The sequence below is a fragment of the Prunus avium genome, chromosome 5 (genome assembly GCF_965620075.1).
Source record: "Prunus avium chromosome 5, drPruAviu1.hap1.1, whole genome shotgun sequence".
In the NCBI taxonomy this organism is placed as follows: domain Eukaryota; kingdom Viridiplantae; phylum Streptophyta; class Magnoliopsida; order Rosales; family Rosaceae; genus Prunus; species Prunus avium.
This window is the reverse complement of record NC_142288.1, coordinates 29,559,577-29,694,897: the sequence shown is the minus strand read 5'-3', so window position 1 is coordinate 29,694,897 and position 135,321 is coordinate 29,559,577. Positions and strand designations below refer to the sequence as shown.

The 135,321-nt window shown below is 38.1% G+C and overlaps 20 protein-coding genes, 2 long non-coding RNA genes, 1 other non-coding gene and 1 pseudogene across 33 annotated transcripts; 10 read left to right on the top strand and 14 right to left on the bottom strand.

The window, feature by feature from the left end:
• Positions 1-4,834: 4,834 nt before the first annotated feature.
• LOC110747353 (early nodulin-like protein 6) lies at positions 4,835-5,853 on the bottom strand. Its single transcript, XM_021947545.2, has 2 exons — positions 5,524-5,853; positions 4,835-5,373 (listed from the first exon to the last, which is right to left on the bottom strand). Exons 1-2 carry the CDS (start codon positions 5,714-5,716, stop codon positions 4,988-4,990), a joined length of 579 nt encoding a protein of 192 aa, XP_021803237.1. The 5' UTR covers positions 5,717-5,853; the 3' UTR covers positions 4,835-4,987.
• Positions 5,854-13,121: 7,268 nt separating this feature from the next.
• LOC110747187 (uncharacterized) lies at positions 13,122-14,087 on the bottom strand. The gene is made up of 3 exons (XR_002525142.2): positions 13,793-14,087; positions 13,411-13,622; positions 13,122-13,327 (listed from the first exon to the last, which is right to left on the bottom strand). It is a non-coding gene; the product is annotated as an uncharacterized LOC110747187 (long non-coding RNA).
• Positions 14,088-16,558: 2,471 nt separating this feature from the next.
• LOC110746085 (heavy metal-associated isoprenylated plant protein 32-like) lies at positions 16,559-17,543 on the bottom strand. Its single transcript, XM_021946298.2, has 3 exons — positions 17,425-17,543; positions 17,229-17,304; positions 16,559-17,103 (listed from the first exon to the last, which is right to left on the bottom strand). Exons 1-3 carry the CDS (start codon positions 17,443-17,445, stop codon positions 16,778-16,780), a joined length of 423 nt encoding a protein of 140 aa, XP_021801990.1. The 5' UTR covers positions 17,446-17,543; the 3' UTR covers positions 16,559-16,777.
• Positions 17,544-32,842: 15,299 nt separating this feature from the next.
• LOC110746872 (geranylgeranyl transferase type-2 subunit beta 1-like) lies at positions 32,843-35,823 on the bottom strand (annotated as a pseudogene). Its single transcript, XR_015835786.1, has 9 exons — positions 35,754-35,823; positions 35,518-35,666; positions 35,313-35,419; positions 35,026-35,093; positions 34,732-34,879; positions 33,936-34,102; positions 33,744-33,842; positions 33,527-33,602; positions 32,843-33,249 (listed from the first exon to the last, which is right to left on the bottom strand). The product of XR_015835786.1 is annotated as a geranylgeranyl transferase type-2 subunit beta 1-like (transcript).
• A 962-nt stretch (positions 35,824-36,785) lies between these two features.
• On the bottom strand, positions 36,786-37,491 carry LOC110747333 (uncharacterized). The gene is made up of 2 exons (XR_015835696.1): positions 37,238-37,491; positions 36,786-37,146 (listed from the first exon to the last, which is right to left on the bottom strand). It is a non-coding gene; the product is annotated as an uncharacterized LOC110747333 (long non-coding RNA).
• Positions 37,492-39,463: 1,972 nt separating this feature from the next.
• Positions 39,464-42,735, bottom strand: LOC110747003 (lipid phosphate phosphatase 2-like). The gene is made up of 9 exons (XM_021947229.2): positions 42,635-42,735; positions 41,972-42,036; positions 41,633-41,859; positions 41,365-41,452; positions 41,177-41,286; positions 40,999-41,092; positions 40,439-40,627; positions 40,271-40,330; positions 39,464-39,747 (listed from the first exon to the last, which is right to left on the bottom strand). Exons 3-9 carry the CDS (start codon positions 41,846-41,848, stop codon positions 39,581-39,583), a joined length of 924 nt encoding a protein of 307 aa, XP_021802921.1. The 5' UTR covers positions 41,849-41,859; positions 41,972-42,036; positions 42,635-42,735; the 3' UTR covers positions 39,464-39,580.
• Positions 42,736-48,262: 5,527 nt separating this feature from the next.
• Positions 48,263-51,057, top strand: LOC110754117 (uncharacterized). Its single transcript, XM_021955137.2, has 2 exons — positions 48,263-49,675; positions 49,988-51,057. The coding sequence occupies exons 1-2, from the start codon at positions 48,486-48,488 to the stop codon at positions 50,907-50,909; spliced, it is 2,112 nt and encodes a 703-aa protein (XP_021810829.2). The 5' UTR covers positions 48,263-48,485; the 3' UTR covers positions 50,910-51,057.
• Positions 51,058-52,147: 1,090 nt separating this feature from the next.
• Positions 52,148-55,822, top strand: LOC110754107 (UDP-Glycosyltransferase superfamily protein). Of its 2 annotated transcripts, none has more exons than XR_015835963.1 (5): positions 52,148-52,656; positions 52,745-53,605; positions 54,011-54,119; positions 54,434-54,511; positions 55,351-55,412. XR_015835963.1 is itself a non-coding variant. In XM_021955122.2 (5 exons), exons 1-5 carry the CDS (start codon positions 52,565-52,567, stop codon positions 55,473-55,475), a joined length of 1,323 nt encoding a protein of 440 aa, XP_021810814.2. In that variant the 5' UTR covers positions 52,149-52,564; the 3' UTR covers positions 55,476-55,822. The 2 variants fall into 2 exon arrangements, 1 of the variants encoding a protein (XP_021810814.2); XM_021955122.2 differs by having other exon boundaries at positions 52,149-52,656; positions 54,376-54,511; positions 55,351-55,822.
• A 327-nt stretch (positions 55,823-56,149) lies between these two features.
• Positions 56,150-60,340, top strand: LOC110754106 (uncharacterized). The gene is made up of 10 exons (XM_088253396.1): positions 56,150-56,789; positions 56,911-56,988; positions 57,233-57,536; positions 57,632-57,858; positions 58,365-58,467; positions 58,646-58,750; positions 58,853-59,014; positions 59,481-59,651; positions 59,754-59,854; positions 59,995-60,340. Exons 1-10 carry the CDS (start codon positions 56,514-56,516, stop codon positions 60,052-60,054), a joined length of 1,587 nt encoding a protein of 528 aa, XP_088109522.1. The 5' UTR covers positions 56,150-56,513; the 3' UTR covers positions 60,055-60,340.
• A 669-nt stretch (positions 60,341-61,009) lies between these two features.
• LOC110754158 (RING/U-box superfamily protein) lies at positions 61,010-63,756 on the bottom strand. Its single transcript, XM_021955195.2, has 5 exons — positions 63,042-63,756; positions 62,067-62,219; positions 61,728-61,817; positions 61,437-61,592; positions 61,010-61,353 (listed from the first exon to the last, which is right to left on the bottom strand). The coding sequence occupies exons 1-5, from the start codon at positions 63,642-63,644 to the stop codon at positions 61,219-61,221; spliced, it is 1,137 nt and encodes a 378-aa protein (XP_021810887.2). The 5' UTR covers positions 63,645-63,756; the 3' UTR covers positions 61,010-61,218.
• Positions 63,757-66,700: 2,944 nt separating this feature from the next.
• LOC110754074 (coiled-coil protein) lies at positions 66,701-67,963 on the top strand. Its single transcript, XM_021955075.2, has 2 exons — positions 66,701-66,942; positions 67,272-67,963. Exons 1-2 carry the CDS (start codon positions 66,759-66,761, stop codon positions 67,493-67,495), a joined length of 408 nt encoding a protein of 135 aa, XP_021810767.1. The 5' UTR covers positions 66,701-66,758; the 3' UTR covers positions 67,496-67,963.
• A 662-nt stretch (positions 67,964-68,625) lies between these two features.
• LOC110754128 (Ribosomal protein S24/S35) lies at positions 68,626-71,886 on the top strand. The gene is made up of 4 exons (XM_021955154.2): positions 68,626-68,997; positions 69,413-69,808; positions 70,181-70,595; positions 71,251-71,886. The coding sequence occupies exons 1-4, from the start codon at positions 68,751-68,753 to the stop codon at positions 71,450-71,452; spliced, it is 1,260 nt and encodes a 419-aa protein (XP_021810846.1). The 5' UTR covers positions 68,626-68,750; the 3' UTR covers positions 71,453-71,886.
• Positions 71,887-72,157: 271 nt separating this feature from the next.
• Positions 72,158-73,057, top strand: LOC110754129 (uncharacterized). Its single transcript, XM_021955155.2, has one exon. It carries the CDS (start codon positions 72,624-72,626, stop codon positions 72,984-72,986), a length of 363 nt encoding a protein of 120 aa, XP_021810847.2. The 5' UTR covers positions 72,158-72,623; the 3' UTR covers positions 72,987-73,057.
• Positions 73,058-73,442: 385 nt separating this feature from the next.
• On the bottom strand, positions 73,443-73,523 carry TRNAL-CAG (transfer RNA leucine (anticodon CAG)). The gene has a single exon. It is a non-coding gene; the product is annotated as a tRNA-Leu (tRNA).
• A 1,631-nt stretch (positions 73,524-75,154) lies between these two features.
• LOC148294653 (reticulon-like protein B9) lies at positions 75,155-82,970 on the bottom strand. 3 transcript variants are annotated; one of them, XR_015836038.1, is made up of 5 exons: positions 81,805-82,970; positions 81,123-81,430; positions 80,928-81,007; positions 80,708-80,824; positions 75,155-75,287 (listed from the first exon to the last, which is right to left on the bottom strand). XR_015836038.1 is itself a non-coding variant. In XM_088253643.1 (5 exons), the coding sequence occupies exons 1-4, from the start codon at positions 81,887-81,889 to the stop codon at positions 80,727-80,729; spliced, it is 561 nt and encodes a 186-aa protein (XP_088109769.1). In that variant the 5' UTR covers positions 81,890-82,970; the 3' UTR covers positions 75,155-75,287; positions 80,708-80,726. The 3 variants fall into 3 exon arrangements, 2 of the variants coding, with proteins under 2 accessions (XP_088109769.1, XP_088109770.1); XM_088253643.1 differs by having other exon boundaries at positions 80,938-81,007; XM_088253644.1 differs by lacking the exon at positions 75,155-75,287 and having other exon boundaries at positions 80,448-80,824.
• Positions 82,971-83,526: 556 nt separating this feature from the next.
• Positions 83,527-86,172, bottom strand: LOC110754105 (Reticulon family protein). 3 transcript variants are annotated; one of them, XM_088253414.1, is made up of 7 exons: positions 86,031-86,172; positions 85,763-85,872; positions 84,846-84,965; positions 84,418-84,598; positions 84,199-84,340; positions 84,037-84,106; positions 83,527-83,905 (listed from the first exon to the last, which is right to left on the bottom strand). In XM_088253414.1, exons 3-7 carry the CDS (start codon positions 84,955-84,957, stop codon positions 83,739-83,741), a joined length of 672 nt encoding a protein of 223 aa, XP_088109540.1. In that variant the 5' UTR covers positions 84,958-84,965; positions 85,763-85,872; positions 86,031-86,172; the 3' UTR covers positions 83,527-83,738. The 3 variants fall into 3 exon arrangements, with proteins under 3 accessions (XP_088109540.1, XP_021810812.2, XP_088109538.1); XM_021955120.2 differs by having other exon boundaries at positions 85,763-86,164; XM_088253412.1 differs by having other exon boundaries at positions 84,846-85,895; positions 86,031-86,164.
• Positions 86,173-86,365: 193 nt separating this feature from the next.
• CYP77A5P (cytochrome P450, family 77, subfamily A, polypeptide 5) lies at positions 86,366-89,428 on the top strand. 2 transcript variants are annotated; one of them, XM_021955119.2, is made up of 7 exons: positions 86,366-86,836; positions 87,457-87,567; positions 87,675-87,891; positions 88,185-88,518; positions 88,649-88,710; positions 88,854-88,926; positions 89,041-89,428. In XM_021955119.2, coding segments are annotated over exons 1-7 (1,269 nt in total). In that variant the 3' UTR covers positions 89,042-89,428. The 2 variants fall into 2 exon arrangements, with proteins under 2 accessions (XP_021810811.2, XP_021810810.2); XM_021955118.2 differs by having other exon boundaries at positions 89,029-89,428.
• Positions 89,429-92,304: 2,876 nt separating this feature from the next.
• On the top strand, positions 92,305-93,121 carry LOC110754155 (non-specific lipid-transfer protein 2). The gene has a single exon (XM_021955193.2). The coding sequence runs from the start codon at positions 92,401-92,403 to the stop codon at positions 92,689-92,691; it is 291 nt and encodes a 96-aa protein (XP_021810885.1). The 5' UTR covers positions 92,305-92,400; the 3' UTR covers positions 92,692-93,121.
• A 442-nt stretch (positions 93,122-93,563) lies between these two features.
• HIK (ATP binding microtubule motor family protein) lies at positions 93,564-98,750 on the bottom strand. Of its 2 annotated transcripts, none has more exons than XM_021955192.2 (15): positions 98,563-98,750; positions 97,967-98,265; positions 97,782-97,871; positions 97,592-97,692; positions 97,379-97,495; positions 97,210-97,291; positions 97,049-97,116; positions 96,910-96,969; positions 96,690-96,814; positions 96,084-96,282; positions 95,868-95,978; positions 95,689-95,781; positions 94,642-95,586; positions 94,164-94,486; positions 93,564-94,057 (listed from the first exon to the last, which is right to left on the bottom strand). In XM_021955192.2, the coding sequence occupies exons 2-15, from the start codon at positions 98,238-98,240 to the stop codon at positions 93,730-93,732; spliced, it is 2,916 nt and encodes a 971-aa protein (XP_021810884.2). In that variant the 5' UTR covers positions 98,241-98,265; positions 98,563-98,750; the 3' UTR covers positions 93,564-93,729. The 2 variants fall into 2 exon arrangements, with proteins under 2 accessions (XP_021810884.2, XP_021810883.2); XM_021955191.2 differs by having other exon boundaries at positions 97,967-98,270; positions 98,563-98,749.
• Positions 98,751-99,366: 616 nt separating this feature from the next.
• On the bottom strand, positions 99,367-103,925 carry LOC110754124 (uncharacterized). 2 transcript variants are annotated; one of them, XM_021955148.2, is made up of 7 exons: positions 103,454-103,925; positions 102,995-103,346; positions 102,366-102,580; positions 101,344-101,635; positions 101,176-101,261; positions 101,009-101,100; positions 99,367-100,237 (listed from the first exon to the last, which is right to left on the bottom strand). In XM_021955148.2, exons 2-7 carry the CDS (start codon positions 103,295-103,297, stop codon positions 99,990-99,992), a joined length of 1,236 nt encoding a protein of 411 aa, XP_021810840.2. In that variant the 5' UTR covers positions 103,298-103,346; positions 103,454-103,925; the 3' UTR covers positions 99,367-99,989. The 2 variants fall into 2 exon arrangements, with proteins under 2 accessions (XP_021810840.2, XP_021810841.2); XM_021955149.2 differs by having other exon boundaries at positions 103,731-103,925.
• Positions 103,926-105,533: 1,608 nt separating this feature from the next.
• On the bottom strand, positions 105,534-108,216 carry LOC110754058 (endoglucanase 25-like). The gene is made up of 6 exons (XM_021955057.2): positions 107,691-108,216; positions 107,277-107,584; positions 106,691-107,167; positions 106,478-106,604; positions 106,197-106,372; positions 105,534-106,127 (listed from the first exon to the last, which is right to left on the bottom strand). The coding sequence occupies exons 1-6, from the start codon at positions 108,082-108,084 to the stop codon at positions 105,738-105,740; spliced, it is 1,872 nt and encodes a 623-aa protein (XP_021810749.1). The 5' UTR covers positions 108,085-108,216; the 3' UTR covers positions 105,534-105,737.
• Positions 108,217-126,388: 18,172 nt separating this feature from the next.
• On the top strand, positions 126,389-127,219 carry LOC148294652 (LEAF RUST 10 DISEASE-RESISTANCE LOCUS RECEPTOR-LIKE PROTEIN KINASE-like 1.4). The gene has a single exon (XM_088253829.1). The coding sequence runs from the start codon at positions 126,389-126,391 to the stop codon at positions 127,217-127,219; it is 831 nt and encodes a 276-aa protein (XP_088109955.1).
• A 1,356-nt stretch (positions 127,220-128,575) lies between these two features.
• On the top strand, positions 128,576-131,576 carry LOC110754160 (Serine/Threonine kinase family catalytic domain protein). The gene is made up of 4 exons (XM_088253232.1): positions 128,576-129,719; positions 129,953-129,988; positions 130,114-130,374; positions 130,463-131,576. The coding sequence occupies exons 1-4, from the start codon at positions 128,903-128,905 to the stop codon at positions 131,353-131,355; spliced, it is 2,007 nt and encodes a 668-aa protein (XP_088109358.1). The 5' UTR covers positions 128,576-128,902; the 3' UTR covers positions 131,356-131,576.
• Positions 131,577-132,050: 474 nt separating this feature from the next.
• LOC148294651 (PR5-like receptor kinase) lies at positions 132,051-135,025 on the bottom strand. 2 transcript variants are annotated; one of them, XM_088253233.1, is made up of 3 exons: positions 134,134-135,025; positions 133,550-133,585; positions 132,051-133,268 (listed from the first exon to the last, which is right to left on the bottom strand). In XM_088253233.1, exons 1-3 carry the CDS (start codon positions 134,948-134,950, stop codon positions 132,157-132,159), a joined length of 1,965 nt encoding a protein of 654 aa, XP_088109359.1. In that variant the 5' UTR covers positions 134,951-135,025; the 3' UTR covers positions 132,051-132,156. The 2 variants fall into 2 exon arrangements, with proteins under 2 accessions (XP_088109359.1, XP_088109360.1); XM_088253234.1 differs by lacking the exon at positions 134,134-135,025 and adding an exon at positions 133,805-134,085.
• Between the last annotated feature and the right edge of the window lie 296 nt (positions 135,026-135,321).

Here is a 135,321-nt window from a genome sequence, read left to right as displayed (position 1 = left end):
TCAATGCATGCAATATACTATATCATATCACATCAACTATATACTAGCTAGTATAATCACTCAAACAATGTTATTAGTTTGGGTTGGGCATCATGATTGTGCAGACATTACAGTTCAACTACAACTAAGGTGGGTCTAAGATATTCAATCATAATTAAACAATTTGTTCTTTGAATTAATTAATTAATTATATATATATATATATTAAATTTATCCCAAAAATAAATTTTATATATTAAATAAATTTGTTCATCGCATCTCACACATGCATGAAGGTTTTGGATGTCTCCCTGATATCTTCTATTGTATATATATACATTCAATAAGGTAACCAGATAGATTCCATAAAATGTTAAGTAAGAATTAAACATCCAAGTAACTAGCTAGCACAATATCTATTTTTTGCTACCCACCCCTTGTGGCTGGGGGACCCTACTAACCCCAAGGGTAGGGGGTGTGTGCTTTGTGCAACTTCACCCACCAATGCTAAGGTGAATAACCCAAGACCGCTATGCCTCACCGGAGAATGTTTCAATCAAGCAATCAATCACTTTAATGCTCTGCTTAGTTACAAGCTCATGCTACTAGGCTCGGCAACACAATATTTGTTTTTCATTAGAGCCAGAAACATACAAATTCAAGAAAGTCTAGGTGCATAGACCTATCTCTGTACTATTTGGTTAAAATTAATTCTAATCATTAGGAATATGGACACCTGGGTTATCTATTCTATTTCCCTGCATGCTAGTGATCTCAATGCTTGATTAATGGTTGTTTACAACAATATTAGTGAGAGGGGTCGTAACCTATAGACTATGGATACAATACAATCACATGGAAAAAACTACTAATTAATAAACATATCTAATTAAATCCAAGAATTAACTACAGTTTCTATCATATATAAATATGGAATATTATTGGAATGATTGACTACAAGGCTGGGAAAACGCATATGAATCTGCAAACTTTTGTCTCCATATATATATCTTTTTTTTTCCAGCAAGCTCTCTGTAAAATTAGATCTACCAGGAATGCAATTGGAAGAAAATAACTAAGAAAAAAATGAATCTCTCTTGTATAAAAACAACATGTAGCCATTCACATTGAGTTCAACAATTTCAGCCCCCCTTTCAAACAGCTCAAATTATTAGTTCTCTTGCAAAGGAAGGAATTTTTCTTTTGTTCAGCTTATTACAAGTATCACATGTCCTCAGTTTGTGCACAAATATATCAATATGCAGACAGATTGCAGCTCTTCTCCTACAAAGCAAGTGATACCTTCTCCCCAGCCTTCTCTTTTAGGAGTTACAGCTAAATATTAAAAAATATATATATATATATATATTTATTTATTTATTTTTATATTTATATTTATATAGCATCAGAATGTTTTCAGACATCATCTTAATTACTGGAGAAAACAAAAATAGTTGTAAAGCTAAGAGATGAAAGATTAAATATATATCCCTTTTAGGGGTTCCAAGATATCTGACACCAATTTAATCACTGGATCTCAGGTATCTTTCAGAGACCTAGCTAGCTAGTGAAGATTTTCAACCAAGATCATATGTCTAGGGATTGAGACTACACATTAACAATTGAGAAATAAATAAATTTCACATGAACAGACGCCATCAATATTCATTTCTCCATGTCAGTTGCACATAATATGTATACTCAGCTGAGGAAGGGACTTGATTAATTACCCTAACCTCACCAGACGGATTTTGATGCCATCGCTCACAAACAAGACGAGTCTGATCTGCAAACTGCTGCATCGCCTTCTCTGATCTGCTCGCCTCACTACTTCAAACCTGTAAAACATAAGAGCAACCACAGTTGTTCAGCTATATATATGTGTGTGTGTATGTGTTTGTGTGAATATCGATCTGTGGAGTTTTATGGAGAGAACTAAAATAACAAAATTAAAACAATATATATATGCAATTCCAAGGAAGCAATGAAATAATCTTGGATTTTCATGAGTTAAAAGGAAGGAAATATGGGAGGTGCAGTGCAGCCTGAAGCCTGAAGCCTGAAGGGGGGAAGAGAGGTAGCTAGATGGATGGATGGATGGATAGCTAGGTAGGTGATGACAGAAGCATAGAGAGCACAAAGGAGTGAGATGCATATTTGATTGCAAATCATCCATCTGTGCTCTCTATCTTCTGTCAACAACATATCACCACACCACTGCTTCCTCTCTCCCTCCCTACCCTAACTTTAATAATTTAATAATATAAATGATTATTAAATGGAAAGTAGTTGTAGCTGCAGATACTTTAAAAGACTCGCAGCAATGGTCCCTATTTATAGAAAAAAAGGAACACCCCCTTCCACTACAAAAATAAAAAAAAAGAGGAAAAACTTTCACAAAGAGAAGGGTACTATAGTACATATCCTATATATTTGCAACCGCTTCTCACGAGATAAAATTTTGTCAAAAGGACAGATATATAGTACTCATCTTCTTCATCATTTTCTAACTTCCTAACAAACCCCACACAGTTTCCAAGGTAAACCATTGGTAGCTAGCCAAGGTATATTACTATTTTAGCCACTGACAGTGAAGAAAGAAATATCTTAAGCTTAACCAACTCCTCATAATTAATAATTTAATATTATTGAAATGAATGAGGAATATACTCCCTCCCCCTCCCACCCTCCCTTCCTTCTTCCTCCCATTTCGGGAAGGGTTGAATGAGTCAGAAATCTCACTCACAGTGCCTGCCTGTTAAGCTAACTATAATTATTTCATTCCAGTACTGTACTGATATATCCTAACAGCATATATCCATGCAGCTTTATTTGATATGCCCCCATGTGCATTAAGGATCTCCATAATCCTGTGCAGATTATGTGTGTGGTCATGCAATCCTTATGCCTCATGAATGCATGCATGCCCATGCATAAAGCTTCACATGCATCTTGGCCCTGGTGGTGGAGTGACTAATTAGTCAATATCCTTTATTTATTTATGTGTCATGAGATGAGACCCACAAAGAAAGCACAAATCAATTTATAATAATAAACCATGAATACAGTAACTCAAGTCAGAGCTGTGTAGATGCATGATCAGTGCATTGTAACTAGTCACCATCACCTCGCCGCAATGGCGGACCCAATTGTTTTTAAATAGGGATAGGCTAAATTTTTTTTTTTTACTAGAGGTATATTATTAGTCTTTTTTCCCCTAAAATATAAATATAAATAAAATTTTATAATCAAATATGACCATATTACGAGGAAATATAACACGAATAAGTACAAAATATAAATTAAATAACAAATCAAACATATTGTCCAACTTCAAAAAAATATGGTCGATTGCAAAAAAATTTAAAGAGCTTACCTAGTGAAGTGGAACCCTTCTCTCCTTGAGTGTATCAAAATCTTTGAGTATTGAATTTAAATCAATATTCACAGAAAGCTTTTTCTCTTCTTTTTTTTTTTTTTTATGAAATACAGAGAGCTCTTTCTCAATATAGACAATAAGGGTATCTGCGAGATAGTCATCCTCCATTTGTATTTACCTGGACGAGAGATGATGGATAAGTAGAATAAGTGAGAAGTGAAATATTAATATTTATTGGTGAATATAAAAAAAAGGTATTTGTGCGAAGACAATAATTAAGGGCATGCTAATAATTGTTTCAACTTCTATGGAATTTACTTTAGAATTGGTCATGTAGACGCAGGACCACTGTGGTCCAACCAATATTTGACTGAATCATCACTATACGTATATTTTTGGGTGTTCATAATGCAAAAATTAATATCCTTCAATTTGTGAAAAGAAGTATTATATTATCCGGTTTGCTAGCTACTACTTACACATCAACAAAAGTTTGAAAAAGTAAGCTTTTTTTCTTTCTTTCTTTCTTTGCATACAAAAGGGGGAATCAAATCTAAAATATCTGGCCTCAACGAACCCCGTGTCACTTGATCGCTAATATTCATGATCATGACCAAGCATATATATATATCTTTTTTGTATATATACCTCTAAGATCATATATATATATATATAGAGAGAGAGAGAGAGAGAGAGGAGGGTTTGGTCTTGGCTTGGGGGGTCAGTCTAGTCAGTCAGGGATAATGGCATTATTATTGCAACTTGCCAAGAAGCATGGAGAGGAAGGTATTTCAAAGCATCCCTCAACACACATTCCTTATCCCTCTATATTAAAGTTACACACCCATATGGGGCGGTGGGCTACTATTATGCTTAGCATCCCATAGACAATATCCTCCACCATAACACGTGTCGACACCCCACCATCATCTACGCACACTACTGGTCTCTTTCTAACCCTAGGATGATAGTAACCCTGCAAAACTCTCGACAATTGGCTAATGCCTTTGTGAAACTTGTCTTTTCAGTTCAGTGTAAACTGTGTAACTGTGTGTATACTGTGTAACTGTGTGAATAAAAATTAGGTATACATGAGAAAAATAATAATCAAAGTTGGGCCCACTACTGCCATTTTTGGAGGATTGAATTATTCTTGGAATTCTCTAGCTTTCCCCTTTTGGGTCGGAGGGGGGTCATTGGGGTGATGATGGGAGAGGATGATTGGCCAAATGGGGTTCTGTTCTGTTCTGTTCTGCTGCCTCTCGAACATGCTTCAATTATCTTATATTTTTTTATCTCTTTGACTAGTAGTCTAGTACTAGTATGCGATGCGAGTATATATGTGATGCATGTACGATAGGTAGCGTTTAAAGCAGGCTATAAGTTTTTTTTTTTTTTTTTTTTATGAGGAGCTTGCAAGATATGCAAATATGTATGTATGTATGTATGTATGTTGTTCTTGTTCGGGTGGGGATTTTGGGACTCCTTGAGATTTAGCTACCACACAATTTTTTGACAAGATTTCAACAAGAGGATTAATATCAGATGACCAAAAGAATTACAAGGAAGCAAAACAAAAATTTCATTCATTTGAAGATTTAACAAAAAATAATCACCAGTGGCATTAATTTAGAAGAAAAAGAGACCAAGGAGGAGACAGCTCATGATGCAGAAGATAATAGTTGTAGAAGAAATGGCAGCAAGTGCACCAGTGGCATTATTGTTATTATTCTTGTGTTGTGGTAATGAGTCAGATGAATTCTGGTTTGCAGATTGATCAGCATCAGCAGGTGGGGTTTCAACCCCAGCTGGTTCCAAGACTTTGACGACCATCTTCTGCCCTTTCTCGCAGTGTTCAGCAACCCCACTCATGAAATAGAACAGACCGGGTCGGTCCAATGTCACCACACTGTGACCATCGTTTAAGTAGTAAATGGGGCGATCCGAATGGCATTTTTCGTAATCGTCCTTGCTCACTACCAACACTGAGTCTGCAAATGTCTCGTAACTGAAATCTGGGTCGATCCATCCACGCGAAATTACAAACCAGATTTTATTTTATACAATAGTGATATATGAACAAAGTATATATATATACATATATGTATTTATGCATAATATATATATATATATATATATATATATTTATATATATTGTTACTCACAGAGAGTGTCGTCAACATTGAACCTTTTCTTTGAGGCCCATTCGTTGTACACTAATTGTTGGTAGTATTTTGTTTTGGGGACCTCCCATCCATAGGTCTTGTCTCCAACTTCAAATTGAGTACAAGTTACCAAACCGACTTGGATGCTAGAAACAAGAAAAAGTAAGACAAAAACTTTGGAGAAATATTCCATGAAGTATATATGTACATATAGCTAGTTTGAATTGTTCTTATAGGGAGGTCTTAATTTGCATGGTTGATCTCCAACTAGCTAGGAAGAATAAAATGGAAGTGTTTGAGGAAGTGGGGGGGGGGGGCAAGCAAGTTGGAGTTAAAAAGAGTGATCAAGTTGAAGTTTGTTGCTGAGGAAGAAAAGGGGAGAGAGGATTCTTAGGATTCAAAGGTGGAGATGGTGCGATTGTTTATTCTTTATTGTTGGAGGATATATCCTTTGACTCGGTCTACAACAGTTTTTCAATTGAATGGTGGTGTTCAGAAATCACCCTACTAGCTAGAGAAAGAGGGGTAGAAGGCTAAACGTTACAAACTGTAAAGCCCAACGTCATGACTCATGAAAGAGAGGCTTGAATTGAAGGTAACCCAAAACTATTACACACATATTTGCTTGGTGGCTCAAGTTAGACGACTCATTCTTGATCCAGCGATTAAGAAATAGGACCTCATTTAAAGGCCATATATAAGGTTCTCATTATAGAATTCTTGCAAGTTAGACACTCTATACGCAATTGCAGAGAGCCAATGCCCATGAAGGGCCACATGCCCACTTCTTTTCTTTTTTGGGTGTATAGTTACTTATACTTTTGTACAATAGAACCAATTGCCCACCTCTTATGTGCTTCTCCTCCTTTGATCAGGTCTTCTTTTGTTTTTTTTTGTTTTTTTGAATTGAAACGGCTAGAACATGATATGTGTTGGCAGAATTACTAATTTAATTAATGTGTTTGAGTACAAGTTACCAAAACGACTTGGATGCTAGAAACAAGAAAAAGCAAGACAAAAACTTTGGAGAAATATTCCATGAAGTATATATATATACCTAGTTTGGATTGTTCTTATAGGGAGGTCTTAATTTGCTTGGTTGATCTCCAACTAGCTAGGAAGAATCAAATGGAAGTGTTTGAGGAAGTGGGGGGCAAGCAAGTTGAAGTTTACCAAGGAAGAAAAGGGGTGAGAGGATTCTTAGGAGTCAAAGGTGGAGATGGTGGGATTGTTTATTCTTTATTGTTGGAGGATATATCCTTTGACTTGGTCGGTTTACAACAGTTCAAATGGTAGTTTCATAAAGAACTAATGACTAAGTCACGAATTTCTGTTCACTACTTTGCACAAGTAAAAAATAAAATTTTTAAAGAGTGGGAGGACTCTGCTTAGGCTCTACACTCCAATTAAATTTACATATCCCTATTTTTATCGCATGATAAGAACTGAAGAAGTTTAAAAAGAGGCGCATATGGGGTGACAACAAAGTGGAAAAGTAGGCCAAACTCTCCTCATTCCCCCTCAAGTGCATCCTAGTTTGATTCACGTAGGAGACAATCTTGAGGCAACCAATGGCGGAGCCAGCTAAAGGCCACAAGGGTCAGCTGACCCTCCTCCAAATTATGCAGTAAATGCATTTGTTATGTGTTATATTTGATTTTCTTGGGTTTCTTTTATAGCTGACCTTTCTAACTTTCTAGATCAATTACTCTTATAACTTTCTAACTCTAGTTAATTGATCTTTACCCCGTGATTATATCTTTTATTATTACTCCATTTTTCCTTTCTAACTTCAATATTTCTGTTCTTTCATTTATTGAGTTCTCTTATATTTTTTTGTTATTGAATTGGCCATCACTCAAGTAAATCTCCCAATACTAGCTATTCCATTCTCTTTTGATTCATGTCAAATTATTTCTTCATAATTCATTGTGTGATGCGATTATAATTTTCAAAGATGACATTAAACTATAACATATAAAAAAAATACTATCTTAATGTTCACCAAGTCTTTCTCAGTCTAATAATATTGACCCTCCTTGAGAGAATTTCTGACTACGCCACTGGAGGCAACCCAATATAATACTCATCCTCCCCCTCCTTAGTGAATGACAAAAAAAAAAATTATAAAAGGAGGCAAAAAATGGTTTTATTTGTTTGTTTTCATCAAATAAGTCAGACGGTAAAGTTGGCAAAGTCGGACCGAATAATTGAATGGTGGGTGGGTGTCAATAGAATTTCTTAAATAACTAGCTAGAGAAAGCCTATAATGATGATGAGGGGAAGGATTAGCTAAAGGTTATAAATTGGAAAGCCCAACGTCATGAATCAGGCTTGAATTGGAGGTAGCCCAAGACCACTCCACACGTATCTGCTTGGTGGGTCAAGTTAGACGCTGCATACGCCAAGGCCGAAGAGGCAAGAGGGGCACATGCCCACTTCTTTCTTTTTATTTTGTTGTAATTTCTTTTTGGGTGTATAGTTATTTATTCATTTATATTTTTTTATACAAATGATTTTGGGAAATCAGAAATGGAACCTAGAATTTGGGTGCATAATTAATTACTTTTGTTTGTAATAGAACTAACTACCCACTTCTCTGACTTTCTCCTCCTTTGATCACGTCTTCTTCTTTTATGAATTGAAACGGCTAGAACATTTATGTGCTTGCAGAATTTACTAATTAAATTAAAGTGTTTTTTTAATCACAATCCTTAAATTGTATAAGAATAATACTTTTAGTACAATACAAGAGATTGGGGGAGAGGGGGTTTACACAAATATTCATTAGGTATCTGAGAGTTTCGAACCTCTGCTTACATAAGTGGAAGTGAAAGGGCCCAACCAACTGAGCTATACCCCACTGACAACTAATTATTAACGCACAAATGATAAACAAAATGAATAGGATGACAATATGAAATAATGTAACACAAGTAAAAAATTGTATTCCAAGCAATTACTTTATTTAATACTTTCCTTTTAATCTGAAGAGAAACTTTACGTAATCATTAATTAAATCAGAATAGTAAGATGGATGTCCCAAATTAGCCATGTTGATGTGGTCCATCGGCTGACTTCGGAGCAGGGGGTCGGCTTGGTATGATCCTTAATTTTCTCGGGTTTGGATCTGCAGCAATCAATAAACTCAAACTCAATAACATCAATCAAATCATATGTTCCTGTATGACAAAGTAAATGATATGATGCATAAACTCTTAATTCGTAAGCTAATCTAAGAAATGAAAATGAATTATTCTAAATCATGTTAATTAGAAGGAAGAAATAATAGTAAGTTACCTGCGTGAACGTAATGAGGTGATTGCATGACTAAGAATGAAGAGACAATCAATACGAACAACGTCAAAAGACGGATGAAAAAGCATGAGATCAGTCCCATCTCTCTCTCAACTACTCCTCAACTTCAAAGATGGACCGATGCGGTAACTTTCTAGTTTCTATATTAATATTGCCCTACAGATCTTCTACCTACCTCTCTCATCCCGTGGTGGGGTGGCTACATATATATATAGTCATCCATAAACTTAAACTGCAAGTCTTGGTCCCTCGAGCTCTAGTGAGAACCCGCGCTTTGAAAAAAGAAGAATTAATTAATTAAGAAATTTCTTCAGTGAAATGTTTGTGGGGAAAGACGGGCGACGACCAAGGGAAAAATGGGCCTTGACTTTGACTTTGAATCCAACATTACTATTCTGTATATATCCTTATTTTTAGTACAAGTGGAGAAGAATATCGTGAGCCGTTTATTTTCTTTGCTTGAGTACGTATATAGTTAGCCTCATGTCTTTGACATTGAATTAATCAAAGTTAAGAAAATAATGTAATTGACCTCTTCTGTCAAAGATGAGTCTTAACACTTATCAATGAAAAATTAACCAACACCATGTAACTTGAGATGGATCGCGAAGTGCAAGGTGTTCACTTTTTCCCTGGGGTGCAATATCAGAGGGGGGGAGCGCCCGTTCCAATTAACCAAGTAACTAGGCAGCTAAGAACCAGAGCCTTTGTCCCATATACTGGGAGGAGGCCTGAATTGGGTAAACCACTATTTCAAAATCTAAGTGAAGGTTGTTGAAGAATATAAGTCCTTCGGAAATTTCACTAAATAAAATAAAATATATAATAAATGGTTTCACTATTAATATTATTGAGACCTTTTGTGATAAAATTTCGTATTTACTGGGCTTTGTAGATGGTTAAGTTGAGGACAATTTCGATGTTGCTAGTAGTGAGTCATTGACCCGTTTTTTCTGAAATTTAACATATTATCAAAGCGGGTTGATTGACTGGCCCTGAATTGGGCATTTACCCTTACCCAATAAACTAATCAGTAATATTATGCATACCATTGCCCAAAAAACTAATCAGTAATATTGTCGTTAAAGGTTTATAAAAGACATAATGCATGTCTAGCTAGCTATACAATACATGTTATTGAGGCAAAAGGTTTATATATATAATGCATGTTTATAAACAATGCTTTCCTCTTAGTTCATGCATGTTAATTAATTAGAAGAATTAAACAAACCTGCTTGGTAACTTACTTGACAAGGCTCCAAATCCAGAACACAAAGCAAGAGTTGAGGAGATGTTTGAACAGCCATGGCAGACAGGTTGGGTTAGGCGGCTGGGTTGCGAGGGTGTGGTGGACTCTTATCTTTTTCTTTTAAAGTTTTTTTATTTTCCTAATTTTAATTTAAATGATAAATATATTAAGTGTCAAGTCCAGCTGTACCCAAAAAAAAAAGACAAGTGGCAATATTTGAGTGGGAGTACCGCGTAGTATATCCACACTATTCTATAATTTCTCGTCAAATAGGATGTATTTAGCTAAGTAGGCATTGCATTAAGCTCGTTGCAATTTCCGCTTGCCTTGCTTTGTTAGAGCAAGTCCACCCATAAAGGCTAAGGCAAAGCTAAGGCAAGGCAAGGGCTGCTACTATTCACGTGAATAGTGCAGCCTTGCCTTAGTTGGTTCCACCCTTGGAAGGCTAGGACAATGGCAAATACTATTCACATGAGATATGAATAGATGAATTTGTATAGAGTTTTTGGTGTGGGAAGTAAAGAATATGCCTAGGTATTTATTAAAAAAAATTCTGGAATTTTTTTTCCTTTTTTTTTCCATTTTTTTTTCAATTTTTTTTGGTTGCTGACGTCATTATGACGTCAGCATTGCATCATCCTGCCCAGGCAAGATCTGCCCGTGGGCTTGCCCAGTTTGATGGGACCCATCATTTGCCCGGGCCATTCTTCTTCCGCTGGAGCATCTTTGGGCTGCCTTGGGGGGCCTTTTGCCCAGTCTTGTGCCAAGGCTGGAGATGCTCTTACGTACTGTATTCAAACGCTTAGAACTTAGCATGAGTTACATTCAAATGCTTGTTGTTGAACCCACATATACAGTAGCTAGGTCTTTTTTCTTGGTCAATTGAATTTGAACATCCTCCTCTTCCTTCTTCTTTTTTTTTTCTTTCTAATATTCTTAATGTTATTGAGTTAAGTGACGCGCGTATAATTTATATGTGGGAAATTAAACCAAGTACAATATTAATGATGAATGAAAATTAAGTAATGCGACAATTAACCAAGACTAATTGTAGACTCTTTTTTATACAAGCGATATTACGAGATGAGAGTTTTCTCACACACACTGTCTAGGTGTCATGAGAATTTGAACTTGAGATCGCTGATGTACAAGTCAATGTGATTTCCACGACTAGACCCCATTCTTGAGATCGCTGATGTACAAGTCAATGTGATTTCCACGACTAGACCCCATTCATGTTGTAGCTTCTTAGTATATATTATATTATATATTTGGAGGAGGGACGTCTTGTCTGGTAGTTGTGGCCCCAATCGGAGCAGGGGGTGGGGATGGCAGCCTTCCCCTCAGTTTCCTTGGCATTGGAGCTGCAAATAAATACAGTAATCAGTAATGTTACTGAGATTTATCAATGTCAAATTGATTAATTAACTGTATAAGAGTGATGATTAAAAGACATAATGCATGTCTCGGTGGCCTAGCTATACAATAAGAGTGAGTGATAAAAAAAAATACATATATATAGTGAATGTTTATAAATGAGAAACAAATTAATGTTTTCAGATTAGTTCATGCATGTTAATTAATTTATTAGAAGAATTAAACAAACCTGCTTGAACATGAGCTGATTGCATGGAAAAGAAGGAAGCAGTGATCAGCATGAGTAGCATGAGAATACGGACCAAAAAGCATGACTTCATCAGGCCCATCGATCTCAACAATTAATCTATCTTGCTTTATTCCAATGATCGATCGATCGGCGTTATAGCTAGCAGCTTTGTTGCTTTGTTGGAAAATAGCACAGCTTTCTTGCCTTAAGGATGTTGGCATGGCATGCTTCTATTTATATAGACGGAAAAGTCAGAGGAGTGCTGAAGACCGAAGACCGAAGAACGAAGAAGATTTTTCATTAATTAATCAGAAAAATATTGGCCTCAATTGCAAAAGCACCAGTTGGCAATTATTTTCCAGTAAGACAATGGACGTTGGGGCTTATGCGCGTTAGGCCTTCTTTTGTCTTCTCTCATGACTTGATCAACCCATTTCAATTTCTCTTTTTCTAATTGATATTTTTATTCAATTCCTACTTAATATAATTTTTTTTGGCAGAGATACTTTATTAAAAAATAATAAGTATTATAAAAGTGTACAAAAGATAGCATTGAAACAACCAATATTATTAAAAATCCAAACATGAGAGACATGAACAAATGCGTGATCTTAAAAAAGACTCGCGCTTGAACAACTCAAGGGGAAAACAACAAGAAAAGAGAAAGAAAAAAGAGGAAGCATGAACATCTCTTCAATCTGCACATCAACAAAACCTTGACAGCACCAGAAACTTGCAGCCTACAACAAAACACAAAAACTTTACGTCAAGTCTCACGCCACAAAGGACCTTTGTGAGTCCAAAACCTACGCGGACCTTTGGAAATCAAGCAAACGCAAAGTTGGTTCAGTCTAGAAAAGGGCAAAAAATGGAAGGGGAAGTAGGTGTTAAGTCATAGGTTTCGATTTTTATGGTTATGGTCACGAACTTTTTGTTTACCTTATGCAAATAACGCATACTTTTTGTGTATAATTCATTTCTTAGTAGTCCTTGTTGTCTTTGAAATCAATCTCTCTCTTTTTTCTCGCTGGAGTGCAAATTAGTCTTTTGAAATATATCAACCCATATGCAGGCATTTGAGATAGTCTTTTTCTATTTTTAATCAACTTATGAGATGTTTGAGGAAACTAAAAATACATATTCAAACAGTCGTGCATTGACCAATGGGTTTTTACATTCTCATTTGTTATTACTCACATTGCATCAAAGTTTCTTTACGCCTATCTAAAGTTATGATCATCACGAGAATTTTATGCTCATGTGGTGTAAACAAAAGGACTTGAGGAGCTTTCTGCTGACGTGGTGTAAACAAAATAATATTGGAAGTCCAAGATGATTTAGAATATAATATATAATGATCAATAACGTTATGAGTTGCAGTCTAAATTTAGTTCACATTGTAGTAAGCTTACATCAATTTGCAAATTAACTAGAAATTTTACTGTAACTTTGATAAATATTCCTACAAAACAAATAATAATATGGCTTCAAGGTCCAAATTACATGAGTTGATAGAACCGAACTATATATACATTGTATAGGAATTAAAGATCATAAAAAAGAAATATCATTGAACGCGGTGTAGAGTATTGCTATCAATCTTTATTTGTAAACGATGTGGGATAGTGCACCTGTAAATTAAAAAGGTTAAATGAAAAGATTGCAAAAACAAATTATATAACCAAAACTAAAAAAGTGAATTTTGAACAATTACCAAGCGTACGTTTGCAAACGGAAATCTTGTATTCCAAGCAATTACTTTATGTAATATTTTCTTTTTAATCTGAAGAGAAACTTTACGTAATCATTAATTAAATCAGACTAGTAAGATGGATGTCCCAAATTAGCCATGTTGATGTGGTCCTGCGGCTGAAATCGGAGGAGGGGGTGGGCTTGGTATGATCCTTAATTTTCTCGGGTTTGGATCTGCAGCAATCAATAAACTCAAACTCAATAACATCAATCAAATCATATGTTCCTGTATGACAAAGTAAATGATATGATGCATAAACTCTTAATTCGTAAGCTGCTCTGAGAAATGAAAATGAATTATTCTAAATCATGTTAATTAGAAGGAAGAAATAATAGTAAGTTACCTGCATGAACGTAATGAGGTGATTGCATGACTAAGAATGAAGAGACAATCAATACGAACAACGTCAAAAGACGGATGAAAAAGCATGAGATCAGTCCCATCTCTCAACTCCTCCTCAACTTCAAAGATGGACAGATGCGGTAACTTTCTAGTTTCTATATTAATATTGCCCTACATCTACCTCTCTCCCGTGGCTACAATATATATATATAGTAGTCATCCATAAACTTGAACCGCAAGTCATGGTCCCTCGAGCTCTAGTGAGAACCCGCGCTTTGAAAAAAGAAGAATGAATTAAGAAATTTCTTCATCAGTGAAGTGTTTGTGGGGAAAGACGGGCGACGACGAAGTAAAAAAAGGCCTTGACTTTGAATCCAACATTACTATTCTAGATAATTTACACAAACAGCTGAGTCACAGCACATATATATATAGTTAATAAGGATATATAATAAAGAAACGCGCTTGAGTACGTATATAGTTAGCCTCATGTCTTTGACATTGAATTAATCAAAGTTAAGAAAATAATGTAATTGACCTCTTCTATAAAAGATGAGTCTGACCACTTATCAATGAAAAATTAACCAACACCATATAACTTGAGATGGATCGGAAGTGCAAGGTGTTAACTGAGCAATATCAGAGGGGGGCGCGTGAGTTCCAATTAACTAGGCAGCTAAGAACCAGAGCCTTATATATATATATACTAGGAGGAGGCCTGAATTGGGTTAACCACTATTTCAAAATCTAAGTGAAGGTTGTTGACGAATACAAATTACACATCGGAAATTTGACTAAATAAAATAAAATATATAATGAATAGTTTCACTATTAATATCATTGATTTGAGACCTTTTGTGATAAAACTCCACATTTATTGGGCTTTGTAGGTGGTTAAGTTGGGACAATTTCAATATTACTAGTAGTGGGCCATTGACCTATCTCTCCTATCTCTTGGTCTTCAGATCGAAGTTCGAATTAGAGAATGAATCCCAATCCCCGACTCAGACCGAATGAGCAGGATTTCTTAGATTTTTCATTAATTAATCAGAACAAGAGTAAGAGTGGCACACGTGGCATGGAGCATCCAAAGTTTCATTAAGCCAAATATTGGCCTCAATTGCAAAAGCACCAGTTGGCAATTATTTTCGAATAAGACAATGGACATTGGGGCTTATGCATTAGGCCTTCTTTTTTCTTCTCTGATCAAACCCATTTCAAAACAATAAGCACCATAAAAGTGTACAAAAGATAGCACTGAAACAATCAATATTATCCAAAACCCAAACATGAGAGACATGAACAAATGCGTTATCTTAAAAATGACTCGCGCTTGAACAACTCAAAAGAAAACAACAAGAAAAGAGAAAGAAAGAAGAGAAAGCCTAACATCTCTTCAATCTGCACATAACAAAACCTTGATAGCACCAGAAACTTGCAGCCTACAACAAAACACAAAATAATACAAAATAAAAAGAAGCAAAAAATGAGATAACAAATAAAATAATATTTAAAAAGAAAAATCACAAGTAAACTATAAAAAAAAAAATTAGAAATAACTTTTAGTGTAGTCCCCCACCGAAATTTTTTTTTTAAAAAATTCAAGATAAAAACTTTAAGTCTCACGCCACAAAGGACCTTTGCGAGTCCAAAACCTACGCGGACCTTTGGAAATCAAGCAAACGCAAAGTTGGTTCAGTCTAGAAAAGGGGAAAAAGGAAGGGGAAGTAGGTGTTAAGTCATAGGTTTCGTATTTGTATGGTTATGGTCACGAACTTTTTGTTCCCTACATTACGCAAATAACGCGTACTTTTTGTGTATAAATTCATTTCTTAGTAGTTTCCTTGTTGTCTTTGAAATTAATCTCTCTCTTTTTTCTCGCTGGAGTGCAAATTAGTATTTTGAAATATATCAACCCATATATGCAGGCATTTGAGATATGTCTTTTTCCATTTTTAATGATGTTTGAGGAAACTAAAAATACATATTCAAACATTCGTGCATTGACCAATGGGATTTTACATTCTCATTAATTTGTTATTACTCTCATTGCATCAAAGTTTCTTTACGCATATCTAAAGTCATGATCATCACAAGAATTTTATGCTCATGTGGTGTAAACAAAAAAGGACTTTTTGAGGAGCTTTCTACTGACGTTGTAAACAAAATGATATTTGGAATCCAAGATAATTTAGAATATAATATATAATGATCCATAACTTTACTAGTTGCAGTATAAATTTAGTTTACATTGTAGTAAGCTTACATCAATTTGCAAATGAACTAGAAATTTTACTGTAACTTTGATAAATATTCCTACAAATAATAATATGGCTTCAAGGTCCAAATTACATGAGTTGATAGAACCGAACTATATATACATTAAGATCATAAAAATATATCAATGAATGCGGTTGATCATTTTGTAGAGTCTTGCTATCAATATTTATTTGTAAAAGATGTGGGATAGTGCACCTGTAAATTAAAAAGGTATTAAATGAAAAGATTGCGAAAACAAATTATAAACCATAACTGAAAAAGCGAATTCTGAACAATTACCAAGCGTACGTTTACAAACGGAAATATTATCAATCAAGTATATAGCAGAAGCAGGGAAAGAGTTGTTTATAGACCTGCACAAGTTGAATAGGAGCAGCATGCAAGGGTGAAATCACATGCTCACGGTACATGCAAGCATGCACTACTTTATTTACCCAATACAATACAAGCTCTGAATTAAATGGAAACAATTATACTCAACCAAAAAGAAATTATAATCCATGAAAGAAAGAAAACAAAATTTGTAATCCGTCCACAGAGACTGCTTATTCAGTTGCGTTACATAGTATCCAATAAAAAACAATGAATACCGTGCACGTATTAGCTAGTGTATATATAATTAGGTAGGTCGGTCGACTCCTAATCAACCCTGACACAAAATTGCTTCCTCAAATACAAAGGGGTGAACTAATTAATTATTGGATGATCAATAATAGGCGTACGGTGGCGCCTGGGGATAGTAATGTACGTATGGGTAATATGATGATCTTTGACCATAAGGACCATTATACCCATCCATATAAGGGTCAACTGCTCCAGCCCTATAATATGAATGATGATCATAATACCCATTGCCATTGACAATGTTGCCCTCGCCATAGCCGTCATAGTTGGTACATTGATCTCCAGTCCTGACCCAGCAGATTTCGGCCTCTTTCCCAGCCTGCACTAGCCTTCTCAGTAACTTTGTCGGGTTTACTTTACCAGAAATATATGCCATACCTGCTTCTGCATCTACATTGTATGACGCTCCTAAACCATTCAAACACAAACTCAACACTTCAATTTCTGTCCGATTAAGTATATTATGCGCCGTAACGTAACCTTAGGGTTTAGGATTTAGGGTTCAGGGAAAGAAGAAATAGATTAAAGAGTACCTCGGATCTTTTTCAGCATTTTCGTTAGGCACTTATGCCATCCGCCGGACTTGGTGTCCACTTTCAGTCCACACGTCTGTAAATTTTAAAGACAAGTCCAAAATGAATTTACAGAACCAATCAAAGAGGAGAAAATGGAAACAGGAAGAAATAATAAATATGTTGAGAGATTATATAATATTCTGATCGATCATACCATGTAAGATCGAGACTCCATTGTAGACAACTTTTCCAACTCCTCCTCCCCTCACGATCAAAGACAGAGCTTGGAAACTAGGGTTTTCTTTAGGATGAGGAGATTGGCTATAGGGTCTGTAATGGATGGATTTGAGACAAGACGAGAGTGCGGTATTTATATATAGACTTGGTTGGTTGTGTTTTTTCTTTTCTTTTCTTTTGGGTCATTTCATTAAAGATGGAAATAGTTGTGTTGGTGTTGTGTCGGCAAGGTAAGTATTTTGTAAGTAGAAAGAAATCTCGAAATTGAGGTCGAGCATTTAAATTACATTATTCTCATTTTTATTTTCCACGTAAATCTTGTAAGAATCTCATGATATTCAGGACTAAACGCATATAAGAGAATATTATTGTAATTTGTATTGGGCGGATTGGTTATCATGAATTCCTAATTTATGTGACGCTGATTGCTAAAGCCTTCATGAATTAAATTCTTCAAGTAACCAAATCAAATCGAATTCAATCAAACCAAATCAAAAGAGGGAGGATTTGTGTTTGTATTCGATTTGCCTAACATTGATGTTGTATGTATCAAATCAAAGACTCGAATAAAAACGGCATTCACAATTCTCGGAAAGGGACGTTTTGCTGTCGTAAGAATTTTAGGAAAACCTAGCTACATTTGTAGTAATTAATTAGTAATTAGGTGGTGGTAAATGGAAATGGCCTAAACCTTAGGCCCTAATAACGTACTGATATTAAGAGAGAAATTCTGGATCGTTTGGAAATTGGAGATATAAATTCTGGATCAAAAACAAAAAGTTCTGATAAAGTTTTACTATTAGGGGGGTGTATTCAATTAAGATTTTAAAAGAGTTTAAAAGAGTTTAAAAGTTTAGGTGTATTCAATTTAGATTTTAAAAGAGTTTGTAAAAGTTTGGGTGTATTCAATTCAGATTTCAATTGATATTAAAAAAATACATCGAAATATAGGTGTATTCAATTACGACTTTTTAAAAGTCAAACAAAATTTAGGTGTATTCAAAAAGTAATTTATTTTGAAGGAATTAATAAGTTGCTGTTCGGTTCATTTTTATACATGATTTTTCATGTTATTCACCCACTATTTTGAGTTAGTTCTTGACATTTTATAGCTTTTTACTTCCTTTTTGTGTTTTCTTAGATTTTACCTTGGTTGGAATGAAAATGAGCTAAAAGTGCGTTATTAGTTATAAATTCTGTTTTTGTTCATTTTCGTAGGTCAACTTCTTGGCCTGGGATCAACATGCTCTGGTGCTCGGATGAGGTCATGATCTTCATGAGACTTGTTCCAATGGATGTTAACTACAACATATCCAAATTTGAGCTCCATTGGACAAGTATTGCCTATCCAACCAATCCAGCATGTTACCACAGCTCTGGAAATCCGAACTTGGCCAGCTTTTACCTCCTTTGTGTTATTTTGATTTTCTTGTTACCATAACTCTTGGTAACAAGAAGTTACCTTAGCTTTGAGATAATTTCTGAAGCAATTGGCATCTTATTGAGGACAAAACTTCATCATGGCAAGGGGACAATGGGCTAAGGCTTTATCAAAGGTGGTAGTTTAATATTAAAAGGTAAAAGCTGGAAAGGAGGAGAGAGGGAAGAGAAGTCAAAGGTGCAATCTGATTTGGGGGAAGCTTGAAACGGGAGAGAGGAGGATTCTATCATTCCAGACAACTAGAGAGCAGATTTTGGAGATTTGGAGCTAGGAGAAAGCCAAGGTGCAGCCAAGAAAAGTGGAGAAGAAGACTTCCACCATTGATGATCTTGAAGCTTTCATCATTTTCTGAAAATCTGTAAACTCTTTCTAATTTCATTTTGAGTTTGTATTTGAAATAAGTATGAGCAACTAAACTCCATAGCTAGGGCTTAGGTTGAAGCCCTAAACATGATTACCTTAATGTTTTGATACTTGAGTGTATGAATTTCTAGATATTGTTGATGAATTCCAATTCACCAAATTAATCTATCCTTGATGTGTGTTTTTCCTTAGTTGGCCATCTTTGAAAGCATGCTTCTTGAGATTGTTGGGATTATGTGTATCTTCATGTTATCCTAAGCAATAAATGGATGAAGTAAGAATCATCCATGTGAATTGGTTTCTTGAATACCTAATGTAAACACCATGCTATTAGGATTCTTGTGATGTTCATATTCTCTTTGAACTTAATGGGTTCTCCTTGTAATTGAATCGAAGTACGAACCATACCTAGGTTCGGTTATGGGGAGGGCACAAGTATTGTAGCACGAACCATGCACTTTACATACATTAGAGAGAATCAATGCGTCTTGAGCCACGAACCATGGTCTTGATTGCGAACATCTTCATCAACACGTTTAGAGTTCATCACTTGAGTATTCATGAACTTGGGTAGAATTGTTTAGGGTGGATTCCGAAACCCTAGTGTTTGTTACATTTTGATTTCACATCTTGATAATTCATCTCTTCCATTCTCATTTAAATTCGAAGTCCATTTACTTACATGCAATAGAAATAGATCACTTGAACCAAATCAAAACCCCCCCCCAATGTGTGTGTGAGTTGCGTGTTTGACACGTTATGTGTCTTTGTTACTGAATTTTATTTCTTTCTGTAATTATTTTGGACTTTTGGTCCGCATTGTGTTCTTCCATTTTCTGTGCTGAATCCAACCGTATAAAGAACGTGAATTTTGGACGTACGGTTGGAAAGTTATAGGCAAAACACTGGACAGAGGTCGAAACTGAAAAACAGAGAAAACGAATCTGCCCAAAAACGACCGGTCGCTTTTACCTGACGACCGGTCGCTTTTCAAGTCAAATTTTGAGTTTCGAATCTGCCCAAAAACGACCGGTCGCTTTTACCTGACGACCGGTCGCTTTAGCACTGTTCATAGGTGATAAATGGGTGATAAAAGGGTGATAGAAAATGCTGTTTGTGTTTTTGTTTAGTTTTCTTGTGTTGTTTCATTTCTTTTACACTTCTTTACTCATTTTTAGTTTCCATTTTGCATTTGTGCATTTGTGGTGTGTCAATTAAGTGTTCTTTACGTACTCAAATTAGAACTTATAGGAAGCCGACAAGTTCTTCGTGGGATCGACCCCGTACTTACATAATCTATACTTCAATAGATTCGTGCACTTGCGGGTATTTTTAATTGGTTGTTTGCACATTAATTTGTGTCCTCTTAGGAATGCAACAATTTTTGGAGAACTTATAGGAAGCCGACAAGTTCTTCGTGGGATCGACCCCGTACTTACATAATCTATACTTCAATAGATTCGTGCACTTGCGGGTATTTTTAATTGGTTGTTTGCACATTAATTTGTGTCCTCTTAGGAATGCAACAATTTTTGGCGCCGTTGCCGGGGAACTGGCACGGTTGCTTATATGTTTTGTTTGAGTATGTTTAGGGCACTTAGTTTTATTTTTGTTTATTTATTGTTGTTTCATTTTATCTTGATTTGTTTTTGTTTCTTTTTCTTATAGGAACATCCGACGAGTCACCTCCACCATCACCAATGGCAGCCGCAACTGAAATTGTGGAACTTACTATGCAAGATTACTCCAATAAATTTGTGATGGAGGAAGCAAATGCTTTTGGCTCATTTCAGAATGAGTTGACTATGAATGAATATTTCCAACAAACATACAATCCGGAGTGGAGAAATCATTCAAACTCCTGGTGGACCGACAATCCAAATTTTCAACAAGTGTCATATCAACCATATCAAGGCCAACATAATACTTTTCCACCTTATGGTCAACCCCAATATTATAATCCACCACCACTTAGTCAATCTCACCAACCACCTCAAGGACCAACTTTGGAAGAAATTGTTGCTTCAATGGTTAGAAACACAGATAATTTCATCATGCAGAGGAATGACACCCACATGCAGAGGAATGATACCCACATGCAAAAAATGAATAAGGCCATTGCCAATCTAGAAAATCAAGTGGGGCAAATTGCTACAGCTTTGAGTCAAAGGGAAGTTGGGATGATGCCTAACCAAACAGTGATACCAACCGGGCATGAGCATGTTCAAGCAGTTACCTTGAGAACTGGTAAGGTAAATGGTGAGGTTGATAATTCTGAAAATCTAATTAAAATTGATGATGAGATGCAGGTTGAGCAAATGACTGAGCCTAAGGAAAAAGATGAAATCAACATGAAGGAAAATAAACAAGCTGCTTCTCCATCCGAATGGATCCCAAAGCATGAACTTGCGAGAAGGGCAAGAAAGGAAAAGGTATGTCGTGAACCTACTGATGAAGATATCTCACGTGCTCCTTTTCCTCACAGGTTGATGGGTTCTAAAAAAATTCAACATGCCAAGGACATATTGGAAACTTGTAGGAAGGTGCAAGTCAACATTCCTCTCTTGGAGGATCTTTGTACCAACAAGAGGAACTTCAAAGATGACGAAACTGTTGCATTAACGGAAGAGGTTTCTGCTGTTTTGCAAAGGAAGCTTCCTCCCAATTTACAAGATCCAGGAAGTTTCACAATTCCTTGTATAATTGATGATAAATTGTTTGAGAAACCTTTAATTGATTTAGGTGCTTCAATTAATCTAATGTCTTATTCTATTTTTGAAGTACTAGAGGAAGACAAGCTGAGCATCCATGTTCCAAGTACCAATCATATGTTCAATGTCATTCCTTCTACTCAAATGAGAAGGCCACCCGATCCTAAATATGTGCCTCCTCCATCTAATCCACGTATTGAAAAGCGCTTAAAATTGCTTTTGAAATCTACTCATGCGCATAAAAAGAAAAGAATACGAAATGGGTTGATTAGATGGCAAAGAGATTTGAAGAAACTTCATGTTCGGCACAAGGAGGCGATTGAGCCAAAACCCCCTAAGTGACCATGGTATGTTGGAAGTCCGGCAAAAGACTTTAAACTTAGCGCTTCTTGGGAGGCAACCCAAGGTGAAGAGAAGAAGTTTGTTGTCATCCTAATCGCTTCAAAGTGGAGTGTCTCTTGACTCAAACTTTCTTTTATTTTATTTTATTTTATTTTATTTTTTTTGAGTTAGGGTTACATTTTTCCAACCAAGGTAATTAAGATTTTCTTGTTGTTTCTCTTTGTTTTTCTTACTTTTGCTTTCTTTTACTTGTTTGTGTTTCTAACTTGTTTTTCTTTGTTTTTTTTCTTTATTGTAGTTTGTGGTTGTTTATTTTCTTTTTGTTCATCCCAATCTTTCTATATGGCATTGTTTAATTTTAAATCTCCATCAGTTATAAACAGTGTTTCATATAAGTTTGGGAAGTGTTTTCAATTCATTAATGCACAATCAGAACTTGGGCGTGAATACTTCTTCTTTTCATAACATGTGATTACATAAACACTAGTGAAAATGCGTACATTAAATTCCTAATCACATGTTCTTTGTTGCATTCTGCGCCACCAGAGACTTCTGCTAATTGCCTCTGTCTGTTCTTGCTTGTAGAATATGCAGCAGCTCTACATGATCATCATTCCTTTTTTGCAGCATCTCTACATGCTGGTTGGCACTGTAGAGCCGCTTCTGCAGGTCCGCCACCAGAGCTTTCAGGGCCGCCACCTCCTCACTCAGTGCCCCGCACTCTCGTGTTCTTGCCAGTAGGCGCATGCCCAAATTTGTGGCCGAGACCGCGTTGAGCACGGTTAGATTGTGGGACTCGTCCACTGCCATCTGGTCAGACCTCTGCGCCACATGCAGATGATCTGCAACTGTCAGTCTGCTGACAGTCATGCCCTCCGGCATTACTGCCCTACGCAGCACCACCTCAGAGAAGTTCGAGGCCGAACCATGATGGTATGAGGAGTTTGGGAAGATAAGGTTTGGAGGAGCCCTTATCTGGGAATTTGGTGGTGCTAGTGACAGCTCAAGGTTGAGATCATCAAGGTGAGTGCATGAGGATGCCATTGTTTTGTTTTTGGATGTTTTTTATGGTTTTCCTTGAGTTTGCAGAAAGAAATACAGGGTATTCTTCCGCTTGCAGAGGCATGGTTTAAATAGACGTCTGCTGATGAGAGATTTGTGGTCCAGCTGTTTGCCATTTTCTCTCGATACCTACGCTTCACGAGGATTTTGCGGTCGCATGCATTTAGAAGGGAGCATTTCTACTTTCACTTTAATTTTCTTTTACCTCCGTGTTTTCTGGTGTTTTATGTTTTTTTTTGGTGCTTTGTGTTTTGTTTTGTTTTATTTTAATTTTGGGAAGTGTGTTTTCCCTTTCGGCTGTCGTCTTTGTTTTGTTTGGGAAGTGTGCTTCTTTTTCTTTTGCAACTTCATTTCTTTTATTTCTGAAAAAAAAAAAAAAAAAAAACATTTACACGGAAAGGGCAAAGACAACCAGGCACACCACTAATACATTAGAAATTATTCTTTCACAGTGCTCGGTGTCTCGGCCATTGGACCTTTGAGCTTAGCTCTATGGCTATCCTCTTCCGGGGCTTCACGCACAGCCTCTTGGGGCTCATCACTCGAGCTCCCAAAGATCGCACTCTTAGCTTGAGCGTACCTACTCTCGCGATCTGTTTTCTTGCGTTTACCCGGTTGGTCCAGGTCCTCCAGCTGCTTTCTCATGTCATGGGCGTAAACACTTACCATCTTTGAGAGATTTTTGTTCTCTTCCCGCAACGCCTCCAGCTGGTGTCGATTCACCTCTACTATCCTTGCCCTTTCCCTTTTTAAGCTTTTAATAATACTCTGGCATTCTTCCACCATACTTCGCTCCGCCGCCAACTGACCTCTCAGCACCTCCACCTCATGGGACTTCGCAAGTAGGCGATGACCCACACTTGCGACTGTTGCGGTGCTTTGCACGCTTAGTGCCAGAGCATCGCTCACGACCCGGTTGTCATCCCTTGATCCCAGCACCCGTATATCCTTGGGAGTTACTAGATTTCTAGCAACTCCAAGGGCAACATCATTGTCCAGCAGTATCGAGTCGTTCACTGTCACGTGCCCCCGTGCAGAGGCAAAGTAGGGCATCCACACTGGTGCCACTGCTTGGCCCCGAGTCTGAGTCGGTGGAGCTAGGTTGAGATCCAGCGAGAATGGGTAGGAAGAAGCCATTTGAACTTTCTTTTCTTTTGTTCTTTCTTTCCTCTGTTGTGTGTTTCTACGTTTCTGTGTTTTTCCCCAACTCTTTCTCTTCTTCTTTTATAGAGTTAGTTTTTACATAACCCTAGCCACTGCGCTTCTGCGTTTTGCGCGACCCTTACGGCCTATCCCCTTAGGTCACCCCACCTGGTCCCCAACCCCTTTAATTACAATTCCGCCTTTCAGCGTTTTTGAGAAACGAAAGTCGTCACGCCTTCCTATGAAGCCAATAATTCTGGCTTGGGACCGTGAGAGAGACCTCTGCTTGTCGACACGTCTCTCCCTTTGTTTCCCGTGACTCACAGGTGTCGAGACTTCAGGGCCCACTTTTTCTATTTTACTGAGTCCTCGCTCTTTGTGCTTCTGACTTGGTTTCTTTGTTTTATTTACTTTCTTCGCTTTTGGGCTTTCGTTTGGGTTGGGCTTTCATTTGGTTTATGCGTTTCATTGGGTTGGATTTCTGCATGTGTAAGACTGTTGTTAGGGCTTACTGTTTTATTTGTTTATGTTTGGTTTCATTTTTGTTTTTGTTTTTGCAACCGTGTTGTAGTTGTTTTTTCGTGTTTGTTCTTGTATTTAACTGCTTTATTCCCTTTAATTCTTGTTATAACGTTGTTGATGCCTGAATTCTTTAACATTGAGGACAATGTTTATTTCTAAGTTTGGGAAGGGATAGCAAGTCTTTTTCGTTTCGCTTTAATTCTTGCTTTAATTTGTTCTGTTTTCTTTTCAATTTTGAGTCTTTGTGTTTTCAAGTCACTTTCCGGACATATATGATGAGATTGTGATGAATGTTTAAATGACTTGATTGAAAATGCTCTAAAAAAAAAAATTAATTAAAATAAAAAATAAAAAATTTGTTATTCACTAAATGGCATCGTTCTAGCATGATATGTTTGAAACCCTCTACGCACTTGCCATTTGTTTCATAATTCTCCAGTTGAGGGACTTGCATGATCCAAAGAATTGTATCAAGCATGAATTAGACTTGTATAACCATATAATGTGAGCTTTGAGCCTTGTGCTTCAATTCATGAGTGTTATACACATATTCCACTTTTCTTGTCATCTGAGTTGTTGTTTGATCTCATTATTCATTGATTTGGTTGAGCACTTAAAAGTTACTCATTCTTGTGCAATTTGATTACATGACATTTGAGAAATGATATTAAGGCCCTCTTTGGACCGTTTGTGCCTTTCAAGCTAACCCTATGCATGCTTAAGCATGATTTTCCATTGTTAACCACCTTGAGCCTATATGTATGCCTTTTCTTTCAAGTAACCAATTATTACTTCTAGCCTTAGCCTGAAAAACAAGAATTTACCTTTCTAAGGAACTCGTGAGCTTTAATTTAGATGTGTTTTTCATGCTAAGTTTGGGAAGGGTTCTTTATCAAAAAAAAAAAAAAAAAAAAAAAAAAAAAAAGAGTACTTCACTCAAAGGGTGAAAGAAAAGAGAAAAGTTGTGGTTAAGTGGCAATGGTCTCAAATTCAATTCCATGTTTCTTGGTTGTTCGAATGGAAGGAAGGAGTGTGAATCATAATTGGTGGAGGTATAAGGCTTTGTGGTCTTTTTTATCACCAAAAAAATGAGTGAAAATCTCAAGCGTAATGTTTCAAAGTCTTTTAGTTAACGATTATATGCTCTTACATTGTGAGTTCCTTGGACTTTGTTGTATCCATATCCTTCATTTCTTACTCACCTTGCACCCTTAGCCCCATTACAACCTATAATAAAGACCTAAATTGATCCTAAATGTCATGTGGTTGATTTGCACGCATTTTTCAGCTTTTAAGTGTTTAGCATCCTTCTTGAGATCATATTCATGCATGTTTTTCATCTTGCTAATTTTGAGTTAAGTCCCTTATGGTTTAACTCTATTCTCATGTCTATTATTGAGTGATGCATTGTAACCCTCTTCCGAGTGATTCATTTGTGAGAGGACAACTTAGGTGAGATTTGAAGTTACATTTGTGCTGGGTATGATTTTTGAAGTTGTGTGAAAACTGAAATTGGAGAATGAGTTCCATTTGGCCATCACACTACTACACTTAAGCATGTTGTGTTTTGAACTTTGCCGCCTTGTGAATAATGTCTAAACTGAGTTTTTCTTGTGAAAACTTTTGAGTCGTTTGCATGAGTCGCTCTCTCTTTGGAAAGTGTTCGGAAAGTTTGTTTCGAGTCTTGTTTTAGTTTCTGTTTTGCTCGAGGACTAGCAAAAGATAAGTTTGGGAAGTTTGTTCGGTTCATTTTTATACATGATTTTTCATGTTATTCACCCACTATTTTGAGTTAGTTCTTGACATTTTATAGCTTTTTACTTCCTTTTTGTGTTTTCTTAGATTTTACCTTGGTTGGAATGAAAATGAGCTAAAAGTGCGTTATTAGTTATAAATTCTGTTTTTGTTCATTTTCGTAGGTCAACTTCTTGGCCTGGGATCAACATGCTCTGGTGCTCGGATGAGGTCATGATCTTCATGAGACTTGTTCCAATGGATGTTAACTACAACATATCCAAATTTGAGCTCCATTGGACAAGTATTGCCTATCCAACCAATCCAGCATGTTACCACAGCTCTGGAAATCCGAACTTGGCCAGCTTTTACCTCCTTTGTGTTATTTTGATTTTCTTGTTACCATAACTCTTGGTAACAAGAAGTTACCTTAGCTTTGAGATAATTTCTGAAGCAATTGGCATCTTATTGAGGACAAAACTTCATCATGGCAAGGGGACAATGGGCTAAGGCTTTATCAAAGGTGGTAGTTTAATATTAAAAGGTAAAAGCTGGAAAGGAGGAGAGAGGGAAGAGAAGTCAAAGGTGCAATCTGATTTGGGGGAAGCTTGAAACGGGAGAGAGGAGGATTCTATCATTCCAGACAACTAGAGAGCAGATTTTGGAGATTTGGAGCTAGGAGAAAGCCAAGGTGCAGCCAAGAAAAGTGGAGAAGAAGACTTCCACCATTGATGATCTTGAAGCTTTCATCATTTTCTGAAAATCTGTAAACTCTTTCTAATTTCATTTTGAGTTTGTATTTGAAATAAGTATGAGCAACTAAACTCCATAGCTAGGGCTTAGGTTGAAGCCCTAAACATGATTACCTTAATGTTTTGATACTTGAGTGTATGAATTTCTAGATATTGTTGATGAATTCCAATTCACCAAATTAATCTATCCTTGATGTGTGTTTTTCCTTAGTTGGCCATCTTTGAAAGCATGCTTCTTGAGATTGTTGGGATTATGTGTATCTTCATGTTATCCTAAGCAATAAATGGATGAAGTAAGAATCATCCATGTGAATTGGTTTCTTGAATACCTAATGTAAACACCATGCTATTAGGATTCTTGTGATGTTCATATTCTCTTTGAACTTAATGGGTTCTCCTTGTAATTGAATCGAAGTACGAACCATACCTAGGTTCGGTTATGGGGAGGGCACAAGTATTGTAGCACGAACCATGCACTTTACATACATTAGAGAGAATCAATGCGTCTTGAGCCACGAACCATGGTCTTGATTGCGAACATCTTCATCAACACGTTTAGAGTTCATCACTTGAGTATTCATGAACTTGGGTAGAATTGTTTAGGGTGGATTCCGAAACCCTAGTGTTTGTTACATTTTGATTTCAAATCTTGATAATTCATCTCTTCCATTCTCATTTAAATTCGAAGTCCATTTACTTACATGCAATAGAAATAGATCACTTGAACCAAATCAAAACCCCCCCCCAATGTGTGTGTGAGTTGCGTGTTTGACACGTTATGTGTCTTTGTTACTGAATTTTATTTCTTTCTGTAATTATTTTGGGCTTTTGGTCCGCATTGTGTTCTTCCATTTTCTGTGCTGAATCCAACCGTATAAAGAACGTGAATTTTGGACGTACGGTTGGAAAGTTATAGGCAAAACACTGGACAGAGGTCGAAACTGAAAAACAGAGAAAACGAATCTGCCCAAAAACGACCGGTCGCTTTTACCTGACGACCGGTCTCTTTTCAAGTCAAATTTTGAGTTTCGAATCTGCCCAAAAACGACCGGTCGCTTTTACCTGACGACCGGTCGCTTTAGCACTGTTCATAGGTGATAAATGGGTGATAAAAGGGTGATAGAAAATGCTGTTTGTGTTTTTGTTTAGTTTTCTTGTGTTGTTTCATTTCTTTTACACTTCTTTACTCATTTTTAGTTTCCATTTTGCATTTGTGCATTTGTGGTGTGTCAATTAAGTGTTCTTTACGTACTCAAATTAGAACTTATAGGAAGCCGACAAGTTCTTCGTGGGATCGACCCCGTACTTACATAATCTATACTTCAATAGATTCGTGCACTTGCGGGTATTTTTAATTGGTTGTTTGCACATTAATTTGTGTCCTCTTAGGAATGCAACAGTTGCCCGATTTCGTTAGAAATTAAAGTGGTAAGTATAAATACAAAAGGCCCTGACAAATCTTATGTCAACCCTAGAAACTTTGAACGTGCTCTACGCTTTCCAGTCCTCGAACGTGTGTGCTTGTTAAGTGAAGGTAAAAAATCTCCTCTTTTCACGTTTTCATATATGGATGGATCATATAACGTAGCATATATTAACAAATCTCCTCTTTCATATATGAACAGGAGCATATATATGTATCATATAACGTGTGTGTTTGTCAATCTGTTCGACCAAAGCCCTTTTCATCAATCTATAGTCATCGAACAGTAGCATATATATATATATATATATATATATATATATATATATATATATATCATATAACGTGTGTGCTTGTCAAGGGTTGCTGTTATTATTATTATTTTTGGTTGCTGTTATTATTAATTTTTTTTTAGTTGCTGTTTTTTTTTTTGTTTTTTTTTTTTTTTGTTTCTATGCATCATATCATATATAGATGATAGAAATAATTATGACCAAGTTTTTCAAACCCAAGAACAACAACGCGAGAATGCTAACCAATGGAGGGTTGCGATATCTTCAGATATGTGGAGAGATGCTATGAATGACGGGAGTCAAAGATGAGCAATGAAACAAATACTTATTCGTTTTTATGCATTTAGAATTATAATTTACTTATCATTTTTTTTTTGTCATGAAATTACTGCACATTTGAACAAATTAGATGCCCTTTTTTTTAATTTTCTTTGGATGTATTGATTTGGAAGTTCTTTACAAAATGTTTTTGTAAAGGTACTTTTTTCTTTTGAAAATCTAGAAAAACGATAAACAGCCCAAAAAATAGAAAAAATATAGAAAAAAAAATATTTTAAAACTCTAATCAACTCTTTTAAAATCTAAGATAAAACTCTAACAAACACCATCAAAATCAATCTAGGAATTCAATCAAACTCTATGTGGAGTTGATAGAAATCAATTGAACTACATTGAACTCTATAAACTTTATAACTCCATTTAACTCTTTTAAAATCTTAATTGAATACACCCCCCTTAGATTCTAATTAATATATAAATATTTTGACACTCATGTTGCAGCCGGTGAAGGAGAAATTGGGGCCACAGCCCCACCGGAAACACCTGGTCTAAAATAACGGGTGATCCTATTTGGACGGGGAGGAGGTGGTGGGCTTGGCAATATGTGTCTTCTTTCTACTTTCCGCAGCCTCATATCTGCAAACATGGCTATATATATAAACTCAGTCAGTCCAAATGGATAAAGTAATTAAGATTAGGAATTGAAACAGAAACATGGTACATGTATATATAATTTATAAACGGGCTTGTCCAATATAGGTCCCTACAATTTCTATTTCCTAGACATATACCCATCATTCTATAAATCTATGTGTAAAACCCAATTTCAAACTTAAATGACCATTAAGATATAAGAGGTCGTAGTATTCCTATGTTTTTACATCATTGCGATCATATTTCATATTTTATTTATAATTAATTCCAAGCATTTCATTAACTGCTACAATTGTAATTAAAACTCCCTATTAATAGCATATCAATCACCCCATTTCTTTTGGTTGCCATTCCCTCTAACATATCGCCCCCTAAAATTGCAAACCAAAAATATATATATGTAAATTACATGTCTAATAATGTACATATGAAAAATATAAATATAAATATATAGGTATATTATTTACCAAATTTTTTTTAAAAAAAATAGGTCAGTTACTTTGTAATTGATATTTCCGTACATTTTTCATAAATTTAAAATAGATACACAATAATTTATAGAAAATAGGTGCGTTGTATAATTGAAATTTATACACATTTTTTTATAAATTAAAAATAGGTACATTATACTAGGTAAATTGTTTTACTAGGTAGTTGCGTTGTATAATTGAAATTTATGCACATTTTTTATAAATTAAAAATAGGTATATTATTTAGAAGAAAAAAAATAAGTTCATTATATACTAGGTAAATTGTTTTACTCGGTATACATTATTAGAGAAAAAAAAAATAGGTACATTATTTAGAGAAAAAAATAGATACAAAATTTAGCGAAAAAATAGGTTCTATATACTTGGTAAATTGTTTTACTAGGTACATTATTAGAGAAAAAAAAATAGATACATTATTTGGAGAGAAAAAATAGGTTCATTTTTAAAAAAAAATTGTTTTCATAAAACAAACAATAAAAAGATGATCAAATTATTTTTCATAAAACAAGTAATAGGTGCTTTATTTAGAGAAAAAAAGAGTACATTATTTAGAGAAAAAATAGGTTCATTTAAAAAAAATGTTTTTCAAAAAACAAACAATAAATAGATTATCAAATTATTTTTCAACATAATTAAAATGTACACTATTATTCGTAAAACTATAATAAAATGGATTACTAGTCGTATAATTCATAAAAGGAAAACAACATTAATTTCTAAATTCAACATTGAATTTAAATTACTAATACGTTAAATAGATTACTAGTCGTAATTCATAAAAGGAAAACAACATTAATTCAAAAATAGATTACTAGTCGTAAAATACATTACTAATATGTTAAATAGATTACTAGTCATAATTCATAAAAGGAAAACAACATTAATTCAAAAATAGATTACTAGTCGTAAAATACATTACTAATATGTTAAATAGATTACTAGTCATAATTCATAAAAGGAAAACAACATTAATTCAAAAATAGATTACTAGTGATAAAATACATTACTAATACGTTAATGTTGAATTTAATATTTAATTTCAAATAAGTTTCCAAATTAATTCCTACATCCATTACAACCATTTGGTGATCTTTCCAAATTCAACGTGTGTCATTAATTACACCCCCAATAACACATTAAGTCATAAATATGGGTAGTTTTGGAATCCGAAAAATACAATAAATCAGATTTTTAGTTATATTAGGTAACTTGCTTAGTTGGATCCTAGTCATCGGGTATTATTTGAAAAAATTGGGTATTTTAAATAGAAAACTAAAGGAAAGGGTTGTAGGTGATTTAAAATGAATTTTATGGGTCTAAGCTCAATTTACTATTTATAAACCAACCTGCATTAGCCTGTAGACTGAATTGCTGCACCAAGTTAGTAGCTAGCAAAAGAAAAGCAACCAAAATGAATGAAGAGACTCGCATATCTCTTATCATTTCTTGCCTCTTCTTCCCAATCCACTTCTTTTTAATATATATATATATATATATATATATATATATATATATATATATATATATATATATATATACTGGGTTTTGAACCGTGAAATGAAAGTCATCCATCTCCAGCTCCAGCCATTTCATGCAAAACTAATGTATTCAATTATTGATGACATTTTTGCCTGGCAGAGGGCAGCTGTCTTATCTTATGTTTAATGTGTAATAAATTAAAGTATGCATGTCGACTATTTAAGTATATCGAGTATATATATGTTAATGTTTAGGAAGAATAGAATATGATTAGAGAAATGTTAGTGGATGTTGAAGAATACATGATCATATAATCGGAATTCCGAATATTATAACACATGTACAAAATGTATAACGTGGTCATACTATTGTAGTATTCTATAATTTCTCCAATTTTACACATGTGCTAGCTGAATGCTAAAATTTCTTTTATTTCATAACTAATTTTTAACTGCGGAAAGCTAGCAAAAACATATATTTCTTACTTTTGCGCAGTGAATTTCAGTTTCACCAAAAAGTCGATGCCACCAGTGATATAAAACATAAATGTTTAATTAAGCGATTATTTATTTCATTTCAATTGGAAATCCAAAAACATATTTTATGAATCGATCTACCTTGCAATTCACGCGTCAATATTTAGTTCTAAAACAAAATATACTTATATATCCAAGCGCGGCTTTGAAACAATCTTCCTTACAAATTATATGTGATAGTCCAATCCCATTTGAATACCTCTTTTATTTATTTTATATGTAGATGTCGTCTGGGCCTAGGGGAGTGTGTGACCAGGTCAAGCTTTAAACTTCGAACCTAAGGTCGATATTCTCTTTGGACAATCGGGTCAAACACTGAAATAAACAGCCAGGAATTGAATTCTTTACACAGAAATGAAACTAAAGACAGCTCTAATTGGTTAAGTTAACTGGCACATATGTGTGACACGAAAGTCAACAAGGAAAAGATAGTGAATTGTAGCAAGAGATACATGCAAATCAGAATCTTGCAAACAAAGCCTTCATCTGCCCAAGAGAATCCTATTCACAACATCAACTGGCAAAGCATATGCTGGATCTATTGCTTTCACCCCAGGATATTCCAGAAGGGAAAGACCTGCATCAACAAGCATCAACCTTAATGTAATGAATACTGAGGAGAGAGCAAGCAACCAAGAACCAAAAAAGAAATTACATGAAGAACATAAATCATCTTATATATCATTTTGGCATTTTATCCCCTTCATAGGCAGATCCTTGCAAGTTGCAACCCCTCTGGATGAAGTTGGAAACTCGAAACCGCCAACCATGCATTGATCATGATCATCCAGACTGATTACAACTTACGACATGCCATAGGTAAAGAAATGTGGAAACAAACAAAACTTATTTACCAGCTACACCAAAGTATGTGTGGTAGACATCAACAGCATCATCTGGTTTGTCAGAAATTCCTCCATTTTCAGTGTCCTGCAATTTTCAGTAATTACGTGCAACATTCAGATAAACCCATAGTCACATATTTTCGTTCTGGGGTAAGTTACCAGAGAGAATGCCCATTCCTAAAGCATAATCCAAATCTACAGACAGAGCTTATTAGGTAAATGTAACCTGGCAGTCCAAAATGAACTTGACAAGCTTTTCCTTATTGATCCAATGAACTCTGTCCATCATGACCAAACTAGAAAGAACCCACCATGAGTAGCATATCTGAAATAAAGCACAAATGCAGTAAGGAAGAGTCTCCAAGAATGTTAAAACAAAAAATATATAGTTTCAATTTTCAAAGGGGAAAAAACCCGCATCAGGAAGTTTCTCTGGACGACCGTTAAGACCTCCAGGTTTAACTTTTGCTTTGATAAGAATGTCTCCAGAGTTAACTTGCCGCTCGCATAACCACCACCCAAGAAGGTCCTTGTCAATATGGTGTAGAGAGCCTGTAATAGCAAGAGCACCCACACAACAGAAAACTGCAGTCACCACCATGGGCAGAACAGAATTGTAAGTTTGAGTCCAATTTTGACATATAGACAATAACTGAATAATCACATAAGTGAGATTAGGGATATTTCTACACTTCGTAGTTGGACTGATGTAAAAAGAGTTAAGTCTCAGGACCTGGTAAGTTACACTGACAATCAGTTCCTATTCAAAGTTTTCAGTCAATTATCCTTTCTATTTTAGGTTGTCAATAGATTGTACATATGGCCAAAAAGAAAGTCATAAGACAATTTCAAAAATCCCAATATGTTACTTTGCAATGCAGTTTACACTCAGGATTAACAAATTCAGCACAGCATTCATCTTTAAAGCAATCATTCTTGTCAACATGTCATCGACTAAGTTTTTAATTGAAAAGGGCAAAATAACATATGCAAACCTTAGTTGGAGAGATGCAAGGCAAAGATGACTGCTAATTTCCATTGAACGGACAAAAAGGAAACAGCTCCAAGGATATGTGGAGTTTTCGCATACAAATAATACAATTGATTGAATTATGAACTCAGAACAGCTCATATAGGGTAGCATACAACCAATTTATGAAGTACTAATCAAAAACTAAAATTTCACACAGATAGTATAGGGGTAAATGACATACTTTGACCTGCATGAGACTCCCACCAGGCGTGCATCCAAATCCGCTATCATGATTTTTACAACTTAGAATGTAGTTCACTGCCTTCTCCACGTTGATTTTATCCAAACGATGTAGTAATGAGAGACAGCATATAGCAATATAAGAAAACCTAAAAGAAGAAAGAAAAATGTTTATATACTTTTTTCTTTTGAAGAAACGGAAAACAATTGTTACTAAATCATGTTTGGCATAAAGAGCGGGTGACTACAACAAATATAAGATGCAAAAACACAAAGGAAATTGAAAAAATACTACCTTGTTTCAACTTCACCCCACATGTCCCCCGTTAAAAGATCCATCTTCATTTTGCAGCATAGCGACATCTGAGTTGAATATTAAGTTTAACCAAATTTGCTAACTTCTCTCTGCTTTATTTTGATTGTCCACTTAATGAATGCCAAACTACCACAATTGAGCTACAAGCAGCCGCTCCACACAAGAAGTACCAATTATTTTTGTACACCATTCATCAATTGAAAATGCATACATTAGGGGAATGAGGATTTATTTCAAATTTTACAAATAGATGTGGTAAAGGATACAATTTGCAACCCTGTCAACAACCAGAACTTCAATATTGTCAAATAAGGCCAAGCACTTAAGGTATATAGTATGTGTGGATCATGCCCAATGTTACCGCCAAACCCACCTGCATATACAAAGCTGTGTCGTGTCATCAGTTTCTGTAGAACTCTAAACCAAGAAACAAACAATAAAGAACGAAATACTAGTTGGTGTTGTAAAAACCTGAGTCATGCTAGCACTGGAGGACCCAGGAAACAACCTCATCGGCATCCACAGTGTGAAGCTTTCCGAGAAGATCAAGAGTGGTCAAACCCCCAGTATGCCCCATTCATTCTTAGATGCTCCATCGCCAGAGACTCCAAACAGTCCTTCTGAGTACAGTATCACCATTATTACTAGGTAGATTATATATAAGGCAAAATAAAACTATATGCATTGATTTTGCATAAAAATCAAACCTTTCCGACTGACAGAATGAATTGAACATGTTTCTGAGTCGCCAGCTCCGCCATCTGTTACAAATATCTCAGAACTAGGAAAAACCATGGATGCGGGTATACGTTTTAAATACAATATTAGAGTGTATAGCCAGACGGCTATACTATTTAAAAATAAAATAAAAATCAAGTATCGCCGGTCGGCTATACTACTTTTACGAAAAAATAATAAAACCGAGTCTAGCCGAGCGGCTATCCTATTTTTTTTAAAAACTAAAAAACCGGGTATAGCCGCGCGGCTATACTATATATATATATATATATTATAGAACAAGGACCCGCCTAGCGCCTAGGCGCCACGTGTAAAAACAGCACAGCCGAACGGCTCTACTGTTTTTAAAAACAATTGGAAAAACGAGTACAGCCGGTCGGCTATACGTTTTATAAAACAAATTAGGGAAAATGAGTATAGCCGACCGGCTATACTATTTTAAAAAAGGAAATTTTAAAAACACCGAGTATAGCCAGTGGGCTATACTATATATAATTTTAAAAACAGGCTAGCGCCTAGGGGCCACGTGTCAAAACGGTACAGCCGGCCGGCTATACCTATTTTTTAAAAATTAGGCAAAACTAGTATAGCCGACCGGCTATACTATTTTTTAAAAAAATTTGAAAAAACCGAGTATCGCCGCACGGCTATACTAGAAAAAAAAAAATTTTAAACCGTGTATAGCCGTTCGGCGATACTATTGTTATGGAAAATTAATAACAAAAACGCAGTAAAGCCGATCGGCTATACTATTTTTTGAAAAAAATTAAAAAATGGATTATAGCCGCGCGGCTATACGATGCGCCCATGTGTCAAAATCAGTAAAGCCGGCCGGCTATACCATTTCCATGAAAAATGAATAAATCCGAGTATAGCCGAACGGCTAGACCATTTTTAAAAACAAATAAAAACCGGGTATAGCCGGTCGGCTGTACTATATATATATTACAAAAAAGGATCCGCCTAGATGATCCCGTGACAAGAAAAGAAAAGAAAAAAAATCCTCAGCAATAATCTTATCCATTTATGGGCCAAATTACAGAAGGAAGAAAACAAGGAAACACCATTTGCTAGATATAAAATAAAAGAATAGCATATAGCATAGCAGCAACATGTTTGTTGTTTTGGAGGAAGTAGCAGCAACATGTTAGATGATGAGTTATTGTCATCATCAGGCACGGTTATTGTTGAAGTTGTTTGGAAGCGAGGGCGGGGGAGGAGGAGGAGGTGGAGGATCGGGAGCAGGAAGTCTCATGCCTGGTTGTTGGTTTGCAAGTGGTGATTTTGGACGAAATGGAGGTGGCCGCCTTTCTCTCAGTTCCCTATTAATTATAATAATATTCTTATCATCTGCATCTGCAACTGCAAGCAATGCAATGCAACACTAACGAGTTAATATATAGAATCAGATATATGCACCAAATTAAATTAAATGAGAAATATTGATAGATACCTGCTGCTGTGACCAGACCTAGCTGCACGGTGAACATGGCAGCTGCAACTAGAAGAACAAGCACCAGCCCAACAGAATTAGAGACACCCATTTTTTCTCCTAGCTAGCCACCAAATGATATTCTCTACTCTCTCACCCTTCCCATGCTTTTACTTATTAGGTAGGCTAGGCTGGTATTATATATATACAAATACAGATGTAGAGTGCAGTCAATTTTATCGGGGTGCGGTGTTGATTGATAACAATAAAACAAAACCAAGTTGATCCTTATTGAATTGATTTTCACACGTAATGACAAAAGTTTTAATTCAGCAAACGTTGACTGATGAGTCTTGAGGAATCTGAAACATGTGTCTTGCTGTTGCAGCATCAATTTCTGTTCACAAGGTTCTCATATACATCATACAAGATACATGTGACAAAATATATAGCTCACCAGATTTCTTATTGTTAACTTATAAGTTGTTAACAATATACGTACACCATGTAGCTCATACCATGTAAAAACTGGGTGAAGAAACCAAAGTGACAATTGTGAATATGCAGATGTTCAAAAGGCGGATTGGTTAAAGTAGATAACAGTATTTAAATTGCAGGCAGGCAGGCAGGCAGGCAGGCGGGCAGGAACTAATAATTATAGCCACCTGACCTGCATGCCAATGCCGTGCACAACATTTGAAGTGTCTTGACTTTATATGTTGTCACCTCACCAACACCATTCAAAATATGATAGAGTCCTAACCGATACTCATAAATGCTTAGACAATATTGCTTGCTATATATCCTTCCTATTTACAGCAAAATACAATAGAAAACTGCACATCATGTAAACCCGTTTACAGGAAATGCAGACTGGACAACTCTGTTTTCAAATTTATCAGACAAGAACCTCATACATAGTACATACACACACACCCTTAAATTAACTGCTGTAGAAATTGACTATATGAGCACTTGTACTAGTCCAACTGTTCTTACTTCAACTCCCAAATCCATCCCTCAATTTTTCAAGGACGCTAAAAATTACCATGAAAGATTTTTTTCTGCAATTTACAACTAGAGAAAGAAGGCACAATGTTCCAAATTCGTATAAGAAAAGCTGCAAATCTTATCAGCTGCCACACCACATCATTCAATCATGTATCATGATGAAAGAGCTTTTGTGCTATATACGGAGTACGGACCATTCTCTTTTCTAATGTAAGCTCGAGATGAGGTACATAACATTTTACATACATTATTGCTTTCTGAAGAGATTTCATGTTTTCGCCTACAAAAAGCATGTTCCGTTCACGTCTTGCTATATTGTCCCATCACGATTTCCAGAAAAATAAAAATCACAACAAGAACTTGATAATATTTGAACTTCTTTCCAAATTACACGAGCACATGAATAAAACTCAAATTGTTGTTCAACTTAATTGTAAGAACTTTATAAGTCAACCTTAGTTGCTGTCTGTCAAGCTAAGAACTGTGAAACGTTAGTCTTCTGATATAAGTGAACATTACCATTATTCAATTGCATAACACCACCAGCAAACCAAAGCATCATCCCAACATAAGTATTTCTCAACCTTTTCAACAGCAGTACCGATGATGTAACCTTCATGCGCAGTTTTGGGGTCACTCTGAGTTTCCAAAACTTGGGACGTTTCCCTTCTGTCATTGAAACCCTTGCATTTTCCTCTTTGCTAACCACACTTCTTAGTCTTCGATATCGTCTTCTCCTCCTGTACCTCTTCATGCTTCCACAGAATCCGGTAAATGTCTGCATATTTTTCTGAGAGATGGAATCAAGGAGAGAGCTACATGCCAAGGCGATATATATAGTATGTTAATGAAGATGCAGATGAAGGTGTAGCTATATATTCAAAGGGAAATAAGGTAAGAGGCTTAAATTGAAGGAATTTATGAGAGCAGGCAGTGCAGCAACTGTAATTATGTAAATGGGATAGCTTTTCTTGTTGCCAGCAATCACCAGTTAACAGCCAACGGTTCCTGAAAGTTGGGTTGGGGGTTCAGACATTAACTAAGACGCGCCCGGCCATTTAATGTTTCATATTGTTTTCTTTGACTTGAGATTTCTCCTTTTAATGTCTCTCCTAGTAGTCAACAACCTCAGCTGTTAAAAGACCAACAGGTTTTGGAAGAGTACATCGATCTCAAAGTTATATTGCCACAGCAGCCTGAAAATGAAACTTGGAAAGCAAGACATTGAAAAATTTTCATTAAATAAATAATGAAGTTGGGAGCTACAGTCATCAAATGAAGTTCTGCGTCGCGCATACAAAGTATCTTCCTTAAGTAAGTTATGATTTCTATTTGACATATACAACTGCAAAATCAGTATCTTCTCCCAGTTTCCATTTCTTCCAGTAATTGGTGGGGTGGTGGACTGGTATCTTGTGGAGTGAAATCTGGACTGTAATTAGCCCTTGTGGCTGGGGACATGGACTGGCCACCATTCCTCTCTGCAGCCAGCATGGAAAAATATGCATGAGGTGCCCACCCTGCAAGTTCAAGATTAAGAATCCAAAGGTTATATGTATATAGTAGATAGGGGATGAATGACAGATTATTTCGTAAAGACTTGGAGCATTCGTCTGTCTAAAAATTTACTGCTTGAATGAAAATTCAACAAAAGGAGAGAGACAGACAGCAGATAAATTTGTACAATGCCATGTTCTTGATTTCAAATTGATTTTATCTTAGTAACCCTATGCATTTCTACATCCCAAGGTCCTCACTCAAGTTTCTATTCTTAATTTTAGGTATCAAAGTTAAAAGGCCAACAAAGGTCTAAGCTGCTGCGGAAAGTTTCAATAATTTCAATTCTTTCTGAAGTCCTTATACAATACTTGCCACACAACTATGTCAACAACAACCATAAGGTCTATCTTCTAAGGAAGAAAACACAAAAATACAGGCATACACACTAGATTAGCATTTGCTATCCATGAATGAATGAAACATGAACTAATTAAGATATCCGACAGGAGAGAAAAGAGGAAATAATTTAGACAGCACACGCACCATCGTGCTGGTTTGGGAGAGGGAAGGACTGCAAGTAACAAATTGAAGCTATGATAATTCCTGCACTTAAACAAATTCAAGGCCCCAATATATGGATTACTATCTGTTTTCTAAACCAAGTTTTATAGTGGAAGTAAATGAAAATTTATCATGCATTTAGTAGCAAACCTATAAGACCTCCAGCAAAGACATCTTGCCAATGATGCCAGTAGTCATCCACACGAGAGATTCCCACAAGAGCAGCGCAGAGTAACGGAAGAAATGCAATGCAGAGCTTTGCAGAATGGCCCCTACGATCAAACACTTTAATTTTCCCTGACAAATACCATGCAAGGAAGCCAAGACCTGCAAATGAAACTGCATAATAACAAGTACAAACCCAATTATGTAGAGTCTTTTTCAACAGCATAACCTTAGAAATACCAACAAACAGAACAAGGATGATTTGATACAAACGACCAACATTATGCTTCCACATTATACATGTTCCAGTACAAAATAAACTGAAAATACTCAAATAGCAGTTTTCTGTAAGATTGAGAAAACAGGAATATGAATGCAAAATGTGCCTACATAATATTCTGGGAGGCCTCATAAAATGGTTACTCATAGCAGCAATAGACCTCAAAAAACTATGCGTTTAACCATCAAGATAAGAGCACGGATATCTTTCTATTCTGAATTAGCAAGGCAACAAGAGCAATATCTGAATAAACTTTCTCACTTACTTGAAGTATGCCCACTAGGAAAGCTTTTGTGTCCTTCCTTGATAACTTTCTTATCTCCATTACACATAGCATTGCCACTGACAGGATCAAATTCCTTTAGATTCCATTGACAAGTTAGTGATCAGCATAATGCAAGAACAAGCCCTTAATGGATAGAAAAAAGAAAGTTGTCACCTACACCTATTCCATCAGGGAAACACCGCCAGAAGAAGTTTGGACGGGGGCGACCAACAGCATCTTTGATTGAATCGGTTATAACAAGAGTTATAAGAACAGAATAGAAAAGACCTAAGTTGCAAATGTAACCATTAGCCCACAAAACAAAAAAACTGGTATAGTGGAAGCCTAAAGGGACACAGAAAATACCCAATATGGCATGGTGCAAATCATAAACATCCTTTCTGAAAAAATAGTACAGGAGAAAGATGACAAGAGGCAAGATTACTGCGTAAATCTGACACAGGAATTCAAGATATAGTCAAGTATTGGCTTTTCTTTTTCTCCTGGAAGATAGATACAAATGTAAAACTAGAAAACTTAAAATGTTCACTGATATTCTCTGTAAGGTACAAGGATATATAAGAGATTATGAGAATCTTTTTTGGTCAACAGATTGTGAGAATCAGATACATACTGGAACAGCCCAAAAAGGTATGGTGTCCTTATGAAAAGGGTATTTCAGATCAGTCATCATTTCCTCGCCAACAAAACGGTGAAAAGGCTCTATAACATTCAAAGTTATATCAACCGCCGCAAGAAGCAGAAGAATTAACCAATCATATTTGTGCACTTTAGCCACTTTGACTCCATGAGATTTTAATGTGTGAGATCCCAACTGAAAGTCTGGCATCTTCTTTCGAACTGAAGTGCAAAACCAATTTGAAATGATCTTTTAAAAAGGAGAATGTAACTGTCAATTTGAACCGAAGAACAGGTACAATATTATTGAAGAATCAAATGTCATTAGCTTAACCGTTTTCTTTCTCCCAGATGTAAGTGCCCTTTTCTCTTTTTTTGTTGGATCCAGAGGTAAGTGCCCTGAAAATTGAAACTTTTGAAAAAATACTAAACAAAATGCAATGAGATGTGCATCGGAAAAAATATTCACAACAGAAAACACTGCATTTGCATCATGATATTCCCATAAGATAAACATTAGTGCCACTAGAATTTGACACATTAAGCATGACAACAACAGGAAATAATTTCCAAGCTTATTATCAGGACAATGATCATTGACATGATGCCAATCTCTTTTTTGGCAGAAATATGATGCTTGAGGTAGTTTCCATGATACCGGTATCACGAAAAAATCTGATTAAAGTTTTACATTAACAACTTGTGGTTCAATTGAAAATGCCAGTTACCATTCTTAATCGTCAATAAACATGAACCTACATTGTTACAAACCCAAGTATATGTTACATATTGAAGAGCTGTCTGGCACAAACATCAATGGGAAACAACACAATTCTTGAAGACATGCACGGACCATAAAAGGTAATTCTATGATATAGCCTAAGATATAGAATGATGGTCATACCTATTCATGCTGAAAAAGATATAACATATTTTCCTAAGAACATTGTCCTATATACATTGGAGAGAGAGAGAGAGAGAGAGAGAGAGAGGTTACCGTTGATGGAGAACTCTGAAGAACAAAAGCTCCCCGAGCCTCGGGCTCCCGCATCAATTTCGGAATCAAACTGAAAGAGAAAGAGGGACCCCGTGGTGTGCTTGTGAACCTCTGAAATTAAAAGGGTATGTTACCTGCGATTAATTGTCCAACACAACAACTAAAGGAACGTTAGGCCCAATTGTGAGGCAAGACATGCACACACACACGCAATTTTGCAGAAATAGATGGGGAATGTAACTAACTATGTAATTCTCTGCCCTTAAAAAACTATGTTATACTAATTACATTTTTTTTGGTAAATTCCATGAGGTGTCCCCACACTCGAAGGGTGGGATTAATCCCCACTTGGGGTTCGGCTTGCCCCTGACCATAAAGTGCTTCCTACGGGTTTCGAACCTCTGCCATTGATGCACTAGGTAGCTCGCCAACTGGAGGTTGCAGTTTGCCAACCGCACCACACCTTGTGGTTATACTAATTACATTTTGGTATATCAATAACGTTATTATTTTTAGAAAGAGGAAAAGTACATAGGCAGAGAGGTATCTCCTCGCTCACTCCTCAGACTTCAGTCCCCATACTTCTCCTTCGTTTTAATTTCATTTGCTACAAGATATTGTTGAATATGCATTAAGAAAATGGCAAATGAATTGTTCATGTATGTTTGATTTTGCATGGAAGATTTCTTTTAATTATTTGTTTTTCTTGGGAGATGCCTGAGATTAATCAAATTCCAAAACCATCAAGTTGATCAGGTCCTCCATATGTCTCACCCTTACTTGCTTGTAACCCAACCCATGTCCAGCTTGTATACATACAGTAATCTATTCTTTCAACTCAAGTACCATGAAGAGGCATTATATATATATATATATAGAGAGAGAGAGAGAGAGAGAGAGAGAGAGAGAGAGAGAGAGAGAGAGAGAGAGAGAGAGAGAGAGAGGCTGGAGCAACATAAAATCCTTAGGCAAACTCAACTCACAATCTTGTACTAGATTTGCTTAAAACATTATAATATAAAGTTTTGACAGTAAATGTACACTGGAAAGGGCCTCTGGTTCTGTAAACCCAACACATGGATGCATAATAAAGACATTGGACAATGGACACTGCTGAAAGAAATTTTTCATATTAGCAGAGGGGATGGATGTGTAAAGGACAAAATGACCAATTCAAGAATATTATTACTACTTGACGCAGCACAAGCAACAAAGGTTTCAAACGAAAACCTTGAGTAACAAGAAATCTGGATTCCACCAGAAACTAAGAGAAATTCTCTTGGGATAATTTTGATTAAAATCTGAGATGTTCAAAAACGTTAGACAAACCTGTCTAAATACACAACTCTCAACCTTTGAACTGCTAGGGGAGTTATTACATTAAAACTGAAAAACAGAATTTATTCCGAAAATTAACTACGAAACTTTGAATGCGGTTTTGGAAGGCCAAACGACCTCAGAATGCCAAAATCCATCATACATCACAGCAGAGCTGTGAGTTTGACTCGTGGCATCGTTCCCTTTCCGAAATGGTATTTTGCGTCCTAATTGGAGCTCGGACGAAAAATCTGCAAATTCCTGCTATGTCCCTTTTCACTTCTTCGCTCCAATTCTTCTTCACTCTAATTCTTCTTCAATCAATTAGAAAATCCCAACGATACGCCTTCCTTCTTTTCCTAGTGCCATAAGTGACCATATTTCGTCCTACATCAGACTCCTTCACTTGTAAAGAACTCGACCTCGAGTTCTCGTTAAAATGAACTTGAGTAGGCATAGAACTTGATGTGTAGATAAACTCTTCAATTTGTAGAATTAGGACTTGCTCATATTTGGATGGAATAATCATATAATTAATTCCATAAACAAGATTAGAATATGCTAGTTGAGAATCAAACTCCTTGTATGAATTATTTTCTTCTCCAAATACAGATTCATCCATGCCTTTAATTTCAGAGGAATCCAATTGTTGTTCTTCATCTTTTGAAATATATATTTCAACAACAACAGGAGTTTCAATAAGCTCAATATCTTGTTTTTCTTGAATCTCTTCCTTCATCTTATGGATGATTGGATCTTCAATTAATATAGCATCCATCACAGTTTCTTCCTTTTCGAGAACTTCCTCCATCTTTTCTAGACCCACCATGATATTGGGTTGAACAATCTTGTAACCATTCCTTAATAAATATATATTATATTCAAAAGGAAAGAATTTTTTCACAAGAAGTCTCTTCATCCAATGCCAAGAACTGATAGGATTTTTACCTTGTTACTTCCTAGATTTTCGCAACTGATCCCACCAAAAAGCAACATCGTCTTCTAAACTGGATGCAACAATTTCCACCATCTTCTCCTCTGGGATCGCTATTGAATCAAATATTTCCTCTATGTCTGCAACCCATTGAAGAAAGCCTTCGATGCAGTCGCTCCCCATGAAGTATGGAACAACTGCAACATCAAATTCTCTAAGAGTGATTGGTTCCCTGTCTCCACGGGTCCTATCTTCTTCGTCTGGACGAGCCATTGGAGGCACCTCGAGTCAAGCAAAACCTACTCTGATAAGACAAACCAATAATACCGAGACGGGAGAGACCCGCTCTGATACCACTTGACGCAGCACAAGCAAATAGATTTTCAAGCGAAAATCCTAAAGAACGATAATCTGGAATCCACCAGGAAATTAGAGAGAAAATTCTCTTTGAATTATTTGATAAAAGTCGAGATGGTTTCAACCAAGCATGATAGCTGATTAAGTACAACGATCTCACCCTTTGGACTGCCCTGGGGAGTTATTGAAAACGTAATAGAAAAGAAACGGAAAGTCTTTAAATTGAATACAATTTTTAAATGCACTTTTGGAAGGCCAAACGACCTCAGAAGCCCAAAAGCCACCATATATCACAGTTAAACTGTGAGTTGGACTCGTGACGTCGTTCCCTTTTAGAGAATGTATTATGCGACCCAATCGGAGCTCGGATGCCAAATCTGTAAATTCCTGCTACGTCCTTTTTCACTTCTTCGCTCCAATTCTTCTTCAATCAATTAGAAAGTCCCAACGATACGCCTTCCTTCTTTTCCTAGTGCCATAATTGACCATACTTTGTCCTACATCAAACCCCTTCACTTGAAAAGAACTCGACCTCGAGTTCTCATTAAAATGAACCTGAGTAGGCATAGAACTTGATGTGTAAATAAACTCTTCAATTTGTAGAATTAGGACTTGCTCATATTTGGATGGAATAATCATATAATTAATTCCATAAAGAAGATTAGAATATGCTAGTTGAGAATCAAACTCCTTGTATGAATTATTTTCTTCTCCAAATACAGATTTATCCATGCCTTTAATTTCAGAGGAATCCAATTGTTGTTCTTCATCTTTTGAAATATATGTTTCAACAACAACAGGAGTTTCAATAGGCTCAATATCTTGTTTTTCTTGAATCTCTTCCTTCTTCTTATGGATGATTGGATCTTCAATTAATACAACATCCATCACAGTTTCTTCCTTTTCGAGAACTTCCTCCATCTTTTCTAGACCCACCATGATATTGGGTTGAACAATCTTGTAACCATTCCTTAATAAATATATATTATATTCAAAAGGAAAGAATTTTTTCACAAGAAGTCTCTTCATCCAATGCCAAGAACTGATAGGATTTTTACCTTGTTGCTTCCTAGATTTTCGCAACTGATCCCACCAAGAAGCAACATCGTCTTCTAAACTGGATGCAACAATTTTCACCATCTTCTCCTCTGGGATCGCTATTGAATCAAATATTTCCTCTATGTCTACAACCCATTGAAGAAAGCCTTCGATGCAGTCACTCCCCATGAAGTATGGAACAACTGCAACATCAAATTCTCTAAGAGTGATTGGTTCCCCGTCTCCATGAGTCCTATCTTCTTCGTCTGGACGAGCCATTGGAGGCACCTCGAGTCAGGCAAAACCTGCTCTGATACCACTTGACGCAGCACAAGCAACAAAGGTTTCAAACGAAAACCTTGAGTAACAAGAAATCTGGATTCCACCAGAAACTAAGAGAAATTCTCTTGGGATAATTTTGATTAAAATCTGAGATGTTCAAAAACGTTAGACAAACCTGTCTAAATACACAACTCTCAACCTTTGAACTGCTAGGGGAGTTATTACATTAAAACTGAAAAACAGAATTTATTCCGAAAATTAACTACGAAACTTTGAATGCGGTTTGACTCGTGGCATCGTTCCCTTTCCGAAATGGTATTTTGCGTCCTAATTGGAGCTCGGACGAAAAATCTGCAAATTCCTGCTATGTCCCTTTTCACTTCTTCGCTCCAATTCTTCTTCACTCTAATTCTTCTTCAATCAATTAGAAAATCCCAACGATACGCCTTCCTTCTTTTCCTAGTGCCATAAGTGACCATATTTCGTCCTACATCACTACTCAAAGTGAATCTAGCTAGTGATCTATAAACAGAGAGGAATCTATCAAATTTTGTTTCATATTTTCTGTTGTTATAAATCGTTCAGATTTAATATTGTCCACACCACACCACAGACCACAGACCACAGCACATTGTTCTCCTATATTTGCTCTCTTGTGTTCTGTTATTGCGTTACAGCCCCCTCGTATCTGAAGGAGAAGCAAAAGGGCAAATCATTTTAAAGTGAGAGGGCTTGCTTATATCATCATGCATGCACCATCAAAACCCAAAAAAAGAATTATAGATCCATTTTCACAGCGTTATAACTTAGAGGAACACGCACAAGTTCCTATGGATGTCCATGTGAAATTGGTCCAATTCTCTGTAAAGTTCATGTGCATCAAGTTGCATGGGCGACGCGTCAAGAATCCCACTCTCACCACGTATGCATATTGCAGCAGCATATATAGGTGGTTTTTCTTTTTCTCTTGTTTTTTGTTTTGGAATTGTATCTCATCTAATTTAAATTTGACTTCTCTTACACAGAAAAAAACCTATTTGCATAGATTAATCCCGTGAGTGATGCATAATTTTTTTTTTTATAATCAAATAGAAAGATTCATTCAAGCGTAGCACTAACCAATGATAAAGTTTACAAACGAACGGAGAGCGTTAGTGTGGCCTCATTAAAACCTTGCCATCCAAAACCCCCAATGGGGGAAAATCCGATCAAAGAAAAAGAATACCACCGCATCTCAAAAAACAAACAATGAACTACACCATAGCTATATCCTTGTCTAAAAGAATGCTTAACCATGGAGGAGCACGGTCTTTCCAAAAAAGTCGAGATCTCACTCTCAACCCATGCTGAGCTAGACTATGTGCCACCCCATTACCCTTCCGGTGTTGGTAGAACACTCCAGCCACCTCTCGATCAACCATTAACCGACGAACATCCTCCACCACATCACCAATATTACTCCACCAATCCAACCCATCTTTAAGAATAGAAACAGCTTCTTGAGAATCAAGACCAATGGTAAACCGAGTAAAACCCATGTATCCCATCATCAATAACCCTTCTCGGACAGCCACCAACTCCGTGCCCAAAACATCCAAACCAGGTGGACCAACATGACACCTGTCATCTACTCATCCATAATCCATTGATGCATGCACCCTAATCAAACTTAAAATTGGAAGCAATTCTCTTCTCATTGAATCAAATATTCAAAGGGGTGAAAATAAAATAGACAAAGAAGCAGTCATAGGCATAGAATAGAAGCACAAACTTCTCTGCCTATTCAATCTCTAGTCAAAATACTTTCAAAGCAGAACAAAAGCCCCCAGAACTTCCATTTGCATATTTAACCCAAAATATATCTCTCTCCCCAAAAAACTTCCATTTAGCTTTGCCATAGAAGACCACAGGCAGCAAGCAGCAATGGATCCACCACCTCTCCCACCTCTTCCCACCACAATCACCACCACAGCCATGGCAGCCACCAGCATGCAACTCAACTACCCTGACTCAGTTGACTCGTCCCCAAGGTCTCGAAATGTCGACGCATGGGATGAGCCTCTCCCCCAAATCCCAGGCGCCAAGCTTCGCCTCATGTGCAGCTATGGCGGCCACATCATCCCCCGCCCGCACGACAAGTCGCTCTGCTACGTCGGCGGCGAAACCCGCATTGTCGTAGCCGAACGCAGCTCCTCACTCTCCGACCTCTGCTCCCGCCTCTCCAGGACCCTCCTCCATGGCCGGCCCTTCTCTCTCAAGTACCAGCTACCAAGCGAAGACCTTGACTCTCTCATCTCAGTCACCACCGACGAAGATCTCGACAACATGATCGAAGAATACGACCGCACGGCTTCCACCTCTCCTTTGAAGCCTTCGCGGCTCCGATTGTTTCTCTTCTTTGCCAAGCCTGAAACTGCTGCGTCCATGGGGGCTTTGCTTGATGATGCAAAGTCCGAGTCTTGGTTCGTCGATGCGCTTAATGGGTCGGGTCTTCTTCCCAGAAATCTCTCGGACTCGGCCACCATGGATTGCTTGTTGACCGGGAGTGAGAATTCTTGTAACGATTTGGAGGCTCAAGGTGACTTCTTTGGTGACAACAACAACAACAAACAGGGTATTAATGGTGTGATGAAGAATGTTAATAATGTAGTACATGATGTGCATTCGATCAATCAAGAGTCGCCCTTTGTGGAGAATAGTAGTTCGTCTTTTGGGTCGTCTACTTCATCGCCTTGCTTGTCTAATTTGCCTCCGATTCGGGTTCGTATGGATGACAATGGGGCTAGATTGATGCAGAATGGTCACAAGGCTATTGGGATAGAGGAACAGTTTGCTCAAATGAGTACTGGTTTTGCTGCTGCTGCACCATCATTGGCTGCTAATTCTGGGGCTTTGCCGCCATCTGGTGCTCAGATGATGAATGCTGTGCCTGTTTCTGGAGAAAATGTGAACAGGGTCATCTCATCAGATGATGAGAGATCATCGGATCAGAGTGTGCCGGTTGGGTTTCGTAAGCCTCCTCTGCCATTACCTTTGCAGCCTTTGCAAGTTAATAAGGCTGGTGGTGGTGGTGGAGGAGGTTATAGTTTGCCTTCACCCGATTCAGTTGCAAGGTATGTACTTCTCTCTTTGTATCAGATATTTGTTTTAGCTAAAGATAATAGCTTCTATTTCAAAATAAATGCCATGGCACACACACAGATGGATTCTATGTACTCTTAAGCTGAAATAGGCCAATTTAATCTTGCTACTTTTGTTCAATGAATATGAAGAGACGTGCTTCTCTACTTTTAGGTGTAGGGGTTGATGAGAGATTTTACTTTAACAGAGAAAAGTTAGGAGCCAACCAGTTTTCTAATTTTTGTTTTGAGAGTTTGGAAATAGTAGTTGGGTAAATGGTTATATGGTTTGTCCCAATTGTCCAGTGATAGTAGTATTGCATCTGCAAACTCGCTCTCCAAACCAATGTACTACCAAGAGCAGATCCAAGTTGCATCTAAAGAAAATACCAGAGGTCCTGTTAGTCCAAATACAAACAGCGATGCTTCCGATCTGGGTTCCCGAAGCCAAGTTCAACAAGTTCAGGATTCAGGGTACACTATGCCTCCACAATCTGATCAACAGCAGCAGCAGCAACAACAACAACAACAGCAACAGCAACAGCAGCAGCAGCAGCAACAACAACAATTTGTCCATGCCAGCACTCATTATATGCACCACCCTGCCACAGGTCAAGTGCCAATGCAATCTTACTACACGATGTATGCTCCATCACCACAGCAACAGCTTCATCACCAGATTGATCATCAGCAGTATCCAGTCTATTTGATGCCTGTTGCCCAGTCACAACCATACAACATGCCTTTGCAACCTAACATGACTGATACGACTGCTGTGGCCTCAAGCCGCTTAACATCCCAAAATCCTGCCTCTGCTGTTTACAAGGATAGTATTCCACCCATTTATCCCACAAAGACAACTTCACCTACTATGCCTGAAATGTCTGCAAGTGTTTATAAAACGGCTGTTCCACAAACTCCGTCATTAGTCCAAGTTCCTTCTAACCAATATCAGCAGCAGTATGTGGGTTTCTCCCAAATGCATCATCATCCTTCTCAGTCCATTGCTGTACCATCCTCTGCAACCGCTAGTTATGCTTATGAATATGCAAATCCTTCACATGAACAAGTGTTCTACACCCAGCATCCACCTGCCCCATTGCCTCCTCAATATCAAAGTATGACTCCAGCAGCAGCAGCAGCAGCTGTAGCATTATCAGATGATTCGAAACAGCAGCTACCGACATACTCAGCAGCAGATCAAAACCACACAACCATAACTCACTAGGCAAGACAAAAAACATTTTGGTGGTATAAAGTTGGAAGTTTTTAATTTCATATTAGTTTTCTCTTCTTTAATTGATGGTTATATTATAGACATTGCTTCGATGCATAGGATTTTATAATAAGGGAATATATTTTCTTTTTCTGTCTTCTTTATGGTTCATAGATTTGAAGTTCTGCCTTATTTTGTATGAATCTGTGTCAGTCATATTGAATAAAGATATATATAGCTGTGGGAAAATGAGATTCATGTTAGTGACTACTTTTAGAAAGTACTTCGCTGTACTGATTTCACTAGGTATTTCCTAAAACGTGCCATGTTAACTGCCCTTGGCAATTGGCAAAAAAGATGGTCACTTTTGGGGCTTTGTTTGTAATTGAAAGAAATAGAAACTAAACAGCTGCTATTGGATGCAGAACAGAACAGGTAGATATATAGAACTGGTGGATCGAGTCACGTGGTCTCCGGCATGGACGCCAGATATCTACAAATCTTTGGCATATATATGATACATCTGGGTCTGGCCATGCAATTTTATATATTAGCAAAACGTTTCTTGATCTTGCCCGTCTCTGGCTGCAGGACTGACGCAAGCAGGTTGTAATGCCGGGGCTGGCATCGTAAAGAACATAAACATTCAGATATTTTATAAGCATCTTGTGGAATCTATTAACATGCATGATGCATGTCCAGTCCAAAATTGAGATTCTTAACCTTTTCTCCTTTACTAAAAAACCAGATGCAGACAGAGCTAGCTCAATGTCCGTAAGTCAGTACCAACCAATATAACTGAAGTTTAATTTGATCATGTAAGGTCACTATTTGATAATATAAAGTATACGATATGGATACCAAAAGACAAAAATTTAAAAAAAAAAAATTGTAAAGTAATGGTATGCATGCTACTAGTACTATGCTTGCTTAGGTAGGTACATGATAATGTGGAAAGGTCACAAACCTCCATTATTTTTATTTGCACGTTCTGTGTACGGTATGGTATGGGAGAAGGGAGGGATAGTTTTCCATTTTCTGGCAATAGTTGGGTAACCATGAATAGTCACCCAAAAAAAAGAAGAAAAAATTCAAACAGCAAATTTGATTTATTTTTAAATCTTTCTCCCTATTGACTCTTTTTCCTTGACCGGACAAGCTACCACATCGCTGCATTGTAAGAAGGTATATAGTGCCATGGCAGTGTTCCACGAAAATGAAAATCAGATAAAATAATTCTTAATCTATTTTCAGGAAACAGAAAAGAACCTCCTTCCGGAGCGGTGTTCTTACTGTTGTATCGTGAGTTTGTGCCTTGTTTCGCGAAAGAAAAAAAACAGAAAACAAAATGAAAAAATTGTCAGCGAAAAACCAAAACAAAAATGAAAATTAGGTGGGTGTGTCTCCCAATCAGCAAGCTCTAAACCAATAAAAGTCGCCACCGGTGTGCTGTTGTTGTTTCACTCGAGTCGAGTCGAGTGCATAACGTGTAGTGCAGCTCAAACTCAGTCAGTCAGCACCATTTGCATTTGCCCAAACCCACTCAATGCCTTTCAATATCGGTCTCAGAGGACCCAGACCACTCTCAACTCTCTGCAACCCGCACCACCATTCTTGATAAATTCTTTGCCAATGCACTCCCCAACCTTTCAAAGACCTCACCTTTAATGGCCGCCACCGCCACCATCTTCTCTCACCTCTCTCTCTCCCCCAAGCTCCCAACTTTTCCACTTCCCCCCACGCCCTCAACAAAACCCAGGTAACTCAAGTCCCTTCACATCTCTCTCTCTCTCTCTCTCCCTCTCCCTCTCTCACTTACACAAACTAACTCTGTTTTTCCATTGCAGGACCTTGAAGTTGAAGATCACCTTCTGTCTGTCCCTAAAGCAATCCAATGACCAAACTCTCGCAACCCAAAACGCCGACGTCGGCAACCTCCGCGTGGTCTTCGGGGCAGGAGGCACCGGCGGCCACATATACCCTGCTGTTGCCATAGCCGATGAGCTCAAGAACACCAAACCCACCACCCAAATCCTCTTTTTAGGCTCACCCAATAGCATGGAAAGTACCGCAATTCCCTCCGCCGGCTACGACTTCGACACCGTACCCACCACCAAATTACACCGCCCACTCCTCTCTCCTAAGAACATTTTCCTCCCGTATAATTTGATCAGGTCCATCATCCACAGTTACTCAAAATTGAGTGATTTTGAGCCCCATATCGTTTTTGGTACTGGTGGGTATGTGTCCTTCGCTATAGGCTTGGCGGCCAAGCTGAAAGGCGCCAAGCTTGTAATCCAAGAACAGAACGCTGTTCCAGGGATAGCCAATTGGGTTCTCTCATTTTTAGCTGATGCTGTGTTTGTGGCTTTCAATTCCACCATTGATTGCTTCCCAAGTGGTAAGACCAAGTGCGTGGTTTGTGGCAATCCGGTGAGGTTGTCTTTGAAAAAGCAAGTGTCGAAGGCGGTGGCAACGGGGCATTTTTTTTCAAGGTCCAGTGAGATTGGGGAGTTGGAGAAGGCTAAGGTTCTTTTGGTTCTTGGAGGGTCTTTGGGTGCTAATGCTATTAACATTGCTGTGCTGAATTTGTATTATCAGATGCTGTTGGAGAATGAGAACTTGTTTATTATATGGCAAACTGGGGTGGAGGCCCATAATGAGATGGAAAGTCTTGTTAAGAATCATCCACATTTGCTTTTGACACCGTAAGTGCTCTGCTATTCTGTTCTAAATTTCTAAGTAAAAGTCAAAACTTGTAATGGCTAACTTTTGTATCCATTTTCGGTGTAATTCAAAGGGGATTACCATGAAAGGCTTAGAATATTGTTCATATTTCAGAAAAAAAATATATAGACTTTGAAGTTTGGAAGGAGTGGGAAAGAATTTCCTACAGAAGGGTTTCATAGTGAACTTAAGAAAATGTTATAGCTAATGATGCTTAGTTTATGTGACATTCATATTCAAGAATCCAAGGTAATAACTTTCTCATCAGCCTGAGAGGGTTCAACACCAATGGCGGACTCAGTTTATTATATCTTCCGTTTTTGGTCATAGTGTATTTGTCCATATCTTCCTTGAAGCTGATGTAACTCTGTATATTGATATTGAAGGTTCATGCATTCAATGGATTCAGCATATGCAGCTGCAGACCTTGTTGTATCTAGAGCTGGTGCAATGACTTGCTATGAGATTTTGGCAACTGGGAAGCCTTCCATTCTGGTACTTTCTGATTTTTAAGTTCTATCGTAAAACATAAGCTGGCATGAGTTTTATTGTTTGATTTGCCTGATTTCTGACCTAAATTACCAAATTAACGGTCATTGTTTCTTCCTTTGTTCATGTTATATGAGATTGCCCTGCATATGAAACCAATATTCATCTGACCAAATTTGATCATGTTCCTAATATCCATATAATAATGTTGATTGTATTGCTAAGGGGGAGAAAAATTCGTAATCACCTTTTGACTTTGTAGATACCATCACCTAATGTTGCCGAAGGTCATCAATTCAAAAATGCTTCTTTAATGGCAGACTTAGCAGGTGCAAGGGTTATAACTGAAGATGAACTTGATTCAACAACCCTTGGAAGTGCAATTGAAGAGATTTTAGGTATGTTTATTCTCTTGCCTACAGTGGGTTCTTTTTGCTGTGGAAATCAGGGATCTTATGGTTTTCATTGTCATACTGATAGTACAAACAACATAGAATCCTGAAAAAGCAAGCCTTTGGAGATCTATTAGGATCCATTTCATACAGATTTCTTTTTAACCTAACTTGTGGATAAGTTCATCATGATTATTACAAAAGCAGACCTGCTCGTGTTGTAATCATTTTCTTTTTCCTTTTTTGTTTGTTGCAAATAATATTGTGCAAATATCATATAAGCTATGTATAATAACTGATAAGAGACTGATTGCTTGACCTTGAGTGATTCAATGAACCATGTAAACTTAAAGTTTTTCCTATTGAGGATTAGAAACACTTCCTACTGTAAAATTGTAAAGACATTCTGGGGAAGTATCATCAGTACTATGGATCATATAGATATTCTGACAATTTGCATATGTCTCTAATACTCATGCTCTACTTGATGTCACTCTTGATTGAAATATAACATCTGCATTCACAATCAAATAAATGAGACATAGGAGGAAAGAAGAAAATAGGTAAGTCAACTGAATGGGTTGCCCCACTAGTCACTTGAAATCTTGGTATAAACATACTGTCTGTATTTTATTTGATGCAATGGAACTTGAAGCAATTTGAACTGTTTTAACCAGGTTGTATATGTCTCAGCTAAGATGCAGGAATTTTACCAATGGTAGCGAAAATCTACAAGAAATTATGGATTTAATTTGTTATTGATGAGTAATGTCATTTTATTATGGAGAGTGAGGATTCTTTTTTACTTCAAAAGTTCAATATTCTTAATCAATTTTATTTTTTAGGGGATGAGAGTAAAATGGCAGAGTTGTCTGAAAGGGCTCTGAAAACTGCAAATTCCAGTGCCTCTGTAGAGATTGCAAAACACATACTTTCTCTAGTCAACTTATCAACATCAAAGGAGAAGTAGAACTGTAGTTGGTTTATATTCTATGCTTGCCGGTAGACCTGCCTCGAAAGGCGGTTCCTCCAATTTCAGATTGCAGTCCACCAAGATTAGTTAATTTGTTATGAACGGAAGCTTGAGTGTTTCATAGAAGTTGAGTGTCCATGAATGTAGGTAGGCTAGGTTCATAAAGTTTTCACTTTCAGCTTTACTTAAATGTTTTGTCAGGTTTTCCTTGCGTTGTTAGGCACTCCAATTTATTGTCATAATTTATGTTTGCTTGTGGGGAAGATAAAAGAAAGGCAACGTGTTTGTATTATTGCCCTCTTTTTGACACATTTTTTGTTGTCAGAGTTCTTCCTTCATTTGGACGAATCTTTGCAAAACTAGTTTAAAAACAATTCCGAAGTAGTTGCAGTTGATTAGCAAGACTTACTTGGTTGGTTTAGTGGTTCATATCAAATACAGTCAACATTAAACACCCCACCCACATCATGAATGATGGACCGAACCAGACCTGGCCCTTGTGCTGCTATCTTTGTTGTCATTTTTAAACTCTTGCATGATAACAATACGAACAAATAAATACTACTTAAATTACATATTTAATCAATTAAACTTGCTAAGAAAAATTATTACTTTCTTTTTATGCAACTTTGTTATATTTAATTCTTTTCTGAACTGTATTTTTATATAAGCGAACATCTAAATTATTCTAAATTAATATAATTTACAGAGAGAGAAACTCGAACCTAAGTGTAAGATAACGGACCCACTGTCATAGTCAACTGATCTAATCTAATTATACTTACGGGCGCATTGTCATGGTCAACTTATGCTTTTTCTTAACTTGGGTGAATTAAATAACTCATAACTGTTATTCCAAGATCCCAATACCAATTCATAGACACTTTATATTCCTTCCGAACCATGCCCTAGCCTCCCAAATAAAGCAAACGCATTTACTCATCTCTCCCGCTAAAGTGGCTTGAGCGTCCCCAAAACCAAAACCCAGCCCATAAAACAAACAGAAATTCAAAAAAGAAAGGACACGACAGCCAAATGCCGTTTCTCACTCCGCATTCGGATATTCGTTCCCTGACCGCGCTTGGTAGTGACCGTTGGTGTTTTAGCCCAATTACATGGTCCGACCGGAAACCCGAACTATCTCGGGTCTGTGCTCGTCAGAGACGGACTGCCTCGAACGGCGTTGCTTTGGATTTGAAGAAGAGAAAGGACCCGCGATTGTCCATTTGTACGGCCGATGAGCTTCACTACGCCTCTGTTCCGAAGTCCGAATGGAGCCTCGCTCTCTGGCGCTACCTTCCCTCTTCTAAGGTCCTCCTCTCTCTCTCTCTCTCTCTCTCTCTCTGTGCATATATGTATATATGTATGTAGGTGATGTAAGTTTGTGAATTTTTGGGTGAAAATGGTGATTGATTGATTAATGGATATGCAGGCGGAGCCTAGGAATCACCCGCTGTTGCTGTTGTCAGGACTTGCCACAAATGCTATTGGATACGATCTCTCTCCTGAGGTGTGATATTAAAAGATTCATTTTTCATCATTATTTTGCTCTGCAACATATGTATATACAAGCAATTTGAAGTACTGAAAATTGAAAACCCAAAGGTTAGGACTTTTGCGGGGAAATCTAAGCCTCTGTTTTGTCATTGCCATACATAACAAACTTCATTTATGTAAAGTAGCATTTCTCAGTTGGTACCGTATATGATATATAAGACTACTGATGGTAATGCATGTGACTGTTTGTCTTTTAGTCCTCGTTTGCACGCTACATGTCTGCCCAAGGATATGATACATGGATTCTGGAAGTCAGAGGTTCTGGGTTGAGCACATATGGTATGGACTTAGGGGAGGTGATGCAGCCTCTCAATGCCATGTCCAAGCAGACAAGGTCTTCAGTTAAGCACGAAAGAAAGAGTGGTACTTTTGCTAATTCTGAAATGTCTCTGAATGGGACATATAATATGGTGTCTAAATCTGATGAATTGCAATTAGTGACAAACTCAATGGGGACTTTTACACATTTACCTGAGAGGTTATCAGGCTTTCTAAATGAAGGTTTGTCAAGGAAGTGATAATTTTGATCAAACAACTAAATTTAAGTCTGTGCTCATTTATCTTGTATGCTTTAATTCAAATTGGGGACTTTGCAGGTTTGTTAGAAGCAGGTCAAAACTCTTTCATTGCTACCCAAATTAGGGATTTAAGTCAAAGGCTTTCAAATATCATTGGAGAGGGTCCACGAGCAGTTCCCACAAGGTTTGTGGACTTCCAAGAGCATTTTTCTACTACGTTAGAAGATTTCCAGAAACAACTTGACCTAATTGTAAAGTTTGACTGGGACTTTGATCACTACTTGGAAGAGGATCTGCCTGTTGCGGTGAGATGACATCCCTTTGGGCCATGTTTGGTGACTAGTATTTGATTGGATTGGATACTCCCTATATTTAAAGCATATTTAAGAAAGAAATGAAATTTTTTTTGACCAAGTTTAAGGTAGAAGATGGATTACTCATGAAGAAAACTTATCCCATTTAATCCCCACAAAATGGTAGGATAACAACACCTTATAACTAAACCCTCTTAATCCCCCCAACATGGAAAGTCATTCACCCATACCTTCATTTCCTCCTTCAATATACCTTAGATTTAGTGACTTATCCAATCCAGTCCAATACTACTCACAAAACATGGCCTTAATGTACTTGACTTCATCCTTGACATTTTATCATGTATTATTCATTAAAAATTTAGTGTTCTCCATAGGAATCACATTTTGCACCACTGATGGCATGTGCGTGCTTGCATGTGTGGGTGTGTGTGATTGCAAGAGATTTCAATACTTTGATAGAGTGGCTATCTCAAACTTCAGTTATGTCATCTTAGATGGAGTATATAAGAACTCGATGCAAACCAAAGGATGGCAAGCTCCTTGCTATTGGTCACTCGATGGGGGGTATCTTGCTATATGCAATGCTCTCAAAGTGCTGTAAGTTGCCAAGCTAAACTTTCTCCAACTTGAGGCCAAAAAAACATGTCTTCAACTTTTTAACTTCATTTGCATGTTTCTCACATGGAACAATCAATGATCTTTCCTTTTCATTATTGTTTAAAAGATTATTACAATGTCCCTTCTTGTACACTAAAATTACTACTTTTCTCTTTAGCTTTTCAAGGACGAGATTCTGGGTTGGCATCAGTTGCTACTTTGGGATCATCACTTGACTACACGCGGTCAAGATCATCACTTAATTTATTTTTACCTCTGGCAAGTTATATGAAAGACAAATCTCTTACCGTTCACTATGATAGCTGCATGCTTGTGGAACAAAAATATGATGAGGATACTTTATCTTACTGTTGTATTCAGGCAGACCCTGCACAGGTTCTAAATGTTCCTGTTCCGTTTGGCGCATTAGTAGCTGCTGTGCATCATCTTGCAACTCGAACTCATGTTTTGTCTTGGTTGAAGCCTCAAGTTTCGGCTCAAGACATGCAACCAGAGTTGTACGAAAAGCTTGTTTTAAACAACTTTTGTAAGTCAACATACACTGACATATTGCTGAGTATATGCTTCCGACCATTCAGAACTGCATTGGTAAAAAATGCTTATAATTGATTGGTCATTCATATTAATGCTTGGATGGTCAGAAACAACCTTCACGAGCTCTGCTAAGCATGGCAGTATACACTTTGATAGCAGAATAGGTAGGCTTATATTGGCTCAAATTGCCATATACCCAATAACAGGGTGAGCTAGCTGTGCAGCTGCAATTTGTGGATCCGATCAGAAAACCCCTTGGGTTTCTTGTACTTATGTTCACTTGTTCAATGGTCTTTCCTTTCTGCCCAATCTATGAGCTGTTTAGGATTTTTCTTTTTAGCTAATGTCAACAATACTAATTAATCTCTCTTTGGACTTGTTTCACCATGATGTTGTACTGTCAGCATTCCTATAATTTTGGACCAGCATGTAATTGTCAATGTGATCATATTCTGCAGGTACCGTGCCTACTAAGCTTCTCTTGCAGCTAGCAACAGCCTTCCAGGAGGGTGGTTTATGTGACAGGAGTCGAACTTTCTTTTACAAGGATCACCTATGCAACAGCAATGTCCCTATATTAGCCCTTGGAGGAGATCAGGACCTAATATGCCCTCTTGAAGCTATTTACGGTAGAATGTTAATTCATTTGATCCTGCTGTCTTTAATAGACTCAATCCTGTAAACTAATTTCCTCTTTTCTTCCCCTTCCATTTCATCGATGGGCATGATAGAAACAGTGAAGATCATTCCTGAGGAATTGGTTACTTTCAAAGTTCTTGGAGAAGCCAGTGGTCCTCATTATGCTCACTACGATTTAGTAGGAGGTCGCTTGGTATGAGTGATATGCCCCTTTACATTGGAAGATAGATTTCTAATCTAATTACACCCTTTTGATTAATTAATTTTGTATTATCGATGTGTTGCTTGACGGTTGTTCCTTTTTCTTTTTTTCACGTGCCATATTTAATGCAGGCAGTAGAGACAGTATATCCACACATTATTGAATTTCTCAATCGCCATGACAGGACCTGATTTCTTCATCTTATATTCTGTATGTGACCCAAAGGTCCTGAAGCTTTAAGCGCTTTGTTTTGTTCCAAAAGAGAAGGCATCCATATGAAGATACCTCCAAAAGGAAATTAAAATCATGGCCGATGTGCATGGCATGCGAGGGGTAGCGTTTAAAGAAGCCTTCGCTTGTGCAAGTATGTTGTATATCATGTTTCATTATGTACATAGTTGTAAAGGAAATGCCGTATATGAACAGGGCCAAAATGAAACTTTAAAAGTCGGTGTTGAAAGATGCAAGTTACGAGTATGTGTTAGTTCTTAGAATGCTTGCAGTTTTACCTTTAGAATATGCTTCCCTATGGCAAAGAGAACTCTTTTTTGAGAAAAAAGCGATATTAATTATTCAAAGCAAAACGAGTACAGAACAGGGCAAAGAGAACTTAGAAGCAAGCTTTCTTGAGGCTGCTTTTCATCGAGGGAAAATCTTGCAGATAACTTGGGAATTTTCCGAAACCCAAAAAAACAGACCTATAATATCCGTATTGAAAAAGCACTGATTTGTGTCGAGATAAACTTCTTTCCAAACTACACAGTAGGAAGGAAACATAGCATCCCATTCCATCACAAAACTAATTATTTTATGTGCATAACAGATTCTGGATAATTTGTGCTGCTAAAACAAGTTAAGTTCCACTGCATGCCAAAACCTTAATCGTAGTAATACGCAGTAGTGATTCTTCGACACAGCAAGTAAACCCGATGAATTTTATAAAATCATGAGCCATACTTCCGTTTGAAACCAGCAGTAGAACCATTTCCAATTTCCTTTTTTCGGGTATATGGCTTACTGCATTGATATTTCACCCACAAATCGTATAAACAAAGAAAGTGTTCACTGTATGGTAACACCACCATTATATTGCATTTCAAGCAATCTATAAATTCATAGGCAGGAAAAACCACATAACAAGTACAATTATAAGAAACATTTTTGAGATTGTAGTGATCACTATTCAATTCCATAACACTGAAACATCAAAATACAAAGAGGCTCAAGATTTCAAAATAAGCAAATAAAGTTGAACCTTCAAACCAAAGAATGAATACTTGCTCATGTATTGAAGCAGATGAAATCTATACACCAAGGGGGAAGGGCAATGAAAGGATACTAAGAGTTCACAAGTCTTAGCATCTAGATATTGCTTCAACCTTACAAAAAGGGCAAGTATTCTTTTGTGCAAGCCACTGTTTTATACATTGTAAGTGGAAGTTATGTCCACAATGCAGGCTGCCCAGATCATCTGCTTCTTCATACTCCTCCTATCAGCATTGAGAATTTCAAAATAAGAAAATAAAGATCTGAAAAGGGATGAAGAATTCAAAGTAATAAGTTACAAACTCACTTGACAAATGATGCATTTCCTATCGACTTGCCCCGATGAATGTGGTGACAGATCACTCAACATTGAAAGCTTAATCTTTCGAAGGCAGCAGCTTATTTCATGTTCTTTTAATCCAGTACTCACATGACCAATTCTATCACCTAACTCGAGCAGTTCCTGTTATCCGCAAAAGAGAAAACAAAAACTATGAAAGCATGTAGATAAGAAATGCAGGCATTACCAACTTTAGGTAGCCAAAAACATATTCAAATTTCAAGAAAAAAAAAATCAAATTGGTTTGTGAACAATTACCTCGTATGACATGTTATCAACATCAAGTCTCCAGTCCCTAAATCGATCAAGTCTTCCACCCATTAGAAGGCTACTTTGAAACAGCATAATCTGCAACAAACAGAGCGTCAAGCATACTGAATGTAAATCTGACATTTAACAAAATTCCTAAAATCCATTAATGTAATGAAATATCCCTCAGACATCAATGCTGCAAGTTGAATATATTGCTTGCCACACCAAAGCTAGGAAAGCAGAGAGTTTATATTGAACAGTGGCATACTATTTACTAAAACATTTTTTAGTACCAAACCATATCAAGTGAGAGACAGAGTGAGCAAGAGCAAGAGTAAAAAGCACCTCTGCAAGGCCTTCAGGGGATGGATGCCGAACATGCCGATAACACCTACCTCCAAAGACCTCTGATTCAGGGCGGCTCGTGACAAAATCAGGTTCAGAATCCAGAAACGAGACAGTTTCTGGGCTCACAGTTCGCCTTGCTAAACAAGGACGCTGCAAACAAAATTGATCAACAAAGTAGGTTAATCAAAACAAACCCAATGTGGAGCACATTATACAAGCGGATAAAATATGTTGATATCTTATTTCAGTGTCATATATTCAATAGGAAATTTTATAAATAAATAAAAAGACATATACATTTAACAGAGAAGATAATAGAATTTCCAACCCTAACCAACGCTGAGAAGATTAACACAGCTAATTAATATATATCCTGTTTCGTGTGGGGTCCTAAACTTGCAGATAACGAGTCGTATCTACGCAAATTAATAAGTGCACTTATTAGTGAGAAAATCAAAAACTATAATTCAAGGCAACTTTTGAGTACCCAATAAAAATCATAAAACCAAACAGAGAAATCAAAATTTAAGTAGCCAATAATACCAATACACTCATAAACTGAAACGCACTATGGAACGAATGAAGTGAAAACTAAAAAGGCCCACAAAAGAGAAAATTCAAGATATAATAATCCTGTGAAACACAAAACAAAACAGAAAATTTAAGATTTTCTGCTTAAATACAATCCTAGTATTGAATTGATGCATCAAAGTTCACAGATACGAACATAAACTTCAGCCAACAATCAAAAGAAGCGTGAATGATCACCATCCATGCAGCATATCCTCATCAAGCACCAAATAGCCATAAAACCCTCAACCATGTTCCACACAAACAAAGAAACTGCCAAAAACCTAGTAATCCCACTGATAAAATTAAAAACTTCGAGTAAAAGCGCAACATAGAAATGGCACTAATTCAAAGCATTCCAAGCCATTGAACAAATATATTAATAGCAAAATCAAAACTTACCTCCCTGTGGCTGCTCAGTTTATCCCCATCAATCTTGCCTCTACCAGAGACATTCCTCCTAGCCACAACACAATCCACAGAACCAGCAGTTTCTGCTGAGAACCCAATTCCAGGACCGCACCAAACATCTTGAAAATCCATACAAGTTGCAGAATTTAAACCAAAGCTAGGCCCATCAACCGCTCCTTGGTGCTGGGTCTTATCCTTGTATTCATTCTTGTCATTGCTTGTATTGTTCTTGGTGTTGATATTCTTCTTTTGCTTTTTCTTCTTTACCTTCTTTCCTTGCCAATCAGCGGAGTTCCGAATCACCGCTGGAACTGAGACTTGTTGTGAGGCAGAAGCTGCACAACCCAATCCTCTGAATGTTGATGAGGAAAAGTTCGTCTTTTTCTTGTTGTTGAGGCTTGTGGGTAAGGTTTCGTTGGTGTTGGTGGTGAAGCTGGAGAGGAGGAGAGAGGAGATGGTGGATTTGCATCGAGTAGATTGGATAATGGAGGGAGTTGGATCTGTATCTGAAATGGGTTGGCTGAATTGGCTTCTGGGTCTTCTCCATTTGATGTTCTCTGCCACTGTTGTTGAGCTCTCCGTGACAACAGGCATGGTGCCTAGAGAGAGAAACGAAGTAACTTTGGTTTTGAGGGAAAGAATAATGAAATGCCAAGGAAATTGAGTGAAGTTTAGAGACGGGTATAGAGGGGGTGACTTTAGTGGAGAGAGAGAATATAGAATAGATATTTGATTTTACTTTTTCATTAGTTTTTTTATATATATAATTTGGATTTGTTTAAAGAGAGATGAGTTTTTTTTAATTGTGGAAGTGCTTCTTTTTATGGATAGGTTAGGTGGGTTATGCTTTGTCTTCTTGTTGGATTGAGGAGGGTATATGCCAATGCCATCAAACACTGCAGACAAAGAGGCTCTGGGAATCTCAGTAAATTGCAACTTTTGCTTTCTTTTCTTTTGCTTTTTGAACCAGCTGCGGATGCTTACTTATCAGAACCCAAAAATAAAACGGGTCAGTTTGTGCATAGAACCCAAAACGAAAGACGAAATAGTATTTGAATTTTAATGGATCTGTGTCTCCTTGTGCAGTGGTTTGAGGCTTGGAGACAGACAGCAGAAAATGTAGTCTACACATATGTCAGTCACATCTGTGGTTACTGTGGCCAGCATTTGAAAGGGTCCCACTGAGAAATCACAAGGTCAAAATTCATCCCTTCACTTCACCTTTACACCAAGGATTACATATTTTCTTAATAATATCCAGGCTTGGCATGTAGCACAGAGTTTAGTCTTTAAGGCCAAAATAGTTGCAATCATGTGAGAGAAGGCCCAGCTTTGACTGAAAGCTTGAGCTTGAAGGGATGTTTTCAATTTTCAGTGTCAAGCATCCAGTTCATCATCATAATCATGGTGACTAATAATCATATATTAATATCACCCTCCTCAGTCAGTCCTCACTTGTTTATTATATGTGCTATAAATGAGGATGTTTAGTCGTCATCTTCATCTGGAAATTGACTCAGATGTCTATTCAACTTACGTATCACATGAAAAACGCAACACTGCATTTACCAAACTCACACCTGCAATCTACTGAATTTTCTGTTTAGTTTTCTTTTTTTTTCTTTTTCTTTTTAGTTTCTTTTTAGTTTCTTTTTGTTGCTTTCCATTGCATTTACATGTAAATTATAGTGCTGTTTTATGTACTTTAAAATGGCTCTTCAATGAAATGTGTCACTGAAGAGGTAGAGAGGTCATCCATTGTATGGTTGGTTGACAGCTTCTCCAAGGCTCAAAAGTAAAGAGACACCAATAACATAACATGTGTATTATTGAATCAACATTGAAAATAAGTAAGTGTACAAGTAGAACATTCTGACAGGAGGGACTGAGGAAGCAAGCAAAGCAACCAAATCAATCAAGTAATGCCTTCAACTTTCTACATCCCAAAAGAGCATTCTATTATAATTCTGGGTCGTCAAAACTTCCCTTCCCAACTGGGTTTACTTTAACTTCACTTATCACTTATCACAGTTTTCATCGCTGCCCAGGAGACATGTAGTTGTATTTATTTATTGGAAAGAATGTTGAGTGGACTGTGGAGGGATCCCTAAGCAATATTTAAGTCCATTCTCTTTTTTCTTTTTGATAATTTCCAAGGCATCTTAGAATTAGAAGCCCACACCACACCGTGACTCCACCAGCTATAATTTATAAATAAAGTGGTTTAGAGGATACTCTAATGTCTTTAATTTTTCATTCTCTGTCGCTGCAATATCTTAATTAAATTAATTAATTAGTCAATATGGTCATTGAATTTTATTGGCATTGTCTGGCTGGCATTCTACAACAATTCAAGGCGTCTGTCTGTCTAATTTTCCTGGTCTATATTTTTGTTTGCATTCATCAACTCAACAGTGCTGATTATACAATTGCAAATGAAAAAGCAATGAAATGAGGCTTACCATTTGTCAAGCATTTCGCCACAAATTACGGGTTAAAGGTTTTGCTTTCATTATTTTGCCTTTGGTTTGGGACAGACAATATTGAGCTTTTCACAGTTATTCCTTGCAATTCGCAAAGGAGATTATAAAAAAAAAAAAGATAATCATTCTTCTGTCTTCATTTAATCATGATTATACATAAAAATTGTGACAATCCTATCCTCTTTCACGATCTGTCTTAAGAAAAGTACAATATTTTAAGCGAAGAACTTCTACTTATTTGTGTAATTGCTTGCAAACCATTCCCATTCACCAAATTCAAACACCTTTTTTTTTATAATAAAAAATATATATATTAAATATGTTTGCATTATATAATTTTTCCCGATTGAAAAACGGTGGGGTTTGCTTGCCGAGCATAGTAAAGTAAATAATACTAAAACAAAAGCACAAGACAAGAGTAGAAGCAAAGAAAAGTCAATTGTCAAAGTAGTAATCGGCTTTTAAGGAAAAAGCACAGTCCTCCTCACTCATCTCATCGCCTCACATCACATCACTGCTTTGCTTTTCTTTTTTGATTGGTCATTACGCGCATATCTATATTAATTAATTAATTAATATAAACCATTTGCATTGTGGTTCAATTAGGAAAAAAAATTGTTAACTATCTAAATCACTTGTAAGAGAATGATTATTATAAACAATTGCTTATTAAGCATGGAGAATGAACATGCATTGTCCTATACATTTTGTTCCTAATTCCGGAAGAATTGCCAATTTGCATGTCACATATCATTCATTAAACAATCCCTGCTTAATTGCCAATTTTATTTTTAAGATGATGTCATTGTCATGTGAATTAAAATAGATGATAGTGAGCTCATGCCACATTGATTACAAGATATTAAACTAGAAAAATCGCATAGACTTTTTATTTATTTTAAATTAATCGTGATAAAGACTCGAGAGTTGATAATTTTTTTTGGGGAACAGAGAGGGCGCATACATTTGGGGGACATAGGATCTGGACTCGGAAAATATTCGTGCTACAAATAAGGTGTTTGTATTGAGAAAAATGGAATATATGCCCAATTTTACCCCAAAAAAATAAAAATAAAGGCATAAGCCCAATATTATGGCCCAACTCTTCTCTCCCACTCCCACTAAATTTGGGCCAGAGTTTAATCTGCCGATAAAATCAGCATTTGTCCGTTTAAACCCTACGCACGCAGAGCCAAAATAAGCAAAAACCCTAAGAAGAAAAACGATGAAACGAGTTCTGCTTAGAAATCTCTGTCCCTACGCTCGTACTCGTCTTCTCTCTCCTCCCTGCTACAATCCGGGCCCTAGATCCCAACTCGCTCCACTCGCTGCTTCGACTCGCCCCAGACTTCGCTTCTACTCGACCGAGTCTCCATCGCACAACCAAGAGGATGATGTTAGTAATGAAGGTATGAAAATGTTGTAAGAAATAGAAATTTGGGGTTTCAGTCAGTTACAGGCTCTTCTTGGTTGCTCAGAACTTGTTATCTGCATTTTTCTATGAAAATTGGTTTGGAAATAAATGACAATTGCATCCTGTTTGATTTAGTTCAGCTGCTATTTTTTGCTTTGTGTTTTGATCACTTGCAGCATGCATCATTCATGGCGTTGGCATTGCTTGCAAAACAGTTGGAATTTGTTGATTTGTGGGATTGTTCGGGTTGAGGGTTTGATTTTGAGTATTTGGGGGTTTATGATTTTGAATCTGCAATGTGATGTTTGTATGTTTTGGTTTCAGAGCTGAAAATGCAAATTGACAAGTATTTTCGAGGGGATGAGGAGGCCATACCATCAATCTTTGAAGCAATTTTGAAGAGGAAGTTGACGGGGAAGCATGAAGAGGATGATAAAAAGCTCATGGAAGAAATTCCCGGGAAGAGGCAGGAGGAGCCACTGAGTGACATAGACGACGAACAAGAGACTAAATCTGATTTTGATGAAGGCTCTGACAGTGATGGGTGATGAAAGCCAAATCCACGCTATTTGGCCAAAACAACAAAGGCAGACATTTACCCTATATAAGGATTTGAGTAAATTGGAGGAGTCTTTCTTTTCTGAGAAGAAATGAAGAGCTCACAGTCACAGGCCTTGTAACAAACAAGCTCTCTAGTTTCAAATAGGAGCAGTTAAATTTCTATCTTGTGTTTGTTCATGTGTTTGTGGATGTGGATGTTTCCTTCATGTGGTGTGGGTGGGTGGGTGGAAGAAGTTCAAGGGCTTTACTAATGCAGAATACTAAACCCATTGACGTTAAGCTTAACATTTTGTTGTGTGTGATGTGCATTCAGAAAAGCAGACTTGAATGCTTCCCATCATCTGTTCTTGATTTACTGTGAGGACTGAAAAGGGTCAATTATTAGCGTGCTCCTCCTCTTTGCTTATTGTATATGCCAAGATTACTTTATTCATATCCTTTAAATGCTTTCTGAAGTAGTAGTGTAGTGTGCGAATGATCGATTCGAACCCTCCAGTTGGGAGTATTCGGATTAAAATTGCATTTTCAGGAAGGAAAAGAATGAATGTTTGCGAGGCCAACATCTCCCTGAACTCCCATTAACAGATTAGTAGAATTCACAACTTGTGCAATTTTTGACAGCCTCTACAACAGTTGCCTTGTAGCCATTTTAACGAGGCCTTTTCTCCTGGATTCGGGAGAGCGATCATCTCTGGTTCTGATTGCATTAGCTCTGTTTTAGTGATTCAGTGTTTCTTAACAACTCTCTCAAGATGAAAGAATAAAAACCGAGTGGGGGACTTGTAAAACTGCTGAGAGAGAGCTTTTTGTTCGCTCTACTGCTGCAGCATCTCACTTCAAACCAACACCTACTCACAGCTGCTGCAACTTCACTTCAATGTTTCTTAACACTGGAAGATGATGATCAAAACCCAATCCAAAAAAGTCATTATATGAATACTTTTGGTTCATTTGGATGAATACAAGACTGTTTCTGGAATGGTAATTATTTGCACTACCAACTTATCATGGAAGAAAGATAGATTAATAAATATTCAAAAAACTAATAAATAAAAAATAACTATATAAAAATAATTATAAAATAAAAATATAAAAACCCGCACCTTTGCAGTTCGACCGAAAAAATAAAAAAGACAACATTTTGAAGCACCCGAAATGACAAGAAGCAGGCAAAGCATAAAACCCCTTCTGAAACCCAAAAACTGAACCTTTAATAAACCCTAGAGAGTGAATTAGAGAACCATGAGACGTACTCTATTGAATAATGTCTCTCTCTACGCTCGCAATCGCCTTCTCTCCCCTCCAACCTGCAACTCTAATCCTAGCTCCTCACTCGTCCCACTCGCCGCTTCGACTCGGTCCCTACTCAGGCTTTTCTCGTCCGAAGACGACTCTTCCGTTGAAAGCTCCAATCCGTCTGCTGATTCGAGCGTGATCCCAACCAACAAGAAAGATGCCTCCGTTGAAGTCCAGGACATCAATAACAAAGGTGACCCACCAATATATATTTATATATTTTTCAAGTTTTCAATTACCTTCAAGCTTGACCCTCTGTCTGTTTGAGTACTGAGAGAATGACCACTGTTTGAGTGCTGGGAGAATGAAAGGAGATATAAAATAAACTTGAAATTTTTAATATTTTCGAATTTTGGGTTTCCGGTCCGTCATGTTCATAAAGTAAATGAGACTATTTGAATGTTTTGGCTAATAAGATTTCAGCTTTGGTGTGAGGGTGGGGGGCAAAGTTGTAAAATTTCAAGTGATATTTGGGATTTTTCTTCTTCTTCTTCTTCTTATATTGCGTCCTAATTATTTTCAGTTTATTATTTCCCTTTTAAATTTGTAGAGATACCAACGATTTCAGTTTTGCTATTTTCTTTCTAATTTTCCTTTTGGTTTAATAGAGCTGAAAGTGCGGATAGAGAAATACTTTAAGGGTGATGAGGAGGCGCTTCCGGCGATCCTAGAAGCGATTCTGCAGAGGAAATTGGCTGAGAAGCATGAGGAAACAGATGATGAGCTGATAGATGAACTGCAAATGAAGCCGCTGGATAATGTTAAGGACCAAGAGTTTGAATCAGATTTTGAGGAAATGCATGACACGGATGAAGAGATTGATAACTTGTATAACGCAAGGGATATAGTCATGAACAGGATGGTAAAAGATGAGTACTACAACATGGATGAGAATAAGTGGAATGATATTGTTGAGGATGCAATTCATCATGGGATTATGAAGGATACGAAAGAGTGTGAGGCAATTCTTGAGGATATGCTTAGCTGGGATAAGCTACTGCCAGGTATACATTTCTAGTTACTCCATTTTGTACGATGCTCTGTTTTCTAACAAGAACACTTCCCTATTTGAAATGCTGTGTTTGTGTGTTAACCTTTCTGTATGTTTCGGCATCTCTGCCCACACTGTTAAAATGAATCATTTTTATCTATTTTGACATTATTGAAATAGTTGTCTTTTTTAGTATCATTACATGGCTAGATGTTTCCCAAAGTCTAATTTTCTGAGCTCATGCCCAATCTTTAGTTGTCAAGTATTTTCTTTGTTTCTCACACAGACAGGTATCGTATCAAATTGGTTCAATGTCATGGAAGTTGCATGTTTTGATTCAAACTGGTATTTTTCGAATAATTTGTAATGCAATTGTCTTCTCCAGATGACATGAAAAGGAAGGTTGAAGAGAAGTTCAATGACCTAGGGGATATGTGTGAAAGAGGGGAACTTGAGCCTGAAGAAGCTTACAAGTTGTTTAAGGAGTTTGAGGATGAGATTGTCATGGAATATGTGCAGAAGATGGAAGCTGATGGCCCCCCAAAATTTGACGAGACTGCTGTACCGGACGAGAAAAAGGATCTAGATGACCCTCCAGGCGAAGGGCCAATCCTTAGGTGGCAAACACGGGTAGTCTTTGCTCCTGGTGGTGATGCATGGCATCCCAAGAATAGAAAAGTGAAACTGTCTGTCACAGTGAAAGAACTTGGGCTTTCAAAGCATCAATTCCATCGGCTCAGAGAATTGGTTGGAAAGCGATACAATCCAGGGAAAGATGAGCTTACAATTACTAGTGAGAGGTAGGTCAACGGCATGCCCTCATTCTCTATTATTAATTTTATTATTATTTGAAGTACTTAGGGTTAGTAGTTGTTTAAATTTCAGAGTTTTTATTCTTATATGCCCTACATGATATTGATGATTGTGCATTTTATTACTAAAACTGAACTAGCATTTCCCGAATCTCTTTTGAGTTGGAGACATCTAGTCCACAACCTTAAATGTTGCACTATTTTTTCTTCCCCTCTTCCCATACTCCTGTAGCACAAAAAGAAAATATTAGTTATCGTCCTTGCAGAATGTATGAGAAGATTCTTTTGTTATGTCTTGCTCGGACCTTGAATATTTCACTTGTCATGGAAGTGCTTGAAAATTGTTATGTGCAGTAATTTAGTCGACATCAGTTTATACATCCAAGATGTCTTATTTAAAAAGGAAAAAAAGTTTATCCACCCAAGTTGATGTAATTAGAGTGAAAGAAGTAATTGATATATCAACATAGAGTAGTACTGCACATTCTTCCTTTCATTACAACATCTTATAGAAATTGAAACGTTTGTTTTTTGTTATTTATGTTTTTTTTTTCTTTGCGAAGGAAAATAATCTCTCTCTCTCTCTCTCTCTCTCTCTCTCTCTCTCTCTCTCTCTCTCTCTCTCTCTCTCTCTCTTGTGAAGGTTTGAACACCGAGAAGAAAATAGAAAGGATTGCCTTAGGACTCTTCTTTCCCTCATCGAGGAAGCTGGGAAAGCTAACAAACTGGCTGAGGATGCTCGAGTTTCATATGTCAAGGAGAGATTAAGAGCAAATCCTGCATTCATGGAGAGGCTGCGTAACAAGACCATGGGATTGCAAGGAAAGAGCACAGTGCCTGCTTGAGATTTTGATTTCCAGCAGCCTGTTGAAAAATAAGTTTCCAGTTCTGGCATAACATTTTCAGGACATTCGGCTGTTTAAATTGGTTAACCCTCACTGCAAGATAATTATTTGCAATAGAAAATATACTCCCAATGCATATTTCATGTATGCATTGGTAGCTTTTTCTAGTTGCTAATGTCGGCAGCCAATTGTCTTTACCTTATACCCCGTGAAAATTTCACTTGGAGCCTTGTTGTTCTGAAGTTCATGTGCTATGCCTTTGAAGATCTTTTTTGCTGAGTGAGATCTTTCAATGTATTAGTTTAAGTTATCCTTGATGAGGTGTTATAACTAACAAGATCGTTAACGCTATATTGATGTTATTTAATCGATGCAATTACTTGTTAGAGACTCAAATTTGCTCACAAGTCTGCTATGAACATTTGTTTAGCCAATATTCTTGCGGCCTTTTCAACTTATTTAATCCAGAGATGAAGAATTCTTCCAAGTTTTTTCTCCGTGTGTTGGTTTCCAGGTTTTACTGGTTACAAAAATCTGTGTCCAAGCGAAACCGACAATAGTGGACTGCATGCACTACTCTGAAATGCAGTGAACAAGTCACCTTAAGATTTTGAATTATGCTTTGCTTACACCAAGCAAACTGATTATTCAATGCTTTGAATCTGATTCTTTCAGGTGAATAGGGGCGGTGGACTTATAAATACTTGAAAAAGTTAAAGGGTGATAGCTTTGATAGTCTGGTGAACCATCATAGGCTTGTGAAGGGTTTTGCCTTTTCTTTTTCCTGCCAAGGCAGTTGCCCTTTATTTTTCCCCGTTCTTTTTCGGATAATCCAAGGCATAGTTGGTCCTTGACGAATCTAGCATTGCGAAAGGCGTCTCAGGCATAAGTGGTCTAGGAAGAGGATAAAAAGTGAAAAACATGTACAGAAAGTAGAAGAGAAAAAAAATACCAAACAGCAAGTTGATAACCTTACAAAGAATAGCAGCAAACTTTCCAAGGAAGATAGCTCACCAGTGTTTATAGCCACATATACAGCATCAAAGGTCGCAATATGTGGATCAACCTTAAAAAGATTGAACTATCTAACACGCACTGCAGCAGCATAAAGAGAACGGTGGACAGAAAACTGGTCCTTAATTTGAGAGATAAACAAATCAGATGAAGCAATATGGATATTGCAAGACCTTCCAATTCTTGTTCTGTTTCTAGTTACACTTCTTCTCAGGGGAGAAAATCTAAATGGTGTGAGAAAGCCACAGAGTTTCTCTGCAGTGCCTGCTTGCTGTGCATTTCGTGCCCGTTAGCTGTTGTCTGGTGTTGCATCAAGGTTCCGTGCAAGGTCGGATGGCATGCCGCGCAGCATGCAGGGCACTGTGCTTGTGGATCAGGGAAGAGAGTTTATGCATCCTATTCTTCATTTTCTGACATTGACTTGGATATTCTGCCTGGTAAGGCTCATAGCACATGCTCCACAACTTCGAAAGCTCCTTGGCAACGTAAGAAGTCTGCAGCAAACAAAACCTTAAACTAAAACCTGATTTTAATATATTCCTCTGTTTCAGTTATCGGAAATATTATATACAGGTTCCATTATTGCTTGTCTTCTGATTTTGAATGTGATGTAAAACATTTTGTACTCATATTTAGCTTCTGCACTATGTGGAGGAAAACTTCCTCTACACTTTGCTTCATCAACCTCCTTTCCCTGTCATGGTTTGCATCATGGTGTAAGGAGATTTTAACAGGCATTAAAAGTTTGGGTAGGATAAAAACAGACCTTTTGAGTGGTTTGGTCAGTGGTCACATAGACAGTGATGACAGTAAAAGAAAATTGGATCAGAAACCTTTGTGTTCCACCAGTAATTTCAATTTCAACTTGCAAGAGGAGAGAAAGATTTGACACAACTGTCACACTACAACAACTTAAAACAATGATAAGGAATAAGTTCATGTGTTCGATTAACTCCAAAAAAAAAAATATATATATTGTCAAGAATGGGATTCGAACCCATGCCCTTTCGGACCAGTACCTGAAACTGGCGCCTTAGACCAACTCGGCCATCTTGACGTTGTTGTACTTTCTCTTGCACATTTGTTTTTATACTTAAAAATGACTGCTTAACCGGGAGTTCCATTTTCATTTTGGGCCATGAACAAACAGACACATAATGAAAAATCTTGTTGGATAGCACATGTCCTGTAGCCATCGATGCATTGTTGTTACGGAAGATGTACCCCAACCCCACCATAATTTTAGTTTTTCTTACTTAATTTAATTTTAAAAAATATGCCTTATTGTTGCAATAATGTGCATATTCATATTCTTCATCATTCATTGCTGGCTTAGTTGTTAGCAGCGAAGGCGCACCTCCTCAGTGTGTGGTTATGAAAGGCACACGCACATCAAATATGAAAATGAAAAGAAGAAAAAAAAAAAAAGGAAGAAGAAAAAGAGGGAGAGCAAGTAGCTTTGAAATTCTTAGATAGATGAATCAAGGTGCTCCTCCACTTTTACAATTCATGGAGGAAATGTGTTACAATGGCATAATCAACCACAGTATATAACTAGTCAAATGATTGATACAAATAATAGTTGAATGGGAAGTGAAATCTAATGTTAGTCTAATTTGATTTGGAATTTGCAATAAACCTCATCACATTCATTTTGAGGATGTGTGTAATTAAGTAAGTGTCTCTCTCTCCTTACTCTTAGAGCTTGCTTCATGCACCACATGCTGCACCACACCCGGCAGCGCAACCGCCGCCATAAAGCTCTGTGTCACCTGATGTGTTCTTCTCTTTGGAAGACACACCATCTGCACAGGAGAAAACTACGGCTGAGACAAGACAGAGGCCGACCAAAGCTGCCCAAAACACTAACCAATTGGCAGTGGCGACACCACCATCCACACTACCAATCTCTCTCCATACTCTCACCATCTAATGACTTTCACTTACTTCTCTCTCTCTCTCTCTCTCTCTCTCTGTGTGTAGATTTAATTAAGCCCCTGAATGAAAATGGTAGCACCCTATTGGCATTATATATAGACTTCTTTGTTAATTATATTGTTGTTCTAAAGTCAACAATATTCCTACTAGAATGATTTTTGTTAGTGGGATCTTTGTGTGTCTACTTTTGGGCTTTATGTGATTCTCTGTTTGTTGCAGAAACTGGCAGGCAAAGCAGAGTTTGACATGAAGATGAGTGGGAGGTCAACACAGCCACTACAAATTGTGATGGGTTGTTGGGGTTGCATTCACATCCCACTCTTCCTTCCTTGTCATCAATCATGATATATATTAATATATATTTTATATATATGTAGAGGAGGAAGAGGAGGAAGGATGCTAATATGACAGTTAAATTGCCACTAGGGAGAGTGACAGCCAAATCGTTGTTTGTTGTTGTGCACTGTCTGTGCTCTCACCACTTCCAGGGGAAAGGCAGGGTAAGGGAATCATCAAATATGGGCATCATCTTGCAATAATGTAGAATAATAATTTTTAAGAGTAGTAGATAGATTGATAAATATACCCTTTCTGAGATTTTGACCTGGGACGGTTACAACCAGTCCAAAAACGCATGCCGTAATCTCATTTGGCTTTATGCAATGCAAGCTTGATGCTCGATTTGGGAATGAATCGGAAATATATGCACGTTGATCAACGAAGATAATGGGAATGAATTGGAACCAACCATTTAAAATATGCTAAAGCGATCAAGTTATTAATGAAGAACCAAGGTAGAGTTTGTTGTACAATTAATACAATACATATATTATATATAGGTAGGTAGTCTTTTTATTTACACAAATCTTCACATAATGATTTCTGTCAAAACATAGAGAATATTGAGAGAAGAAAGTGGAAAGAGTAGAGAGAATTAGAGTTGTTGAATATTTTCTGATTTTCACTTATGTTTTCATTACTTACAATCAACACATATATATACAAGTTCCTAAGACATTAGTCAAGCCCCCCAAGTTAGGCAACCAACCAAGTTAGGCAACCAAACTAATTAGGCAACCAAACTAGTCAAGCCCCCCAAATATTGTAGGTGCCAAACATAGTAGGTGCCAAACATTAATTGACTATTACTAGCCACATTAATTGACTACTAGACAACATAATTAACATAGACAAATTCAACATATGACAACTTCTAACATTCCCCCTCAAGTTGGTGCATAGATATCACCGATGCCCAACTTGATCAGTGAGTTGTGGAATACTCTGCTAGAAACTGCTTTTGTCAAAATATCTGCCAGCTGGTCTTCGGACTTGACAAACGGAAGCTGAATTTCTTTATTTTCAACTTTCTCTTTAATGAAGTGTCGATCCACTTCAACATGTTTGGTGCGATCATGTTGAACTGGATTGTGTGCAATGGATATTGCAGCCTTGTTATCACACTGTAGATGCATTCCTAATGTAGGTGCATATCCAATCTCTGTAAGCAATTTTCTCAACCAAAGAAGTTCACAAATTCCTTTGGTCATTCCTCTGAATTCCGCTTCTGCACTAGACAAAGCAACAACATTCTGTTTCTTGCTCCTCCAAGTAACCAAGTTACCTCCCACAAATGTGAAATACCCTGATGTTGATCGTCTATCAGTGACATTCCCTGCCCAATCTGCATCTGTATAGCCACTGATATTCAGATGACCATTCTTAGAGAACATAAGTCCTTTTCCTGGTGCGGACTTCAAATATTTAAGAATCCGAAGAACCGCATCCATATGATCTTCACTTGGACAATGCATAAACTGACTAGCAACACTTACAGCATACGCGATGTCGGGTCGGGTATGGGATAGGTAGATCAGTCGTCCCACCAATCTTTGATATCTTTCTTTGTTAGTGGGTACTTGATTGGGATATTCCCCAAGGCGGTGATTCTGAACAATTGGAGTGTCCACAGGTTTGCAATCTAACATTCCAGTTTCTGCCAATAAATCTAGAACATACTTCCTTTGTGAGAGGAATATGCCTTGCTTTGATCGAGCAACTTCAATGCCCAAGAAGTACTTGAGTCCACCAAGATTTTTCATTTCAAACTCCTTTGCCAAACATTTTTGTAGTTGAGAAATTTCCTGCTTATCATTCCCAGTAATAATCATATCATCAACATAAATGATGAGAGCAGTTACCTTTCCTCCCTTGTGTTTTAAGAACAGAGTATGGTCAGAATTACTCTGCTTAAAACCATAAGTCTTCATTGCCACGGTAAAACGCCCAAACCATGCTCGGGGAGACTGTTTCAATCCATATAATGCCTTTCGCAATCTGCACACCACATTAGCAGGAGTAGATGTAACGTATCCTGGTGGGATATCCATGTAGACTTCTTCTGTGAGTTCTCCATGGAGAAAGGCATTCTTCACATCAAATTGGTGGAGAGGCCAATCGAGATTTGCTGCAATAGACAATAGCACACGAACGGTGTTAAGTTTTGCAACTGGGGCAAATGTTTCTTCATAGTCAATACCATATGTCTGCGTGTATCCCTTTGCCACAAGTCGTGCTTTGTATCGTTCAATTGACCCATCAGCATTGTATTTCAAAGTGTAAACCCATCTGCATCCGACAGTCCGTTTTCCTTGAGGTAAATTCTCCAGTGTCCATGTGTGATTTTTCTCCAGAGCATGCATCTTCTCCCTCATTGCTTGAACCCATTTTGGATCCTTCAATGCCTCACTCACTTTGGTTGGAATATGAATTGCGGATAACTGGTGTACAAAGCCTTGGAGGGGTGCAGATAATTTTTCCGCAGAAACATAGTTTGCAATTGGATACTTTGATACCTTGCCATTATCCGGTGAATACCGAATTGGCGGTTTTCCACGATTCTGTCTATCAGGTAATTGATAACTAACAGTTTCATCAACTAAAACAGTAGATGTAGTAGAATCACGTACCTCAGGAGTATTCTCAGGAGATTGATCAGCTGGTACTGAGATGTGAGGGGGGTCTTCATCATTATCGTCGGCGAAGTAGGCAAAAATATTGTGCTCTCTGCTGTGGAGCGACCGGTCGCTGGGCTCCTGGCGACCGGTCGTTTTTGTACAGATTCGAATTTCAGCTTCAGCGCTTGGAAGCGACCGGTCGCTGGGCTCCTGGCGACCGGTCGTTTCTGGACAGATTCGAAACTCAGTTTCAGCGCTTGGAAGCGACCGGTCGCTGGGCTCCTGGCGACCGGTCGTTTTTGTACAGGTTCGAATTTCACCTTCAGAACTTCTATGCGACCGGTCGCTAGGCTCCTGGCGACCGGTCGCTTTTGGGCAGGTTACATTTTCTTCTGGACTTTTGGGATCCGTTTTGCTCCAATCTTCAAGTTCTTGAATTTCCATGGCCTCCTTGCCCAGTGGTTCTCTTTGTATGTCTCTGTGAGGCGGAGAGTTGGACATCGGATCATGAAAAAACATTTCCGATTCCATAAAAGTGACATCCAAAGTGACATATGTACGACGACTGGAGGGGTGATAGCATCGGTATCCCTTCTGATGGGCAGCATAGCCTACAAACACACATCTGAGAGCACATGGATCAAGTTTGCCACGTTGATTCTTATGGAGGTGGACGAATGCTACACAACCAAAAACTCGGGGCGGAAGCATCTGAACGGAGGGCAAGGGCCCATGTTGGGCAAGTGCTTGTAATGGAGTCCGGAAGTCTAAAACTTTGGAAGGCATTCGATTGATGAGGTACACTGCGGTGACTATAGCATCATCCCAATGGTGGCGAGGAACATGAGCGCCAATCAAAAGAGCTCGTGCTGTTTCAAGGAGGTGTCGGTTTTTTCGTTCCGCAACACCATTCTGTTGGGGAGTTTGAGGACAAGTGGTCTCATGGATGATGCCATGTATCTGGAAGTAAGTCTGAAAATCATGGTTGATATATTCACCCCCATTGTCAGAACGAAGGACTTGAATCTTGGTAGAGAATTGAGTTTCAATTTGCTTGTGAAATGACTGGAATATAGGGAACACATCAGTTTTATTTTTCATCATGAAGAGCCAAGTCATGCGGGTACAATCATCTACAAAGGTGATAAACCACCGGAAGCCAGAAGTTGTAGAGATAGGTGAAGGACCCCAAACATCAGAATGTATCAAAGCAAATGGAGCAACACTTTTATTTGTACTTGATGGATAAGAGACTCTGTGACTCTTGGCTAAGATACAAGTATCACATTGGAAATCAGTGGTACAGGAATTCGAAAACAAATCTGGAAATAGATGTCTCATATAGCCAAAAGACGGATGCCCCAAACGCCGGTGCCATAACCAAAGTTGTCGATCCTTCCAAGTCGATGAGTGCTTCACACTATGTGCCTTTCCCATACTGAAATCATCCACATAGTACAACCCCCCTCTCTTAGTACCACGACCAATGATCTCCTTGGTGAGAATATCCTGAAATAAACAGAAATCGGGATACATAAGTACACAACAATTTAGTTGCTCAGTAGCTTGGCCAACAGATATCAATTTATTAGACAACGATGGGACAAGCAAAGTATTTTGAAGAGTAAGGGATGGAGAGAGGCCAATGGTTCCAGCACCAATCACAGGAGAGGTAACACCATTTGCGTTGGCAATACTTGTTCGTTGTGGTGTGGTTGTGCTTAGAAAATCGGTTGGATCAAACGTCATATGATCTGTGGCTCCTGAATCAATAATCCAACCTGTGGAGTCACTTGTATATGATGTATGAAATACATATCCACAGTTACCTGAGTTACTGAAAGATGAAGAGTCCTTTTCTGATGTTGAGGTAGACTCTTCATGAGGAATTAACGTTACCAGAGGATCCGAGGTGACAAGGGCAGCACGACCCGTTCCTCCAGCAGCAAGTTTACGAGCCTTGAGACCATCCCACCAATCTGGATAACCATGTAGTTTAAAACAAGTTTCTCGAGTGTGCTTTGGATTCCCGCAGTGAGTGCAACCATTCCCATCTGTGGGAGCCTTGGGTCGAGAAGGTGGAGTAGTCTTATTGGCAGCTGTCTGTAGCTGGAGATGAGCAGTTGGAATTGGGCGAGAGGGTCGGTATGTTCCTTTTGTTACCAATCCTACTCCGGTTGGTGTTGGAGCTCCTAACATCACAGTTTGTCGGATATCTTCTCGTCGAACATGAGCATAAGCTTGCTCTACTGTAGGAAATGGACTCATTTGGAGCACATCACTTCGGGCTTTGTCTAGTCGATCATCCAAACCATCCAAGAAAATATAAACTCGATCTTCTTGGATGATATCATAGTATTTTTTGATATCCAACTCGCACTTCATCTCATTTGGACGGCGAAAATCGATTTCTCGCCATAAGCCTTGGAGATCATTGTAGTAAGCTTCAATCGAACCTCCCCCTTGTCGCATACGGGAGATTCGCCTTTTAAGATCATACACCTGGGAGGTGTCAGAGCCATCAAAGTAAGTTGTGGCTATTGCGTCCCAAACTCCTTTGGCCGTCGAGAATCTAATGAAGTTGCCAATTAACCTTGGCTCCATGGAGTTGATTAGCCACCCTTTCACGATTGCATTTTCTGTTCGCCATCGGTTGAATGTCGAGTCCGTCTGAGAAGGTGCTGGGAGTTCACCAGTGAGATATCCCAGCTTATCCTTGCCAGCAACATACATCTCAATAACTTGAGACCATAAGGCATAGTTGGAGCCATCCAACTTAATGCCAATTTGTGCAGGAGAGGTTTCGTAGGTAATAGTCGGGGTCGGGGTCGGGGTCGTATTCGATGTTGATGCTTGTATCTTCATCAACTCAGCCATTTGAGCAGCAAATTCGGTGAAAGTAGTAGGATCGGTGGTGCTACTTTCAACATGGGAAAAATCATCTTCTCCCATGATGGAAACAACAATTCAAGACTAGAGTCAGCAAGATCGCTGCTCTGATACCATGTCAAAACATAGAGAATATTGAGAGAAGAAAGTGGAAAGAGTAGAGAGAATTAGAGTTGTTGAATATTTTCTGATTTTCACTTATGTTTTCATTACTTACAATCAACACATATATATACAAGTTCCTAAGACATTAGTCAAGCCCCCCAAGTTAGGCAACCAACCAAGTTAGGCAACCAAACTAATTAGGCAACCAAACTAGTCAAGCCCCCCAAATATTGTAGGTGCCAAACATAGTAGGTGCCAAACATTAATTGACTATTACTAGCCACATTAATTGACTACTAGACAACATAATTAACATAGACAAATTCAACATATGACAACTTCTAACAATTTCAACATGTGTGCAAGGCAAACTACGATTGTTTCTCTCGGACAATTTTGACACCAAGGCGAGTAACGTCCTCCTCAAATCGCTCAAACAGAAGTGGCAGTATTCCCAAGTAGATGAACCCTTAATTTGGAAAAGAGAGCCATAAATATCATACACATGACATTAATAATACGATGGATGATGATGATGATGATATATATAAATATAACAAATAATTTCTTACGTATGCATACCCAAGTACAGAAGATTCAGAAAGCTGAGATAGGTTCCAATCACAGGCAACATATAGAGAAAAATAATTGCCTGAAAATAAATCAGTAGAGGGAGATGGATCTTTAGCACTGTATACATACTTCAAATGACTTAATTTTAAAAGGAAATTAATTAGTTGAAAATTTTAACTTCAACAAGGGTATACCAACAACAAGAATGGTAGGTCTCTTCCAAATGCACTGTCAAGGTAGTTGAATAATTTACGGATATCAGAAGCAAACTCTTTGACTGTAAGATCACGAAAGGGTGGAATAAGCGCCGCTATGATAGCAACCTCCGCCAAAAATTTAACAAATTGTAATATGAAGATTATGAGCAGTGTGGTAATGGAGAGGTGGCAGAGGAGGATCACCCAATTGTACTCGACTACCCCGAAAATAAACCATATCACCGTCATCCCAATCAAAAGCGCAGCAGATACACTTGTGTTCCTCCACAGTAACACATCCGCAACTGCAAATTTAATTACTCACCTTACAAGGTCATTCAAATTAAGGCCAATTCATTCCTAGCAGCACATCATAATTAAACACATGTCTACTTTGGACAAATTTTCTTGCTTTTGACATTTCTTATATGAACAGGGAAACTCTGGTTAAAACTGGACAAAATCCAAAACCCATTTTCTTCGCTGGTTGGTTGGTTGGTGTGTGTCTGTGACAAAAGAGAGAGAGAGAGAGAGAGAGAGAGAGAGATATATATATATAATATAGCACAAGACTTGAGGAAGCCAATTAATGAGATTAATTATGAATTAGGAGTTTTCACATTGATGCAAGTACATATAAATTTATGAAGATCGTAAGCTCCCTATATTATAACGTTACCTTTTCCACCTCCAAGAACCCGATGAATTATTATTGGCCTTCTAAGTAAGATTGATATAATATGATCGTCAGAATCGGAAGGCATGGTGGATACGTTCTAAAATATTATTAAACTTGATTATTTGTATGAATTAATGCCCTAATTGAATAGTTGATATTATATTATCATCACCTATAAATATATGATTCATATGAAGGAGAGGGAGGGAGGGGTTCTAACTTCTAAGCTTGGTGGCAAAGTATGCTTCTATAAAGTAAGGAATGACTTGGGGGCCTTGGCTTAATTAATCTCGAGTTGCTTTGCATGCCCGCTTGGTACAATTGGTAAGTAGTATCTGATCTTGTCTTTAACTACTAGTACTCTTTAATATTCCACCAGTTGTGGTTATTATAATTTATATGCCTCTGCAAGACTGCAACTGAAAACCTACCTTTTCTTTCCTTTCCTACCAATATCAAGGGTTCTTAATTAAGATCTTCGGCCATAAGCTTGTAACTCATGTGGTTAAAAGTAGTAGTTTTTTAGACTATGAGGTCATGTATTCGTATCCTCCTTCCCTCAATATTTCTTCTCCATTGGAATGTGGAGTAGGCTATAGCAAAAAACTCCAACTAGAGCATCGATAAGGAAAGAGACAATAAAAAGGCGATCAGTTGGATTCTTGTTGTTCCAATTGGAGAAAAAAAAAATTCAATGTGACCATCATCATCCATCCTCCTCAATGACTACTTGTTTGATCTAAATTCACATAAGTATCAAACTGCCCAATCCCAGTTTAATTAGGCTCAAACTCATATATCCTCCAATAAGGCTTCATTTCATCATTCAATAACATTATCAAAAGCCTTAAACTCAATTGACAACCCAACTCATCATCCTATAGTTAATTCATCATGATTAGCTAGATTGATATAAATATAAAAAATCTATAAAAAAATCTCACAATGCTTTTGATAGGTGCTACTTACTGTAACCGCTTCAACCTATAAAAAAATCTCATTCCAAAGACAAAGCATTTGCTACCATGGTTAGCTATATTGATAAATATACTCTTTTTGAGATTTTGACCTGGGACGGCTAGTACTAGTCCAAACGTATAGTAATCTATATATAATGGTTTCCCATTAAGAATTTGAACTGAAACGATTTGCCTTTATGAGAACCCACTTACTAGTACATTACAGAATATTAAAAGAATACTTGTCTGGTGGTTTTGGCTTCTGTAAGTTGAAGTTGAAGTTGAACCCAAAAAAGTTATATGTGGATTATTATTCTACAAATTAACAAGTTATATAATTCTTGTGTTTTTCTGTTTAATTATCTTCGCATCGCATCGCATCGCAGTGCATCGCAGCTGGCTGGATGGCTCCAGGACTATGATCGAGGTAGATAGGAGAGGCTGAGGCTTCTGTTGTACAAAAATATATTCATGGAAATCTGCAAAGGGCTTCTTCCTTAGTGTCATATATCTAGTCACACACACTCTTGTTTTAGAATGAATGCAATACCCAATATTGGACTTGTTGTGCTAGCTATGAGCTCCTCCACACCTAATTAACTTAATGTGTCAATACAAGACTACTTTATGTTGTGTTTCTTTCTAGATAAATATTTTATCTGCTCGATTTGGGACTATTCATGGCAAGTTTGGCCTTTTTCGTACGGTACTCGATTTGGAAACAGTGTTGATCAACCAAGAGAATGGGAATGGGAACCAACCATTTCAGATATGCTAAAGCCATCAAGTAATTAATTATGTTGAACCAATGTTGATGGTATTGTACAGTTTTATATATATACAATTATAATACAATATAGGTAATGTTATTTACACATATATCTTCACATAATGATTTGAATATGCGTGCAACTCTGGCACACAAACTATGATTCCAAGTCCAGACTCCACGCCATGCCAATGCCATTCAAAGTTTCATCTGGTTTTCTCTTTCACAGGGCCTCTTGGGATTTTGTTGAGAAACTGAGAATCAAACTTTCTGTACGATCTCTTTATCTCTCTGCTAACTTTTCCAGCTAGGCGATCAACGTCCTCCTCAAATCGCTCATACAGAAATGGCAGTGTTTCCAGGCCGAGGAACCCTTAATTTGCATGCAAATTGCAATCAAACAAAAGAGATAAAGCCATAAATCTCATACGTACACTTTAATAAATAATATTGTAATGGAATATATACTATGAATGATAACAAACAAATATAACAACTTCTTACCCAAGTAAACAAGATTCAGAAAGCTGAAATAGGTTCCAATCACAGACAAAATATAGAGAGAAATAATTGCCTGAAAATCAGAAGAGAAAGGGAGATCAAACTTAATTGAAAAAGTTGAGTTGAGAGTGAATGTAGTGAATGGTTAGATCAAACTTGAAATACCAAGAAGAAGAATGGTAGGTCTCTTCCACATGCACTGTCAAGAAGCCTTGACAAGAAATAGTTGCATCTTTTGTGGACTGTGGAAGCCAACTCTTTGAATGTAGATTCATGTAATATTATACCAGGTATGGTAGGAGGTGTCCTGTACATTAATTCATTCAAATATTACTCAATAAATAAATATAGAAAAATAAAATTAGTGAAAGAGAAGGGACCTACAATCTGAACAATTCTGCAGCCGTGCGCCATATGAAGATTACGAGCAATGTGGTGATGGAGAGGTGGCAGAGGAGGGTCACAAAATTGTACTCGACTACCTCGAAAAGAAACCATATTACCGTCATCCCAATCAAAAGCGCAGCTGATACATTTCTGTTCCTCCACAATAACACATCCGCAACTGCAAGTTTTATTAATTACTATTAACAAGGTCAAGGTCTTAGCACATCATATATCATAGCTAAAGAGACATATTCTCAATTTGGACAAATCCAAAACAGGGCAACTGGATTCAGCATCAAAACTGGTGCGCGCTCTGGACAAAATCCAAAACACATTTTCTTCTCTGAGGAAACACAAATGAGATTGATGCAAGTTTATTATATAAATGAAGATCGATACGTCTAGTATATAACATAAAACGTTACCTTTTCCACCTCCAAGAACATGATGAATTGACCTTTCACGTCCAAAGAGCTTTGCCCCGCGGCTTGTGCCAATATTGTCATCAGAATCGGATGAATATACCAACCCCGGCATGGTGGATTCTAAGTTGTAAATGAAACTTGATTATTTGTATGAATTAATGCCGTAATTGAATCGTTGATATTATAGTATCATCATCTACTTAGTACTTATATATGATCACATCAATCATATATGACAAAGGGAGGGAGGGAGGGGTTCTAAGCTTGGTGGTAAGGTAAGCTTCTATAAAGTAAGGAATGGCTTTGTTTCAAGGTTGCTTTGCATGCCCGCTTGCTACAATTGGAAAAAAGCACTACTTGATCTTGTCTTGAAAGAATGGTCATGCCTCCTGCAAACCTTTTCTACCCAATTAATAGTATATATAATAGCCTAGCTGCCTAGGTGACAGCAAAAACCAATGTCCATGGTTCTCTTCTCTTTCGACCAAAAAAAAAAAGGTTCTCTTCTCTTAATTAAGGTCTCCTTTCATTACCTTAAACTATTCTCACCACAGAGACTTGTTAATGGCTCAACAATAATTCAGACAACCTAATTCACTTGTCTCCATGTTTTTCATTGAAATCGTGATAATTTACTTTTGTTCATTGATTGAATGAAACGTTTTCTGAATGTAGCTTATACTGTTTCTAGTGAGATTACAAAGCATTATGCAAAACAAGAAAGCAGCCAAAGTTCTACCACTTTGTCGATCAGTCCCATAATCATCCATTCATATTTGTCCTTTTGCCAACTTTAACCTACTCACTGCTGATTTTACTTTTCTAGAATATGGTGTGTGTATATAACACGTCAACTTCAAACATAAACATTAACTAGTTCATTAATTAACCTTTGGGCACATCGAAGGGACACACACCTGAGGAGAGAATGATCCATCCATGTTCTTATTATTTGCCAAAAATAGAAAAAGAATGAAGAATCCGAAGACAAGAAAATATGTTGTAATCCATCATCCTCCCATGCGTTCTGAAATTTTGAAGCATATCGATCTTTTATGTAGAAAAGAAAAAAAACAAACATTGATTCTGCTGTAACTGTAAGCAATATGACAACACAACACAACCAAAGAAATTAAGAATGGCACGCAAAAAAGTTGTCAAAGTCAAAACTAACTCATCTTCTACCTGGGTTCGCCATTGGGTTATGTATATCACCAGGTTATTGTACCAAATAAATATGCCTCCACCAGTTAACGTCGGGTCAGCACAGCACACGAAGAAATAAGGACAAACACTTGTTGAAATAGTTAATAATTGAAGTAATAATAATAAAAAAATTAATATTTGAATTAAAAAAATGGCACCAGTCTTACACTGCTCTGCTAAGCTCTATGCAACAGGAAGAACAACATTGGCAGGTCTGCAAATCTTTCTCACAACCCAATCAGAACTGCCAAAACCTGTAACCCAAAAATCTAAATCACCAGCCAAAGAGTAAAGACCACTCTCAGTGCCACCAAATGGGATCAATTGGGATTTCTCTGCACTCACTACCTCACTCTCTGCTCCTCTGCTCTGCTGCTGGTTCCACTCAGAGCCCCAAAAGGGCAAGACGCGTTTCAAGGATCAGCCCAAGAATGGCTCTGGCCACACCCATCACCTTTGGGTTCAATAATTTGTTGGAAACTTTCACAGTAAAAGTGCAGAGAGCGGAGAATAGGCCTCTGAATGTTCCTCTGATAGCGCCTTTCACGATTGCCACTTCAAGGCTTGACAAGGTGGAGAATGTGGCTATCAGGGTTGAATTGAGTAATGGGTGTGTGGGGTGGGGTGAAACTCCAATCTTACCTTTTGTTACTGCAGAGGATCAGCATACAGCCATGGTTAAGGCCAGGGAAGCTTGTGACTTCTTGCTCCGCAGTCCAGCGAAGACCTTGGGTTCGCTTTTGGGAGAGATTGGTGGGCTTCTTCCTGGATATGAGTTTGCTTCTGTGAGTATGATTGGGAAAGTTTACTCTTTTATTCATATGTTTATTTGCTAGTTTTGGTGTTTGAGTATATTACTTTGATTGGGTTTTTACTATTGAAAATTGAACAGCTTGGCTGTTAAATTTAGTTGGTATTGTGAACAAATTTAGTTGGTTTGCTCAAGTCAGCGTTTTACTTAAAAAGTAAAAGAAAGGACGAAAAAAGTTACATCTTTTATTCATTTCTTTGGTTCGATAAACAGGCAATTCTAGGGATTATTGATCTCTTCTGCATACTTTCTTTAATTCCATCTCCTAGATTTATTTGGAGATTGGATCAATTTGGAGGATATTGTTCCAATAACAAGGACTGCTCCCATGAGTAGAAAGCTTTAAAGGTTCTTATTACTTTAGTGGCATGTATGGGATCAGTGCCTCTAATGGTGCTGATACAAACCTTACAACTTACAAGAAAATAATGGGTTTCTTCAATTAAAACAATCCTGATCGTAAGAATCATATACAATTCTTTTTTAAAAAAATTTGAACCCAGCAGCTCTTGTTTATAGCAGTTTGATGATGTCTTCATTTTATAACATTACAAGGGTTTGAGAGGTCTTATTACTCTGTACTTGCAATTGAAGGTTAGGGCAGGAGTTGAAATGGCACTAATTGATGCAGTTTCTATGAGTATTGGTGTCCCTTTATGGAGACTGTTTGGTGGAGCTTCAAATACCATAACCACTGATATAACAGTTAAGCTCTTCTTCGAGTAGTTCTGAAAGTTAAAAACAGTTTATCTATTTGAATACCCAAAATAAGCTTTACTCAGTGGAAAGTGGACTGAATTATATATGCGCAGATTCCAATTGTTTCTGCTGGTGAAGCTGCGACATTGGCTTCAAAGTATCGTGAACAAGGATTTAGGACTTTAAAGCTTAAGGTGGGAAAGAATCTGATTTCAGATATAGAAGTCCTTCTAGCTATACGTGCAGCTCACCCCGGTTGCGATTTTATCTTGGATGCTAATGAAGGATATACCTCCGAGGAAGCTATCCAAGTTCTTGATAAATTATATGGTAAATTCTGCAAACAGAAACTGAAGTTGCAATTTTGCGGATGTGCTCTGAATAAGTAACATGAAGAATTTAACTAATGTGTGTTTGGAAATAGCATGATAAAGTAACATCTTTAACCTCCCACCCCCCCTCCCAGCACCCAAGAAGTAGAAAAAATGAAAAAGCTCATGCACACGATCACCATCATTCAACCTACAAATTCTGTAAATGAGTTTCTGTACTCCCATTACAGTATTCTGATTACTATGTCTAGCTATCGACTGAAATATTTTCTTGTTCTTTTTTGCTTTCAGAGGTGGGAGTTAGTCCTGTTCTCTTTGAACAACCAGTTCATAGAGATGATTGGGAAGGCCTTGGATATGTTAGTCGCATCGCGAGAGACAAATATGGAGTATCAGTTGCAGCTGATGAGAGCTGTCGAAGTTTAGTAGATGTTAAGAAAATAGTAGCAGAAAATCTTGCTGATGTCATTAACATTAAACTTGCTAAAGTTGGGGTTGTTGGGGCCCTGGAAATCATTGAGGTGGCAAAGGCATCGGGATTAACTTTGATGATTGGTGGTATGGTTGAGACTAGACTGGCCATGGGCTTTGCTGGCCACCTTGCTGCTGGCCTTGGGTGCTTTAAGTAAGTATTACCATCCTTTGTATAAAAGAAGAACTGTCTGCATATCCTGCTGGTTTGTTACTTCTCTTTATTTTATTTATTTTCACTTTCTACTTCTTAATCCATCATTAAGTATTAATATCTTGTACAGGTTTGTTGACCTAGATACCCCCCTGCTGCTTTCGGAAGATCCAGTTCGGGAGGGTTATGAAGGTATTCTGATCTGTCTGTAACTTTTGAACTCTGTTTGAATGAGTTGTTTATTTTTATATATTGAAACATCAAAGCATTTTTCCATTCCATTCATTTATGATTACCATTGGGCAATGTGGTTATGCTTTTTATCTTGTGGCTAGTTTCGGGTGCCGTTTATAAGTTCAAAAATGCTAGAGGCCATGGTGGATTTCTTCATTGGGAAAATATTGCTTGGTAAGTCTTAAGCTTACGGTACTATCTGATTCTGTTTCCAATTCGTATGCAACTAAGGAATTATTCATTGTTATCATCTCCTTTGTTACTCTAAACATGCAGAAATATCTGCAGATATGATGGCTCAAACTGTCTGGTCAACATTTGAACTCTGAGCAGTCTTTTTGGTTGGGGGAAAAAGAAAATTAGAGCTGTGGAGCTTTTGAAATCCTGTTGTTTGTTGACCATGTTTCCTGTTCAATAAGACAGAAAGTGCTAAAAATTTGATATGATAGATGTGTTTTCAGGCGAAACATTTGAAATTTGTAGATTATGAGAATAGCATTCAGCATTGCAAAGGATAGCTTAGCTGATCAGCTCATTCATTTGTGTAAGTAGTAAGGCAACCTATATGCCTGCTTTTGAGAAACTTTCTTGTGTCATGTGTCGTGTCATGTCCTGTTGCGCAACCTATATGCCTCTAATGTTTGAATAATTTGATCCTGGGCTCAAGGATGTTCAATTGAGGTCTCATATAAGTTAATAACTAGTTCCTTTTGACAGTTGGAAAGTAAATCTTGAAGAAAATGAATCATTCAAAGAGCACTTGAGAGTTTTGACTCTGGATAAACTTAAAATGTATCATTGAGTTTTGACTTACAGTACCACCACCACCACCATTTCTCCCACAGACAAAAACCCAACAGTCCTTTAGCTCTCAATGTCCCATGAACTTCAATTCAATGGCCAATGATGCTTCCCAAATGCATGCCTGATCAACCTCCTTTCGAAAAATAATATTTCATCTGCATTATTATGCATTTGTGCTTACGTTGGTATAATGACGCATGTTTCAACCGACCGAAATTGGTACACTTTCTTTCTTTGATTCATTTCAACTCTAAACAACAAGAGTTTAGAAGATTAAACCAAACCACATCTCAAAATATATTAATTTAAGTTTAATGTTATGTACTAGATTTAGATTCATTGAAGAAAAACAAATTTACTTGCTTATATGGTCAGAATGCAAGATTGTATTATTTCTAAAATAAAATTTTATAAGGAGCTTATTTATGATTGTGAGCTTATCATTGTGAGACAATCAAGTATCAAGGACAGATCGTGATGCTTCAATTCAACGCTTGACTAAAGTAGGCAATAATAGAAAGGTGAGCATGAGGATTTGGATTAAACAAGTGAATGACTTTAGCATGATTTCATTTCAATGGCCCACACCACATAATGATATCAAGCACTCAGAATTTGACCTTGAATGGGGCCATTAATCCCCCCTCACTCATAATTATTCATGTTTCACGCCGATTTGGTAAAGCCTTTTTCATGAAGACATTGATAATTACCTATCACTCTGCTGCATTCTACAAACAACCAAACCAATGCACTCAAAAGTGATGGGATTGGCATGCATGCCTAAATAATAACAACCCTAGTACAAGGTAAAAAGTTGGGGTAACTTTGCAGTAGCATGAACAATTTACATGTTAACAACAACATCAAAATCATTTGTACCACATTTACAGATCACGTTACATTGATTATAGAGATTACATTGAATGTGGTATTGTAGAGTAGGAAAGTATAAGATGCATGTGATGTGCAAGGGAAGATTGAGATCTTTCTTTTTACAAATTGGACAGATTTGCTTTGTCTTCTACCAAGAGATAGGAAGTTGGAGATAATTTGTCGCAAAGGTCAGCAGAAAATGAAAGTTGAAGAGAGTCGGAGACAAGAAGCGCCTGCAAAAGAAAAAGATTTTACACGTGTCTACCATTAATCCGTTTATCCAAAATTCAATCGCATCCAAAAATATGCTAGTCCAGTCTAGTCTCAGTCATCTAATCGTGTATATTTCATCTTTGTCACAACCTCTAAATGAAATTTGCCATTGGACTCATGACCTGGTTTGTTAGATGAATTTACAAAGCAAATCAAACATGTTCAAGTGAGTAACTCAACTGAACTAGTTTGGTTGAGTCATGTTTCTTATGAATATGATGATCATACCGAGGACAGACAGCTATTCATATTGAAGCTCCCAAATTCCAAGTACATTGTTGATGACAAAGAATAATACATTTGAAAGAAACTCAAAAAAGAATTGCATATTTTGTTGCATTTTGGATAACAATTAACAAGGATGGATGATGATGATTAGTGATTATAACCATGATTACACAAAATTCCAAGTGCAGGCAAGCAGGTCAAATTAATGATGAGAACATGTGGCTGGCTGCATTTCATAAATAAATAAAAAAGTTGCCTAAATTTTCACAAATCAACATCACCGAAAGGCACATACACACACACACATACACATAGTGGTTTAAACTTTAAAGTGGGAGAGCATGCACCGTATGCTTTCATAACTAGCAAAAAAAAGATGAAATGGTTTAGTTTTCTTAATTAACCTAATCAGTGTGGATAGGATAGGTATGGGTCTGGTCTACTTTCCGCACAAGACTTTGTTATTAATTTATGAGAAAGATATTGGATATTCCCATGCTCATCAAATTAATTAAATTCAGAGCAATAATCTATATAATCTGCAATGTTCCTGAATTTTAAAAGAACAAAAAACCAAAAAAGGATTTGAGTTATGAAGCAGGCTGAGAAGGTTTTAATTAGGCCAGCACCAAGCTAGGGCTTCTTGAGTTTTCTAAATGTCATTTGATTGATTGAGCTCCACCAAAGGACAAGGATCACGATGAGTGGCAAAGGACTCCACCAAATTTGTGAGTATCATCGCCTCCAAGCTACTCACAAAGAAGAAACTCAAACTCCATTTGTACGTATGCACCGTTAAATTAATAATGCACATTAAGTAACCATGATTAACTTTAATTTGTAGCTAATACAGCCACCAATGTTAATTATGATTTTAACTATGAGGTAACAAACATATAGCATCCATTAGGTGGAATCATAATATGGCATACAGATACAGCCAATTTCTTTGTTTTTGTTTTTGTTTTTTTTCTAATAGCTTAAGCTTTTACTAATTTGAGTGCTTGATTGTGTATTGGGTTAAAAGGTCAACTTGAGAAATATGTGTTCCACTTCCACTAAGAAGGTAAGCAGCTGGCCTTTGAGGTTTTTTTTATTTGGAAATGACTGTCTCTCACATCATTGAATCAAGCAGCAGCAGCAGCAATTTATTCACCTTTGATTTGAGTGTTCTCCTTTTGGAAATGGGCCAAACCCAAGGCTTTTTCTTTCTCTGACTTATTTATCTTTAACTAATTTATCTTAGGTGGTGACTTATTACCAAAAAATAAAAAATAAAAAAACTTTTGGGTAACTTGAAAAAAGGAAAAAGAAAATCAAATGGGCGGTTATTTTTCTATTATATTTTGTCTTCTATAAATAGAGGAGGAAAGCCAAGCCAAATGCATCACCACTCAGCCAAGCCAAGCATAGTCAATAGTTGCAAGTCTCTCTGTTTCTCTGTGGCTTTGAGAGAGTTGAGTGAAAATGAAGGCATCATATTCATACATTGCAATTGCATTGTGCCTTGTGGTTGTGGTGTTGTTGGGCAAAGCAGATGTTTCAATGGCAGTAACATGCAACCCAACAGAACTAAGTCCCTGTGCAGGAGCAATAACTTCTTCAACTCCTCCATCCACAATATGCTGCAGCAAGATCAAGCAACAGAAACCCTGCCTCTGCCAGTATCTCAACAACCCCAACCTCAAGAAGTTTGTCAACACCCCAAATGCCAGGAAAGTTGCTAGGACTTGTGGCACTCCCTTCCCCAAGTGCTAGCTACATACATCCATGGATGATGCATCATGTCTCACAAACACCTTCAGCAATACAATCCAATACAATCAAGGGAAGGAGGGACTTATATATATTATATATATGTGTGTGTGTGCGCGTGCGCGTGCGCACGTATCTTTATCTTGCTCATTAATTAGTTCCATGATTTGCCTAATAGAGATTAGAGAGAGTTAACTCATATGTGCTTAATTTGGTGTGTTTTATTTTATGGCATATTAATATCCATCTGTATTCTATAAGCTATGTATTTTAGTAAAAGGCACTACTTGTTGTTACATGCCACATGCCAGCATTTTCAGTGTCTTCTTAGTCTCTTGGTTTGTTGCGTGGTGTATCAACGTATCAGTGTATCAGTAGTAGTGGTGGTAAAGTGGTCTATATATATATATAAAATGAGAATTTGAATCGTGTCTATCAGTATCCTCACTCAGTTTATTTACCCTTTCTTCTTTCCTAATCTTCTTTCCTAATAGCTTAAGAAAAAGTGCATACCTGCATGCAACTCAACTGCTTTGAGGTGTTGAATTGCTAAATGCTAACGAGTAATGAGAACTTCCAGACTTGAGTAAATGATTTAAAGCTAAGACCGGCAAGCACAAGTAAGAACAATCAATGGTTTTCAAATATTTGGTTATATGCATGCAGCTGCTTGGCCCCAGGAACATAACCCAATAGCTTGTCTCTCTGGTGCAATTGGTAAAGGGATTTTTTTTAAATAAATTTCAACATCACCCTTTTTCAAAATGAGAATCCAATTGCTGGAAAAAGAAAAAGAAGATGGTGAAGTGATGTGATGTAACCCCCCCCTCCCCCTCCATGGTTGGTGTGTGTACACAGATTTGTAACGTAACCAATGGAAATGAATCAATTCTTTATTGAGATCTGAAAATTACAGAAACAACACCATGCATAGTGTGCATTGTGCTCACTAGTGTTCCAAGTCACACTCACACCACTTGAAAATTCATTTACATGTACAGAATATAAAGAATGGAAGTACTTACAACAAAATGTACTTTCTCACAAGTTAAGAAGGTTTGAAATTGGGTTCCAGCCCATAATCCATGACCTCTTATCAGATGGAAGCACAAAATTGAGTTCAAACATCTCTTTCGACATGTTTCCGCTTTCGCAGAAACCAACAAGCTTTGCAACTATTTCAGCGCTCTCCTGAATATGCTTGGCATCATGGGGATCAGTCCAGAGCTTATTCACAAACTGCATCTTCCTCTGCTTCCCTTCAAGTGGGACATCCCATTTCATGTACAATGCATCTCTCTCCTCCGCAGTCAAACGTGAAGTCAGCCTCTTAGCAAGGAACTCCCTTTCGCGCTTTAGTGCTCTGATACTGCATATCAGAAGAGGGTACAACGTTATTAAAACCCTAGAAAATTTCACCCAGTTTCCTGGCAACAGCCACATACAAACACAAACGAAAGAGAGAGAAAAAGAACCTTGATGACAAAGAGACTGTGGGTTCATCTCCCACATGGGCAGGACTAGCATTCCCAAGTTCTGCCAGATGATGTTGCAACCATGTCAACCGCCTCAGCTCCACTTCCACATAGATTTGGTCAGCTGGATCCCCCTTAAATAACAAATAAAACTGTGTCCTATGAATGATGGAGACAAAACACAAATCCCACAACTCAATGATCTGCTGTCTTTGTTCCTTAAAAGTTATTTGCCATGAGACCATGGGCTCCTCTGGCTCACATGTGTTCTCGTCATTCTCTATATCGTACCCAGCTGCTTCATTTGCTTCTAGCTCTAGAACCTAGAGGCATAAACCAATTGAAATGAAGTGAGATTTCTTCATAAGGTTAACACTGAATGAATGTATTTATATGTGCATATGTACGTGGAAAAAACAACTCGGTCACTGAAATATGTAAAGGCATATTAAAAAGCACAAAGAATGCATTTCTATACCTGGCAAACTAGTAGCTGCTTTTGGTACTGCAATTTGGCCACCCTCTCTTTCAGTTCTGTTACATAAGTTCTTATGTTTCTAACATTCTCTTCTGCTGCATTTTGGAACATCTTCTGCATTTTCTTCATGTTTACTGAACTAGAACGCCGATACCCAACTGGAGTGGTTTCCTTTGATGAGACATCTCCACATTCTTCATTCTTTGTGGGAGTCCGCTTCTCAGACTCCAGTTGAGTCTCACCAGACAAAATATCATCATTCTCAGGAGCCCTGTTTTCAATTTCAGACTCTGCAATTTGCCGAGAAGTTGATAGAGGCGAGCAAGGTGATCTGATAAACCCATTACTTGAGGCCAAAGGTTGCAACTTTTTCTTTTTGGGTTCCTTCTTAGACTTGGGGGTTGACTCACTATTGTACTGTTCATAATTGCTAGGAAGAGACATCACCAATTTATCTATAGACTTCTGAACACTTTCTAGCTGTTCCTCAAGATTAGCAATAGTGCTGCCCTGTGAATGAAGTCTCGTAATCTCTTCCTTTAGATTAGCACTGACACTCTTGTTAGTAGCAACTACAGTTCCAACTTCAACTTCTTTTGGCTCTGATCTGACAGCACGCATTTCTCTTATTTCTGCTTGCAGATTGGCAATTGTTTCAGCTGCATCTTGATTGCCTAGCCTATGACAAGCTACTTCCTTTTGTAATACTTCCAGAGCTCGATTTGCTTCCTCCCCAAGCTGTTCCTGCAGGTGTTCAAGTTTGCGGATTTCATGCATTAGTGTGAAAGGAGCAGCTGATGATTGCCTCATAGACTGCCTGAGCATTGTATTTCTTGCTCTATCACCACGACCAATCTCCTTTGTGTCGAGTTTTGTTGATAGCACACCAGTGTATGAGAGACATTTCTTCACAGAGGGATGGGGTAATTCCAATGGGTTTGAACCCTGAAGTTGGCATATAATAAGAATCTATGAGCATTTTAAAATACAATTCATATATAGTGGGGGAGGGGGAGAGAGATAGAGAGGGGATAATGGGAAATAGACCTGTTGATCCTCCTTTAGTTTTTGGCGTAATTCATCCACCTGAGATTGAGCAAGGTCTCTTTGGCGTCTCAATTCTTCCATCTCCATTTCCATCTAGTCATGGCCAAAGTAATTTTATTATATACATTTACAAGCACATCAAATAAAATATCGGGCAAGACATAGTATGGCAAGGTTACCTGCTGAATTTTCAAATCCTTTTCCGTTGACGGATCAGGGGTGCGCAGCTCTGCTTCCAGCCTTGCTACTTCCTTCTGCAAATGTTTCACTAGCTGCTTGTCCGAAACAACCTAGACAAAAACATTTTACATATATCAATAACTAGATAACTAGATTATCTATTCTCAATATGTACAGATGCAAACTGAAAAATGTTACAAGCAAATAAATAGTACCATATTCACACGAGCATTATTCGTTACTTCCTTTGCCCTGGTGGCAAAGAAGAGAGTATTTCGAGATTGTTCAAAATGGCTCAATGCTGGACTCAAGGTGCATATGATGGCAGTGCGTGCGTTCCCACCGAGAGAATGCTGCAATATGCGAGTGAGCTTTGAGTCTCTATAGGGTATATGACCACTTCTTTTCCCAACGCTGCAAATCAAAACAGTTCATATAGGTAAGAAAGAAAATTGATTATAGATTAGATATATGTATGATATATCTCAATCACATAATCTCCTACTTAGGCCCTGACATGGTATTTTTGTCCTTTAGACAACGAGTGTCCACTCCCATAATTCTAATGGGTGCTCATTACCAGATAGCTTCTACACCCTATAATATTTATAATCTTCAAAGAGTAAACTCCATAACTGGACACGTAGGCTTTTTAAACCAAAGGATCAAAATTTCAAGATACAGAAATTTGCATTCAGAAACCTCATTTACCATTCTTTTGCTATCATGGCATATCAAAGCATGAATGTTGAAAATGAAAACATCCGTTAAAGGGTTTCTAATCCCTCACAAGATAAAGATATGCAGCTATAGATTCTGACCTGAGCTTTCTAATAACAGTTGTAAGTGTCATCAAGCTAAGGTTAATATGGCAACCCTCCCTCAGCCTAGCACCATCTGCATGTGTTTGTGAAGCTCTTTCGCTTCCAGCCAGATCTACAAAGTTCTGCAGATCATTGATATCGACAGTTATTGACTAGAAAGTAATAATTGAAGCAACTTGGATTTGCAGGAAGAGTAATTTGTTCCATTTAGTTTTACCAGGCTTGCAACAAAAGATCTCACGCAATCTGAATTCTCGCGGAGGGTACTTTCAATTGTCTGTACAATGTCCAAGTCATCAGAAGAAGAAAAAAACATCATTAACTAGAGTCAAAGATAGTATGATCAATGAACTGACCAGCCTTATTATCTGATGTGACCGTGAGCTGTTATCATTTAAAGCAGTTTCACCAACTTGTCTTTGGGCTACACAAAAACAAGGAAATTCATTATCTTCTCACGCAAAAACTTTGGGAGAGTAAAAGAAGCTGATTCAAGCCAAGGGATCCGCTGGTTTACCCTCACAAATGCTGATTAAATGCCTCAAATGCTGATCATTGCTAGCAGTCTCCTCCACCAGCTTCTCAACCACGGTACCTTTCTACAATAAGAAAATACTAGAACTTGAGTAAAGAACAAAAAAAGAATAAGGCAAAGAGCACACTCAGGCGACGTATTACGATAGTACCTCTGGATCATCTAGAAGCTTCAAGTTACGGCCTGATTCTGAGTTTAACAGGTCCCTCACATTCTCATTGTATATTTCAAGTCCAGAAATCTTTATCGTGAAGTCTCTCTCTGGAGTCTGCGATGAAACCATAAGAGCACCATTACTTTGGAAGTTATATAATCTTCACTAGGAATTTCATAATTTCTGTTACTTCACTATGATTAAGCTTACATTCATTATATGGTTGTAGATATCAATGACAGCTTTCTCTGTTATTCCTCTCATTGTGTATGTCTTCCCACTGCTAGTTTGGCCGTAAGCAAATATAGTTGCTGCAGTGCAAGATAAAGTAAAACAAATGTTCAATGCAAGTTAAGGATTAAAAGGAAGACGCGATACGAGGCTAAGGATATCCCACTACCATTGATGCCCATCAAAGAAGACAAGGCCACATTTTTCACTCCTTCCTCATATACTGTTTCAGTTACGCAAGAAGGACCAAAAACCTTATCTGCAAACAGAAGAAACCAATGAATAATAAACAAACATGAGCCATCATCAGGAAGGAGAAAATTATAAAGAAGAAACATAGAGGTTTTTCCTTACCAAATGTAAATGGGGCCGGTTGAGCTGAGCGTTCTTGAGGCGGTGGCTTATAAACAATTGTGGTATCATCAATGCATTCCCACGCGACTTGGTCTTTTGCTAGTTGCTCCCTTTTGCTCAGAGGCCTCAAACGCACGGTAACAACAATCTTCTCCTCCTTAGCTCTTGGCCCACCTGGAGTTGATACTGGTGTCCTATCCATTTTCGAAGTTGGTGTTGATACTGGTGTCCTGTCTATTTTCGAAGCCGGTGTTCCAGGAGTTTTGACAGTCATCTTTATTCTGAATCTACCGGATTAACTGAGCTAACAGGAACAACAACACCGAATATTGGAAAAGATTATCCATATGCAAAAACGAAAAATTATCTAACTGGTTCAAATTTCTAATAAGGAATTCGACTCGAACAGTTACTTGTAAAATAAATTTGAACATGTTTACAATATAATAGAAAAGGAAACAAAAAAATGATTCCCCTGGCCCATGTTAAGGATCAATTTGTTTCCAATTAAGATTGGATTCATCAAATATCCACTGATTTTTCTACATATATGGAAAGTGAAAATCTGTAAGATGAGTTTAAAAAAGCAAACTCACAGAAATAACAAGCCGAACTCGACCAGAAAACTTCTGGAAATCTCAGCCCAAGGAAATTTAGAGATGAAAGGAGCGTTTGAGTTTGAGACCAGAGCTTTGAAGTCGAATTCAAGGACTCGAAGAAGAAGAAGAAGGGGAAAGAGAGTCGTAAGAAAATGATGAAAAGCTATTGCCTTATTCTCTCTGTCTGACTTTATTATTCAATTTTGAATCCGAGGCTCCCAACGGCTAGTTTTCCTTTTCTTTCATTTTGTTTCTTCGGCTTTATTAATTAAATATTGGGCAAATTTACGGTTACACGCCGAATTGTCCCCAGACGTTGTCGTGAGTTAAATCGCCAACTCCGAGTAAAGCGGGACCGAGTTTCAAGTCTTAACGGTTATTATTTTATTTATTACTTTTATATTAATTCATTCTCCCTTGTACACAAAAGGACAAAAAGGATGGGGTGCATTTTTGCTCACCACTTTAACTATAGGTGTACCCTCACCACCATCCTCAATGCTTGACACGTGTCAAGCATTGAGGATGGTGGCGAGGGTACACCTATGGTTAAAGTGATGAGCAAAAATGCTCCAAAAGGATGAAAGAGTTTCAATTATTGCTCTCCACCGTGGCCCCTTCAAACGAATCTGAGTTTGGGCCTCCTCTTCAGAGAGTAAGGGCCCATAATAAGTGAAAAGTGGGCCGTGGTGGCTTCATTTGGTTTATAAAACATGAACCTGCTTGAACTTAAAATTTTTTCTTTTGAGTTTCAGTGTTGCGAAATTCTACAGCTATGGTGCAAAATATGAAACCCTCATGTGGACCTTCATATTCGTCACATGATCATTTCATTAAACTCAAGTGAAGTTACTATTCAGATAAATCGTGTGGCTGATATACGGTACCCTCACCGATTTTCTCGTCACCCAACCAAGGAAGGATTTTCGCTTTTTCCCATGAAAGCCAGACCAATTTGAAGCAGCACAACATTTTAAACATCCATCTGCTTTACATCTCTACTTGTGAAAATATGCCTAATATTCCTAAAACCAACAGATCAACATAAATTTACATATCTAATACACCATTTCCATTTTCATCTATATTGGTCTTTTTGACCTTATTCTTCTTCCTTCCTTCCATGCCTTTGGGTTTTTCTTTCACTGCTTCCTCTTTCTTTTTTATTTTTCTTCTTTTATCTTTAAATTTTGTAAATGCCAGCTTTCTCTTCTGTTTTTTTTTCTCTTGCATTCTGCATTCATGAACACAAAATTCACACCTGAAAAGACCTCTCAAGGGCATTCCAAGCATCCTCCCAGCCGTATATGCCACATACCATATACCTCAACATGGCCATGGATCAAGCATTCAATTTCAAGGCTTGTAACTCGTGGAATGGAAGCTAAGGTAGTTGCATTGCATCAATGAAACAACTTTCAATTTCACCTGCAGTACATGCCATGTGAAGCAAAGAACTGGAAATCCGGGTGTTTGACCTGAAGCAGGCTTAGCCAATTGCCTGCAGCCTGCATCAGGGAATTTGCCAGTTGACACTCCATCACTCCATTTTGTGTCCACATTGTTCTTTTTAACTTATAAGCAGCCATTCCAAAAACAGGTAAGGAAATCTTTGGTACACCATCCATCTCGGTGGGATAGACCATCACTGGAGCCTGCGTGCTTCCACTACCTGCCCAAAAGAAAGAAAAATCTTAGGGTATCAACAATGGCAAGATAGAATAAACATTATTGTAGATTAAATCATTTGCATAACCACAGAGATAACAGTAAATAACATGTTATAGAGCACCTCATATCATGAAATATAGCCGTCACTTATCATCAAACCCAAGAAAGAACATAGAAGAGCTACCTCCTGCTGTTAGATCTCTATCATCAAACTTTTCACAGGTAATTGTAATGCTGAAAAATAGAAACATATCCAGGATCCTTTCCCATCCCCCAGTTCATCACCACTCTCTATCTCTCTCTCCCTCCCTCCCCTTCCTGTGTACAAGTACACACTAACCACTCAGAACTAAGGCAAGCAGATATTGTCGTGCCAAACACAAATACCCAGCTATCTAGTACCAGCAAGAAGCATAAAAACGTTTTTTTTTTCATTTTTCACTCATTTTGTTTAACAAGTTATTAACTCCAAACAGACCCTTTTACCGCCCCAAGTTTGTGCCTGCAGGCAGATACATAAGAATCTATTCGAGGTAAGTGGCACAGTATGCAAATATTGTTTGCATCAATATTGTGTTTTTGAAGAAAATATGAAATGGATTGAGATGGACTTGGGAAACTTTCCACTAAGCAAACTTAGGAAAGAAGTTCTGGTTCATGATATGGATAAAGATTTGAGAAGCCATTCTTATCCAGTGAAAGGAAAATAATTTATCATATCGAAATGCTGGCAAAATACCACAATACCAATTCTTGAAAGAGTCACAATTACCTGCCATGGGTGTTGAAAGTGAATGATACGTCAGAAAGCAAGCTTCCAAATCTTTCAGTGTTGGACCCATAGGTATTCGATATATGGGATACCTACAAAATTCAACCAGAGCAGTTGAATTTTGGTCCATACAAGGCAATATAATAGTAAAGATAACGTTTTCTTACCAAGCCACTGACATCCAACTTCCTGGCAGTAAGTCACAACTTCTTAATGTCTTCAACCCAGGGTACTGGCATGCTAGATCTGATATCTGTTAAAAATCACAATAATAAATAATAAATAAGGCAATAATAAACTAGCCAAAATACACTGCAGCAAAATAATAAACTAGCCTTGTCAGCCAATGGTTCTCGGCCATACGGAGCATCCTGCTCAAGAAACTCAAAAAGCAGGACACCACGAGAATTCCCAGCTTCTCCATCATCACTAGAAAAGCCTTCTTGTAGCAAAGGGTGTTCATCATGTATGGACAATCCGCCCATTCTAATAGGAACATCCGTCTTTAAACGGTGAAGAGCTTGCTGCTCCTTAGCAGTCTTTTTGTGTTTCTCAACTTCATAATCGCTGCTTGCATCACTACTCGAATCCAAATCGTAGTCAACATAACTGTCCTCACCAACTTGCCTAATCAAACGAGAGAAAATCAAAGCCCAGTTAGATGCCAATAGACCATATCACACACTCGAATACATATTATCAAGAATAACATAAGACTACATGAGACAAAAGTTCATAACAAGAAATGCATAAAAAAATGAATAGACATGGAACAAAAAGAGAGCAGAAGAGTGGAGAACAGGGCGATGACTGGCAGAAATTTGAGAAATTGAGATTCTATATAAATGAAACTGAACATAATCAACACATAAAGTTTCCAAGCACCAAATCATTATCTATCACAGTGTCTCACCATAACTTTACAACAGAAATTTGATCAATTAAGCATCCTAGATATGAATGTACAAAGTGATACAATTCGTCATCAGAAACCATTTGATGGTGATGATCACATCTACATAGATGGTACTAGTTTATTGAAGAAAAAGATTGAATCAGCAGCACATGATACATTGTATGATTAAATTTCATGAAAAAAAATAGTACTAGTCGTGGAATGTCGACAATAAAGCATCATACTGATATTTCTGCAATAGAACCAACGTCCTGCGCACCAAATCATTTAAAATAAGATTGCGTGTAACTAAATAATCATTGTAAACAACACGCGTGCAACAAAGAAAACAAATTCAACTGGATTTCAGAACAAATATTTATGTATCAGAATTGCTGGTATTGTCCAAAGATTACAAACTAGCATCCAAATGTATGAATGCAACCAGAATTTCTTTAATACCTTGACTTTGCATTTGACTTCACAGAAGATTCCCCATATAATTGGATACCAGATAAATAGGGAACATAATATTGAATAACAGAATCACTTTTGTTAAGTACCAATGGCACTCCTGCCCCATATGCACTCCACTCCCTAAACGATTCCCAAAGATCATTCAATGTGAAGTAAGGCTGAAACTCAACATCGCAAGTCCTCCACCCCCTCATTGTCGTCTGCACCAAAAGAAACAATTTTTTAGAGGATTGCAAAACTAAGTAACTCCTCATTGAAATAACAAAACAGTGTAGTAGAAAGGCAATAAATCTTATCCTGAAGTTATTTTTGCACCTAAGTGTAGCTTATAATTATCTCAAGTCCTAAGTTACGGAAACTCCAAAGGTAAAAAGTCTCATTTTCTAGACGTTCTCATATATTTTGGCATCAGCAAAACATGCCGTCTGAGAAACCAAACTAGACATGGTCAAAATCTTTGCTTCATTTGGTGAAGGCTTGGCAAGTGCAGCCCCTATTATTCTCCCACATATGGAAAACCCAATAACAAAAACTCAGTTTCCTTCACATTTTCAGACAATTTTGGAGCAGCCAAGTACAAAGCACAACAGATAAAACATAAAGATATGATCAACCTTAGAGAAATACTGCGCAGGAACTGAAGGAGTGGTGGACTCCAAGAGCCTGTCAAGATTACTACTAGGCTTTAGAGATGACTCAGAAGAAGGCTTTGCCAATGTATTTGGAGGCTCTTTGGGGCTTCTCTTCTCAGAAACCACAATTTTGCTCTTTGGAAGCTCTTTGGGGTTCTCGTTTGCATCATTCTTGGCTTTCCTAGCTTGCTTTTGCTGATTATTGTATCTCTTTCTTGCTTTCACAGGAATGTAAAACCTGTCCTCCCCACGTACATTTCCAAACTGTAACCCACTTCCCAACATTTGCACAGCTCAGAACTTTTCAAATAAAACTAGTGCCTCCGCTTCGTTACTGAGAAAACGGAGGAAACTACAATGAAAAGGTAGAAACTTTGCAATATACTCTGTTTTTTTCTTTACTTGTCTGGTTCTCAAGAAAGAAAAATTAATACAACTCACCCAAATTGAAAACAAATAAAAAGAGGTGTTCTGTGACTGATTCTTTAGCTCATCAAAGTCTCAAATTAGTACTAGATATATATATATATATATATATATAAGATGCTGATATTTATAGAAGGAAAGCGATCATTCGTCCGGGATTTCTAGCGATTTCTCGGTAACCAAAAACAGCATAGAAAACTCAAAATTTATCTTTGATATCCCAAATTGAAAACAAAACAAAACAAAACAAAAAAAAGATTGTATTGCAAGTGATCAGATCAAAGAAACTCACAAAGCCCGAAAGCGTTGTATGATTAATAGAAAAAACCGGAAAATTGGATCGGAAAGCTTGAAAGCCTAGAGAGAAAGCACTGCGGATTAAATGAGAGCCGAATGAATGGTTTTTGTGGGAAGGAAGAAAGAAACAAAGCGTGAAGGAAAGCACCGGGAAAGGGGAAGCTTGAACTAGTGTGTATTATAAATGAAGACGAAGATAATAATATTTTCTTATTTTATTACAGCTTTATTTGTTTGTTGGTAATATTGGTTTTGGTTATTGTGGTAAATGAATTAATAAAATATTTTGGGAAGGAAATAGGTGATGTGAAGTAGTTGCAGAATTGTGATTGGTGGGTTAGTTTGTGAGCTGGCATTTACAGTTTACTGTACATTGGCACGTGCAAGACACGAGGCTCAGTAGTAGGTGGTGCGGTGGTACGTGCACACTTGTAATCAAGTGAGAGCTACCAGCCTACTAACACGCAAGATTATGATTAAACTCACTCATAAATTTCTTCATTATTGTGATTTTTTATTTTTATTTTATCATCTTTGGTAATTTATAAATAGTGAGCTTCTTGGGTCAGATTTCAAAAAAGAAGAATAAATAAATATTCCTTTGAATTTGGGTAACTTTTTCATTAGAATTTTTTGGCCTTCTATATATTTGTGTACTGGTCAGCAGTTTCGATCACCAAATTTTCAATGGTTGAAATGGAATGTCTCATTGATGAGAGGAAGGGTAATGGATTTTAATGTACTTAATGTTTGTCCATATCAAAACACGTTGTTGAGTTTGGTCATAGACTTATAGGTTGAGTTTGGTTCACAAACGCAAAATATGACGTTGCAATTTTGTTTGTACAAAGCTCAAAATAAAATTGTTATAATAATTTTATAAACATATATGTTGTATTCAGGACAACTAATTGTTATAATGACAGTTGGATTCTTAATTAGTACAGAACCACCGAGCCGACGTGCTCTCTCCTTCCCTCTTCTTCATCGTGCAGCAACCTATAATTTTGGTCTGAATTTTGAGCTTGGTAGAATCATGCAAAATAAATCATATTGAATGTTAGGTTTAACCGAAAATGCTAGAAATATAGTTGACAACAGTAAATTTGGGTTGTGGGTTGTGTGTTAGATAGAGGACGCCCAAGATAGAAAATAGAAAATAGAAAATAGAAAATAGAAATGGTATTTGATTGGTTAGTGCATTAAATTGATGTGAGAATATTTTGCAAGATATGTGCAATGTCCCAATCAATGAATGAAGAAGGAAGATGGGATAGGGCCCAAGTATTTATTGGTAGAAAGGGAGACAATGAGGTTGACTCGTGGCCCTACTCTTATCCACTCAACTATATATGACACAAAATTAAGTGATAAGACAATATATACATGCTTCATCCAACAACAAAGAAGACAATATACATGTAACACACATGTAATTTACCAGAAAAATTTGTATGAAATGGGGATAGCATTGTTTTGCTATCATTTTCTAATCACAAATTGCTACATAGAAAAGTTATCACGCTTGGCATACTTTGATTGCCCGGGTATAGCAAAATAGTATTATCCTCGTTTTCTGTAAGTGTTTCTGTACTCCTTGGGTTTGGTGGATTATTATTATTATTATTATTATTTTAAAAATGATATTATAAACTTGGTCGGGGCCAGCCAATATCCCCATCATTGTCTAGCAAGGACTTGACCAAATGTTGTTCTGGTTCTTTACAAGGCATAGACATGCATGGATTGATTTTCCCAAACACAATATGTGGCACCACAGAGATCCATAATGATTGAGCAAGTTGAGGCACAAAAGAATACTTTACTTGATGCTCCTGTCCTGGTAAATCACAAAGCTTAGCATACAAGTTACAACCAACAGCAAGCTTAGTTTGATTTCACAAGTGAAGGGTCTCAATTCTTTAACTATGAACTTGAAACTGCACAAACTAACCCCAAAAAAAAAAAACTAATCAATGTAGTGCAGCAGATTTCCCTTTTTTCACAAAAATTTAGCAAAGATACCCATCTGGTCTATGCCCAAATTCATGCCTTTGGTTTTCGAAGAAGGAAGATAAGGAGGAGAATGAAGTGCAATGAGTGCTGCAACTAAGCCAGCATTGCTTGATATGCTAGGCTCAGTGAACTCTTGTTTGTCCCTTTGATCTATAAATTTGTCAAATTGGTCAGGTCCTGCTACCATGGCTCCCAAAAGCAAATTGGGATTTGGGTCTTTGGAGAATTGCCATCTATCTTCTCCGTCTTTGCAAGAGTAATATTGACCATCCCAAGGGATTGATGCGCTCCTATGGTGCACTTGGCTTGGAAACTTATCTCCAAACCCAACCATGTAGCTCATCTTCATTGGATTCTCTCCTAGAATGTAATTTACCTGAAAACAATGCATGCAGATTGAAGACTATAATAATATAATTAATATATGCAATGCAATATTACTTGCCTGAGACGTGGAGAAATTGCGCAGCATATCCAGGGAAAAGCCGAAACCTCTGCAACTCCTACCAGAACTCCGCAGAAGATCAAGGTAGTCGCTGTACAATTTACTAAGAAAGGATGCTGTTGCGGCATACTCCAGACGAGCTGCCCCAAGATTAGGCCTTTGGATGATCAATCCACCTGCATTCATTTAGGATTTTTGAGGCACATGCATTTCATCTTTGAAGTGAAGCATCATATCAACATGTAGATCTAGGCATCCATTCCATTTCCATATATTAATACCTGGTGTCATTTTCTGAGAAGAAAGATAAGAACACATGAGGGAGTCCGTCATGTCCGTGGATGCGCCTAAAGAAGCTTCATACGGGAAGCCAAGATCACGAAAAAATTGCAGACGCGTTAGCAACACCTACAATATTATGTATGCAGAACTGTGATCACAAAGCTTATCTATTTCTGAAACTTCCCAGATTGATTATTTGCAACAAAAATTACCGCGTTAGCAGTAAGCTTGTTGTTCCAGTAGAAAACCCCTTTATCAGCACTTGTTTCATTCCCCACTGCATGGTCAAATTCTTCTGTGGCATATCCTAGATATGAATTGTCACCAGTAGCAAAAAATAGCCATGTTCCTCCCCAGACCAGTTCATCTTGGTGACCAGATGAGTTATAAAAATTTCTAGCTTCTCCTCCACAAGCGTCAACCTTGGTGTATGTTCCTTGCCTAGCAGGGTATAGCTTAGTAATTGCACTCTCAAATAGCTTCTCAGCTGCTGTGACTAATTCTCCTGAGTAAACATTGTCTTCTTTAAACACTAATGAAGCAGCTGATAATGCTGCAACAATTTCCCCTGCTAAATCGGAAGCTGTGTTATCGCAAAATGAAACAGTTCTCTTGTAGTCCATGTCTTCAGGTCTTTGCCAGCAGTTTATATCATTAGGAACCTTGGCATCGCTGTTTGCACTTCCAATCTAAATTGAAAAAAAAAACAATAACAAGGAATATTGTCACTAATTGTCCATTATAATGTTCATGAAAAAGGATTATTAATTATGGTACAAAATTGTTCATAAGGCTTGCCTGAGAATACAATATGGTATCTGAAGTTGTGTTAGGGGGAACAAAGAGTTTGAGCAAATAATCACTTCCCCATTTGATTATGTCCTTGACATGATCAAGCTCACCAATATCAGCATACTTGTCATGATATTCAATCACACTCCAACTCAACAGGGTTACAGTATAAGCTGTAGGGAAGCTGAATTTTATGTTGTTACCAGAATCATAGAAACCACCCTCAAGATTAGCCGGTTTACTGCCTGAGTTCCCATCTTGCAATCCTGAACTTGCTCGAAATTTTACCAGACTGTTATTGGGGTACACCCCAGCTGATGAAAAAGAATTTTTCAGCAAATTAGATGAAAAATTAATTATATGGCAAATCCTATAATGTAACTGTTTCTAATAAAATATATGATGGTAGAAATATATTACACTTTTGAGCATCGAAGAACGTTAGAGCTTGGTTCAATGCAAGTGTAAGATTCTTTGAAGGACGATCGTGATGATGTTTTGAGGGCAAAAAGTGTAGCAGTAAAAGTAGAGCTAGGATAAGAAAAACTGTGGAGACAGAAATGTAAAGACAACGTTTAAAGTGCTTTTTATCTGTGATAACAAGGTTGAATTGGTAGGACTTGGAGTACTGAGAAGGGATTGAATCGTTGGCCATGGAAGACTGAGGAAGAAGGTTAAAGTCAATTTCTATAGAATTCCAACGACTTGCGGAAGGAATCAAACGGCGGGCCTCTGAAGTATGAACAAACATCACAGGTTCTAAGTCTGTTGCAGAAGTATGTGTGACAGTGTGGGAACCTAGAGAAGATGGCATTGCTTGCTGTGAACGTGGGAGGTGGTGTTGTAGGTAGGATAGAGCAAATGGCACTGAAAAAAGAAGGGAAAGGTTTTGGTTTATTCTAAATATTTGCCCTTCTCTCTGTGGTTTTTTTTATGCTGCATTGGCATTAATTAGGTCTCCATCATCAAATTCAAATGTGGATAGAAACTAAAAAATCATAAGTTTCAAGTTCATATAGTATAAAATTACTTGCTGTAGTTATTCACAATGAAATGGTTTCTTGATAAAGCAGAAGCGTGAACTAGCTAAACCACAAAATTTCGATACTATCAAAGAGAATGAATCGTTGGCCGGCAATTCAATTTACATCAGAAAACAGTTGAAAGAAACCAATTTACTTACAATAATTCAAGTCACTAAAAGCTGGTGAGTATTGTCTTCCAATCCAAATACAAGGCAAGGCAAGAAAAAACAACTGAAAAGAAAAATCAGACATGACAACAGTTTCATCAGATGGTTACTAACTACTGGTTAGTGCCTGTATATATATGCAAAGAAGGATCAAAAGGGACCAAAAACTTGTCTTAGGATAGGACCATGGGTGGGCCTGTTTGACTTCTTTCTACAGCATTTTTCTAGTTATTTAACAACGTTGTTATCACCAAAAAACCCATTCATTCACTCTCAAAATCAAAACCTAAACTAAACTATGGGCACGGCCTGACTTATTTTCTCTCACTCAAGTAACCAAACGCGTTTAATAGTGAAAGTTGAACACAAGTTGTTTGGTAATTGATTTAAGTTTTCATTTAGGCTTATTTTGAAATTAGATGTCAAATTTTTTTTTAAAACTGAAAACTAAAATTAGTTACCGAACACATTTTCGGTTTTCAGTTTTCCAAAAAAGTAAAAATCAAATGGTTATCAAACAGCCTCTAAGTTTATGACGTTTATGTTTTAGGTCTTTAAATTATTATAATGAACCAAATGAAGTGAAATGTGAAAAAAGACACCCGTTCTAAATGAGAGTCATAATTCAATTCAACTTTCTTGGATGATTAAACCTTTGGAATATTTTGCACTTGTTGTTGATGCTCAAAATGGTTGGGCCAAGATTGAGTCCAACTTAGTGATGAGGTGTGATGGATGATGAGTGAAGGTTTGGACCTTCTGCGTGTATGTGAGGACTTAGCCAGTTTATGAATATACAAAAGACAAGATATATGTGGTTCACCCTTAATGAATGGGCTACGTCCACAGAGAAGATGTTCTCATTATGATATTGTTTACATTTGTACAAGGGGATTAGACCCAAAGATAAATGGAAGAAGGCCTAGGGTCTAAGGTACAAAGTTTGGAGTCTGGAGCCCAGGGGTCAAGTCCCCGGGTCTGGAGACCCAGGACTCGAAGGCCAGACTAACAGGAGAGTCCTGAAGAGGGAGCCCAGCTCAGTTTCCAATCCCCTCTTAAGTGGAGAGTGGTATGCTTTTATAGGTGAGAGGGAGTCTTCACTTCTTGTAGATTTCCGATGTGGGACTCCTCTTGCTTTGCTTAGAGTTTCTTCTAGTTGCTTGGTCAGTTATGGTGTCAACAGTAGTCCCCCAAGTTCGCGAGTAAGAAGGTACTTCTTGCTTGGGGATTTGTAATCTTAAGTGCACTGGCCGAGCAACACCGTAGTTTGTCTTCCAAGTCGTATAGTGCACTATCCCCAGTCCCCCAAGTCCCCGGGTAAGAAGAACTTTGGAGGGAGAGAAGTTGCAACAAAAAACCAAAGTGGTTTGGAGGGAGAGAAGGTTTTTTTTTTTTTTTTTTTTTTGGGCTAGGTCAGCCAAAAATTGGCAAGTCCCCATTTTACCTTCTGCATGCTTCCTGCCGTTCGGCAGTTTTTTTTTTTTGTTTTTTTTTGTTTTTTTTTGTTTTGGAGGGCTAGGTCAGCCAAGTAGCTAGCCAAGTAGGCATTTTCACTTCCCAAATTCCTTCTGCATGTTGCCTACCGTTCGGCAGGTGCAATTTTTTTTTTTTTTTTTTTTTTTGGTGGCTAGGTCAGCCAAATAGCTAGCCAAGTGGGCAATTTCACTTCCCAAATTCCTTCTGCATGTTGCCTACCGTTCGGCAGGTGCAAAATTTTTTTTTTTTTTTTGTGGGTTGGCTGGAGCCAAGGAGCCAAGTCCTCCTCAAGTTGATTCTGCATGACACCTTCGGCAGGTTCAAATTTTTTTTTTTTTTTTTTTTTTTTTTTTTGGAGGGCTAGGTCAGCCAAGTAGCTAGCCAAGTGGGCATTTTCACTTCCCAAATTCCTTCTGCATGTTGCCTACCGTTCGGCAGGTGCAATTTTTTTTTTTTTTTTTTTTTTTTTTTTGGTGGCTAGGTCAGCCAAATAGCTAGCCAAGTGGGCAATTTCACTTCCCAAATTCCTTCTGCATGTTGCCTACCGTTCGGCAGGTGCAATTTTTTTTTTTTTTTTTTTTTTTTTTTGTGGCTAGGTCAGCCAAGTAGCTAGCCAAGTGGGCATTTTCACTTCCCAAATTCCTTCTGCATGTTGCCTACCGTTCGGCAGGTGCAAATTTTGTTTTTTTTTTTTTTGTTTTTGTTTTTTTTTTTGTGGCTGGGTCAGCCATTTGCTTCGGTAAAGGAGCAAAGCTTGAGGGTTTAGCTTCCTTGCCGAACGGTAGGGAGCGTGGAGAGAAAAATAGAGTCCCACACGGGCTTGGCTTTTGAGGCTTCAGCATGGAATTGGGCCCAACATCAAGAGCTGGCCTCTTAATGTTTCAACAGGAGAGCCGGGCACTTTAGGAAGAGCCGGGTCATGTGGGTTTAGCCTGGGCATTTAGCAAGGGCTGGGCCGCAATGGTTTTGGCAAGGAGTCTAGTTATAGTTTGGGCTGGCATGAGTGTCCAGAGGCTGGGAGTTTTGGAATTTGGAAGGAGGCTAGGCTTCGCAAGGAGCTAAGCTGCATATTTGGCTAGGCCTGAGTGTTGGGCTAGGCGGGGGACCAAGGTGCCGATCAGTAAGGGCCATCTATGGCTTTTATTGAGCCTGTTTTGCTCAAGATAGGGCTAGGCAAGGGCTAGGCCTAAGTACTCAGCTTGGCCTTAGGAGTTTGTTTTGGAGCTGAGCCTTCGGAAGGGGGCTAGGTCCCTTGGATACTGACATAATTTTGGAGTTGGGATGGCGAAGGCGATACAAAGCTTTGCATGTTGCAAGGTAATGTTCCTAGGCTCGGGGTGCCGAATGTGGGCTTAGGCATGGGGGGTGCTGAAGGCATGTTGCAAGAGATGGGTTTAGGCACGGGGGTGCCGAAGGCAAAGGGGATGCTAAAGGCACAAGGGTGCCGAAGGCAGAGTGGTTTGCCAAACGCACAAGCTCGCATGTCACAAGGCATTGTGCCTAGGCACGGGGGTGCCGAAGGTGAGCTTAGGCATGGGGGCGCCGAAGGTGAGCTTAGGCACGGGGGTGCCAAAGGTGGGCTTAGGCACGGGGGTGCCAAAGGTGGGCTTAGGCACGGGGGTGCCAAAGGTGGGCTTAGGCACGGGGGTGCCAAAGGTGGGCTTAGGCAAAGGGGTGCCGAAGGTGAAGCTAGGCACGAGGGTGCCGAAGGCAAATGAGATGCCAAAGGTGACACAAAGCTTGCATGTGGCAAGGCAATGTGCCTAGGCACAGGGGTGCCGAAGGTGAGCTTAGGCATGGGGGTGCCGAAGGTGAGCTTAGGCAAGGGGGCGCCGAGGGTGAGCTTAGGCACAGGGGTGCCAAAGGTGGGCTTAGGCAAAGGGGTGCCGAAGGTGAGCTTAGGCATGGGGGCGCCGAGGGTGAGCTTAGGCACAGGGGTGCCAAAGGTGGGCTTAGGCAAAGGGGTGCCGAAGGTGAGCTTAGGCAAAGGGATGCCAAAGCTTGGATGTTGCAAAGCATGGAGGTGCCAAAGGTGGGCCTAGGCACGGGGGTGCCGAAGGCGAAACAAGCTTGCATGTGGCAAGGGGAAGAGCTAGGCACGAGGATGCCGAAGGCACAAGACTTGCATGTCGCAATATAAAATGCCGAAGGGCATAGGGTGCCGAAGGTGCCAAGCTTGCATGTCGCAAGAGGAAGTGGCTAGGCACGAGGGTGCCGAAGGCATGAGAATTGCTTGTCGCAATATAAAATGCCGGAGGGCATGGGGTGCCGAAGGTGCCAAGCTTGCATGTCGCAAGAGGAAGTGGCTAGGCACGAGGGTGCCGAAGGCATAAGACTTGCTTGTCGCAATAATGCCGGAGGGCATGGGGTGCCGAAGGTGCTAAGCTTGCATGTCGCAAGAGGAAGTAGCTGGGCATGAGGATGCCGAAGGCATAAGACTTGCATGTCGCAATAATGCCAGAGGGCATGGGGTGCCGAAGGTGCCAAGCTTGCATGTCGCAAGAGGAAGTGGCTGGGCATGAGGATGCCGAAGGCATAAGACTTGCATGTCGCAATAATGCCAGAGGGCATGGGGTGCCGAAGGTGCCAAGCTTGCATGTCGTAAGAGGAAGTGGCTAGGCACGAGGGTGCCGAAGGCATAAGACTTGCTTGTCGCAATAATGCCGGAGGGCATGGGGTGCCGAAGGTGCTAAGCTTGCATGTCGCAAGAGGAAGTAGCTGGGCATGAGGATGCCGAAGGCATAAGACTTGCATGTCGCAATAATGCCAGAGGGCATGGGGTGCCGAAGGTGCCAAGCTTGCATGTCGCAAGAGGAAGTGGCTGGGCATGAGGATGCCGAAGGCATAAGACTTGCATGTCGCAATAATGCCAGAGGGTATGGGGTGCCGAAGGTGCCAAGCTTGCATGTCGCAAGAGGAAGTGGCTAGGCACGAGGGTGCCGAAGGCATAAGACTTGCTTGTCGCAATAATGCCGGAGGGCATGGGGTGCCGAAGGTGCCAAGCTTGCATGTCGCAAGAGGAAGTAGCTGGGCATGAGGATGCCGAAGGCATAAGACTTGCATGTCGCAATAATGCCAGAGGGCATGGGGTGCCGAAGGTGCCAAGCTTGCATGTCGCAAGAGGAAGTAGCTAGGCACGGGGGTGCCGAAGGCATAAGACTTGCTTGTCGCAATATAAAATGCCGAAGGGCACGGGGTGCCGAAGGTGCCAAGCTTGCATGTCGCAAGAGGAAGGGGCTAGGCATGAGGATGCCGAAGGCATAAGACTTGCGTGTCGCAATATAAAATGCCGGAGGGCATGGGGTGCCGAAGGTGCCAAGCTTGCATGTCGCAATAATGCCGGAGGGCATGGGGTGCCGAAGGTGCCAAGCTTGCATGTCGCAAGAGGAAGTAGCTGGGCACGGGGGTGCCGAAGGCATAAGACTTGCTTGTCGCAATATAAAATGCCGAAGGGCACGGGGTGCCGAAGGTGGGCTTAGGTAAGAAGATGCCTAAGGCGAAACAAGCTTGCATGTGGCAAGGCATGGAGGTGCCAAAGGTAGGCTTAGGCACGGGGGCGCCGAAGGTGAGCTCAGGTACGGGGGTACCGAAGGTGAGCTTGGGCACTAGGGTGCCGAAGGTGGGCTTAGGCACGGGGTGCCGGAGGTGAGCTTAGGCACGGGGTGCCGAAGGGGAGCTTAGGCACTGGGATACCAAATGTGAGCTTAGGCACGGGGGTGCCAAAGGTGGGCTTAGGCACGGGGGTGCCAAAGGTGAAGCTAGGCACGGGGGTGCCGAAGGTGAAGCTAGGCACGGGGGTGCCGAAGGCAAATGAGATGCCAAAGGTGACACAAAGCTTGCATGGGGCAAGGCAATGTGCCTGGGCACGAGGGTGCCGAAGAGAAGGAATGCATATGTGCAAATTTTATTATTATTTTAAGAAATTTGGGTACCTTGTGGATATTTGAGCTTGTGGCATGTCCTTGGAGCTGGGCCTTCAGAGCTTCGGCAAGGGCTTGTCCTTCGGCAGGAAGAATGAGGGGCTTGATCCCGCGAGTTTCCAAGTTCTTGGTAGGTGGGCCTCATGAGCTGGGCTTTGGCAAAGGCCTGGGGTTTGTGCTATGTGGAGCTGGGCTTCAGCGGGGGCTGGGGGCTTCCAGATTTGGAAAGGGTGTCTTGGGGGGCACTTTACGAGCTGGGTCCATGGGGGTCCGAGTGTTCGTTTAGTAGAAAGGCCAAGGTGGCGCGAAGGTGTGTTTGAAACTTCAGCAATGGAGTTTTATGCGATGTTGGGCTTGAGCAATGGCCTTGGGGCCGGGTTCCAAAGCTGGGCTTCGGCAAGCCTCCTTGACCCAGGTGGTGGCTAGGGTTTTGAGGGTAGATTCGGATTTTTAGAGGCTGGGTCCTTCCGTTTTTGAAACGTAGCTGGGGCCTTTTTGTAGCTGGGCCCTTGTGCTTTTATAGCTAGGGTTTTTATACCTTCGGTAAGGGAGTCCAAAGATTGGAGATAAGGGCCAGGGTTTGGGGAGAGGAGGTGCAAGTCCTCTATTAGCTTAAGACATGTCGTCACCTTTTAGCTTGAGGGGCTGGGTCAGCCAAAAATTGATAAGTCACTCCTTCACCTTCTGCATGCTCCCTGCCGTTCGGCAGGGAAGCTAGGCTCCAAAATATATTCGGAGCTGGGTCCGTAGTTCAGCTCGGAGGAGGTGCCGACCGGCAAGAGATATTCGAAGGTATTTTGGTGAGGGGCTGATCTGTCTTCGGCGAAGAGTGGGTCTAAGTGCCTAGTTTTTGCATCGAGTTGGAGCTGGGTCCGTGGTGTCGTTCATCATTTGTTCGTGGAGGGGGGTTCATCCAATCTAGGACCGTCTAGGGTCTGGGTCCTTGACTGACGGCAAGGAAGTGATTGGAGCCTTTCGATCCTTCTGAAGTGTGGGCAAAGTTTTTAGCTGGTCCTTCAAGGCGTTCGCGATTTCTCTTGGCTTCAATTGGTGCCGTGAGGTTTCAACTGCTTTTGCCAGAGCTGGGGTGTCTTTGGCAAGAGCTTTTGAAAGATAGATAGATGGCTGCAAGGGTTTTTGCAAGGAGAAGACTCAAGTTCGTTCGGCAAGCTCCGACTGATAGACCTTCGGAGCTAAGGCTGGGGTCTCTTGTACTGTTGTAAGGAACCTGGGTCAGCCAAGCAAGGGTGTCGTGACCATGGCAAGGGTATGGTGGGGTGCCGAAGGCAGCGCACGCCGAATGATGGAGCTTGTGGGACAAGCTCAAGTCCCCATATTTTTACTCTTCAAAGAAGTGTCGGTCGGTACTTTGAACTGAGATGTTGGGTTGGCCCTGCAAGCCATGCAAAGTATAGCCACACTGATTGGCTTTTTCTTAAAATATCATCTTCTGCAATTTGTTGACCTGGCATTCAAGGTGGCTCCAGTAAGGCATTGCCTAACGGCAGCCTAGGTGATGTTGATTGTATGGGTGCCGAAGAGCACTGGAGAAGGGGAGAACGACAGAAGCCTTTTGTGTCAATTCCCACAGACGGCGCCAAACTGTTGATGCTCAAAATGGTTGGGCCAAGATTGAGTCCAACTTAGTGATGAGGTGTGATGGATGATGAGTGAAGGTTTGGACCTTCTGCGTGTATGTGAGGACTTAGCCAGTTTATGAATATACAAAAGACAAGATATATGTGGTTCACCCTTAATGAATGGGCTACGTCCACAGAGAAGATGTTCTCATTATGATATTGTTTACATTTGTACAAGGGGATTAGACCCAAAGATAAATGGAAGAAGGCCTAGGGTCTAAGGTACAAAGTTTGGAGTCTGGAGCCTGTTGCGTAGATACAGCTGCACCAAAATGGGTTCAACTGCATCCTCAACTTGTGATACTCGCAAGTGCACGAGCCGTTTGGTAGTATAGCATATGTAAGTGCGAGGTCGATCCCACGAGGATTGGTGATTGAATGATTCAATTCATTTTCCCTACACAATACAGAAATGAAAAATAAGGGAAATAAATAAAACAAGGAAGAAAGAAAATAACTAACTCAAGCAGATAAGTTCCCAAGTTCAATTAGATTAACGGATTGATTCTAGCTAATGTATGATTAAGCCATGGTGTGTGGTCATAACCTTGTGTTCCTAATTCCCTAATTTGATCATTTGTTGTCTAACCTAAAATTAAGCATTAGGAACCCATTAAGCATAGAAGAACAATTTAAACAACCAAGCATGTATCTAATCCCTGTTGTCGAATGTCCATACATACTCTTCCTATTCATAGTTCAATTCGAATTAAAGCATGGTGTCTACTCTTAATTCAAACCAAGATAGCTAACATGCAAGCCTAAATGGTGATCAATCATTCAAACTAGCATATTAACTTATAAGCATAATGAATAAGAACAAAAACCATAATTGAAACTTGGAAACTAATCAAACTTGAAACTAAAGAAAAGAATTTACATAACAATGAAAATTAAAGTAGAACTTGGAAAGACTTAAAGGAAAATTTAGTAAAAGGATTTTTGTTACAATCAATTGAGAACTAGAAAGGAAAACTAAGAGAATTTGAGGGAGAGAAGGGAAGGGAGCTCTAGAGAAGTGTTTGAGAGCTCCCCCCCTTGGGGTGTTTTTACAAGCTTGGGAAACCTCACTATATATAGGCCTAAGGAAGCTGAAAATCTGAATTAAGTATGGCTAATGCATACAACACTTGTTTTATAAAATCTGAAATGGTTGATGCACTTCATTAATGCATACAACACTTGCATTATAAAATCTGAAATGGTTGATGCACTTCACTAATAAATCCCACCAGCAGCCCTAGCTCATCTTCATGTCACCATGACCAAGCTTCCAACCAGAAATAATAGCTCATCCTGAGGTCAGCATGACCAGCAACTTCAAGGGCTTACGAATTGGGCTTCCCTTAATCAAATTAAGACTTTAAGCACTCAAACTTGAAGTTCAGAATGTCTTCTTTCCAGCCATATATCATTTGGGCCAATCCAAGGTCGGAGGAGGAAGTTAAGGCCAAAACAAAATGCTAACTCATTTTGCGCGCTGATAAAATCCATCCTGAGCATGGCTCTGTGTTTGCTAGGTAACAGACTCCATATTTATCCAATGTGGCTGAATTTTGGATATGTTATATTACACACCCATTGGAACAACTTTCATGAAGAATGTGGCCTCATCCGAGCTATGTAGGTTGCTGAAACAAAGCTTGCAATATGACCTACGAAACTGAGCTGGCAGGGGACTGTAGCCAAAATTGAGTTTGTCTTTAAGCTCTTCATCCATTCATCCAAATTAGGCCCTAACATGCATGGATTGCATCATTTACTATCCAAAGCCATCATTATTACCTAAAGCTCAATGAACTGAAAGATAAACACAAAAAGGATTAAAAGCACAAGTTTAACTCAAAAACATAACCAAATCATAAGCTAGAAGGGTACAAAATGATATACAATTATGAACCGATCAAATACCCCCAAACCTAGATTTTGCTAGTCCTCGAGCAAAACAACACAAAACAAAGTTAAAAACAAAACAAGAAGTTAACTAGACCACTTTCGTAGGTAACTCGATTGCATTGAGCGAATGCAACAAGCCTTTAAACCTCTAGGCATCCCTAGTAGGAGGAGTTGTGTCTCCTGAGGGTTTAACAGTTACGATACCCACAAACGTTTTTCTAACTCTACAAAACAAAATTGTTAGAAAACTTATTAGATTTGTTAGTTCTTAAGCAAAACCAAAACCAAAAACAAACATAAAAATAAAAACAAAACACAAAACACAAAAAAAACAAAATCAAAATAAAAACTCAAAACAATCTTTCCGAACATTTTGTGAAGAGAAATTACTCATGCACATGACTTAAACGTTTTGACAATAAAAGCTCAATTTTAGACATTATTCACAAAGCGGCAAAGTTCAAAACATAATATGCTCAAAGTGTAGTAGTGTGATAGCCAAATGCAACAAATTCCCCAATCTTAGTTTCCACACAATTTCAAAAATCATACCAAGCACAAATGCAACTTCAAATCTCATCAAAGTTGTCCTCTCACAAATGAATCACTCAGAAGAGGGCTACAATGCAACACTCAGTTATAGACATGGGATTAGAGTTAAACCATAAAGGAGTTAACTCAAAATAGGAAGATGAAGAACTTGCATTAATATGATCTCAAGAAGGATGCCAAACACTTAAAAGTAATAAAATGCATGCAATTCAACCATATGACATTTAAGATCAATTTAGGTCTTTATTATAGGTTGTAATGGGGCCAAGGGTGTAAGGTGAGTGAGAAATGAAAGGTATGGATAATACAAAGTCCAAGGAACTCAAAATGTAAGAACATAAAATAATTGTTTACAAGACTTCGAATCATCACGATTAGATTTTTTTTCTTTTACATGATCAAAACTCCTTATACCTTCATTTACATTGATTCAAACTCCTTTCCAAACACCAAATTATTTTGAAGGCCCAAAAATGAAACCCAAAAACAAAATTTCATTCAACTACCATTTAATCATAACTTTTTTTTCTTTTCTTTTCTTTCACCAATTGTGTGATTTTATTTTTTTTCTTTTTTTCTTCTATGTAATATCCCTTCCCAAACTTAGCATGAAAAACACATCCGAATTAGAGCTCATGAGTTCCTTAGAAAGGTAAATATTTATTTTTCGGGCTAAGGCGAGGAAATATAATTGGTAAAATGAAAGAAAAGGTTTACATGTAGGCTCAAAATGGTTAACAATGGAAAATCATGCTTAAGCATGCATAAGGTTAGCTTGAAAGACACAAACGATCCAAAGAGGGCCTTAATATCATTTCTTTAAATGTCATGAAATCAAATTGCATAAGAATGAATGACTTTTAAGTGTTCAACCAAATCAATGAATAATGAGATCAAACAACAACTTTGATGACAAGAAAATAAGAGTATGTGTATAACACTCATGAAATGAAGCACAAGGCTCAAAAGCTCACATTATATGGTTATATAAGTCTAATTTATGCTTGATACAATTCTTTGGGTCATGCAAATCCTTTAATTGGAAAATTATGAAACAAATGGCAAGTGCAAAGAAGGTTTCGAACATATCATGCTAGAACGATGCCAAATTAATTAATTAATGAATTATTATTATTATTATTTTATTTTACAAGAAGAATTTACAAGGAACAAAAAAATATATATATAAATAAATAAATAAAATTCAATTTTCATTTAAGTCATGCAAACATTTATCACAATCTCATCAAATGTGTTCGGAAAGTGACTCAAAACAAAACAAGACTCAAAATATAGAAAAAAAAAAAAAAAAAAAAAAAAAAAAAAAAAAAAAGCAAGAAATATATATATTTTTTTTTAATAAGAGAAACTAAATTTACTTGGTAAACTCCAATACCCCCAAACCTAGATATGAACATTGTCCTCAATGTTTAAAAATTAGGAACAAGCAATGTCATAACAAGAAATGAAAGGTACTAAAGTAAATATAAAATCACAAAACACACAAGAATTGAAATAAAATAATTACAAAATAAAAAATACAAACAAACAAAAAAAATAAAAATAAAAAAAACGAAACAGTAAAACACTCGAAACAGAAAACAAACAGTCTTACACAAACCAAAACCCAAACGATTGAAAGCCCAACCCAAAAGAAGTTAACACACTTTGAAACCTAACAACGGTGAAAACCCGAAGCCCACAATGAAGTCCGAAGCCCACATGTTATTAATTTATTTTTTTTATTTATTTTAATTTAATGAAACGTGAATTGGGAGTGCGAAGGCGGGTATTTACGAAACAGAAAAAGTGTGGTCCTTGATGCCTTGGTTCCTGGGAAGTCACGGGGAAAATAGGTGAGGGACGTGTCGGCGTGCAGAGGCCGCTTTCACATCCCCCAAGCTAGAATTATTAGACTCGTAGGAAGGCGCGACGACTTTTTCACTTGAAGGTGGTGAAAGGTGAAAATGCAATTAAGGGGGTTGGGAAACGGGTGCGGCGACATATAGAGATAAGCCGTAAGGGCCGCACAGAACTCAGAACCGCAATGGCTAGGGTTAGCAAAAACTAAGTCTATAAAAGGTAAAAAAAAGAAAGGGTAAAAAACACAAACTCAGAAACACACAAAAGAGAAAAGAAAGAAGATAAGAAGTGAGAAATCAAATGGCCTCTTCCTACCCCTTTTCATTGGATCTCAACCTAGCTCCACCGACTCAAACACGAGGCCAAGCAGCGGCACCAGTATGGATGCCCTACTTTGCTTCCGCACGGGGGCCTGTGACAGTAACTGACTCAATACTCCTGGACAACGATGTTGCCATTGGAGTGGGCAGAAATCTGGTGACTCCTAAAGATATACGTGTTCTGGGGACAAGGGATGACAACCGGGTTGTGAGCGATGCCCTGGCACTGAGCGTGCAGAGTACGGCAACAGTCGCAAGTTTGGGTCATCGCCTACTTGCGAAGTCCCATGAGGTAGAGGTGCTGAAAGGTCAGTTGGCGGCGGAGCGAAGTATGGTTGAGGAGTGTCAGACTGCTATAAAAAGCTTGAAAAGGGAGAGGTCAAGGATAGTGGAGGTGAATCGACACCAGCTAGAAGTATTGCGGGACGAGAATAGAAACCTATCAAAGATGGTAGAGTTGTACTCTCGCGACATGCGAAAACAGCTGGAAGACCTAGACCGACCGGGTAAACGCAAGCAAGCAGATCGTGAGAGTAGTTACGCTCAAGCTAAGATTGCGATCTTTGGGAGCTCAAGTGGTGAGCCCCAAGAGGCTGTGCATGAAGCCCAGGAAGAGGACAGCCAGAGGGCCAAACTCAAAGCTCCAATGGTCGAGACACCGAGCACTGTGAAGAAATGACTTCTACTGCATTATTGATGTTTTTATTTTATTTTGTTGTTTTTGTATTTTCATTATTTTGTTTCGGAAATAAAAGAGTAAGGTTGCAGAAAGAAAAAGAAAAAGAAAAAGAAAAAGAAAAAAAAAACGACAAACGGAAAAGAAAACACATTTCCCTAACTAAAATAAGATAAAGATGATAGCCGAAAGGGAAAAGCAAAAACACAAAGCTCTAGAAAATGAAAGTAACGGGCAAAAACATTAAACACCAGAAAACACGGAAAAAAGAAAAGTAAAGTAAAAGTAAAGGTGCTCCCCCTTGAAGCGATTAGGTCGAGCATGCCCGGGAAATCCGAAATGGTGTTGGCTCTCTCTCATCAGCATATGTCTATTTAAACCACACCTCTGCAAGCGGATGATACCCAGCATTTCTTCCTGCAAACTCAAGGAAAAACATCAAAAAATTTAGAAGCAAAACAAATGGCATCCTCATGCACTCACCTTGATGATCTCAACCTTGAGCTCTCACTTGCACCACCAAATGCCCAGACAAGGGCTCCTCCAACTCCTGTCTTCCCAAACTCCACATATCATCACGGTACGGCCTCAAACTTTGCTGAGATAATACCGAACTTTTCTGAGGCAATGCCGAACAGAGCAGCGCTGCTGGGAGGCATGATTGGCAGCAAGCTCACACCGACAGATCATCTGCATGTGGCACAGAGGTCTGACAAGGCAGCGGTGGAGGAGTCCCACAATTTAACTGTGCTCCATGCGGTCTCCGCTACCAATTTGGGCATGCGCCTACTAGCGAGGACAAGGGAGTGTGCCGCGATGAGCGAGGAAATAGCTTCCTTGAAGGCTATGGTGGCGGACTTGCAGAAGCGGCTCTACTGTGCCAATCAGTACGTGGAAGCACTGCAGAGGAAAAATGAGGACCATGTCGAGCTGCTGCAGATTCTGCAAGTAAGAGAAAATAGAGGCAAGCCATGATGATGATGAAGATGAAGAAGAAGAAGAAGAAGAAGAAGAAGAAGTTTTTTTTGTTTTTTTTTTTTTGTTTTTTTTTTGTTTTTTTTGTTTTGTTTTTTTTTGTTTTTAATGCAGCGTTTGAAATAAAAATGTGTTTTAACACTCAGAAATAAACTAACTAACCATACCACGTAAATAAATAAATAAACTAACTTAACAAAACAAAAACAAAGACTATACAGAAAAGAAAACAAAGAAAATAAATAAATAAATAAAACTTAATTTAAAAACACACGAATATACAAGCACTCACGGATGACCAGTTAAGGGCCTTAGAAAACACAGCCAGGGGATCCGGGAAGGTTGGAGGGGTCACAATGGTCCCGCTTAAAACCCAAACTTCTTAGACACCGAAGGTGTCGCCTAAAGAACTCCTAGACACTGTATTAACGGAAGTGCTCACTGGGGTTACCATAAGTCGGCTCATATGAAAAATAATTATTATTTTTTTTTTTTTTTAAATTTTTTTTTTTTAAAAAAAATATATTCTCGTAAGAAAAAGAAACAAAAACAAATTAAGATAACATGAAACAACAAACCATAAACGAAAATGAACTAAGTACTCTAAACAAACTCAAACAAACGATATAAATTATTGTACTAAAAGAAACAAACCAAGAAACCAAAGAAAAAAAAAACAAACAGCACTTTCTATCACCTATTTATCACCATTTGGACAGATTCGTTTCTATGTTTTTCAGCTTCGACCTCTGTTCAGTTTTTAGGCTATAACGTTCCAACCGTAAGTCCAAATTTTACGTTCTTTATATGGTTGGATTCAGCATAGAAAAACAAAGAACTCAACGCGATCCAAAAGGCAAAAACAACTACGAAAATAAACAGAATTCAAAGAAGAGAAAGGATTGAAATGCTCCCCCTTGAAGCGATTAGGTCGAGCATGGATGCACTTGGAGGTCGCGACTTCTCCCACTGCTCCGCACTTCCCATTCTTATGATTGAGGTTGCCATCTCTCTCCATTTATTATTGAGCTATAATAAATTGCTAAAACAAACATAGAAAACTTGAAACGGAATTAAAGGATTACGAAATATAAAAAAAAAACTAAAAATGAAAGGGAAAAATCAACACAAGTCCAATTCCATGCTTCAAAGCAACAAGCACCAATGGGTTGTGTAAGCTGGGACTTAAACCCAGTTCTCTTGCTTGTTGGGCAATTGTCCTTTTCTGTTGGACTACAAACACAACTGGTCCATTAACGTCATTAACTTTAAAACAAGAAATTGTCTAGAAAAACATGAAAATGAAAAATAAAAATAAAACAAGTAGGGAAAAGAAATAGAACCAAACTATGTTGCCAATCCCCGGCAACGGCGCCAAAAACTTGTTGCGTAGATACAGCTGCACCAAAATGGGTTCAACTGCATCCTCAACTTGTGATACTCGCAAGTGCACGAGCCGTTTGGTAGTATAGCATATGTAAGTGCGAGGTCGATCCCACGAGGATTGGTGATTGAATGATTCAATTCATTTTCCCTACACAATACAGAAATGAAAAATAAGGGAAATAAATAAAACAAGGAAGAAAGAAAATAACTAACTCAAGCAGATAAGTTCCCAAGTTCAATTAGATTAACGGATTGATTCTAGCTAATGTATGATTAAGCCATGGTGTGTGGTCATAACCTTGTGTTCCTAATTCCCTAATTTGATCATTTGTTGTCTAACCTAAAATTAAGCATTAGGAACCCATTAAGCATAGAAGAACAATTTAAACAACCAAGCATGTATCTAATCCCTGTTGTCGAATGTCCATACATACTCTTCCTATTCATAGTTCAATTCGAATTAAAGCATGGTGTCTACTCTTAATTCAAACCAAGATAGCTAACATGCAAGCCTAAATGGTGATCAATCATTCAAACTAGCATATTAACTTATAAGCATAATGAATAAGAACAAAAACCATAATTGAAACTTGGAAACTAATCAAACTTGAAACTAAAGAAAAGAATTTACATAACAATGAAAATTAAAGTAGAACTTGGAAAGACTTAAAGGAAAATTTAGTAAAAGGATTTTTGTTACAATCAATTGAGAACTAGAAAGGAAAACTAAGAGAATTTGAGGGAGAGAAGGGAAGGGAGCTCTAGAGAAGTGTTTGAGAGCTCCCCCCCTTGGGGTGTTTTTACAAGCTTGGGAAACCTCACTATATATAGGCCTAAGGAAGCTGAAAATCTGAATTAAGTATGGCTAATGCATACAACACTTGTTTTATAAAATCTGAAATGGTTGATGCACTTCATTAATGCATACAACACTTGCATTATAAAATCTGAAATGGTTGATGCACTTCACTAATAAATCCCACCAGCAGCCCTAGCTCATCTTCATGTCACCATGACCAAGCTTCCAACCAGAAATAATAGCTCATCCTGAGGTCAGCATGACCAGCAACTTCAAGGGCTTACGAATTGGGCTTCCCTTAATCAAATTAAGACTTTAAGCACTCAAACTTGAAGTTCAGAATGTCTTCTTTCCAGCCATATATCATTTGGGCCAATCCAAGGTCGGAGGAGGAAGTTAAGGCCAAAACAAAATGCTAACTCATTTTGCGCGCTGATAAAATCCATCCTGAGCATGGCTCTGTGTTTGCTAGGTAACAGACTCCATATTTATCCAATGTGGCTGAATTTTGGATATGTTATATTACACACCCATTGGAACAACTTTCATGAAGAATGTGGCCTCATCCGAGCTATGTAGGTTGCTGAAACAAAGCTTGCAATATGACCTACGAAACTGAGCTGGCAGGGGACTGTAGCCAAAATTGAGTTTGTCTTTAAGCTCTTCATCCATTCATCCAAATTAGGCCCTAACATGCATGGATTGCATCATTTACTATCCAAAGCCATCATTATTACCTAAAGCTCAATGAACTGAAAGATAAACACAAAAAGGATTAAAAGCACAAGTTTAACTCAAAAACATAACCAAATCATAAGCTAGAAGGGTACAAAATGATATACAATTATGAACCGATCAGAGCCCAGGGGTCAAGTCCCCGGGTCTGGAGACCCAGGACTCGAAGGCCAGACTAACAGGAGAGTCCTGAAGAGGGAGCCCAGCTCAGTTTCCAATCCCCTCTTAAGTGGAGAGTGGTATGCTTTTATAGGTGAGAGGGAGTCTTCACTTCTTGTAGATTTCCGATGTGGGACTCCTCTTGCTTTGCTTAGAGTTTCTTCTAGTTGCTTGGTCAGTTATGGTGTCAACACTTGTATTACTTGTAGCGATGGATTTCATTTGGGTCTGTTCATTAGAAAATAAATGGGCATTGACTTGAGTGAGTGTCTACGCAACGCAATACTGGGAAGTTGCTAATCGATATGATAATGAGACTTACAAATTATATTCAAAAGATTTATTTGGTACACAAACAATATTCAGAAAAATAAAAAAGCAAGATTTGGTGTGTGATCACGTCAAGATTTGACAATGATCCTTTTTTCTTTCTTGAGATGCTGCATGTCTCATACATTTGTCGAAACTTGAACTTGATTGGGTTTCATTTGAACTTGTGAACAAAATTATAAAATGCACGCTACCGATACCAATTGGTATTGTTGACCCAGTCATCTTTGCTACTCTAACTGTAAAGAGTTAGAGTTCAAACTTCAAATCAAATCCTTTACCATTAATATTATCTAGCCTCTCTGCAAGCGCTTCTGCGCCTGCCAAAAGCTTTTTTAAAAAAAATTTTAAAATTATTTAAAATTAAAAAAGATAATGGGTAGTTGTGTTCCATAAAAATAGAATCTATTATCTGATATTTCTTTTAATTTTAATTTTTTTTATATGAAAAGGGGTGAATTTACCATATTATCCTCATTTAATTAATAATTTCACTTCTTAATATTTGCATTAATCAAGGATATTTTCTGGTATTTTAAATGTTTTACTATTCTCTGTCTTTTACTTTATATATATAGATAAACACAGAGACACGTCATCCCTGAAATAATAATAAAATTATCCAAACTGCACTCCTGTGCCTATCAATGGAGGCTTCTTCCCTTGTCATCATTCAACAATAATCAATATCAGTTAGGCCTCCTCCAGTTGCTTAATAACAACACGCGTCGTGTCACACCGAAAAATTTATCATAGTTCTTCGATGTTCAATAAAATAAGATACATGTGGGATTAGGATGGCCTTTATTTTAGTTTTTTTTTTTTTTTTCGGTGGGTAAGTCATCCTTTGATTGTTTATCTATATAGACTTGCCTTTTCAATTGAATGGAAAAAAAAAAAAAAAATTGGGTCAATCAATGGAAATTTCTTAGGCAAACGCATAGAAGTCAAGTCAATAATAAGCCGTCGTTTCCTCAGTCTCTATATATCTGTCACGAAGAAATCCACCCACTTTCTTTGATCCTCAAAATAGATAATAGTCTGCCTCTTTGAAATACTATTGCATAACAATAGCTTTCCATCTGCTTCATGTTTTCTGAACGTGATAAGGTGGTATGAATATCATTTACTTCTCATCAAACTGCTATTAATTCTCCATCTCCAATTCTAATTTTCTCCATGAGCTTCTGCAGATGACCATGCCCAGAGCCCACATCTTTCTAAGACTACCCATCCTCTTCATCACCTTCAACTTGATCACAGCGTTGATCCCTTCTGCTCTTTGCGATGACGATGCTCAATACACAGAGTGCCGCAATATCTACGACTGCGGTTTGCTTAAAAACATAACCTACCCTTTCTGGGCAGCCAACAGTCGGCCCAAACACTGCGGGCGAGAAGGGTACGAACTCACCTGCCGAGATAATCAATACCCTGTTATCAGTATTGAAGAACAAGATTTCCTTGTCTTGAACATTAGCAGTGTAGTTAACACCATCACAATTGCTCGCCCAGACCTCTGGGACAGTCCTTGCACTAGCAGGCTCGTCAACACCACTTTGGACTACGATCGTTTCGCTTACGCTCAAGCTGTTCGGAACCTGACTTTGTTCTATGGCTGCGTCCCTACCAATCATTCAATCGCAAATAACTTTACTTGCAAAATAGAGGGTACGCAAAACGATCTTGCGATCTATATTGACGACTCTATCTCGAGGCTTACTCCTGGTCAGACTGAGACCTTCTGCCCCTACAATATCAGTGTCCCCATAATGTGGACGGGTGTTGATCGTCCGCCTGAGAATTACACGGTGGATGTACTGAAACAAGTTTTGAAGCACGGCTTCAGGGTTGAGTACTATGCCGAATGGAAGCTCTGTGGGCCATGCATGCTCTCTAATGGAACCTGCGGATCCAACATCACCGCTGACTCTTTTCTCTGCTTTTGCGGGGATCATCCTTATAAGGAAACCTGTCCAAGTTCTGGAGGTACGCATGTCAATTCCTTCTTATTTTTCTTCCTGGTTTAACCTTTTTCAGTATGGAGTTTCCATTAATTAGTCAGAATTTGGAGATACCACTTCAGATTACGAACTTTGAATTAGAAATGGGATGGCTGAATAAGTTGCAATTAACCCCCCATAGAAGAAATGATTAGTTAAGTAATTATAATTACAGAGAACTAAAACATGTGATCCTTCTGTCTGTCCCAAGTGAAATGTGCAACTGCCATTCTCTTTGCTCTGCTTTAGCCTCTACCTCATCAACAAGTTTTGTTATCTTTGCTCTGTTTTTATTTCATCTTGAGTTTGTTGGTTAATTAGAGCCTTTTCCTATTCCATTTCCATCTGAATTCAGATATTAGTTGCATATAAACCCCCCCTGAGTGAACATTGACATTCAGATATTAGTTGCATATAAACCCTCCCTGAGTGAACATTGACACCAGAAGTGATGCTATTTGACTGGTTACCCTTCCCGGTTGATAAAATAAAAATAAAATGAGGACAACCCATAACGTCTGGTAAGTGCTAACAGTGGTTGGTAAATGCCACGTATGCATTGACCAGGTCAATGGTCCACCTGAGAATCATGGAATTCAATAAGGCGTCTGTTGATTTCAAATAGTTCACGCTGCACCGCACGCCAACCTTACCCTATAATCGTAAGTCCGCATACAATTTCTCCACCTTCTGATTGAGATTAGGTTTAGTGGTGCACGATTACTATTAGTTAAACTAACAACAACTGAGTTAACCAATTCGCAAGAGACTTGTAGCTTTAGTAGTTAAGAGCAGTTAACTCTGCATCTGAGGTATTGTGTTCAAATCCCATATCCCCAATAACGTTTGTACAAAAAAGAACAACTAACTAATTTTTGTTGGTCAAGATAGGAATTAGAGTTAAGTATATGATAATTTATTATGGGTTTGATCTGATCACATTGAATCACGAATTAGGATGCCAGTATTATATTACTAGTCATGTTGACAGGTGAAAATGAAATCCAGTATAAGTCTTCGATTTAGTGCACATCTCCATCATCTTGGATCAATATTTTTTCTCCGTGTTGCTTTTAAGCCCAATCAAAGTTTCTTTCTACACTTTCGGTTCAACCAACCACAACTCTCAAAGCAAAGTCGTCCACCGAAACATCTAGTGCTGCACCACTCATTCCTTTAGAAATTCACCAAATTTTGGTTTTCCTATTTCTTTTTTTCTTCGGGTATTTAGCATTGATTTTTCTAAATCCCAGTCCTTTATAAATAAATAAATAAAAGAAAGGTCAGCAGCAGATGGTATGCCAAAATTATATATACTTACACTAAATATCGTTGAATAATTAGTGGCGCTTCTATTTTTCTCTTTGACTAGGAAAACATTTTCTGTCTAAATTGTTGTATTTGGTTTTGAATTTTCGATACGAAAAAGCTACTAAACTTTGAAAACGAAGTCTTATTTTGGAAGATTTTCTCTTATGGTCCTGCGTGGGTAACTTCCCACCAAAAGCTGTCATCATTTGTGGACGGTGTTGCTCCTTTGCCATGAAATAGTTATACGTTTCCCAAGGCATGAAATAATCGACTGTTACTTAAACCACTGGTTTGTTTAGTCAAGTCTCCTCTTTTTCAAACTCCAATCATAGAATCAGACACCTACTACCAAGAATTTTCCACCATCTGTTCATTTCTAACTCTCATTAATTTCACTATATGCTTTCTTCTCTGTTTTTCTATCTGTTTCTTGATCATCCACTCCAAATGTATCTCCTCCTCCAAAGCCACTTCAAAGGCAAAATACCTTTCCATGTATGTATTATCACCATCATCTTCACAACCTTAGCCAAGCTAACTTCCTCTCTAGACCAAAGCTACGAGGCCTGCAAGCCTCAAACATGTGGAAATGGTCCGAATATAAGCTACCCCTTTTGGCTTTCTGATCGACAAGAGTCCTTCTGTGGCTACCCGAGCTTCAAGATCGCCTGCGATGGAGAAAACCCAGTACTTAGTATTTCCGACGATGATTATATCATTAAAGATATCTTCTACTCAAACCATTCATTCGTGCTGGCCAACGCTGTTGTGTATCATGATAAATGTCCACTCCCTCTGCACAACTTTAGCCTTGATCGAACACCTTTCAGTTGTAGTTCTTCTGATCATATTGATTTTTCCTTCTTCTACAATTGCGACGAAGAGCCTATAGAGTACATGCATCCATATCCAATTAACTGTGCTAGCAATGCCAGCCATCATTCATTTGCTACTTTTCACAAGAAGGTAGTGGAGCACATGAACTACCCATTTGACTCATGCCAGTCTCCGGTGAATTTGCCTGTGGATGTGGCTGTTGGTGTCGAGGCCTTGTGGCAAATGAACTACACTGAAATCTTGAAGATGGGGTTTCTTTTGAATTGGACTGCACAAAATTGCAGCAATTGTGAGAAGAGTAGCGGGCGCTGTGGATTCAAAAACAATGAATTTTTCTGTTTTTGCAGCGACCGGCCTCATTCCCAAACCTGTGACCATGGTACTTCTGTAGAAACATCACTATTAGTAATTCTTGAAATTTTCAAAAAACAGCAGTGGAGGTTTCTTCTGTAGTATTTGCAAGGTTTATAAACCATCAGCATGAATAGCTGGTTTAGAAAACGAACGAGATCAGTTGGATTAATTAAATGATATGATGTTATGTTTGATTTTACCCCTAAAGTTTGTATCACTTATATTCTAAGAATTCTGCTTCTTTGATTGCTTTTGCAGAAAATTCGTGGAACTGGAAAACAAAGTCTATTGTAGGTAATATATCAGCAACCCCCTTCTTTCCTTCAGTTGTTTGATGTTTTACCACATTTCCCAATTAGATTATATTCACTCGTCATCTATTCATGAATTGCCATCTCTGATCTCTCCCTTGTCCCCAGGTGTTTGCACAGCTGCTGCTACTGTACTTATAATGTGTGTTGTTTTCTTTGTATACCAACGCCGCAACAGAAAACAATATGCTCCATCATCCTTTGTACCTCGAAGCGTCTTTTCTAAACAAACTTCCATGGATGATATGGAGAAGGGAAGTACCTACCTTGGAGTGCATTTGTTCACATATAGGGAACTTGAAGAAGCAACTAATTATTTTGATTCAGCCAAAGAACTCGGTGATGGAGGCTTTGGCACAGTGTATCATGGTAACAGCTTACACCCTTTTGTCCTCACTCATTTTTGTTAAGCATTTTATGAACCTTCTTGTTCTTAATTTGTAAATTTCTTATACAGGAAATGTTCGTGATGGGAGAGCCGTTGCAGTCAAGCGTCTATATGAAAACAATTGCAAGAGAGTTGAGCAGTTCATGAATGAAATTGAGATTTTAGCTCGCCTGCGCCACCAAAATCTTGTCTTGCTCTATGGTTGCACCTCTCGCCACAGCCGTGAACTCCTCCTTGTATATGAATACATTCCTAATGGAACTCTTGCTGAGCATCTTCATGGTGAAAGAGCAAAACCTGGTGCACTGCCATGGCTTACTCGAATGAACATTGCCATAGAAACTGCAAGTGCATTGTCATATCTTCATGCATCTGATATTATCCACCGTGACGTGAAAACGACGAATATTCTCGTTGACAACAACTTCTGTGTCAAAGTAGCGGACTTCGGACTATCTCGCCTCTTCCCCACTGATGTCACCCACATCTCAACAGCTCCACAAGGAACTCCAGGTTATGTTGATCCTGAGTATAACCAATGCTACCAGCTTACTAGTAAGAGTGATGTCTATAGCTTTGGGGTGGTCATGATTGAGCTCATATCATCCCTGCCTGCTGTTGATATCACAAGGCATCGACATGAGATCAATTTGTCGAACATGGCTATCAACAAGATTCAAAACCATGCATTGCATGAGCTAGTAGACACATGCCTAGGGTTTGAATCAGACTACAGAATAAGAAAAATGATAATTGCAGTGGCAGAATTAGCATTTCGGTGTCTGCAAAGTGACAAGGACGTGAGACCTTCTATGCCTGATGTGCTAGATGAGCTACAGCGGATCCAGAGTAAGGACTTTGATAAAGAAAAGGCAGAGGAGATTGATATTTCAGCTGATGATGTTGTGTTGTTAAAGAGTGGTCCACTGCCTCCTTCCCCAGATTCTCTGACATTAAATTAGATTAGCAGCTCTACAACACTGAATGGTAGCAGTTAAAGTTTTTCCTTGTCAATTTTCTAAGTTTACCATACGCCAAATGTCATGGCTTTCATTTCCTATTCATCTACAAAACTTGTGATTTTGTTGAATGAGTTGTAGATATTATGTGAGAGCCGACAGAGGTATGCTAAGGTCCAGTGTATAGTGCAGTTAGGCTACATGGTTTATCTGTTTTCTTTCAACCAGCTAATATTTTTAACAATTTAATTGTTTTATTCGTTAAATGCGTTGTCTATTAGCAAGTCATCTAGTAAAGACAAATTTCCCTAAACGTACAATTCCAGAAATCAAAGCTGACTGAAACAGAACTGCAAAACAAACTACACTGACATGTTGATGATGGATAATATGATGACATCTGAGCCGAAACTCCAATTGGCATACGGCTGTTTGCTGCATCTAACAAGCAGTGACAGTAATTTTAAAACCAAGTTGGGATCAACACATAGACAAAACTGAAACCTACTCACTGGAGTCCCAATTGTTCTACACCTCAGTTCAAATATCCTGCAGTTTAGCCTTCAATTCAATGTCTAGAAAATGCAGTTGGCAAATCTGTAGTTTATCGTAAGTTCTTCTACATTCAAAATAGTGCTTTTAGGAAAGGTTAGCTCTCATATGAGCAACAAAGTACAAAACAAGATGGAGCTATGACCAAAAAGAAAAATGTGAAGCGGAAAATCTTATTAGAATGACTTTAAATTGACTAGGAACTGAATCACCCAAAACACGTACAGTACACCAATTAATCTAGAAAATATATTAACAAATAAGTGATGATAAGGTGGTAGATTCTGATTCTGCTGGTGTTCTTATAGGAGTAGTTAGAACAGGCTTTGGTGGTATTTGCAAGGCTTCAATGCTTCCTTCTAGCATTTCAATCACTTTACTCATGGATGGCCTATCTGATGGCTTTGTCTGTATGCACCACAACCCCACCAATATCATCTTCCTTGCAAGTTCATTTTCCTCTTGGGTCATAGGATTGGGTAATCCTAAATTGCTGCTTCCCTGCTCTAGATGCTTATAAATCCAATCCGGAAAAAAAGCATCAGTGGTGTGGCTCACTTGAACATCGCTGTTCTTTCTTCCTCCAGCCACCTCCAGAATCATCATTCCATAACTATAGACGTCAGACTTAACAGAGACTCCTCCAAAGTTTCTACAGAACACTTCTGGAGCTATGTACCCTATTGTCCCTCTTGCATCCAACATCGACATAATACTCTCCTTCTTCAGGCAAAGTTTAGAAAGCCCAAAGTCAGAAATCTTTGGGCAAAAGTTGTCATCCAAAAGGATATTATGTGGTTTTATGTCAAAATGCAAAATTCGTGTGTTGCATCCACGGTGCAAGTACTCGAGCCCTCGAGCTATCCCAATAGCAATTTCAAATAGTTTTTCCAGTTCCAAGTGTGGAGTGGTTTTCAAAGAATTTTCTTTGTAGATGAACTTCTCAAGTGATCCATTGGGCATGAACTCATATATGAGACCTTTTTTCTGACCTTCGAAGCAATACCCCAACAGAGTGACAACATTAACATGGGAAGTTCTACTAATGCTTGCAACCTCGTTTATGAAGTCTTCTCCATTCCCTTTGGATGCATTAAGAACCTTCACAGCCACAAGACAACCATCCCGTAGCTTACCTTTGTACACATCACCATAACCCCCTTGACCCAGTTTATCTTTAAATGAGTTGGTCATTTTTCTGATATCCGAAAATTTGTATCTTTTTACTGCTAGAGGTCCATTGTTCTGAATGAAGACCTCAAGATCTTGATGGCTCTTTGTCCTCATGAAAGTTTGCTTCCTACTTTTAATACAGCAAACGATAACACATAGTAAGATCCCAATTCCTGCAGCAGCAGCAGCACCTGTCAGCAGAACAGCGACATATTTTAGGCATCATTAATGGCGAATAAGTTTGATGAATTCTTAAAAGAAATAGGGAAAAAAGAGATGATGGAGGAAATTGCTTTCTGTTGCAGCGTCGGTATACAAGGAAAATAGCTATGCAAACAACTGGGCACAATGGGAGACATAAAGAGGTTGCGATTGATAGTTGGATCAGGAGTGAATATAATAATCTAGTTGGGAAAAGCAGTAAAACATTAGAGAACGGAAGAAATCAAAAAATGGGTTGTTGAGATAATACCGACGACAACCTTTGTTTTCCAGCGCCACGAAATGTCTGCAAAAGCAATCAAACAAGCAGAATTCTTAGAATATTAACTAAACATATATCTTCTAAAAAGTCAAGTTACTAGTCTACACACAAGTAGATCAGCCAAAACCTAGCTACCAAATATTTTGCTTTTTTAATTTATATTTGCTTCAAGTAGAAATCTAACAAAAACAAAAACAAAGAAAAACGGGGGTAAGAAATATGCACCCCATTAAGGCGACTTACAAGTCATAACCTTGCGGCAATTCGACTAATAAGGATGTGTTGCACACAAATCAAAGTAATAAAAGATGATATGCATACCACCGAAACTTGGACAGTTTTCCTCATGGGTTGTCCTTATTTTATTTTTATTTTATCAGCAGGGAAGGGTAACCAGTCAAATAGCATCAGTTCTGGTGTCTATGTTCACTCAGGGAGGGTTTATATGCAACTAAAGTATAAGCTTCTAAGAAGTCAACTTACTACACCACACATAAGTAGAAGAAACCTCCACTGCTGTTTTTTCAGAATTTCAAGAATTACTAAAAGTGAAAATGTTTCTACAGAAGTACCATGGTCACAGGTTTGGGAACGAGGCCGGTCGCTGCAAAAACAGACAAATTCATTGTTTTTGAATCCACAGCGCCCGCTACTCTTCTCACAATTGCTGCAATTTTGAGCAGTCCAGTTCAAAAGAAACCCCATCTTCAAGATTTCAGTGTAGTTCATTTGCCACAAGGCCTCGACACCAACAGCCACATCCACAGGCAAATTCACCGGAGACTGGCATGAGTCAAATGGGTAGTTCATGTGCTCCGATGCCTCCTTGTGAAAAGTAGCAAATGAATGATGGCTGGCATTGCTAGCACAGTCAATTGGATATGGATGCATGTACTCTATAGGCTTTTCGTCGCAATTGTAGAAGAAGGAAAAATCAATATGATCAGAAGAACTATAACTGAAAGGTGTTCGATCAAGGCTAAAGTTGTGCAGAGGGAGTGGACATTTATCATGATACACAACAGCGTCGGCCAGCACGAATGAATGGTTTGAGTAGAAGATATCTCTAATGATATAATCATCGTCGGAAATACTAAGTACTGGATTTTCTCCATCGCAGGCGATCTTGAAGCTCGGGTAGCCACAGAAGGACTCTTGTCGATCAGAAATCCAAAAGGGGTAGCTTATATTCGGACCATTTCCACATGTTTGAGGCTTGCAGGCCTCGTAGCTTTGGTCTAGAGAGGAAGTTTGCTTGGCTAAGGTTGTGAAGATGATGGTGATAATACATACATGGAAAGGTATTTTGCCTTTGAAGTGGCTTTGAAGCAGGAGATACATTTGGAGTGGATGATCAAGAAACAGAGAGAAAAACAGAGAAGAAAGCATATAGTGAAATTAATGAGAGTTAGAAATGAACATATGGTGGAAAATTCTTGGTAGTAGTTTGATTCTATGATTGGAGTTTGAAAAAGAGGAGACTGACTAAACAAACCAATGGTTTAAGCAACAGCCACATTATCAGTTAACATCTAATTAGACAGTCAACTTAACGGAAGACTTAAATTGATCAAATTTAAAAACTATAGTGTGTAAATTGATGAAATTGAAACTCGGGGGCCCATATTAAGAATGAAATCCCAAACCTTTAGGGCGTCTTTTGACGTTAGCCAAAAAAAAACCTATTGGCATCCTAATTATGTTCCAACAGGAATAGCATTTGGTTGGGCTGGTATGGTGAGAGTACTAGCTAGACATAA

What these genes read in the sequence shown, in the direction of transcription:
- LOC110754129 (XM_021955155.2), top strand. Translation starts at nt 72,624, where the DNA reads ATGGATATTGCAAGACCTTCCAATTCTTGTTCTGTTTCTAGTTACACT.
- LOC110754128 (XM_021955154.2), top strand. Translation starts at nt 68,751, where the DNA reads ATGAGACGTACTCTATTGAATAATGTCTCTCTCTACGCTCGCAATCGC. An exon ending in CTGGGATAAGCTACTGCCAG is followed by an intron (nt 69,809 to 70,180) that starts GTATACATTTCT and finishes TGTCTTCTCCAG; the next exon opens with ATGACATGAAAAGGAAGGTT. An exon ending in CTTACAATTACTAGTGAGAG is followed by an intron (nt 70,596 to 71,250) that starts GTAGGTCAACGG and finishes TCTCTTGTGAAG; the next exon opens with GTTTGAACACCGAGAAGAAA.
- HIK (XM_021955192.2), bottom strand. Translation starts at nt 98,240, where the DNA reads ATGACTGTCAAAACTCCTGGAACACCGGCTTCGAAAATAGACAGGACA. An exon ending in TTCTTTGATGGGCATCAATG is followed by an intron (nt 97,693 to 97,781) that starts GTAGTGGGATAT and finishes CTTGCACTGCAG; the next exon opens with CAACTATATTTGCTTACGGC. An exon ending in AGCTTCTAGATGATCCAGAG is followed by an intron (nt 97,292 to 97,378) that starts GTACTATCGTAA and finishes TTCTTATTGTAG; the next exon opens with AAAGGTACCGTGGTTGAGAA.
- LOC110754074 (XM_021955075.2), top strand. Translation starts at nt 66,759, where the DNA reads ATGAAACGAGTTCTGCTTAGAAATCTCTGTCCCTACGCTCGTACTCGT. An exon ending in GGATGATGTTAGTAATGAAG is followed by an intron (nt 66,943 to 67,271) that starts GTATGAAAATGT and finishes TTTTGGTTTCAG; the next exon opens with AGCTGAAAATGCAAATTGAC.
- LOC110747353 (XM_021947545.2), bottom strand. Translation starts at nt 5,716, where the DNA reads ATGGAATATTTCTCCAAAGTTTTTGTCTTACTTTTTCTTGTTTCTAGC. An exon ending in CAATGTTGACGACACTCTCT is followed by an intron (nt 5,374 to 5,523) that starts GTGAGTAACAAT and finishes GGATCGACCCAG; the next exon opens with ATTTCAGTTACGAGACATTT.
- LOC148294652 (XM_088253829.1), top strand. Translation starts at nt 126,389, where the DNA reads ATGCCCAGAGCCCACATCTTTCTAAGACTACCCATCCTCTTCATCACC.
- LOC110754160 (XM_088253232.1), top strand. Translation starts at nt 128,903, where the DNA reads ATGCTTTCTTCTCTGTTTTTCTATCTGTTTCTTGATCATCCACTCCAA. An exon ending in TTCCCAAACCTGTGACCATG is followed by an intron (nt 129,720 to 129,952) that starts GTACTTCTGTAG and finishes TTGCTTTTGCAG; the next exon opens with AAAATTCGTGGAACTGGAAA. An exon ending in GAAAACAAAGTCTATTGTAG is followed by an intron (nt 129,989 to 130,113) that starts GTAATATATCAG and finishes CCTTGTCCCCAG; the next exon opens with GTGTTTGCACAGCTGCTGCT.
- LOC148294651 (XM_088253233.1), bottom strand. Translation starts at nt 134,950, where the DNA reads ATGCTTTCTTCTCTGTTTTTCTCTCTGTTTCTTGATCATCCACTCCAA. An exon ending in TTCCCAAACCTGTGACCATG is followed by an intron (nt 133,586 to 134,133) that starts GTACTTCTGTAG and finishes TTGCTTTTGCAG; the next exon opens with ACATTTCGTGGCGCTGGAAA. An exon ending in GAAAACAAAGGTTGTCGTCG is followed by an intron (nt 133,269 to 133,549) that starts GTATTATCTCAA and finishes TTCTGCTGACAG; the next exon opens with GTGCTGCTGCTGCTGCAGGA.
- LOC148294653 (XM_088253643.1), bottom strand. Translation starts at nt 81,889, where the DNA reads ATGCCTTCCGATTCTGACGATCATATTATATCAATCTTACTTAGAAGG. An exon ending in ACCTACCATTCTTGTTGTTG is followed by an intron (nt 81,008 to 81,122) that starts GTATACCCTTGT and finishes ATTTATTTTCAG; the next exon opens with GCAATTATTTTTCTCTATAT. An exon ending in TCTGAATCTTCTGTACTTGG is followed by an intron (nt 80,825 to 80,937) that starts GTATGCATACGT and finishes TTCCAAATTAAG; the next exon opens with GGTTCATCTACTTGGGAATA.
- LOC110754058 (XM_021955057.2), bottom strand. Translation starts at nt 108,084, where the DNA reads ATGCCATCTTCTCTAGGTTCCCACACTGTCACACATACTTCTGCAACA. An exon ending in ATACCATATTGTATTCTCAG is followed by an intron (nt 107,168 to 107,276) that starts GCAAGCCTTATG and finishes TTTTCAATTTAG; the next exon opens with ATTGGAAGTGCAAACAGCGA. An exon ending in ACAAGCTTACTGCTAACGCG is followed by an intron (nt 106,605 to 106,690) that starts GTAATTTTTGTT and finishes ATAATATTGTAG; the next exon opens with GTGTTGCTAACGCGTCTGCA.
- LOC110754106 (XM_088253396.1), top strand. Translation starts at nt 56,514, where the DNA reads ATGCCGTTTCTCACTCCGCATTCGGATATTCGTTCCCTGACCGCGCTT. An exon ending in ATCAGGCTTTCTAAATGAAG is followed by an intron (nt 57,537 to 57,631) that starts GTTTGTCAAGGA and finishes GGGACTTTGCAG; the next exon opens with GTTTGTTAGAAGCAGGTCAA. An exon ending in TTTATTTTTACCTCTGGCAA is followed by an intron (nt 58,751 to 58,852) that starts GTTATATGAAAG and finishes GTATTCAGGCAG; the next exon opens with ACCCTGCACAGGTTCTAAAT.
- LOC110754158 (XM_021955195.2), bottom strand. Translation starts at nt 63,644, where the DNA reads ATGCCTGTTGTCACGGAGAGCTCAACAACAGTGGCAGAGAACATCAAA. An exon ending in CCCCTGAAGGCCTTGCAGAG is followed by an intron (nt 61,818 to 62,066) that starts GTGCTTTTTACT and finishes TGTTTGTTGCAG; the next exon opens with ATTATGCTGTTTCAAAGTAG. An exon ending in GGAAATGCATCATTTGTCAA is followed by an intron (nt 61,354 to 61,436) that starts GTGAGTTTGTAA and finishes CAATGCTGATAG; the next exon opens with GAGGAGTATGAAGAAGCAGA.
- LOC110747003 (XM_021947229.2), bottom strand. Translation starts at nt 41,848, where the DNA reads ATGCCAGACTTTCAGTTGGGATCTCACACATTAAAATCTCATGGAGTC. An exon ending in TTTGCACCATGCCATATTGG is followed by an intron (nt 41,287 to 41,364) that starts GTATTTTCTGTG and finishes TTTGCAACTTAG; the next exon opens with GTCTTTTCTATTCTGTTCTT. An exon ending in TCCTAGTGGGCATACTTCAA is followed by an intron (nt 40,628 to 40,998) that starts GTAAGTGAGAAA and finishes GTTATTATGCAG; the next exon opens with TTTCATTTGCAGGTCTTGGC.
- LOC110754107 (XM_021955122.2), top strand. Translation starts at nt 52,565, where the DNA reads ATGGCCGCCACCGCCACCATCTTCTCTCACCTCTCTCTCTCCCCCAAG. An exon ending in ACGCCCTCAACAAAACCCAG is followed by an intron (nt 52,657 to 52,744) that starts GTAACTCAAGTC and finishes TTTCCATTGCAG; the next exon opens with GACCTTGAAGTTGAAGATCA. An exon ending in TGCAATTGAAGAGATTTTAG is followed by an intron (nt 54,512 to 55,350) that starts GTATGTTTATTC and finishes TTTATTTTTTAG; the next exon opens with GGGATGAGAGTAAAATGGCA.
- LOC110754117 (XM_021955137.2), top strand. Translation starts at nt 48,486, where the DNA reads ATGGATCCACCACCTCTCCCACCTCTTCCCACCACAATCACCACCACA. An exon ending in TCACCCGATTCAGTTGCAAG is followed by an intron (nt 49,676 to 49,987) that starts GTATGTACTTCT and finishes CCAATTGTCCAG; the next exon opens with TGATAGTAGTATTGCATCTG.
- LOC110754155 (XM_021955193.2), top strand. Translation starts at nt 92,401, where the DNA reads ATGAAGGCATCATATTCATACATTGCAATTGCATTGTGCCTTGTGGTT.
- LOC110754105 (XM_088253414.1), bottom strand. Translation starts at nt 84,957, where the DNA reads ATGCCGGGGTTGGTATATTCATCCGATTCTGATGACAATATTGGCACA. An exon ending in TGTTCTTGGAGGTGGAAAAG is followed by an intron (nt 84,599 to 84,845) that starts GTAACGTTTTAT and finishes TAAAACTTGCAG; the next exon opens with TTGCGGATGTGTTATTGTGG. An exon ending in GCTGCAGAATTGTTCAGATT is followed by an intron (nt 84,341 to 84,417) that starts GTAGGTCCCTTC and finishes ATTAATGTACAG; the next exon opens with GACACCTCCTACCATACCTG.
- CYP77A5P (XM_021955119.2), top strand. Translation starts at nt 86,366, where the DNA reads ATGGGATCAATTGGGATTTCTCTGCACTCACTACCTCACTCTCTGCTC. An exon ending in CTGGATATGAGTTTGCTTCT is followed by an intron (nt 86,837 to 87,456) that starts GTGAGTATGATT and finishes TTGCAATTGAAG; the next exon opens with GTTAGGGCAGGAGTTGAAAT. An exon ending in AGTTCTTGATAAATTATATG is followed by an intron (nt 87,892 to 88,184) that starts GTAAATTCTGCA and finishes TTTTGCTTTCAG; the next exon opens with AGGTGGGAGTTAGTCCTGTT.
- LOC110746085 (XM_021946298.2), bottom strand. Translation starts at nt 17,445, where the DNA reads ATGGAGTCTCGATCTTACATG. An exon ending in TGGAGTCTCGATCTTACATG is followed by an intron (nt 17,305 to 17,424) that starts GTATGATCGATC and finishes TAAAATTTACAG; the next exon opens with ACGTGTGGACTGAAAGTGGA. An exon ending in AATGCTGAAAAAGATCCGAG is followed by an intron (nt 17,104 to 17,228) that starts GTACTCTTTAAT and finishes TGAATGGTTTAG; the next exon opens with GAGCGTCATACAATGTAGAT.
- LOC110754124 (XM_021955148.2), bottom strand. Translation starts at nt 103,297, where the DNA reads ATGTTGGGAAGTGGGTTACAGTTTGGAAATGTACGTGGGGAGGACAGG. An exon ending in GAGAACCATTGGCTGACAAG is followed by an intron (nt 101,262 to 101,343) that starts GCTAGTTTATTA and finishes GATTTTTAACAG; the next exon opens with ATATCAGATCTAGCATGCCA. An exon ending in ACTTTCAACACCCATGGCAG is followed by an intron (nt 100,238 to 101,008) that starts GTAATTGTGACT and finishes TCTTTTGGGCAG; the next exon opens with GTAGTGGAAGCACGCAGGCT.